The following is a 120,914-nucleotide window of genomic DNA, read 5'->3' as shown; positions in this document are numbered from 1 at the left end:
CACGCCACTCGGAAGCAGGAGCAGGCCGAGCCCCGGCTCTGTGCCCCCCGCCCGGCTCTAGGGCAGCGGATGCCACCCCGAGGAAGGATTCGCGGTTCTTCCAAGCTAACGGTTTCCATGTCTCCCCGCTTCCTCGGTATTGGCCTCGGAGCTCAAGTCAAGCAACCGCAGAGATCGCTCGGTCACCGCTCCAGCCCGGCATAGAAGGACTCCCGCCCGCCGGGGGGCTCGCGCCGACGTCACTTCCGGCGCGCCCGCCCGCCCGCGAAGAGGCGCCGGGCTCGAGGTCGCGCTCCGAGTGTGTGGCTACCGAGGACGCGCGGTGCCGGGGGCGCGCCTGGAGGGCGGGCTCGGGAAGGGGGAGTGTCTGCGCGCCGCCGCCACCGCCACAGTCTCTGTCGCTGCCCGGGAGCTCTCCGCATCTCTCTCCCCGACACCCGGCTGCTCCGCGCACCCTGCCGCCGTGCTCCAGGGTCTGTGGGAGCTGAGCAAAAGCGGGAGTTGCTGCAGACTGCGGGGCGGCGGGACGGCCCCGGTCCCCTCCCCTCCGTCACCCCTGCTCGCCGTCTCCCGGGTCATGGGGAACACTGCGATCGCCAAGAAAGGCAGCGAGGTGGAGAGCGGTGAGTTGAGTTGAAGACCGGGGCTGGGTTCCCGCCGGATGGGCCGCGGTGCAGCGCCCCGGGCCAGAGTCCTCCAAGGCCGCGAGGCACCGGCCAGGCCTGGCAGCGGCGCCCCTAGCAGTTCCAGGGGCCCCGGAGACCGGCCGCCTTCTTCTCTGTCCCCTCCCCCACTAAGGCCTGGGGGTGAGGGCCAAGCGCCGGGGCTCTTTGGAAAGAGGGAGGGCGGACAGAGCGATCCCAGTGATTCCCTTTCTTACTAGAGCGAGGAGAACTGCCGCGGTCTGGAACGCTTCCCCAAATATGGTCCTTGGAAAGAAGTCCCTTTTGTGATCGCACCCTTTGGCTCTTTCTCCCTTCTCCCAGCGCCCCCAACACCCTGGCCCTCTTTTAGGGAGCTACAGGTAGTGCTTTTGGGTTGAGTTGGCTCTTTTTCTTTCATCTCCTGGATCCATCCCAATCTTACCACAAGGTGAGTGCTGGTGTAGGTCTCCAAAGGTGACGTTAACCCTCGGTGTTGAAGGATCTTTCTTAAATCCTGTTGATTAGAGCTGACAACCATAAACACAAGCAGCAACTTTATTCACTTGAGAAAAAAAAAAAAAGTTAGGTTTGCTTTTACTCTAGACATCCAGGAATGTGTCAGGGTGCCTGTAAAACTTAAAGGTCTTTCGGAGTTGAAATGCTTCCAGACAGGGTTGGTTGGTTTCTTTTGAGAGCAAGCATTCAATGCAAGCATTCAGTACTTTACAACAAATCTCAAGACAAAAAGATTGTGGAAATTGAATTTCTGTTTGGCAATATGGTTTTATATATAAACACACACACACAATGTGTGTGTGTATGTATAGTGTAATAGGTTGTGAAGGAAAAATTGTGTGCCATTATAGGGTTCAATAGGTTTTATAATTCAGAATAATTAAAGGTACTTGCTGTTTGTTACATTGCCATAGGTAAATGGCGTCTCAGCACTTGAAGTAAGCCTGACAATTAGTTCATGTTTATGTAAATAATATCTCCCATTGTGTCTGTGTTTATAACAGAAGAATGAAGCTAACCTTATAATTATCTTGAAACAAGCAGCTTTTGGTCTATATGAATAAAGCAGAATTGAATTGACTGAAGAGGGTCTAGCTATTCATTTTATGTAATGTAAAAAACAAAGTCAGATTTTATGGTTTATATTTCATCAATAAGGTTTGTTCCAGAAAGTTACATGAGCAGCGTACAAACTGTTAATGAGCATGTGACACGGAGACTTTGAAAAGCCAATGTAGAAGTAGGATTTCCATGTTCTTTATTAATTGTGCAAATGTGGTGCCTAATTGTACTGATTCACAAAGGATGAAGAATGACAAAGTTTTATGCCCACTTCACATTGCTATTTCTCTTTATCTTTTATACAATGTGTATAATTATGTTATGAAAATGTGCTTGATAGTTAAATCAGCCCAATGATTTTCTTAGCAAGTGCTTATACAGTTCTTGTATCTTTAATGGTAGTCCTCTCTCCTGTTATCTATACATTTCTGCTGTTAAGCTTCCAAACCAGTTTTCCCCTAGATAGTGTTAATTTAAACTGGTAGCTATGACAAAATCTTGTGTAAGTTTATTAATAGAAACTGAAGATCATTATACAAGTTTGAAAAAATGTGGAGTGTCAAACTAAATAGCAAATATTATGTCATAGGAAGATCATATGAGACTTGTGGATTGGCTTTTGTGGTTTCCTTTGGAGCAACATTAGCTGATGTGTATTGGTGTTCTTGTGTAGCGAAGAAATTGTGTTATATTTTAAAGCTTAATGACAGAACACGTCTGATCATTACGTACCTCACTGTTCTGTGTATTTTTCAAATGAATTACTCTTAAAATTTTGTGGCTCAAAATTTGAATGTAATTATTTAAATTTTTCTTGATACACAGAATAAACTTTTAGAAATATACATGATCTTAAGAGTTCAGTCTATGCATTCATCCCGTCTCAAGGCTCAAGTGCTAGACCTCGAGGGTTGTGGTCCTATTATTAACAGTAAAGCACAGCTCTGATGCTCTGACTGCATCCTGCATTAATAATTAATTAATTAAATAATTAATCCATCTTCTTTCAGAATATGTACCAGGTGTTTGGAGTTTAGTTTTGGACCCTGTGCATAAAACATTAAAATTTTACTATCTAGTGTCAGCTGAAAGGTAAAATGTAAGCACTAACATTCTGAAAGTAAAATTAGAACTCAGAAAATTATCAGTAGGGAAGTATTTGATTTGAAGAGCTAATTAAAGATATGAAGGTAAGATTTTCAGTTTGACGAGGAATAAGCCTCCCACAGACAGGTAATTCTAGAGCTTAGTTCTAAAAATACTCCCAAAGAATGAAGCTGGGCATAAAGATAAATGAGAAGGGATTATTTTGGTGTTTCGTTTTGTTGGCTTTTTTGTTTGTTTGTTTGTTTGTTTGTTTTAGCTTTGACTATCTGGGGGCTTGTGTTGCACTCATTAAAACCTTCCCCCTATACTCACAAAATTAAAGGACTCCATTCTGATCTCCACAACTTCTACAGATAAATTAATTTGAGTTCCTTAGAGAATTGGGGTGTTTCAAAGAACAACTTTTGCCATTATATATTTCTCCTATGTGTTTTTAAAATTACTCTTGAAATAAATGCCTTTCAAAATTTGAGTGTAGTTATTTAAACATCAGTTAATACACAGAACCATAAATGTTTAGAAACAGAAGGCCTAGAGACTCAGAGATGTTTTCAGTCCTTGTAATTCAAGACTGTTTTAATTTGAATTAATTATGTTACTCACATACCTTAATAATACAAAACCACATGCTTTTCTTTTAATCTGGGAGGTGTTTCTTTGAATCTGGGAGGCATAGGAAGTTTAAGTGAGTAGTAGTGCCATTGTGAGACTTTGCCTCAAAAGAAAGAGGAAGAGAAAAAAGACCTTGAAAGTCAATAGAAGTTGATCAGAGAAAGTCATTAAAGGAGCAGGTTCAACAAATGCAAACTTCTTAACATTTTTTGAGAACTAGTGAATGTCTATTTCTCTAGGTGCTTTGCACTGTCATACATATCTTTTCAAATCCTATGGAGTGGTTCCAGTATTCTGTCATTTTCAAAAAATGGGTAAAGAAATGATGTATAACTTGTTTAAGGCTGCATAGTAGCTGATAAAGGAGTGACATTTGAACTTAGGCAAGCTGATCTCAGAACCTGTGATCCCAAGGGGTTATGCTGAGCAATCTGAGTATCCAGTGCAAAGTCAAGTTCAGGACCCACAGAACAGCTCACACTTTGTTTCAATTTATCAGTTATATCACATTGTGACTGCTTTCAATAGTGACTTTATTTGGATCTTCTAACTGTCTAAAATAAGAGAGATTATCTTTCCTGCCCCATTCTCTGGATTCATGTCATCATCTGTAAAATGAAGGGCTAAATTACCTTGTAGGTATTTCATTTTCCATGTGGTAAAAATTCTGAATTAACCATATATAACTTTATACCCTTAGATCCTTCATTGCTGTATGTTTGTTTATTATTCATTTCTAAATGTGTACCTTACATTCCTGTTAGGTAGCAAGCCAAAAAGTCATTTGAAGTTACATTGCTATTATTAATGTGTTTAGAATTTTGCATCTTACTATTATTTCAAATGGTTCTATCTAATCCAGCTCCTATGATGATAGGCATGCTCTCCACTTACAATGCTAAGTGAAGTGGTTTCTACCCAGATGCAGCTACTGCAAACTTAAAATGCAGCTGCTGCCTCTGAAGAACTGAGATTTTACCTTGTACCTATCTAGTTGGTGTTTGGTGTATTGACAGGCCATGCTTTTGACAGAGCTGTCTTTACATATAATAAAAATGCTATCCCTTCTTTCTCTAATTTTGGTAATTTGGTAATCATGAGTGTATTTAGAGGAACAAAATTCTAGACTTATGTTTTCCTCAAAACTGTCAACATTTCTTCTAAGTAACAATTTATAAAGTTGGTGAACAAAGTTTAGTAATTTGTATATACTCATGGAGTTCCTTGAAGTTCCTTTTGTTGGTACTTAGTAATAAATATAAGAGTGCTGTGGGATGGTCTGTATGTCAAGTGTGTTGCTGATTGGTCAGTAAATAAATCACTGATTGGCCGGTGGCTAGGCAGGAAGTATAGGCGGGACAAGGAGGAGAATAAAGCTGGGAAGTAGAAGGCTGAGTCAGAGAGACACTGCCAGCTGCCACGATGACAAGCAGCATGTGAAGATGCCGGTAAGCCACGAGCCATGTGGCAAGGTATAGATTTATGGAAATGGATTAATTTAAGCTGTAAGAACAGTTAGCAAGAAGCCTGCCATGGCCATACAGTTTGTAACCAATATAAGTCTCTAAGTTTACTTGGTCAGGTCTGAGTGGCTGTGGGACTGGCGGGTGACAGAGATTTGTCCTGACTGTGGGCCAGGCAGGAAAACTCTAGCTACAAAAGTATACTTAAGTTGAAAAACTTGTCTAGGATCAAATGTTGACAAGAAATGAATTTAGTATTCTCCTGCATCTTGCTTATGTCTTAGAATTTTTTATTTATCAGATCGATTTTTAAAGGATAATTAGAAGCAGATTCTCAGTATATTGTCAGAGGTATTTGGGAATAGTCTTGGGTTTGAAGAAAAAGTCAAAATATCGAACTCAATTTTGATTGATAACACATATGATCTCATTTAGTTCTTGATTTTTTTTTTTTTTTTGGTTTTTCGAGACAGGGTTTCTCTGTGTAGTTTTGCGCCTTTCCTGGAACTCACTTGGTAGTCCAGGCTGGCCTCGAACTCACAGAGATCCACCTGCCTCTGCCTCCCGAGTGCTGGGATTAAAGGCGTGCACCACCACCGCCCGGCCTAGTTCTTGATTTTTAACTTTGCATGGATTACTGTTCAACACTACCTCCTGTTTGGGAATCATTTTTCCTGTTCTGTGAAGGCTCCTCTCACAGGACATAGACAGATTGTTGTTGCCTTTGCTGGCAGCAGGATAAATGGGAAGCATGAAAGCCAGCTTAAAAAAGTCAGCCATGGCGGAGAGGCAGAGGCAGCCCTGGAGAAGAGTGTAGGTAAGCCAGAGTAGCTGTTAGAAAAGTCGGCCATGGCGGAGAGGCAGAGGCAGCCCTAGAGAAGAGTGTGGGTAAGCCAGAGTAGCTGTTAAGATCCTCACAGACAGTTACAAGTTAACCACAGTTAATTCTGATACTTAATTGAATTAACAAAATAAAGTAATTATTATAATTTATACGATTAAGAACATAGGCAGAGACTAATAAATGCTAGCATAGATTAGTGGCCAAATTTCCTCAGGTAAATGTATCATAAATTGCAGTGAAAACTTATTTTAAATAGAAAAATATAGAATTTATAGATGATAAATATATGTACATCAGTACTGTATTATTTACAACATTTAATCTTTCTTTAAAAACATACTTCTTCTAGGGCTGGAGAGTCAGCTCAGTGGATGAAATGTTTAGTCATGCAAGCATGAGGATCTGAGTTCAAATCACCAGAACTCATGGGAGGCCAGGCACAGTAGTGTAATTTCAGTTCTTTATGGTGAGAGGGGAGTGGGGGCAAGACAGGAAAACCCTGGAAGCTTCAGCTTATCTGGTGTACTCTGCTGCAAACAATAGAGACTCTCGGTCCAACAAGGTTGTTGAAGACTAACAGCTGTTTCCCTTTGATCCTTATATATGTAGCCAGACTCACATACATATCACATTCATGTACATTCCTCCAACAGAAGTGGTGGCACACACCTGTAATACCAGTAATAGATAGACTGGGGCAGGAGAATCATGAATTAAAGGCTAGCCTGCCTTATATCATGAGAAACCTGAACACAGACATAAAACACTGTATATAATATTTTCCCTTATCCTTCCATTCATTTATTCAGTACACAGAGGTGAGCCAATATGTGTTAGAGTATATGTAAGTATAAGGATTGGTTATATTCTCAAAAAGAAAAACATAAAGCAACAATAAAAATATTATTCATAAAAGATTAGTAGGGGAGCCAAGAGAAGGAATGGTCTCTTCCACTGGGATGAGGTAGATGAGATTCAAAAAAGACTTTCTAAGAGATGGACCTGTAGTGGGATACTGAAAATGAGAAACATCCACCAGAGGAAGTATAGGAGCAATTCGAAGGAGAGGAAGAGCATAATGTCAAGTTTAGGAAGTAAATTGTTATAACTAAATGGTAGTTTATGTATGGGCTTGGTGATAGAGGTTGTCTAAGGAAAGAACTGAAGAAAGGACAGAGGCCATCTCATGGGAAGACTCAGAATGGGATCCTAAAAACAACTGTTATAGACTTTGAAGTCAAGGAGGGAGAGAGATGTGATACAATGTGGGTTTTCAAAATAAATGGTTGGCCTTGATTTGGTCATTTAGCTCCGGTGTCCTTTAGTGTGTTTTAGTATATGGGATGCAGGCAATGAGTTACTTTATGAAAGACAGTATTTTGTCATAAATTAGATTGACTGTTCTATGTTTAAGCAAATGGTTTTGGGAGTTAGATTTGGGATTCTTCTAAAAACAGAAAAGCACCAATTGAATTTACTGCACTAGCTTAGTTGAAATCCAATATAGATGCCATGTCTTATTGGGCTTGCTACAGCAAGCTAGGAATGTCACATTTTATGGTCATGTTCCAGATTCACATGCTGACTCTTTTGGTGACTTCTGAAATTTTTGTTTTCTTTTAAGGCAATTGTTGAATTTCAGTCTGAACGTTTATGGTAAACCTGACTTTTCTTTTTCATTTTTTTTTATTATTAAGAGATTTTTCTATTTGTGTTACCTACCAATCACAGATCCCCTCTCCTCCTTCCTCCTGCCCCTCTCAGCCTTCCCCCACAACCCACCTCCCATTCCTACCTCCTTCAAGGCAAGGTCTCCCATGGGGAGTCAGCAGAGCCTGGTACATTCAGTTGAGGCAGGTCCAGGCCCATCCTCCTTGCACCAAGGCTGTGCAAAGTGTCCCACCATAGGCACTAGGCTCCAAAGAGCCGGTTCATGCATCAGGGACAGTCCTGATCCCACTGCCTGGGAAGTCCCCTAAACAGTTCAAGCTAAACATCTGTCTTGCCTATCGAGAGGGCCTAGTCTAATACCATGGGGGCTCCTCATTTATTGGTCCACATTTCATGTGTTTGCAGTAGTTTGGCTGGAAAAACAAAAAACTCAGGATAGCTAAAAGAATCCTGTACAATAAAGCATCCTCTGGAGGTATCATGATCCCTGACTTCAAGCTCTACTATAGAGCTATAGTAATAAAAACAGCTTGGTACTGGCATAAAAACCGACATGTGGACCAATGGAATTGAATTGAAGACCCTGACATTGATCCACACACCTATGAACACCTGATTTTTGACAAAAAAGCCAAAACTGTACAATGGAAAAAAGAAAGGATCTTCAACAAATGGTGCTGGCATAATTGGATGTCAACATGCAGAAGATTGCAAACAGATCCATCTCTATTACCATGCACAAAACTCAAGTCCAAGTGGATCAAAGACCTCAACATAAATCCAGTTACACCAAACCTGATAGAAGAGAAAGTAGGAAGTAGTCTTGAATGCATTAGCAAAGGATTTCACTTCCTAAATATACCATCAATAGCATAGACACTGAGAGCAACAATTAATAAATAGGACCTCTTAAAACTGAGAAGCTCTTATAGGGCAAAGGACACGGTCAGTGAGACAAAATGACAGCCTACAGAATGGGAAAAGATCTCCACCAACCCCACATCTGGCAGAGGGCTGATCTCCAAAATATATAAAGAACTCAAGAAACTAGACTTCAAAATACCTAACAGTCCAATTAAAAAATGAGCTACAGAGCTAAACAAAGAATTCTCAACAGAAGAATCTCTAATGGCCGAAAGACATTTAAGGAATTGCTCAACATCCTTAGTCATCAGGGAAATGCAAATCAAAATGACTCTGAGATACCATCTTACACCTGTCAGAATGGCTAAGATCAAAAACACTGAAGACAGCTTCTGTTGGAGAGGATGTGGAGCAAGGGGAACACTCCTCCACTGTTTGTGAGAGTGCAAACTTGTACAGCCACTTTGGAAATCAGTATGGCAGTTTCTCAGAAAATTGGGAATCAACCTTCCTCCAGACCCAGCTATACCACTCTTGGGCATATACCCAAGGAATGCTCAACTATGTTCATAGCAGCATTATTCATAATAGCCAGAACCTGGAAACAATCTAAGTGCCCCTCAACTGAAGAATGGATTAAAAAAATGTGGTACATATACACAATAGAGTACTATTCAGCAAACTTGTCTTTTCTATGTAGATTTCATCCTTAAAAATTAAGACAGTGTTTGAGGTTTATACTAATTTATGGTCTCACTTTATCAAATTTGTCGTTATTTTTTAGTAGGTGCCCAGGGAGGGGCAGAAGACTGTGTAAGCCACAGATTTGAAAGAGTGTGCTAGTCCAGGTAGTCCATAGCTCCTTTATAGGGGCTGGCTCTGCTGGTAATGTAGCTCCTCGAATACCAGTTCAGCTTCCCTGTAGATCAGGAGTCATGTGTGTTCATAGGGGAGATTATGTTGCATCTTCAGCTGTAGTTCTGAGATAAATTACCCTGCAACTCAGACTTACACAAAAAAATACTCATATATCTGTCATTCATTCAGCATTCTCAGTCAGTACTTACTGTCTGTTTCATACCAGGCACTGTGCAAAGCATAGATGCCAATGAAAGTGAGTGTAGTGGGTAGCTAAGTGAGACTTGATTCTTGTTCACAACTGTTTATGGTAAGGTGTAGGACACACGGGCCTGGCATTGGTACTAGGGCAGAAAGGAAGCCTGGGAGTTTATAGAGGGAAGAGTGCAGAATTCCTGAGTAGTCTGCAGTTGTCTGTTGAGTTCTGGTTTAAAATGTAACACCTGTGTTTGCAGCACTCCAGCTACCTTGTTTCCCGGTGGTTTTCTTTACTGGACAGTGTGATCTGTGGGGCATAAACAGTATCTGTCAGTAAGTATGCTTTTAAATACAAATCTATTTTATTTTAAATAAAAAGATTTACACAGCTTTCCCTTACAAACAAACTAATTAACTGGATTGCTGAGCAAAAGCAAAGCTGAAGCAAGACTCCTTTCTGTTTTGATTTGTATTTGAGGGCATGTAGAAAGACACTACTTAAAACAACAACAAAAACCAAAAAAAAAAAAAAAAAAAACTTGACATAAAGGCCGGGCGGTGGTGGCGCACGCCTTTAATCCCAGCACTCGGGAGGCAGAGCCAGGCGGATCTCTGTGAGTTCCAGGCCAGCCTGGGCTACCAAGTGAGTCCCAGGAAAGGCGCAAAACTACACAGAGAAACCCTGTCTCGAAAAACCAAAAAAAAAAAAAAAAAAAAAAACCAAAAAAAAAAAAAAACACAAAAAAAAACAACAACAACAACAAAAACCTGTGACCTTCCCTGAGGCCTATTATAGAAGTGTAAGCAGTGTAAATGAAGCCACCATTACCGGGTTATTATAGGGTTGTTATAGGTCATACCATGCTACCTCTACATTCTGAGATTACACACATACCTACCAATATACTTGGGAAGGTTGCTATAACATAGTTGCATGTGAGTCTGTGGCAGGCAGGTTGATGGAGGAAGAGTAATTTGGAATGAGTTTTACAGCCAGTTTAGAAGAAAGCACTAGCATCCTCAAAATTACCATGTTATGATCAAAAGACACTGCCCAGGAGTCCTCCTTTTCACTTTGGTTCATTTCAGCTTTGTGAGTGCATAGCTGTTTGAGCCATCTGCTTATAGAGCAACCCTACCAGAGAGCATTAACGCACAGATACCCATCCCTTAAACGTCTGCATTATCTACACCATATTTTGAATATTGAATAGAAACACAAATGGGCAAAAGTCTTCTGAAACTGCCAACATCTGTAGCTACAGTGGAACTAGATGGGAAGAGACAGCGAGAGAATGAAAGTAAGCAAATATTCATGTGCAGGGGATGTGGTTCAAGCCTCTGGACTTAAAAACAAGTCCCCACAGAAGCTGCTGCCATGGAATTTCCAGGAAACTTACTGTGCATCCCAATATGGACCACAAAAGTCCTAATCCAAATATCTGAAAACTACCATTATGGGATACTATAAATCAGTGGTTCTCAACCTTCCTAATGCTGTGATCCTTTAATACAGTTCCTCATGTTGTGGTGACCCCCAACCATAAAATTATTTCATTGCTACTTCATAACTGCATTTGCTTCTGTGAGGAATTGTAATGTAAATATCTGATATGCAGGATATCTGGTATGCAACCCCCAACATGGTCAGGTCCTAAAGGTTAAAAGCTGCTGCTATCAATGCTCACAGCAGTCAGAAGGAAAAGGAGGAATGTCATCCACTACACAAACTAGTTTGTAGTGTAGCGTCCTTAGCAGCTAAGGGATCAGTAAAAGCCACGGAAGTGCCAGAAGTACTAAAAAGTGCTAAACAGATGATGTGTACAAAACAGTTACAGGACTTCATGGCTAGGAAGTTTTCTAGACAATGAAATGACTTAATAGATTGGTTTAACATTACATGTAGCAGATTTTTTTAGTATTTACACATATTTATCACATACAGTGATAACAAAATTACAAGGCAGAGAACAAACACAAAATCAAGACTTCACTGTAGTTTCAACAGCATCTATCCTTCAATGCTAAAAGATGTTAACTTTTCTTTAAATGGCTCTCTTCAGTTTATTGCATGATAGACTAGTCCATGTTAAAAGTAGACTCCAAATGGTTACATTACACAAGCTGTGAGAGTTTTAAACCCGTGGCAAGTGACAGAAGGGAAAATTTACTCATTACAAGAAAATCCTCACTTAAGCATCAGAGTGCTACAGGCACGTGAAACCCGTGTACAGCCAGCTGGGCATCCTTAGCCTGCCCAGTCTATCAGGAGCTGACATATGTTTTTAATCTGGTCACCCCGAAGTTGATTTACATTTCTGAAGATGCTCAATCACAGTACCATTGCAGGCAAATTTCTTCTTAAACGCCTTCACTAGTTTCTTTTTATTGTAATCATCATCAATCCCTTGGTCAGTATTGAAATCTTCCTGATGTTTCTTACATGGACATAATCCTCAGTGCCAGCAGGAAGCAGGTCATCACCCTTACTTGCATCAACAAAGGCATTGAAAGAGGAGCTTCTGGATAGTGGATGTACCACATGATTCCTTTTCCTTGGTGGAAACAGCCTGCAGAAGGCTGCTGTGGAGAAGGGGGTGGGCACAGCATCAGCAAGCATGTGGACTCAAGTGGAAGGCAGGTGAGTTCTAGGAAACGTAGACCTGTTAATTTCATTAACTAGGACACTGTCACTCATTGTTTATAATCACTTACTCATTGTATGATCATACCATGTTGAATTCTGTTCTTTTACATACTGGAGATACCTACACAGTCAGCTTTCTGCACTCTGATTTTAAAAAGCTCCTTGGTAGTTTGGACTTCATTAAAATCACTTATTGAATCCTATACCTCTATATGACTAAAATTGCCATCTTCATCATGTGGAACCAGAATCCAGCTACCAAAGCTGTAGGTGGATGATTGTGATTGTGGATTGTGATGAACTTCCACTCTGACCTCCAATAACTGTTCTAGAAGCTTTTACGCTGAAACTTGTGGCTTTCAGTCCCTGCTACAGTAGTTTGCATCCTGTCTTCATTTTAGAATAATTAGTAGAGGAGCCATTGATGTTAATCTTTCACATGGCTCTTAAAGCCCTGTCACAAATCCTGTCTGAGAGTCATGGCTCCATCTGCATCATCATGGCTCCATCTGCATCCTCTGGCTGGGGAGATGCTCACTTGCTTCCTTCTGTAAGTGATCAAACTTAAAGGAGATTTTGTTTTATAGAGGTAAACTCTGAGATTGCACACATCACTGTGCTCTGTCATCCAAGCCTGCTCTGCATTTTCCCTCTATCTTCATGAGTATTAACTGACCCATGTTATACTAGGCATGTGTGCCCTTTTCAGGGGAGATTGTCATTATTAAGTAGGAGCTAGACATTGGCTACTTCATATTTCATTAATCTCTGGGAGTGCATGGGTGATGAGTCTAGCAACTGTGCCTACAGTTCTTGAGGGATGGAGTCCCTCATGGTGGGAAAGGCATGGTATGGCTAGAGGTCCAGAAAAATGGCTGATGACAATTTCATCCATACAGGAAGTGGAGAGCTTGTTTAGTGTTTTGACTCCAGGGTGTGCTAGGGTTGTTGGCTCATGTTATGGTGAAAACTAAAATCATGCATGGTTTAATGGGTAACAGAAATACAAAATTCAGGGGCTGGAGAGCTTGCTCAGTGGTTAAGAGCACTTGTGCTCTTGCAGAGGACTTGGGTTCAATTCCTAGCACCCACATACTGTCTCAGAAACATTTGTAACTTCATTTCCAGAGGGTCTGTCATCCTCATGTAGCCTCCACAGGCACCCGGCATGCATATGGTGCACAGACATTCATGCATGCAAAACACCCATGTACATACAACTTTTAAATTAAATTCTATTTTGGAAATGTTTATAACTCCCACCTGTTACCCCCCACCCATTGGGGGGTACTCTACTACATTGACCATTTGGGGATAATAGCTACTTTACCTGATGTGATTGCCTTTCTTTGGTACTGAGCAGTTTAATGTATCAAAGCCATATCACTTCTTTTAAAGGTGTGTGTGTGTGTGTGTGTGTGTGTGTGTGTGTGTGTGTGTGTGTGCAGGTGCCTGTGAAGCCCAAAAGTGTCAGATCCCTCTAGAGCTGGAGTTACAGGCAGTCTTGAAATGGATGGTTATCCACACAGAATTTGAAACCACTCAAATGAATGCAGGCCTTAAGAACTGAAGAGATTGTGAGATGTCCATGCTTAACTCTTACAAACTTTTAACCAGTAAGCCATCTCTCCAGACCCCAAATTAACAACACTTGAATTGGGAGAAGAAAATTGGTCTTAGGGAGGTAGGTAGATACTGGATTAGAACAATTGTTGCCTTTTGAAAACTCCTTCATTTTAGGCATCCATCACCCATCTGTACTACGGCTACCTCTTGTTGCTGTTATTTTAATCTTTGTCTTGCTTGCAGATTCTCATTTACCAAAAGCATGGACATCTCACAATCTCTTCAGTTCTTAAGGCCTGCATTCATTTGAGTGGCTTTAAATTCTGTGTGGATAACCATCCATCATCATTAGGTCTCACAAATCTGGCTTTGTTATCTGTAACCTCCTTCTTTGTCATAATTTGGATACCTCATCTCGTCAAGAACCTTGTCATATTCATGAACTGCTCCCTGATTGCCTGTCTGTGTAGCTATCATTCTCTGAACACAGTGCCTTCTTTCTGATTGCCTTTAAAAGGCTCTTACCTACTCATCCACTAGGCCTCGCACTTCATTTTCCTTCTTAACCAGTCGTGATAACAGGGTACCCAAAAGCCTTTGCAATTCTTTTTATCATATCTGTTTGATAAAACCCAACTCTGAGAGACTCAGCTATCCTCCTTCTCCATGCTGTCAGCCAAGAGTTGAGCACTTGAGAAAGCCATGCAGAAGGGTGCTGTAAATCCATTGTCATCTTCAAGTGGGCTGTCGGCATAATGACTCTTTACCGCAGTCCCTGAACTACTCTCTCATTCTTCATGGCTTCTGTTTCAGTCTTCTGTCTGCCTTTTTCACTGTCTTCCTCTTCTAGTAATAATCATGTCTCATATGTCACTGTGAAAATCAGATACCAGATGGGAAGTCACGTATGTTCATAAGGGAGAATATGTTTCATCTTCTGCTTGAAGTTCTGAGATATTTTATACTGACCTATCTAGGAATCTTGGTAATTCTGTTAATTATAAGTTGTGTGTGTGTGTGTGTGTGTGTGTGTGTGTGTGTTTGTAGCATTAGATTATTTTTATTGTTACTGTTGCTGTGACAGAATACCTGAGAACTTCCAAGGAGGAAAGATTCATTTTGCGTCATGGTGTCAGATGTGGTAGGACAAAAGTTCACCTTGTGGTAGCCCAAAAGCAGAAGGCTATAGGAAGGCTCAGGATCTCAATGTCCTTTCAAGAGTGTTCCTCTAATGACACCTTTATCTGATTAAAGAAGGTCTATTCTTTGTCTGACCTACACAAATTGTATATTGTGTATCTATCATATAATATATGTATATAATCTCATATACACATGTGAGTATACAATATTATTACTTACATGTATAAGAATCTGTACATATATAATAGAGAATGGGTGGCCTAGTTAGCTTCAGCTGTCAGACATAGCCAATCATTGGGGGATTGCTCATATCCGATTGTCTTGTGGCTTATTTGTAGAAGATTGTCTTGATAGATGATTGATTGCTGTGAGGGTCCAGCCTCACAAGGTGGCAGCATCCCTGAGCAGATGGAGCGGCGCCATAAGAAAGCTGGCAGCGCACAGCCAGAGAGCAAGCCTGCAAGTAGTATCCTCCATGATTCTTGCCTGTAGAGCCATGCCTTGAGTGCCTCTCCTACGTCCCTCAGTGGTGGACTGTGGCCTGCAAGTGTGAGCCTGTAAGCCATTGCTTTCCAAGTCGCCTTTGGTCACGGTGTTTACATAGCAACAGAAAACAAATTAGAACACTGGAGAATCTATTCAAAGTTACTTTTACAGCTATGAGTTTTGAATGTTAAACCAATATTTCACATCTAGGAAAAGCTCAGCTTAGTTGGGAAATACCATTTTGCATCATTTATGTAGAAGTGAGTTTAGTTTGCTGAAGTTTTCCTATATATTTAGATTTTTATGACATTTTCTTTGACTAATGTCTTCTAATATTTTGTTTTCAAATGTTTGTGGGGTTTTTTTTTAGTTTAATTTCATTGAGATGAGAATGTATTTTGAAAGACTTTCATTCTTAAAATTTTTGGACTTGACATATGAGCCACTATATAGGGTATAATTATTTCTGGTAAATATCCTGTTGATTTTGAAGAATATATTTGCTGTACTTCCTGCTTACATTCTTCTCCCAATCCTCAAACATCGCACAGTTTTAGACAAAGTTGGTCACTATGTGGATCAGTATTATTTATTTTTATTGATTATCTTTTAATCTGTTAGTTATAGTTAGACATTTGAAGTATCTCACTGGGTCTGTGTGTTTCCTGCCAGTGTGCCAAATTTCATTTTAAATACATAAATTCTGTACTTTAACATGGTGATTTTAGGATTTTTTTCTATGATAGTTATTTGGTGTCTTTATAAACTTCCTTCTTGAGTTTGTCAGGCATTAGTTTTGTTCATCCATTAATTCTTACTAGCATATAGATGACACACTTTTCCTAATAATCTTTAAGCATCTCAATACTTATGTGTAAGGACTTTGCTAGAATAATTGAGGTTTTGCTAATCACCTCTAACAATTTTGTTTTCTGCTTAGTTTCTTTATAGACTGAGGTATCCGCTAATGTATTTGGTTTTCTGCTTGTCACTTGTTTCTGTGGTTTTTGTCATACAGATCATTTTCTCACTTTGTTTCAGATCTTCCTGTTCAACACTTTGTGTTCACTTGTTGGTTTTAAGTTGTGCTCTTCTCAGTTTCTCTAGACATTATATTTGTCCATGACTTAATACACTGTAATGTAAGACTATTACTTTATAAATTCCAATAAGTATTAAGAGCTATGTCACACTGTTGGTCACCCATTTCTAGAATGTATTTTAATTCTACATATAATTAGAATTCCATCATTATTATGGTTATTCTTTGCCATTAACTGTTTGGATACTGAGGATAAAACCTGTAATAACATACATTGGTCCCTCTGGTCTGTTTCCGAGCAGCAACTGTCTGTCAAGGTCACTGAGCAGCAGAAGATACTGGCAGTGACCACAGCAGGAAGATCTGGGCTCTGCCGGACAGATCTTAGGGTCACTGTGTTTTATCAGTAGGGTGCAATGTCAGTGGTCTTGAGTCTAACACTAGTTTGCGGCCATTTTTGACATCTTTGCTGCCCTCTTTTGTTCATTATTCACAACGTGATCTGTTGGTTAGGTTTGCTCATGAGTGATTTCAAACCATCCATAACACTCATTTCTTTGATTGAAGAAAGTGACGTAGGCTTTTTTTCCCCTCATAACTTAAAAATAAACTTATAAACAGAAAGCAGTTAATACATATAAAAGTAGAATAATGTAAATTATTCTTGGTTTTGGAATTAGGGTTTTGTTGTTATTATTTTTTATTTCAAGTTGTGAAAGCTTACTCAAAAGGACTGAAGCAGACGGTGTAATCCTGTCACTAGGGAGACAGGAGGCAAGGGGACCACAAGTTCAAGGTCAAGTGAAGTTACATAATAAGATCTTGTCTCAAAAAAAGAAAAGAAAAGAAAGAAAAAATAATTCTCAGTAATTTGAGAGCAAAAGTAGTAAGATTGACTTTAGGACTTTATCAATGTCCAGAATCTCAAATACTATAATTATACTTTGTCTGTCTTTGTCTCTGCTTCTGTCACCTTTGTCTTAAAATACTAATGTGACCTTTTCCGTTACTCAGAAAGTAGAGCTAAAGTAACTCACACACTGTGTCTGCTAATAGGAGTTCTGCTGATAGTATAGAAGTGCTCATACTAGGTGGCTTAATTTGTATCTCAAACTTTAGCAATAGAGTCCAGGAAATGTACTTTATAGCTTTCCCTCTTCTACCATCACAGGGGAAGGGAAAGGTGTGGGGCATTCACTGTATGCTCCACCTCAGGCATGCTGCCATTGTTCATATAAATGAAAACACAGCTTTGAACCAAAAAGAGACACCCCAGAAACCATCCGTCCCTTTTGTCAGTCCCTAGATATTTGTTCATGTCATTTCCTCGTGATACTCACCATGATTTCTTGCAGTTCTGGTAAGTTGAAGCTTCCATAATCATACCTTATGTAAAATTATTGAGGGAAGCAGAAAAGGACCTTGGTGTTTATATAAACAAGCAAATATGTACATACACGCAAAACTGAGAAAGTACTATTTATAGGTAGCTAATATAGTCATCTTGTTTGGGAATTGCTGTTATATTTATAACTTTATCATTGATCCTATGTTCCCACCAACAGTGTATAAGATAGAATGGGTGCTTTGCCATAGTAGTTCAAACAGTTACTCTTAAATCATCGAGAATTTGGTAGTGTTTCCTGATAAATCCATGTTAAGCTGAAAATATTTTAAGTAAGAATGTGTTGAGCACAATGATCACTTAGCAACACAGTGTATGAGTATCATGTGGTGGATTGGAAGCAGGACCTCACTTCCATTGCCCAGCATCTCAAGAACGTATCTTAATGTATATTGCCAGCCTGGAAAACAATGAAAATTCAAAATTTTAAAATATCAGTTTCTACTGAGTATGTGTTACTTTTACACCCTTATAATTTGTACCTTGATAAATCAAGGGTCATCCTATTGGACTGCTGAATTCATCTGTTTTTGTCATCAATATGGAAATTACCAGATGATACTCTCAAGGTTGCATGGATCTACAGCATGCTGCACATCTGCATTTTATAGCAGGAGATGGTGCCTCACTGCTGAGTCACCCAAAGATAGGACCCCCTCTAGCCTACAATTTCAGTAAAGTGAGGCATCCAGAACACCCAGGTGGCACTCTCAACTTTGTGTTAAGGAATTTATTATGTCTCCGTGATAGAAGCCATCTCTTCCGAGGACTCAGCTTTATAAAACATCAGAGCGCATAATTACAGAGCAGAAAACACTTTTTTCAGTGGATAAGTATATTTGGTGCTATATTCCAGTGACTCTAACATGCATAATTTTTTTAGCCTTAGGTGTTTTGGTATTAGACTGCTTTCTAAACCTCATAGTTTCATAGATATGGTCAACCAGGCATCTGTGACAGACTTGTCATTGTTGTATGCACAAATACTGAATCAGTATCCACAGCTAGGAAAAGAACATAGGAAGTGCTAATAAAGCCGTGCAAGAAAAACTTCAGCAAAAAAAGAAAAAAGAAAAGAAAAGAAAAAAACTTTAGCACTGAATGTTTATAATAGTTTTATGTCGTAAAAGATAATAAATAATGATGTAAAAACTTAGTAAACAGAATGATTCAAAATTAGATTCTGAATGTAAAGGGATTTGGGGAATTCTTGAGTATTTTTGTTGAATATTTTTTCATTGTATATTCTAGAGCAATATAAAAAGTTATATCAACGTCTAAAGAGTTCTCAGTAACTGACTATAATATTGGAATTAATAAATCACACCATGGTTAAATCACTAGACTCTGTTTTCTCTTAGCAGTGCATGAAGTAATAATTCTTAGAATTTCCAATCGTAACTTTAGTGATAGAGTGCCATTTCCATCTCCACCCTGTAGTCCCCAGATATATTTTTGCATTTGAAGAAACATCACTATTTTCTGGTCCTTGGTAAGTTTCTTTCTTATGTGAGTTTTAAGATTTTAGAGCATGCCAGGATTTTTTGGTAATAACTTGTTTTAAATTAATTTTGAATTATAGTGTTCATTAATCCTTATCTTTGTTGTTCTACTGACCATTGAGGTTTGTGTGTCTTTGTCATTGTTAATCATCTGTGTCTGTTATCAAAAGATATAAAGATGTTGTTCTAACATGTTCATATTATTTTTCTTAAATTGACTATGTAACCAAGTGTGTATTCTGTTTGGAATTTTGCCCTACTTAATACTTTGATATGATCTGCAGACTTCTTATGATTAGCTTTTTTATGTAAGAATATTGATGGTTTATTGATCTGTGGCTCATCTTTAATAATCTGACATTTCATTGTGTTTTTAATTTAAACTTTTATTTGAGTGTTTTAATATGTAAATTATACTCATGCACATTCAAATTAGGCCTTGGTAACTTATACTTTTCATCAGCAGTTCCAAAGCATCTTCTCAGTTAGAGCTCAAATAACCTCTTCCATCTCCGTTCCCCTGCAGAATGCTTTAGCTCTTCCCTTTGTACCTGAAAGAATGGACAGTGGGAAGCAGAGGAGTCCAGTTAAAGTATTGTGTGTTATCGGGAACTCCTTTCGAACATAGAGCTAGAGTTAGAGGAGACCTGAAGTTTCTTCTTCAGTTATCTCTGCACCAGTGTTTCTGTCTGCTTCCTAGAGGCAGCCTCTGCTCTGGCTGCCCTCCCTCTCTGTCTCCACATGACACATGTGTCTCTCCCTGTGACTGCAAGTGGGCCCTACCAGCTCTTTGATTCCACCACTAGGTAGAGACTGCTTTGTCTCCATGTAGTGCTTAAGTCTGATAGATTTGGTGAATCCCCTAACACAGGCCTGGCTCCTCTGGCTCTGGAGGTCACCATTGCCCTTTGGAGCCCTCATGTGAGACCTGTTGAAGCACCTGCTCCCCTAAATACTGTTGCAGACCTCACAACCACCCCTGTCTAGTTAGGGTTTCTATTGCTGTAAAAAGACACCCATGACCACAGCACCTCTTGTAAAGGAAAACATTTAATGGGGGTGGCTTACTTACAGGTAAGAGGTTTAGTTCATTCTCATCATGATGGGACATGGTGGCATGCAGGCAGACATGGTGCTGGGGAAGGAGCACATCTTGATCCCACAGGCAGCAGGAAGTGGTCTGAAACACTAGGTGTGGCTTGAGCATATATGAGACCTCAAAGCCCACCCCCACAGTGACACACTTCCTCCAACAAGGCCATACCTACTCCAAAAAGGCCACGCTTCTAGTAGTGCCACTCCCTATGAGCTTATGGGGTCCAGTTACATTCAAACTACCACAACCCCTCAGTAGCTCTTTCCTTCTGGACCCTTCAATCTGGCCTTCTTATGTAAACGGGCTGCTGTTGGCAGGTCTAGTTTTAAATTCTCCCAGTTTGTCTCTAGGTGGTTCCATCCCTACCTGAGAGCTGTTAGCACCCGTGTTTTATTTTCAGATGAAAAACTTACGTGAACTACTTTAATGCACACTAGTGTCTTCGATATCTGTTCATTGGTTTTCAGTCTTAGTTTTCACCTTGATGTTGTTTGCAGTTGAGCAAAAACTTCTAGTGTTCGTGTGTTCTAGGCCCTGTAGTAGGAATCAGCATGCAAAGACAGACAGTCAAGTGGTATTTGAAGAAAAATATAGTTAACCTTATTAAAACACTCAATATAAAATCAACTATTCTTAATAGTAGGAAATTTTATAAAGGATTTCACCTTGCTGTTACTCATACCCACTATCAGCCTTACCAAGCAACATATGTTAAATAGCATACATAGCATTTGTAGTAATTCTCCAAGGAATTTTTAGTGAGTTCAAAGGCAATGTTGGAATGATATGAAGGATGTGAGAGGGCCTTTTTTTTTTTTTTTAGCATTGTGTAAATAGGTTTCTGAGAGCAGGAAAATGGAGATTAGCCTTTTGATAGGATGGTCTGTGTGAGAGTTTTATAACCTGATTTGTGTACATCAAATAATATTCTTGTGTATTCCTAGCATATCATCTGGATAAGGGTCTAAAATTGTGGTTTTCATCTGTTGTTCAAACCTTGCAGAAATGACAAAAGAATTTTTGTAGATTTGAATTTTAATTCTTCATAGCCCCATTCTGCCACCTTCTGGTTGACTCCATTTCTTATACTGCTGTGAGCTAAATATCATCTTATTATTCCTATCATGGTACCAGGTTTTTTATTTGGGGGCTGAGATACTTCAGATGGGGTCAGTTTAAGGTGTAACCTCGTTCTCACTGTGAGCCTCAGAGCCTCAGACTCACTTATTTCTTGGTTGTAAAATGTGCTAGCGGTTATTGGAAGAGAATATATGGTAGCGTGTGGAGCTGTTTATAGTATAGTGTATACTCATAACTACTTTTGATGTTTCCATAATCCCAAAGTTCCTTCAGGTGTCGCCTGATATGAAAACTATGTCAAGTTGGTAGCCATTTATCACAGTCTCAATAAGAAAATAACTTGGAAATAATATAGAAATGAAAATTAGTAAAGTCATTACAGCCTTCTCCTAGAGAAACTAATGTGGTCATTTCTTGTTCGAACTTTAAAATAAAATGAGAATAAACTTAGAAAATCTTAGTGCTTTTTATCCCTAGTTTCATGGCATGTTAATGTGTTTTCACATTTCCAAAGTATTTCCAAGTTACTAAAACATTTGGGGAAAGAATTGCTGGGGGCTTAGCTTTGTGGTTAGAGAACCTACCTAGCAAATGGGTGACATAGACTCAGTCTTCAGTCTCCATCCAAAAAGGAAAGAAAACTTTTGAAAATGCTGATTATTTAAAATAAATTGAAAATAGTGGAATTCCTAGTACCCTAAAGTAGTTGAAAATATATATGCTATAGTGAGGACTAATAAATGCCTTTGGGAGCTGAACAGATAGCTCACTCTATCAAGTTTGAGGACATGGTTTCAATCCCCAGAATGAATTTTAAAAACAAAACAAACAAACAAACAAACAAAAACAGGACATGGTGATACATGCTTGTAATCCTAGCCCTGGAGAGATGGTTGGATCCCTGAGACTTAGTGGCTGGCCAGTCAGCCTAGCCTGCTGGATGGTTCTAGGCCACTGAAAGACCTTCCTGTAAGTGACACTGGAGATTATTTCTTGGCCATCACATGTACACACACATATGTGTACATGTACACACACATGTGTACACGCACACAAACTTGCACTACCAGTCAAATACCTAAGTCTACAGCTCACCCCTAGGCACATTGTCAGGAGCTCTCCTCTGCTGCCTTGTTTCACTAGTGCTACAGGGGACTGGGGAGAGAAAATTTCCTTTGGCTTCTGTTTTGGGTATTTAGAGAACCCCTCCATGGTGCTGCCTGGCCATAGTCTTGGCTATTGAGTAGGTAAATGAGCTATAGAAGTTTCTCACCAATGTGAAGGGCTTTAAAATGTTTGATGAAGATAATCCTGTGTCTGCCATAATCTGGAGTTTCAACTTTCCATACTTTATTGTTCTGATGCTAGAATCTCGTTTTCCCAACTCCTCTCACTTCACTGCATTCTTGATTGTTCCCAGGCTTGGAAATGACTTCTTGCCATGTAATTGCTCTTCTGCTTCCAATGAAGAACATTTTCCAGTTAAAAGCCAATGTGATCAGCTCAGGGCATCTGAATAATCCGTCTGTTTTAGGGTCACTTGTCAGTCACCTTAATTTCATCTGCAAAAGCTTTTTGCCAAGCATTGTAACATACTGACCGGTTCCAGGAGGTTGATGGAACTAGTGGGAAGAGTGGAACATCCTACTTTCCAGAAGTGTGCTGTTTAAATCCCAAGTATGACTTTGAATTAAAGCAAGAAATTGAATTTACAAACATGGGTTAGGAAAGGACATGTTCAGATATGGCAGATATGTTTATACTGTTGTTTTAAGTAGGTGAATTGGACTAGATGGAGGCCTGTTGCAGGTTGGTGACAATGCTTGATTATTGTGCTTGGATTTTGGAGGCCATTGGAAGTCACTTGAATTTTTCCTTGGAATGAGAGAATATTAAACAAAAGTATAAACTGTTTTTAGACTACTGTACTTCGAGATTTATTGTTGTCTGTTATACTAGGCATTAAGGAGCTGAAAAGTATAGAGTGATCATGAAAATTTTTTAGTTGAAAAGTCTCTTGCATGTTAAATAGTAATTCTTCACTAGTAACAGCATTACCTTTGTTCAGAGTGGTTGCAATAGAATTTATATAAAATTACATTTTGAAAGGATATATTTGTATAACTTGAAAAAAGAGATTTTGTTGCATATGTGTGAATATTTGTATGCATGAGTACCATGTGTGTGCCTAATTCCCACAGAGGCCAGAAGAGGGCATCAGAGTTACAGGCATTTGTGAACTGCCCTTGGGTTCTAGAAGCCAAACCTGGGTCATTTACAAGTACTTTTAACCACCTGCCCTCTCCAAGCCTATGTGTGCAACTTCCTTTACATAGTCTGTGACAAAAACATTGCCACTTGATTGGATTTCTTTTCAAAAGTATGTATGTTAATTCTACATGGAAATCATACTGAAAGTTGAGAATTTTTGATTTTTTTATTTCTAAATCAGTTATCAGTTTACTAAAAGAAAAGATGAGATTGGCTTCTAGTGTTGATTAATAAGATGAAGTAAGTTCACATCATCCTGTGTCTCCCACCAGAATACATATAGTAGCTATGGAAACACTCTGAAGAGTAAATGACAGCAGGCAATTGGGCCGGGAAACCAAACATGCCTGGAAAGAGACAGGCATGGTGGTGAATTTCGTGGTTTTAAAATCTCCCCACCCCCAAACACACCTTCCAGTTTATACTCTAGGCAACCTGGTTCCAGCACTGTGCAGTGGCTTTCCACAGAATCCACTCCAGAAGAAAGGGAAGGATAGGGTGAGTGAAGTTTTGTATGGTACTTTTCTTCTGATCTCACCTCAAGCGAGGTGCACACTGAAACACATGATTGAAACTTCTGTCTGGAATAGCAGTGCACAAGTGTGTAAAACAAAGAGAATAGAGTTAACAAAGGACTCAATGCAGTAGAGTAGAAGATATTGTTATTGCCAATAATGGAAAAATAATGCAAACAGGGAGAGACCCTTAAGAACTGTGATTCACTGTAAAAAGCTGTAACATATGTTTGGGCACCAGTGTCTGCAAGGGAAGATGGCTGAGCATAGATCCAAGTTTGTGCTGTCCATATATCTGGTTAAGATCTGAAATGTATGCCTTAAGTTCATGTGTTAAAGGCTTGTTCCCAATGTCACCGTATTGGGAGGTGAATGGATCATGAGGGCTGTGACCTCATCAATGGATTGATGAGTTCATAGTTTAGTAGGCTGTTGGGAAGTGATAAAAACTTTAGGAGTTGGAGCCTTAGGAACTAAGAAATTAGGGGATTGCCTTTAAAGGGTATATTTTTTCCCAGCCCCACTACACACCTCGAATCTTTCTCTCCTTCCTGGCTACCATAAGTTGGCTTTGCTCCACCATGTCCCCCACCTAGATGTTCTCCCTGACCTCAGGCATAAAAGCACTGAACCCAAATGTCTATAATTGAACCCCCCAAAACCATGAATCTGTATGTGTTCCTTTTTTATATAATATGTTCCATATATGTATACACATACACACACTTATTCCTTTACATTGCTTATCTCAGTAATCACTGTGGTTTCTGTGACCTCTTTATATCTGATCATTTTTAACATGCTTAGTGATGGAACATGGACTAACACAGCACCTTACTAAAAGAGAGCGATATGATGTTTTTTGAAACTGAACTTAGATTAAAGATGTAAATTGAGAAATCTAAGTCAGCCAGTGCAAAATCTTTCTAAAAATTGGAGCAATCGTTTGAGAGGATAATGAATGAAATTATGTGAAATTAAAGTTAAAACAAGAAGAGGCTGAAAAGGAGGGGAAACAAGGTAAATGCACTAAAACAGAAATAGTTACAAATAATAAATATGAATCTATGTCAAGGGTCACTTTTAAGAATGAGTCAGTACATCAGTTACAGGACAGGACATTATCAGGATAGATTAAGATGAGACTCAAATACAAAAGCAAAACCAAAATCCAACTATGTATTTTATCTAGGAAACCCACACTAAATAGAGTCAAGGGGAACAGAAAACCTGCCTTATAATCACTAACATAAAGGAAGTAGGAATGGCTGCATTAGCTTCAGAAGTTAACCTCAGAACATGAGTTTTGAGAATGATCAAGGGCAAAGGGGATGTTATATACTTATTATCAGTCAGCTTTCTGAAAAGTAATTCTAAGCATTTGCATTTCTAAGAGAACTGAAAGGAGCATCACAAATCCTTGATCACAGTCAGGGGACTCTAGCACTGCTCTTAAAAATCTATCAGGCAGGTTGAAATCACTCAGTGTATTGATCACCTGAGTAGTGATGACGGTCAGCTCTATTCAGTTGACGTGTATAGACTGTTCGATTCAGTAACAACAGAATATCAGCCCACTCCAACCCACTATGTGGAATGTTCACCAAAAGACCACATTTTACGCCAGAAATCAGTTTAGCAAACTACAAACAAAGGTTACACAAAGTATTTCGTCACACTACAGTGGACTTTAACTAGAAATCCACACTAAAAAGCCTCTAAATATTTGGAACTTAAAGAGCAAACCCCAGTAATAATGAGCATACCCATTTCCCTGTCTTGGTTTCAAATACTGTAGTCCAGTAAAAGGGAAACATGGGCCTTGGAGAAAGTGCTGAATCTAGGACTCGAGCAGGGGTAAACATGGGACCACTGAGTGCTTGGGAAAGTGAGGAGGTGTTCAGACACATGTGCATGCTTAAGCATACATACACAAGATGAGGGAGATGACAGGGACACAAAGGCAATCAAAAGAGTGTCCAGTGGCAGAGTATGAATAAATAACATGGTGTTAAATTAGAGCCCAAAATGTAAATATACAAGTTAATGACTTAGTACATTAATGGGGGCAAAGACTCTCATTGTCCACGCAGAAGAATTGTATTTAAGCACTTAGGGAGGTAGAGTGTAGTTCCTTAAGTGTGTTGTGCACAGTCACTTCCTTGCAGAAGAGTGCAATATAGAAAGCATGGTTGAGAGAAGTATTCTAACTGTTCATTACTAGCTACATCTGGTGGTCAAAGCTTCTGCAGTGCTAAGTTATATTGATGCATAAACTTGATATAACATGATATAAATAGCTGAGTGTCTTAGCCATCACTCCATACTAATCACAAAAACAAGAAAATTCTGATGAGGGACATTTTACAGTATAGGTGATCAATGCTTCCTAAATTTGTGAGGGAAAAAAAATCTCGAGATTGGTACAGCCAAGAGAAGCATAAAGAGAGGTATGAGAACTAAGTGTAGTGTGGCATCCTGGGTGGAATCCTGGAGCAGAAAAAGATACTATGTAAATCAATGAACTTTAGTTAACTGGTTATCTTTAGTGTTATCATTATTGATTGACTAATTATAAAAATACACAGTAAACGGATGGTTCTCTCTGTCCGCCAGTTCCCAAATAACCACACTTGGTACTTTTTTTCAGAAGGGCATTATCATCTTGCTTCCTGTGCATCTGGCTGGCGACTCCATGATTCCACCCTTCTTCCCATCATTCTCAGTTTGGCTTTCTTGCCTAACTTCCTGCCTATGTACTGGCCAATCAGCGTTTTATTAAACCAATTTGAGTGACAAATCTTTACAGTGTCCAAGAGGATTATTCCACAGCAATCCGCTACATAAAAGCAAAATGTCAGTAAAACTGGAGAGTGAGAATTTATGCAACATTATACATTTCAATCTGTTATAAAAATAAAATCTTACTTTAAAGAAAGAAACTCTGTTTATGTAAAAGTCTATAAAATGCAGATTATCTGTATTGTGTAAAGTATTGCTTGCCTAGGGATTTTGAATGGCATGAGAGAGAAATAGTGAAGAAGCATGAGAAAAGTTATGGAGGTGATGGATACACTCATCTTTGTTGTGGATCTGATCTCATTGTTCTATGTGTATAGCAAGACAATTGAAACTAATGCATTAACCTCAAAGATGTGTAATTTCCAGCATATCAACTCTATTCATTAAAGTTTAAGGGGTAAAACAGAAGAGAAATTGTAGATCTAATTCCAGTTCTGCCAAAAATTACATTAAATGTAACTGGTCCATATAAGATCCAGCATTGTGCTGGGTTTTTTTTTCTCCATTAAATATTTTGAAGATGATTGTTTAAAATTAGGAGAACTTGGGAGAATATACTGTATAAACACTGGCATGGTTAACCATAACTTGACAGAATCTAGCATTACCTAGGTAAGAAGTCTTCTGTCATGTTTTTGAGGAAGGCTCTAATTGATTCTGTGCAATCCCCATCAAAATTCCAATGGCATTCTTCACAAAACTAGAAAAAAATAATATAAAAATTTATATGAAACAAGAACAGGGAATAGCCAACATGCTCCCTAGAAGAATATCTACACACTGGAATTGACTTCAGCTCTAAAACAATGAGATATGTGGGGAAATATATGCATCTGGAAACTATCAAGGTATATGTTGGTCTCAGACAAATATTGTATGTTCTTCTCATAAGGATCCTAGTTTCCAGTGTCTCGATGTATCTTTGTAAGTAGGGATGAGTTGTGGGTATAGGCTACGAAACTAGAAAGGCGACCAGGAGATGCGGGAAATTGTGAGAGTGAGGAAGAACAGAATGTGACAGGAAAGCATGCAGGTGAAAGGGAAAGGAGATGTAAGATGGGGTGGTGGGTGTAGAGGAAGGAGGAGAATCAGGAGAGCAAACTTTGTTTGAAAGTGCCGTAATGAAATCTAACTGGACACGCTGATTCATTTTAAAATTAAAACAAAGACCAAATAATTAAACAAAATCCAGGCTGTAGAAAATAGTAAACAGCACTGTTTCATTAGTGCTCCCTAGAAGAACAGAACTAATATAATGTAACTTTAAAGGGTATGTGTTTGATTGGCTTACATGAGAGGGACTGAATCAGTGACCATCTGCACTGAAGAGAAACAGCCGATTCAGTGTCCAGAAAGCCCTAGGTCGCAGCCACCCCATTCCAGTGCTGGAAGCAGAAAGCTGCCTGAAAGTCAGTGGTATTAAGTCCACACTAAATGGCTGCAGAAGCAGGCATCTGATGTGAGCCCAGTAGGTACTCTCAAAAGGGACTTTGCTGGCCTGTGCTCTTCCTGCAACTCATTTCTCATCTGGCAGTCAGCTTGTGGGAAGGCACTGCCATATCCCCTGAAGATCTTCCTGCCAGGCACTACTCCACATCAGTTCTGTAGAAATTCCTTCATAAATGCACGGGGGGGGGGGGGGGGCTTCAGTAGTGTTAGACATCTCTTAATTAATCCATGTGTATACACGTACACAGAGAAATAGACAATTCAGTTGTACTATAGCTATTGAAGAAATTGTATTGGTATTTGTAATCTTTAAATGAAAACAAAACTTTCCTTGCCTGTATAGTTTCACAGGAAACTTCTCCAACTTTTAAGGGGAAAAATGATTTTTTTCAGAATCTATTCTTGAAAATGGAAGACATACATCTCAACTTACTTTATGAAGTCACATCATCCTGCTTCCCAAAACATAGACAAAACTGAAAATAAAACTGTTAAGCAGTGTTGTTATAAACATAGACACAAAAATCCCTAAAGAATTATTAGTAAATTAAATCCAGCAGTATATAAAAAGAATGGGGGTTGTTTCTCCTAGGCTGGTTCAGACAAAAGAATTGAAATCATGTGATCACATGAAATAGTTTATCTTCAAGTCATCCTTAAAAACAGGAGGAAATTTATTAGCTCAATAAGGAACAGCTACCAAAATTATATCTAGAGTTAACATAGTAAATGAAGAAAAACTTTCTTCCTAAGACATGAAGGAAGACAGAGTTATCCCATGCTCTCTTCTCTTGTTGAGCATTGCCTTCAGTATGGCAAGGACCAGAAATCTTAGGGAAGTGCCATCCAAAAGTGAGTAAATCTATACGGAAAATTCCAAGAAATCTACAAAAAGAAAAAAGGAGCTAGGAAGGTTAGCACAGGTCAACTATTCAGTGTCAATATATAAAAGCCAGCATTGAACAATTATAAAATATTTGAAAGTATCACAAAAACATTCAAAATTGTTATATTATGTTCTATTTTAATACACCATAGTATGTGTAATTCCATGTTTTTATGTACCAGTTAAAAGCAAATTTAAACCTTAATAAAGGCTTGAGTATACATCTACCAAATTATGTGTAAGTTCTCCATATAGAAAACTGATTTGAAAAAAAAAATTATACACCCAGGTTAGTGCCAGGAAACTCTGGAATCACAGACTGATTTTACAGAGTTAAGATGTTATTTCTCATTGAGCAAAATTTCAATAAAACCTTAGCATGATGACATTTCTAAAGATGAGTAAATTGATTTAGCCCAAGGTTTACACAGAGAGAGAGAGAGAGAGAGAGAGGGTGGGGGGAGGGAGGTGTAGAAACAGGGAACTGGGAACTGATGGGCTGGGAGTTGGAAGATTTACACCATATGGTTTTTCGGTTGACTAGCAGTTCTGCAGCCTCCGCGGCAGCGTGACACAGGTGAAGGGCCCGACACGGAGATCAGGTCACAGACCAGGGCCCAGAGGTAGATGTGCACAGAGGTGGCCACTTGATTTGACAGGTGCAAATGCAGTGTAGTTGTTAGTGGAGGTGTAAACTGTGGTCGCTCCACACAGTGGAATACTTATTCATTGAAGGTGACATACTCAGGTTATATGGATACATGTCAGTTACTGTGCTATGCTAAATGAATTTCACAATGCGCTGTATCAAGCCACTTAGATAACATGGTAGAAAAGACAACATTATACTCTCAAACTTTTATTTGAGGAATAAGATCACGATCATGTCCTTTGTCCTCCATGTGAAGGCAACATCATTACATATTAAGTATGATTCCATGTCTTCCTTAACCTGCAGTTCCAGCACTCGGAGAGTCGGAGATAAGGGATCTCAAATTCCAGGCCAGCTTGAGCAACATGGCAAGGTCCTGTCTAAAAATACAGTTTTTGAAATAGCTACGAATATGTCTTAGATGGTACAGTACTTGTTTGGAATGTGTGAGACCCTAGGTTGAATCCCCTGTTTAGGGCACTGGGGTGGGTGGTGGGAATCACATAATATTGGTGCTATTACTCATTTGTAAAGATTTTATGGACTTTAATGTCACAATGCAGATCTTGTGTATGGTAAAGTGCTTAGCAAATATATCATTAATATTTGATAGTAAATATAAGAAACATGTATGCGTGCGTGTGTGTGTGTGTGCGTGTGTGTGTGTGTGTGTGTGTGTGTGTGTGTGTATGGATGTATGTATGTACTGCATCTCACAGCAAGCAATCAGAGCAGGTTCACCTCTGAAAACTGCTGTTGTTTCTTGTGGTTCCATTTTGGTTGGAGCTGCAGTTGTTTCTTTCAGGCAGTAGATGCCAGTAGAGTTCTTTTTCAATAAAAAGCAAATCCTCTGAGAACCTCCATAGCAATAGCTTCCTGGGCACATTACCAAGAGAAATAGTTCAAAAATTGAATATTCTACATTCTGCATGGTCTTTTGAACAAAAGGAAACAGTTTTATTTAAGTAAAAGAAGAGAAAAGCTTTCAAACAGCATTTTTAAGATTCTTAGTTTGTGAATTTTACTTTTTTGCTATAATAATTTTATATCTTATGTGTTTTAGTTAAATGAATCTTAGTGTTCTTGTTTGAAATGTAGGACTTCTGTATTTAATCAGCATCAACTGTAAGTCTGGCTAGCTGTCTGTTAAAAATGAATATGGGCCAGCTGAAATGTTATACTTAGTTGTGTTTGACAGGGAAACACCATGGGTACTATCTGGAGAGGCCAGAGAAGCAGAGATGAGTAATTGTCGGTGCTAATTGAAAGCAGGGGCAATAGGAGTGATTTTGGAAATCTGCGTTTGCACTTAATAAGCACAAAAGCATGAGGACAAACTTTGATTGTGCAAAACTATGAAAAGTCCAATAAGTCACTTCTGTTGTTGTCTCTACATAAGTTACTTAGTGCTTGCTAGTTTATTTACAAATGTAGTCCTATTGTAAATAATATTTTCCAGTATCCAGTGATTTTACTTGGACCTTTAGAATGCTCACAGTGAATACTGCAGTTACATGTTTATTGATCTGGTAATAATGTGCATTGCACTTAACAAATCCAGGTAAGACAGCAGGGACATGGGTTGATAAACGGCAAATATTAATATGAAATGATAAGGGCAGTGGAAACAGGAGAACAGTTTACTTTTCTAAGAGTTGTGTAGAAGTGCTATGCTGACAAGGTGACATTGGTGGTGAGCTGATAATGAATAGAATTCTGTTAGGAGAGCAAGTCAAAGGAATTCAGAGCTTTTATCCATGTTTTGCCTACTGGTCACTGTGCTCTCGACACTTTTAAACTCTGCAGGCTTCCTGTCGTCTGTTTTGTGTAAGACGTTACCAGGTATCAATAAGTCACTGATTATACACATTTGATGATTTTTAGAGAAAGGTACACATTTTAAGGTTCGTCATATGGTCCTGTTGCGTGCCTGTCTATCCTGATTGTGTTACACTAAACCAAGCCACTTCTGAGCTTTCCATGGCAGAGTTCTCAGCTCAGAGTTTCCCCAGCAGACCGGCTTGGGAGCCTGCGTGTGTGTTGCCATAGTTTAGTTACATTATTTTTCCTGCTTATTTGATTTACCTTTTTGGTTCCTATTCATTGTATTAAAACAATTAATGGGAAATATGGATTAAGTTATTTTCAGAAAGTTTTTTTTAAAGTCTTTCCCTTTATTTTCCCTCTTTCCTGTATTTGAACTTCCAAAGGAAAAAAACCACACATCCCTGACACAGATGTTATCAAAAGGCAAACACTCCAAATCCTTGTTAAACACCATCGAGTACCCTCTATCCTGCAGACTGGAGAGTTTAAATTTCTTTGTTGTTTCTAAGAGATCATTGAATCAGAAGATGAAGGAAGCAGCACTTTTGTAGGAGTTTAACACTCATCAAACAATTGGAAGGAGTTCTTTTTCTCTGAGTGAAAATTGCTTGATATGGCCAACAGCCTATAAAATTACAACTTATGGTTGCTATATATCTTCCATAATTTAAATCTGTTTTTTTTCCAAATGTTAGAATGTTTTGAAATTTACTATTTATAGACAGGCACATATCCATAAATAAATTTGATAAGCAAAACTGGTATGCTAAATTTCTGTAATTCCCATATGTATTAAACTTAAGTGCATAAATTAGCAACTTTGAGTTCTTTGAAATTAGTTCAGGTTTTTTCTTAGTTATGACATGTTATCAGTTGTTTTTTGAAAGAGTCTTATCACATCTATTCATACCAATTTTGATGGAAAGTCAACTGCTTATGAAGATTCATAAAGTCTGTATACCAGCTGACTTCCTGTAAGCTAATTCTAGCATGTTAATATTTGGCCTCTGGTTACATGGGGTTGTAATACATGTTTAACTAGTTTCCCATATTCTGAAAAATACTTTTTACCCTGCTCTATATGTAAACCTTTATAGTTATTATGCTCATTCCCATGCATATTACTATCAGAATAGTAAAAACCTAGAGCCTTTTAGCAGGTATTGTAAGTTTTAAAGTGGGCATCTCTAGCTGAGATGAGAAGTTTCGCAAAGGCAGGCTCGGTACTGTGCTGTTTTATATTAACAGGAAGCAGCAGCAGTAGTGGTTTGTAAACCCTGCAGACAGGAAGTTTAACACATGCATAGCTCTTAGCTTCTTGATAGGAAGTTGAGCTCCTTCTGGAAACATTTGCAGTTACTTTAAAGTGTAAATGCACGTGAATGGCAGCTTACAGAGAACTGTCCTGTAGCCAGCACACGGGCACATCCACCGCCCTCCAGAAGCTGGAAGGTTTTGCTAGCCGACTGTTTCACAGGCACTCCAAAGGCACGGCTCATGAGCAGAGGGCAGCTTTGGAGAATGACAGCCTCCGGGTCTCTGAGCAGACTGCCTTATGGGACAGATCAAGTAAGTGGTTTTTTAACTGATACGCAATAGTTAGCAGCTAAAGTACTTGAAGTTTCAGGATGAAGCACACGGACCCAGTTTTGTCTATTGTTTTATGATTTGCAGAAGGACATTTTTCAAGGTGGTGAGAAATTCTGTAAAAAAATAGTAAGTTGAGCTGAATCATGTGTAGTTCATTTTTTAAAAATCTTATATGACTACCTAGGTCAAATATCAATGATAAAATTGTCAGTGATATTCTTATATAATTTCTAATATATGTCACTGTTTTTTACTTTTTATTCTAAGGTTAAAAAACAAACAAATATAAACAATAATCTGCTTTTCAATTTTTTTATTTATAACTTTATATTTTGAGTGTGACAAAAATTTGTTTACAGTTATATTTTATTGGGTTTGTTGCCTGTTTTTTAATGCATATGTGAAAGTTATTTCAGTTGTTACAGAAGAACTTTCTAAAAAAAAAAGTAAATTATTAATCTATGTAAAATTTTACATTTGTTACATGATAGACATTAAAATCTTTCATATTTGCATTTTACATCATGCATAAATATGACTATAGATTAAACAAGTTGTGTATTGTATTACATTTCTTCAGGACCTGTTAAAATGCTCAGTTACTGTTTTGCTGAAATAATTAGCAGCTTTGATGACATGAAGTTTAAAGGCTGGTTTCACATATACGCAGCACTGGTACCTCCATTTCCCACGTTAGCTAGGGCCCTTCCCAGGGAAAAGGAAAACCGCCCTGTGGTTAAGGAGAGAGGCAGTTGCCCTTGGCATTATAGCCTTTTCTGGGGTCATCAAATAGAACTAGAATTTGCCTCTTTGTATTCTTGGATTCCAAAGCAGTTAAGGAAGAAAACTCATTTTTAAAATAAAAATATACATGTAGATGGCTATGGAGAAGCTTAGGCCCTGTTTTACTGCATCAGCATTGTTTTTTTTAACTCCTTGAAACTACTCTAGGGAGAAAATGAAAAAGCATGTTTTTGTACAAAACTACCTTCATTCAACATATTCTCATTCTCTCTCTCTCTCTCTCTCTCTCTCTCTCTCTCTCTCTCTCTCTCTCTCTCTGTGTGTGTGTGTGTGTCTATGTCTGTCTATGTCTGTCTGTCTGCCTCTGTGTGTGTGTTTGTGTATGTGTGTGTGTTTTCACACAAGATCTCTTGTCTCAACTTCCTGAGTGCTATGATTATAAACCTGCACCATCATGCCCAACTTCTCAAAAGATCTCACTACTTCGATTTAATCTTCACTACGTAGGAAGTTAGCAGTCTCCATAGAGTCTCCTATGTGTCTAAATTCATGAACTGCTAAGAACTGGAATAACAACACAGGATTACAACCTTCTTTGGGACAAAATCTTGATGGCCCTGCTGCCTGCCCTGTAAATTACAGTCTTCTAAACCCTTTTGGAGATAATTTTTGTTCTTTAAAGATATTTTTAATTTCAAACAAGGAACAGGGGCCGAGTTGATTTTCTGCTTTTGGAACAAATACAATGGGATTTAATCATTGGAAGTTATGTTTGAACTTGACTGAAGGGCTGTAAATGTACAGACCTGTATACTTTCTGTAACGTTTTTAAATGCAATGATAGAATACAGTATTGTGACCTGATTTCTTGTGGAAAAAAAACTCAAAATGCTGGTTTTTCTCTACTGAAAATAAAAAACAAAGAAGCGGTATGACCATGGCATACAAATGCAGTTATGACCAAACGTTGTAGCTCTGAATAATGAGCTTGGGTAAGAAATGGTTAAGAAGCAACTGAAGTTCAGTACATGTCCCTCCACCCTCTTCTCCTTTTCATATCCTCAAAATATTCTAATAGTCCCCGTGATTTGATGTGTAAGGAGGAACACAGGAAGCGTGCATTCTTGTCTGTCGATGTAGACGAGAGAAGGCAGAGACTAGAAACTGCAATCCTGTCATCTCTACTTTGCATTTGTTTATATTGTGTGATGAACACATTTTTTATTCATTTGTGTGTGTGCTAACAAAGAGCTTTAAAAAAAAACTTGTTTAAGGGTGTGGGTGAAAACATGAACGTGCAGAAGTCGGAGGACAGCTTGGAGGAGTTGGTTCTTTCCTTCCGTCATGTGGGTCCTGAGATTCAGCTCAGGTCACCAGGTTCAGGGACACATACCTTCTTCCCCTTTGAGCCATCTCACCCGGCCAAGGAGGAGCTTTGGACAAGAAAGAGTGTTCAGGCAAAAAGCACTGTTGGCAGCTACTTCTATGGAGTTCACTTGCAGGGCTAGTTTGAGCAGAAAAGGGAAAACCTGGGTCTCCTGATAGACCAGGAGAGCCTTACCCCAATGTGCTATATAGTAAGAAACAACCAAGTGTGGAAATCACACTTTAAGAATTAGGTTCATGGACTATTGGGTCAAGATTGAAGGCTAATTTAGGCAAAAACCTGGTTTTTGAAACAGGTTTTTTGTTTGTTTATTGGTTGTTGGGTTTGTTTTTGTTTTTGTTTTTTAATGTGGCGGCTCAGGTTGACTTATAGGACTCACTGTGTAGCCTAGGCTGGCCTCAAATGTGCTGAGATCCTGCTTCAACCTGAGGATAATAGTCATGTCCCTTTCATTAGATGGCACATATTTAAAAAAATGTGATAAACTTTAATCAGAGTTTCTCTCTTCTCCAGGAACATTATCTGTGGGAGTAAATAGAGAACATAGGCTACAGAGTCGTTTCTACAGGTTTCAGTTTTAACTACCAAATTAACATTAATTCCTGATTAGTAACTTAAAATATGGAATAGCTATTTCCATGCACACTTAAGTACATCAAGTTCAAAGTAACAACACAGAGGAATTCTGCTTTCTGCCTTGACTGAGAATAAATGGGGTTATTGACATTCATTGACTTGTCTTCCTAGAAAATTTACTGTATTTCCTTTTTAAATCATTTTTATTATAATTGCAGTTATATAAAATTGAAAGTAAGTGAAGGTTTGCATGTTGTGAGCATTGATTTTCACACTTAACAATATCTAAGCTGCAGCATTTTTAAAGAGCAGATACCATCCAGCTTATTACCTGTCCTTCCTTCCCAAGAAATGCTTGTCAATTTCCATTGTGTCTACAGGTTCATTTTAATAAGTGTATATTTAAATACTGTAGTGAATAAGTAAATGATTTAGGATATGAATTTCCTCAAAACTAGATAGCTGGAGTGACTGTAATAGACTAATTTATCACTTTTACTTTTTGGTTTTTTCTGTAACAGGGTTTTTCTGTGTAGCCCTGACTGTCCTGGATCTCACTCTGTAGACCAAGCTGGCCTCGAACTTACAGAGATCCTCCTAGCTCTGCCTCCCGAGTGCTGGGATTAAAGGTGTGCACCGCTGCCGCCACCAGGCTCCTTCTGAAGCTCTTTAAACCCAATATGTTAGTCCTTTGAATTTGTATAATTGTAACTTATAAACTGCTTTTTATCTCTTTTTCATTCAGCAACTATTTTATGAGCTGACTGACTATAATCACTTTCTACTCATATGAAAAATCTCTTTGAATATTTATTTTATCATTGTTTATAAGCTATGATTATAGGGGTCATAGATACTGCTCCGGGTTAAGAGCACTTGCTGTCCTTGAAGAGCCTTCAGTTCCCAGCACCCACGTGAAAGCTCACAACTGCCTGTAATTCCAGTTCCAGGAGATCCAAAGACCTCTTCTGGCCTTCTTAGGCACCAGACACACATGTGGTGCTCATACATATATGCAGGAAAGCATTTGTACACATAATATAAAAATAAATCACTTTTAACTATGAATATAAAGATTTGAGGGAAAATTAGATGATTTTTACCCTCAGAAACAAGAATAAGAATAGCAGCCAGAAACAGTGTAATATTTAAGGCACACAAATATGCAGAATGTTGGTCTGTAATAAAAGGAAGCCAATACAGAGTCTCTGTTTCTCACCCCCACCCCCTGTCTGTGTATGTGATGCTGAGTGTATAACACAGGGAAATGAGCATGGTGGGTAGGCAAGCGATTTCCAGCCCATTTACATCATTTTTTTAATGGAAAATCATAATATAGTGACACCTTAAAATAAAAGAGCCAAAAGAATTTGAAACATGCAATTCAAAAGTTAATTTGCTTATTCTTCTAAAAGGACGTGCATATAGCTAGCATAGTTTTCTGTTTGTGTTCCATTTTTAATTCGTGCTAACACTTTTATTACTACGGTGAGTAATAGCCAGATAGTGAATTTATTCCCTCTCTCTCTCTCTCTCTCTCCCCCTCCCCCTCCCTCCCTCCCTCCCTCCCTTCCTTCCCTCCCTCCCTCCCCCCCTTCCCCCGCAAAACTAGGTTTCTCTGTGTAGCCCTGGCTGTCATGAAACCAGCTTTGTAGACCAGACTGGCCTCGAACTCACAGAGATCCTCCTGCCTATGCCTCCCGTGTGCTGGGATTAAAGACATGCCTCACCACTGTCCAGCTGTGAATCTCCTTCTTAACAGTATTTGTTTACAATACTCTGATGGGAATTTCCTTTTAGATTTCTTCCAGTGGTGAGATTTGTTCATGTTAATGTTTCTTTCAGATAACAGCTCGTAACAAGACTTCCAGAGCACCATGTTCCTCCATCTTTCATTCTTACTAGCATTCACGATTCCTGTCTTCATATTCTCTTCATCATCCTCTCTCACTTTTAGTAAGACTTATGGAGTTGGAGTTGTGTTTCTGTTCATCTTTGTGTTATGTCTGTCTGTACAGTTTGATTTTTAACTCCCTGGAGGCATAAAGAATGTGGGTTTATTCTGACATTGCTACCCTGTTCTCAATAAATGTTTTATTTGTTATCTTAATATTTTATAGTCTTTAGACTTGTGCTAATGGATTCTTTCTTTGTTCTATTATGATTTTTGCAGTGTCTTTGAAAGGTTTATTGTTATTCACTAAAAATATGAAAATACTCACCTGACCCTAGCAAATACTGTATTTCAGAGCCCAGGTACTTTCTGCTGTTACTTGTGCATTTATATTGTGATTTGTAATAAGAGTTCAAGTAATCAACAATTTCATTTTAATCACATCTCTTTGTGTCTAATCTCCCACTCTTCCCTCAAACTCATAAATACTCAGCTACTTCCTCTTTCTATTAATTTCTTTTCCTAGATGTTTTATATCACTGGACTTATTTAGCATACTGCTTCTGACGTCTTTCATTTATGTGCAGAATGTATCAATAGTTGCTTCCTGTTTGTTGTAGAATCTACTGTGTTGTGTGACTAGAGCACATTTGCTTTATCTGTTCTGTTCTGTGATTGACTAACCCAAGCGTTGTTTCTTAATTTTTGGCTATTTGGATAATATCATAAACATTTAAAAAAAGTTTGTGCAGACAATACTTTTTGTTTTTGTTTTTGTTTTTGAGTAGATATATAGGAGTAGACTAGGTATAAAATAATTGTGTCATGCATTTTTATGTTTTTAAGAAATAGCCAGCATACTTTCCCAAAGTAGCTGTACTATTTATTACTTCACCTATAATGTAAGAAGAGTCCAGTTTCTTCATATGTTCGTCAGGACTTGGTATGGCCAGTCTCTTGGAGGTTTGAACTGGTATTTCACAGGATGGTTTCAGTTTCTGTATGCATAATAACTAGTGGTATTGGTTTATTTTTATAGTCTCAGAAGCCATTTGTGTATCTGGTTTGGATACTTGTATATTTAAATATGTTTTTCACTTTCAAAATTAAATTGCCTTCTTTTTATAAGTCTTAAGAATCCATTATATATTCTGAATCCAGATTCTTTTGAAGACTTGTAATTTGCAAATATTTGCTCTCAGCTTCTGACATGTCTTGTCATTTCTGAAAATGATATCGTTGAGGAGGGAAAGTTTGTCACTCTAATGAAGCCAGTTTTATCCGTTCCTTTCCTTTGTGTGTTGTACCTTTTGTGCCGGGCCTTAGGAAGTCTTTGTCTTACCAAAAGTTATTCATAGTTTTAATCTGTGCTTTCTCCTACAAATCTGTCTTTTCAGTTTTATATTTGATGTGAAGTATTGGTTGTGTGTGTGCGTATGTGTCTGGTTTTTATTACTTCATTTGTTACAAAAACTTTCTTTACTCCATTGAACTATTTCAATTCCTTTGTAAAAACTCATTGACTCTCAAAGTATAGGTTCCTCTGTGAATCCTCACCTCTGGGCCAGTGAACTACGTATGTATGTTTTTATGCCAGCCACATTGATTTGCTGACTATGAGTTTAAAGTAAGTTTTGAAATTAAGTAGTATAATTCCTCTAATTTTGTTATTTTACTAAAATTATTTTAGCTATTCAAGGGCTTTGTCTTCCCATATGAATTTCTGGATTAGCTTGTCAGTTTCTAAAGAAAAGCCTGCTGAAGTTTCTGTAGATACTGTGTGGAATCTATAGGTTAAATTGTGAAAAATTGTCATCATAACGGTAACATGCCTCTCCATCTCTTTATATGGTCTTTATTTTCTGTGGTCCATACATCCCTGTGAGTTCATATCTAAGCACTTTAGTTCTACTAATGCTATGTGAATGAGACTTTATTAATTTCAATTTTGGATTCTTTCCTGTTCTTTAAATTATTTTTATAGTTTTCTGTTTAAAATTCTCTTTGGGTCATGTTGTCTTCACATAAAGCTTCTTATATATGTGAATGTCTTTTCCTTCATTAGTATTTTTCTTCATTCCTGTGGCTAGCCATAGTCTATGCAGATGAGTGCTTTGTGCCCAGTCTTACAGGGAAAGACTCCATTTCTCCCTGTCAGGTGTGATATGAACCACTGCATTCTTCTCTCCTCATCAGTCTGAGAAAGTCCCTTCTAGTCTTGGTTGTTGAGAGGATTTTATGAGTGCTGGAGTTTATGGAATTCTGCTGCTACACATGCTCGTGGTCATGTGGTCCTTTGTTCTATTAATGTATTTTAGTAATTGATTTTCAGTGTGGAACTATCTTGCTTCCTGAGATGAGCATGCATGGTCCTGGAGTATAATTCCTTCAACAGACTTGCAGGCATGTGGGTAGAGAGCTTTGTGTCAGTGGAGTATGCTGATCTGTAGTTTTGCTTAGGTCTTTGCCCAGCTTTGCTTTCGACCCTCATAACATGAGTCACAAGTGCTCTTTGCTCTGAATTCTGTATATTCTGAATATTCTATGCTTGTTAAAATTGGTATTATATTTGATAACTCATGGTATTCATTCATGAACCCATTTGAATTTCAGCTTTAAGTTATGGGAGAAAAACTTAACTATTTTAATACTTTTATGTGTCTATTCATGATTTCTACTTCTTTCTGGGTTAGTTTTTGATAATTTGTAACTTTTAAATAATTTATCCATTCATTCAACTTAGTTCTGGTAATATGTACTTTTTACTAATTTATCTAAGTCATCTTATATGCTTGGCATGTATCTTAGTTATGGTTTCTATTGCTGTGAAGAGACACCATAACCATGGCAACTCTTATAAAGAAAACATTTAATTTCAGAGGTTCAGGCCATTATCATCATGGTAGAACATGGTGGCATACAGACAGACATGGTCCTGGAGAAGCTGAGAGTTTTGCATACTGATATGCGGGTGACAGGAAGTAGTCTGAGACACTGGGCATGACTTGAGGGTATGTGAGACCTCAAAGTGACATATATCCTCCAACAAGGCCATACCTACTCTAAAAAAAGCCACACCTCCTTTGGGGGCCCTTTTCTTTTAAACCACCAGAGAATGAAATTGCAATAATGTTTTCTTATATTCTTGTTCTCTAGCCTTTGTGATGATACTGTTTTTATTCTTTAATTCAATAATTAGTATTTATGTCATATTTAAATGTTACTCAGTCTAGCATTACTGTAGTTCCATATTGTTGGTGAGACTTGCATTTTTTGATCACTTTTGTATTTTCATTTTATTAATCATTTCTTCCATTTTTGTTAGTTTCCCCCTTAAGAAAGCAACAAAATGGAAGAAATTACCACTTTGGGACCTGTTAGTCAACCCATGATCTTGTATTTTCGTCGTTGGTTCACAGCTGGTAACAGAGTTCTCTGAGGTTGTGGGACCTCTTGGACATAGGAAGCGTGTGGCCAGCATGGATCCCCAGGAGCATCCCAGAAATGGTTGTAGGTTGTTTCCTTGCTGTGCGGGACGGTTACTCATTTCCCTTGGGAGTTCTTTGTGATTTGAGGATTTCCAAAGTCTTTCTGTTGTTGATTCTTTAACTATGCTCTTAAAAATTATTGACTGTGTGCATTTATGGTGTGTGTGTGTGTGTGTGTGTGTGTGTGTGTGTGTGTGTGTGTGTTATGTGCATACTATTGCACAGATATGGAAGTCAGAGAACCAACCAGTTACAGGGAGTTGGTTTTCTCTGTCTACCTTGTGGAGCTTGGGGATAGAACTCAGGTCGTCAGGCTTGGTACCAGGTGCCTCACCCACTCGGCTATCATGTGAGCCCTTAATTATACTTGACAAGAGAATGTATTTTTTAAAAATTGACTAAGCCTTTTGAATTAATTCACTCACTGTATTGTCTTACATATGAATACAGAGCATTTCCATATACATGGTAAAAGAATCACATTCTGCTGACTTTGGATGCTGTATTTTATGGATTGTGCAAATTTAGTTTGTCCTTCCTCACTTTCTGTCTAGGTTTTCTATGATTTATTAAGAAGAGAGTTTTGAAATCACCAACTCTAGTCATGCTTTGCATTGCTGAGTTTCAGTGACTAGTGACCCACCTCTGTGGTAGTAGCTCCATTAGATCATAATGGAACTGAAACATTCGTATTGCTTAGTGATGCTATAGCTGTCCTAATTCCATAGCTCACTGCATTGTTCCTGTGTTTATAGAAATGCTGCCATCAACAAATCTCCTGCTCCGACAGTTGTATAAAGGGGCAACACATATAATTGTAGACCTACACAATGCTTGGTCGTGAGAGTAAACTGACTTGTTGCTGGCTTACATGATGTTGGTGCTATGCTGTTTATCATTATTTTAGAACATATCCTCTGTTTATGTATTAAAAGAGTCTATTCTGAAGCAGTACACCAGGTTATGTGAAAAGCAACCTCATGTGGCTCACACTGCATTTCTGCAGCTTTTTTCTCTCATGTTTGATTCAGTCTTGTATCACTGTGCTCATCAAGTGCCTTAAACATATGGAATATGGAATACCTTGCCATTGTTGCCAGTAAGAGACCACATCAACTGACCTGGGAATGAATGAAACAGCTCAGGACTATGTATGTGGAAAATCAGTGAGAGTCATTGCTTGTTTGTTGGGTGTGTTCCATTGTGTTAAGACTGCTCTTGAAGATCAAGAGCAAAGAGAAAAAAACTATGGAAGGATGTGCTTCATTGAAAGAGATTCCAGAAAGAACTATCTCACTAATATTTATTTCCCTCTCAGCACCATAAGGTTCATAACAATCATATTTGCGATGTAGAAAGGGAAGCCTGGATTTTACAATGATGTTAGATTGTTAGTAGTTCTGGGTGTTTACATGGTTAAGAATCCTTATTCATTAGAAAATTAAAAGTGATTGGTCTATGGGTATAGACATGAAGACAATTGAAGCATTGGGGAACTCCACAATGAGCTAATTGTAGAAGGAAACTGCTTGCCAGATGTCTGGGAGAGCAAATCTGGCAGAGCAATAGGCTACACCAGTGGCTTAGGTGTGTCAGCGGCAGAGGGGGCATCGGCTGTCTAGGTGTATGAGCACACTCTGATGTTTGCACAACACAATTGCCTCCAGACACATTCTGTGTACTGTATCCCTGCTATGAACAGCACACGGTTGTACAGTTATTAAATGACCTAATTCTCCTTTCATTTCTGCCAGTGTCTGTTTTCATATTGTAGGGGCTCATCTGTTCCATACAGATGTGTGCTCAGTGGTTACTTCCCTAGTTGTGTTGGATTTATAGTGAACGGCCTTTTGTTTCTTTAATAGTTATCGTGAAGTGTTTTGCCTAATATAAGTGTAGGCACTCCATTGTCTTCTGGCTGTTGGGGTGAGAGGCCTTTCTTCCTTTTCCTTTTTTCCTGTTTGTGTTTACAGATTCAGAGTGTCTCTTACAGATGCCATTTATTTGGACCTTGCTTTTTAATCTGGTTGATAATTACTGCTTTTCATTTGTGTTTCTTTCATTACATTTGATGTAATTGTTGACATGGTGGTTTTATATCTTGTTTTATTGGTTTCTGTTTCATAGATTTTGTTCCTTGTTGATCCTATTTCCCCTTTATAATGCCTTCATATTTATTGAGTAAACACAACTTACACCATTTGAAAGCCTCTGGTTTTTTTAACTGTTAAAATATTTTTTTCTTAATAGAATTCTTTTTGTTTTTAATGTTTATCTGATAACAATCTACTTTATGATATAATTGATATAATTTCTAGTAAAATAGAACTTCTTTGCACTAATACAATAAATTTATTGTCTAAATATGGTATTTTCATATATATTGAATTTGTACATTTTGTAAACTCATACTTAGCAGGTTTAAAATTTGATACTCAGCACCACACACACTCACATATGTAAGACTATGTATAACCATTATGTGTGTATCTATACACATATGTGTATATATACATATTTCCTTACTGGTTTGTCATTTCCTGTACTTAGTTTCTTCCTGTCAGCTTACCCTGTAGTGGCATTTCACTGTCATCTGAACTCCATGTGCATTTGCACTACAGCTCGTGTCCTCTGTTGTAGTTTTCTCTGGGAATGTTCTGGTTTACTCTGTGGAAAGTAGTTTTCCTTGATGTACAGTTCTTAACTAACCATTCTGTTTCTTATTTCTTCTAGCATTTTCTATGTATCATTTCACTGTTTCCTGGTCAATCTTATTTCTAAAGAGAAGTTAACACTGTATTGCTTTTCCCTTGTACATTAGCACTGATTTTTCTCTTCCTGTTTTTAAAATTGTTTACTTTATCTTTATTTTTCACTTGAATATGAAGCGTCTAGATGTGGGTCTTTCTGCTTGTCCTAGTTAGCATTAGCTTAACTCTTTGCTTCACTTGGTTCATGAACTATAAGTTTTTTTTTTTTTCATATTAGGGCATTTTTAGTCATAATTTCTTTAAACATTTTTCCACTCTTCCTGGCTCCTGTTAGATGTGTGTTGGGCCTTCAGTATTAAGTACATTTCTGAGACTGTTCACTTTTCTTGGTATTGTTCATATTTACAGTCTATCTTCAACTCACGTTTACAGGTTAGATCTTTTTTATTTCTGAAATGTGATGTTAGCATTATAGTGAGTTTAAATTTTTCGTATTGACTTGTCAAATCTCTACTTTCTGTTTTTCAGATTTCTTTTTCTGTATTGAAATTTCCATCTGTTGTATCGTTCTCATCAAGTCTTTAAACAGTTCCCCTTCATTTCATCCAACATTTTACTAAATGTTTGCAAATATTTTCTAAATTGTACATAAATCCCATTTCTGGGACACTTTCTGTTGACTACTTATTCTTCTCATTATGAAAGCATATGGGTTTGGGCAAAAATCGAGTCCTTAAAATGAGATATTTGTAGTAGCTTGTATTTGGCTTAATTTTTTTTTTCTCCAAGAATTGTTTTTTTTTTTTTTTTATTTCTACATCTTTAGTCCAGTTTGTGGATTTAATGTCCTTCATAGTTTGTGTCCTGAGTTCCAGAACTCAGTTGATTTATACTATCAGAGGTCATACTGGTGGGACTGTGTATAGATGAGGAAGCACACGTTTGATCCACAGCAGCTTCAAGTTTTGGATCTCAAATGGGGTTATGATGTCCTGTGCATCCAGGGACTTTGAGAACATTTAGCTCCTTTCTGTCTTGTTGCCATTTCCTTCCTAAACCTCTTCCTGGACCCTCAGTCTGCTGTCCATCCTGCAGGGCATCAAGCTAAGGGAGCTGGGCGTTTTCCCCACTAATTCCTTACAGTTTGCTTTTTTACTGATAGTGTGACATTGTGGAGCTTTGGCTTCCTCTGACAGTGCAGCCCCTAAGCCTTCCAGACCAAACTGGAGGGATCTGAGTGGAGAAGAAGAGCACAGATTTCAGTGTTCTTACCCAGAGCCTTGTGGTGCCTCCTGATGCCTTTCAGCGTGTCTGTGCTTGATCTGTACCAGAGCAGTGAACCTCCTTCCAACACTTCTGTCCAGCTTGCTAGTTGTTTCTTGGGGAAAGTCCCTAACTGGTTGTCCATCACCACAAGTCCTGCCTCTCCTGGCAACTTTAAAGGAGCAGATTCCTCTGCTAAAGTTCTGCCACACAGACATGGTTCTCTAGGCCCTTTGTATCATTAGTGGTCTTAGGTCTGTTGAGAGTAGAACCCACTCATCATGCTATCCAGCCTACCCACTTTACCGGACAGTCTCTCCTCAGAGTCCTGTTTAATAGGAAGAATGTCACATGTTGCCAGTAAATGTCACAGTGGTTGCCAGTAAATTTATTGTGTTGTCTTAAAAAATAATAATAATAATACCTGGTTAATATCAGATACTTAATGCTGAATTTAATGGAAATTTACAAGTGTTATTCCCCGATTTTCCTTTATAAAAGCAGGTTATATATAGCATTATATTATGCCTCTCCCAGATACAGAATGTTGAAATGGTTAACATTTGTGCTGCAGTATAGCTTTTGGCTCATGAAAAATGAAAGCTGTCAGCGATCTGGGCAATAAGATTCATCGCCAATAGTCACTAGCAACAGCACACAGCACTTTAGTCTCAGTGAGGTCCGCAGCTAGCAGTAGGAGCTGCTGTAATGAAAGGCGTTTAGGTGCAATCATTCTGCTGTTTGTTCCTCACCGGATTCAACATGGGATTGTGTGAGTATTTAAAGAAAAAAGCATTTTAAAAATATCTTTAAGAGGTGTATAAAAGGGCTAGTTCAGTGCTTAAGTGTATAGAATGTCGTCATTTGGAGATCATGTTGCCCTAGAATAAAAAGGCATTTTGTTTTGGTTCATTAAAGCTTTAGGAGAGCTACCTCTTGGTTAGAAGGAAACTGATAATGCTGGTCTAATGTTGCCGTGGTAACAACTTGTGCTGTTACAGTTGAGAATATCGTATACATCCTGGTTCACATTTTCTCCCTGCCATTTTGAGTTATTCTGGAGGTATATGAAGGAAGCTAGGAAGCTAGCTTAGAAAAAAAAAAAAAAAAACTAAACCTGGTTACATAAAACATCTTTGGCATTATTCTGTTGTCTGGGGGTACCTCCTACTGGGCATTTAGGCTTTGCTTCTGGGGGCTTTTCTTTTTAAAACAAAAGAGAGCTCTTGATTTTCTGCTCCTGCTCCAGCATATGTGTTTACACCATCGGCTCTGCCTCCAGAGATTAGCATAACTCCCTTTGCTGCTGGGCTGTTGTTCTGAGCAATATGCTCTGGAGAGGTTGGCTGTCATCATGAATGGTGAGTATGGTCTCGGAGACTCTCTCTATATATATATATATTTTTTAAAATATTTAACTCAGAAGGAAAAGGTATTTATGTAGAGGTGGTTATAAAAGCCAGAGCTGTGGTAAATGGCATTTGTGTTGATGCTTTTAAAGTAGGTATATTGTAAAATGCCTTTAAAAGCCATTAAGAACTATAAACAATAACAGTGTTGATAGCACGAGCATTCCATTTCTGATTTTCTTTATGGTTTGATTTCTTGTATTCACTACCAATATTGTTGTTGACTGTGTTGTAAATTAATAAGTAGAAGACCCATACACTACAAAGAGGTTTTTATTTTAGTATATGATGCTTGAGATAATTATATTTAACTTGACTTTAATTAGTTTTGTCATCCAAATACTATTTTTTGTTGGCTTCTTTTGGGCTCTCTTTTTAAAATACTTATCCTGAAAATAAGATGCTGCCAAAATTTTATTGATTTTGGGGGGGTTGCTTTTAATTATAATTGGTTTAGAATAGTGAATTAAGGATGAAATAAATATATGTATTTTGGCTTTAGGGGCTTTGTTAATATTTTTGGGAAAATGATTTATGAGACTAAATACATTTATGAAAATTAATCTTTTGCTATGATTATTCATTTTTTCAAGCATGTCCAAAAGTGCTTTTATTTGTTTTTTCAAGAAAATCTGCTGTAGTATGTACTGCAGCTTATCACAGAACAGGAGCTGTTCACTTCAAGCAAACCTGCAGCTAAAAATAGACATGCTGCTGTCAGAGTGAGTGTTTGCTCAGAGCATCACTCATTAGCATCTCTGCTGAGGCAGAAAGGGCTGGTCCAGGTGTCACTTATGGGGAGTGTTATGTGCCCTGTGATAACAAGGTTCACACTTAAGACATTTGGGATTAGATTCTGGGTCAGAAAGATTTGGGATTTTATGGTATAGTGAAGAAATTCAAAGCCAAGGAACCTTTCTTCCATAAGTAGTGATGACTTCATTATAATTAGGAAATGCTCCTTATCCTGCTGCAGTAAAGCTGTTCACATTATAGAGTGGCATTTGATACACAAGGGGCTGTTTTACATGCAAAATGTTAAAAATTGACTGGATAATTATGTTCTTGTTTTCAGAGTAGATATTTCTGAAATTTGGACTGATACTGTGAAATCAGTATGTTGACATTTCTTAGGATTTCTACAGATATGAAACTGCATAGATCTTGTTATCTTGCTTTTTATTTAGTTAAATAAAGCTATGTTTCCTTGGAAAGCTTGTGTATAACCTTCGAATCCTTAGCAACCACTGTAGTGTTGTAGGGATCTTAGAGTCTGATGTGTTTAGCTGGAGACATTGCTGCTGTTTCTTGCTTGTTTTCTTTTTCTTTCAAGAAAGCTATGGGTTAAAGAGTAATTCATGGACTTGATCGTAGCTGCCTCTTCCCTTCCATCCTTTTCTGCCGCACTAAGTGTGGAAAAACAAATAGATGTTGGCTTTTTCAAGAGTGTTCAACCTCAAATGATGTCACTCATGCTGTGACTGAATTATCTAGCTATTTCAAAATATGAAAAATTACAAGAGAATGTGGCTTCATTAGTAAGACTAATCAAATGTTGGGCCTTTTTTATCTGAATCTGAAATTACAATATATTCATATCTGTTGTACACACACAGTTATGTTTATGGAAATAGCTGTAAAGCTGTCCCTTTCTACTTCCTGATAATTCGATAGCCATCTTCTCTGGAGATCTGGCTTTGGTCTTCTCAGTGCTGCGTTCTCTGAGTGATCTCATCCATGCCCACGCCTCAGTCACTACCTGAAACATCCATTTCAAGAGACAGTTTTCTCTTTCTCTCTTAACATCTGTTTGTTCCTTCATCTTGGGTCCGAATTTCTGTTAATGACCTCATAATCCATACGGGAAATAAAAGCCAGAATCTTAGGGTTGTTTATAACTTGTCACCCCTAGTTGTGTATTTAATCATTTAGTTCTATTGATTGTACATCAGTTGTCTTCTCCAGACCCGGTATCACCGGCACACCTTTGGAGCTGGTCACTCTCTTCTCTCCTCAGCTCCATTTTCTGACTAGTTAGCTGTTCTCCTCCCAAGCCTCCAGCGTCATGTCTCTTCAGATGACTTTGCACACTGATTCTTAAATTGAAATAAGTCCATTTCTTAACCCACTGTGAAACTTGAAATTCTGTAATTGCCTCTGAACTAAAGATTAAACTCCTTAGCAGGCCAGGAGAGATCCACAGCCTTCCTTCCTGGCCTGTGTATCAGGGATGAGTAATGATCTTCCATATTTATGTTCTTTGTAGAAATCATGAGAATCACCATAGCTTTCAGTACATCCATTACAAACTTAGGTGCAAATGTGTGATATGTAACGGTATTTTATTGGAAGTGAGTTTCTGATCTCTAGATCTGGAACTCCTAAGTGAAAGCCTTCATTTGGCCATATGTGTACTTCTAATAGTTATTCCAGTATCCCAAGTGAAGTAAGGAAGCCGAGTTAGAAGGCTAAGTGAATGACCAAGTAATATTCATTTGTTAAGAGTCTGAACACTTTGGTTACATTACCAGTGAAAAATATCAGCTGTGTGAGCTATTTCAGAAAATACATCATCACAGTGTTCACATGTCCATCTTGAAACATAAAGACAAAAATGATCAAGAAGCTATAATGTACTCATCTACTCTTTCATCTTTCCAGCATTTAAAAACTGCTTGTAAATGTAAAAAGAGTCTTTACTGCCCCGTCTAAATTTTTTCATTTGGTGAAGATTTTCTCTTATTAATCAAGAATTCTAAAGGAATTCTCCCCAAAATTCCATTGAGTTCCATAAGGCCCTTTGACCAGGAAACATAGGAGCCAACTCAGACAGGCAGAAGCATACAAGACATAGGTATTATCAGAATGCTGAGCTGTTGAGTTCCAAGGCAAAGGTGGAACTAAGCTTTGATGAGGCCCAGCATTTGGGCTGGTAAAGGAGCCTGGAATCATAACACCTTTCTCGGTTTTTCTAAGATCACATGAATTTTTCATTTTCTCTGTCCGATATCTATCATCACAGCATATAGTGTAGGTTTCTGTGCTGTTTATGAAAGATGGAGTTTAGTCATCTGACACAGCCAGTTACTGCGCACCCTTGGTTCACATACCTGTCAACAGAACCAGCGTTACACTATTAGAATCCCATGTGAAGAACGGGGGATGGGGAGTGTACAGAAAGTGAGTTAACAGGTGCTTGGTTACAGCTAGATAAGAGAAGCAAGAGCTGGTGTTCTCTTCACAGGAGGGTGGCAAGAGATGATTCCGTGTTACGTTAGTTCAATGTGAGAAGTTTGCTTATGTTCTCATTGCAAAAAATAAGACATTTGAGGAGACAGATATGCTCACCCTGACTTGCAAATTATACATTGTGTCCATAGAAACATCACATGGCACACTGTAAATATGTACAAATTTTATGTGTCACTTTAGAAAGGTGTTCTAGGTGAGCTTGCTTCTTGGTCCAGCTTAATTGAGGGTGAATCTGAAGAATAAATCTTGATCTTCTATGACTCCCAGAAATTCTGTAGACCAGAACAGGAATAAGCAGCTGGTTAATTTCCTTTACTTATGTTTGACTGAAAATGTAAGAACAAACAAAATTATGAAAGCAGTGTAGCAGCCCTCCAGTTGAGGAAGGGCATTTTCCCAGAATGTACTAGACCAGATGATGGTCACGCTCTAAGTCTGTTTTACTCTGGATTACTTGCCTTCAAGAAAGAGAAACAATCATTCACCCTTACCAACTTCCCAGGATGAGGCTTGTGGGAAAGAATACCCTTTGCTTTTGTACTCAAGCAGCTCTGTTGGGACGGCCAAGAATTTATTAGGTCGTTGCAAATTGAAAAGATGGCCTTTTGTTTTCCTCGTAGGACAGGGCTCTCCCTGGATGTGCCTGGCATCAGTACAGCAAGTACCCTGTAGTTCTGAATACTTACACATTTTTATGTTGTTGGATGAGTATTTCGCCTTATGCATGTGCACTATGTGCATACAGTGACCAGAGACCAGAAGAAGGCATTGGATCCCTGGAAGCTGGAGTTTAGATGGTTGTGAGCCTTCATGTGGGTGCTGGGAACTGAACCTGGGTCCTCTGCAAGAGCAGCCAGTGCTCTTAACTACTGAGCCATCTCTCCAGCTTCTACAACCACTGAAAGTTGTTGGATTATTTAATAATGTATGTGCATACAGACAAAAATATTCAAGAACTTAATTCTAATAGCACCTACAATAGAAAATGGGAAGTCAAAAGAAAAATCAGCTACCTTATTTTAGATCAAGTGTGAAGATTTTAAAAGCTTCCCATAGTTTATGGATAAACAAGCAAAACAACAATGTGGAGCCTATAAAAAAAAGGGGGGGTTATATAGTATTAAAGGATAAAGTCACCACCTTCAAGAGAAAAAAAATGAACTTATATTTAGAAATATTTGTTTAAAAAAATACAGAGATCATCTGAACTAATTCTTCAATATTTCAAGTGAATACAAAAAAGGGCAGAGGAAATCAAATAAACCCAGAAGGACTGGAGAGATGGTTCAGCAGTTATGAGCCTTTGCTGCTCAGTCATAAGTACCTGAGTTCAAGTCCCAGCACCCACATCAGGGAGCATACGATTTCACCTGTGACTCCAGCTCCCAAAGCACACTTATGTGTACATGTACTCGTACATACATATTTGCATACACATTCATAAATAAAATGAACTTTAAGAAAACAGCAGAAGACTAGGATAAAAAGAAGGGACTGTTGGTGCAGTGGGAGGGGCTTGGACCTGCCTAGGCTCAGTGTGCTGGGCTCTGCTGACTCCCCGTGGGAGACCTCCATATGGGGGAGGTGGGGATGCGGGTGGCTTGGGAAAGAGGGCTGGGGGTGGGAGGAGGGAGGAGGGGGGATCTGTGGATAGTATGTGGAGTGAGTAGAAAATTTCTTAATAAAGAAAAATGAAAAAAAAGTAAAATACAGCAGCAGTACCTGTTGTTAAAGGTAAAAAAAAAAAAAAAGAAAGAAAGAAAGAAAGAAAAGAAAGAAGGGGCTGGAAATCAGGCAAGAATAGAAAAGAAGCATAGTGTTGTGATAAGGAAAGATTATAAGAAAATGCACCTGGTGCTTGCAAAATAACAAGCAGGCTGCATTAGATCAGGGGATCCCACAACTGGTCGTGGTCGGAAAGTAAATTAACTAGTCTGATAAGCCCTTCCAGGATATGGAGGAAATGAGCAAGATCAAAAATTTTTGGTGTACAGGCTGGGGAGGTTGCTCTGTGAGTAAGAGACCTTGTGCAAGCATGAGGGCCTGAGCTTGGATCCCAGGACCCACATCAAAGCTCAGCATGGCATCATGTGCCTGTAACCCCCAAACTGAGAGCAGAGACAGGTGGCCAGCCATTATAGCCAAAACAGCTTCCTTGTGGTTCAGAGAGTGACTGTCTCAAAGCAATAAGGTAAGGCTGATAGCCTCCACATGCACCTGCACTCACAGTCACATACATATGCATTCACCACACACATATACGTCTCTCACAAATAAATAACAAATACGTGAAATTATGAGGTGAGGAGCCAGGTGTGGTGGTGCATTCTGCAACCTAGGCTCAGACTCTATAGCCAGAAACTGCCTCAAACTGTACAGAACAGCAACTGTGCAGCAAAGTGAGATTGTCTCAGAAAACAAACAAGGAAGCCTGTGAAGTGAGTGCTGTGTTATATAAGAATAGGTCGTTCTACAGATTCATCGAGCAGTGTCCACACAGGACAGTCGTAACGATAGAACAGTTTCTGTTGTTGTTTATTTGTTTTTAATTAATGGAGAAAACAAACTTTTTGTTTTGGTGCCAGGGACCTCCAGCACGCACTGCTACCACCATGCTAATAAATATAGCACGTAAAACTTAAAGAAAAGCCTGAATGTGCCAATCAGAAGCAGTCATTGTGCTTTGACAAAATTAACGAAGATAGCAGCACCGTGTGCTTACTGGTGGCAGTTTTGAATTTTAAGGAAAACAAATCAATCTTCAAATATCTAGGTCTGTACATCTTAAAATCTCTTGTGAAGCTTTTCTGATGAGGAAAAACAAACAAACAAAACAACAACAAAAACTTAGAATTGGAGGCCACACAACTTAGAGCTCCTTCTAAGGGAGGAAAAAAAATGAAGATCCAGTATTTTAGAATGCTGAAGACTCTGTAGCAAGCATCCCTTAAGTCAATTCTAAATTCCCAAGTATTAAAAGAAATTCCCAAGGTGGAGGAAAAAAGGTGGGAAATGGAAACAAGATTTTCATACCTTGTGGTCCAAAGAGCTTTCCTTATTTTGTTCTTTCTTTTTTTTTGGGGGGGGGGGGTGGTGGTGGTGGAGGGATGAGTGGTAAGACAGTCTCATTATGTAGGTCTGGCTATCCTGGAACTGACTATGTAGACCAGGCTGGCCTCGAACTCACAGAGATCCACCTCCTGAGTGCAGGGATTAAAAGTGTGCACCACTATGGCCAGCTGGGGACATTCATGTTAAATGTCCTCACAAAAGAGAAGCCAAGTCCTTCCATCTGTGCAGCCTGGGATTGTGCGATTAGGACCCTGGAAGGGTCTTCCCAGGGCAGTATGAGGTAGGAAACCCGACTCGGCTCTCGGCTCACATCTCTCGGCTTGAGTGCCTGGGTCAGGGCTGGGATATGTGTGTGTTCATTCATATGGGATGCCTCTTCTGAGAAGTCATCAGCCGCTCCCCCTGAAGGAGGCTTCCGGATTTAATGTATATTAATTTTGTGGTCTAAGGACTGCTACTAAAACACACTGGGGTAGATCTAGGCTGATAACACACTCATACCAGCAGAAACGAGTGCAGAGCCTCTGCTAGGATATGTCCTTCGTGTCTCCTGCAGATAAAGCAAGAGTCAAGCTTTTGTTCACCACGTTAGAGCAAAATGCCCACACTTGTGAGAGTCTGGGCCTTCAGGAGAGTATCACATGGTAAGATCTCAGAGATTAGAGTCATTGTGTGGATCACCATTTACCATTGATGACAAGGAGAAATGAAAACCATATATGCCTCTGAGTCTCAAAATGCATAAAACAAAACTGGCCTATTTGGGAGAAATTATAAAATATAAAATTTATAGATTATATAGAGATTTCTTACCTAGTAATCACAGAATAAATATAAAGAATGATTATAAAATTGATTCTATACTTAAGCATATTCAACAAATTCCAAAGACATGAGATATATTTATTTATTTACTTACTTACTTACTTGTAGTCTTGGACATGAAGTAATTGAGTTCAGACAATAAAGGCTCATTCATAAACACAAATGTGTTTGCTTATGGATTTACAAAGTTCCAATAACTCATGGACCAAGAAGTAACTTAAATAAATTAAAATTTAACTATATATTGATATTTATGGGGTGTGGCTGAAGTGGATTTTGAGATACATTTTAAGATAGATTGTGAAGTGTTCAGGAGAAGACCTACAGATGCAACCGAGTTTGTGCAAATCCAGCGTAGGTAAAGAGCACAGGAGAAGGAAATGGCAGACATGAGTGAAAGGCAGTAGAACAGAAATACAGAGAAGAGCTACATCTTCCGATGGGAAGCAATCTTACTTATTTAATTTACATCCCAACTGAAGTTTCCCCTCCCACCTCAACCCCCTTCTTCTGTTTCTGTTCAGAAAGGGGCAGGCCTCCTGTGGGTATGAACAAAGCGTGGCATATCAAGTTGTGGTAGGACTAAGCTCCTCCCCTTGTATTTAAGTTGGGCAAGGCAGTCCAGTATGAAGAGTAGATTCCCAAGAGCCAGCCAAAGCATCAGGGACAGCCCCTGCTGATGGAAAGCAGTTTTAAAGAAGAGATTAAAACTATACCCATTTATTTAAGCCGAGATTATGGATTCTAAGATCACAATGAGAGTCTCTTGAATTTTCTGTGTAAACAACCGTGCATCCCTGTGCATAAGGAGAGTTCTGGCCTTAACCTTCTTCTTGCCTCACTGTTATAACTAACAGTGCAATGGTATAGAGAAGCAGTGGGAGTGGGAGCCTTTCCCCTGTTGTCATTGAAGAAAGGATGCTCCCAGGCTCATTCTCCATGCTTTCTCTCAAAGACATTGGACAAGTGAATTTTATGCCTTTTATACAAGATCACCTCGGCCTGGAATGTCCTCTCTTCCAACCTCGCCTGTCAGAGCATCTCTGTCCTTGGAGATTGAGCACAGATGTCTCCTCTACGGTGCTTCACCTCTGTCCAAGAACCTCTGGCAAACTCTATAACAGACCTGGATTTTTTTTCCAAGACAGGGTTTTTCTGTCTAACAGCCCTGGCTGTCTTGGAACTCGCTCTATAGACCAAGCTGGCCTCGAACTCACAGAGATCAACCTGCCTCTTCCTCTGCCTCCTGAGTGCTAGAGTCAAAGGAGTGCGCCATCACGCCCAGCTAACACTTGTAATGTTAAGGAAAATTAACATGAAACAAATTTTGGCATCAAACAGTAGTTGTTAGTTTTATTTCTTGATACTTTAAAGTGTATTATTTGAATATGTACAAATAAATGAGTTTTTGCATTAACTTTTTATTTCTACAAATATTGTTGTAGAAATGTGTTTTAGAAAATATGTTTTAGAAAATATATAGACATGACTTTATTCTAACACACTACTTTATGAGTACTTTAATCATCATTTATTTTATTTTTTTGTACACAAGCTTCCTCTTCTTCAGACATACCTGGTAGGCAACTCCTTTTTAATAAAACAAATGTTTACTTTAAAACTTTCTGTTCAGTTGTTTGTAAATTTTTATTATTCTCATAGTTTGATTTTATTATTTTGGCTTAATAAAAATTTTTGTAAGGAATGATTTAATTTTATGTTGGATTTTTATAAGATCACACAGGTATTGTAGTCTTTGTATAATATTTTATAGATAATAAATAGAACACCACGAAACAGAGAAGGTTGTAGTCAAGACCAGAAGACATGAATGTGGATCACTTAAGATTATCAAGGTTGATGAGTGGCTTTTGTAAAGATACAGTATTACAAATTTGAGTGAAACAATATTGTAGTTGTACGTTTGTCCAGGAAGTGTATATTCTGTTGGTTCTGTTTTCTAATATATTTGGACTGAAAGTGGTCCTTTCGTTGTACAAGGTGTGATGGGGGAGATGAGATGCATCTACTTAGAGACTCCAGAGTTCAACATCTATAGCAGTATTGTTGCATTTTCAGTAATAAATCTACACATTCTGCACATGAGGTGCTCTTGATAACATCTGGCAGTTAGACCTTGGCATAGTGTGACTCACAGTGTGTCACAATAGATAAGCAGCTATCAAGTCTATCTAACAACGCCTTGTGGATTTGTTCAGTGTCGCCACTGAAACATGCTTGTTCATTGTAGAGCTATGTGAATTGCATGAATAAAATGACTCCATACTTGAAGTTTTAGTTAAATTTCCTCTTTAAAATGAGCTTTAATCTGATTTTCAAGTTGTGGCTTGCTTTCAAGTAATGTACAAAAACATCAATGTGAGCGAAAAGAGTGATAAGAAATGAGTATATTTTTCTGTATTTGTGGAAATGCATGATTTTCCTTGGTTATGATAAAAGATAAATTAGATATGAAACAAATATAGGATAGATAGAATATTTTCTTTAATTTTGCCAAATACAAATAGACTAGATATAACTGTAATTCTTGCTTGATAATTGTTTTGTTATATGTATTTTTATTATATTAAAGTTAAGTCCTGCCTTTTTGATTAGACAGAAAAGAGGAGGTACTGTGGGATGTTCTGTATGCTGTGAATGTGTTGCTTTGATTGGTTGATAAATAAAACACTGATTGGCCAGTAGCCAGGCAGGAAGTATAGGTGGGACAAGGGGATGAGGAGAATTCTGGGAAGAGGAAGACTGAGTCAGGAGACACCAGCCTGCAGTCCAGGGAGTAGCATGTAATGGCACAAGGTAAAGCCACGGAACACGTGGCAACATATAGATGAACAGAAATAGGCTGAGTTTAAGTGTAAGGGCTAGTCCATAGTAAGCCTGAGTTAATGGCCAAACGGTTTTAACTAATATAAGCGTCTGTGTGTTTACTTGGGGGGCGTGAGTAGGAGAGATTTGTCCTGACCTCCAGCCGGCTGGGACACAGAAATTTTCCAGCTATAGACTTGCTTTCAAGTAATGTACAAAAACATCAGTGTGGGAAGAAAGAGTGATAAGAAATGAGTATATTTTTTTCTGTATTTGTGGAAATGCATGAGACCTGTCTCTTGTTGCGTCTTTCTTCATCCCTTGGAAAGGTGAATGATGAGAACAAACCTTGGGTGAACATATAGATTCCTTTGGTATGCTCTTCTAGAGTGTAACACGATAGACTCTAGATGACAAAAATTGAAGAGAAAATCATTTCATTTAGGTATTAAGTAAAATTGTAAATGAATAAATTGAGGTTTAGTTGTGCTCTTTTCTACCTAGTTTGCTCCATTATTAAACGCTACAGAACAAAATACACTTGCAGAAAACCCTTCCTTGAAGTGTTTTTCCTAAGGGTAGTTGTTAGACACTGTTTGAAGCTTTGCTGAAGGTTCCTGTGATCGATCACACAGCTAGAGCTGCTAGTCTTGTTATGTACCAGGTTCCAAAAACTATCAGCCTATTGCTCTGGTTTGAATGGTTAAATTTCTGTATGGATTATATAGTGCACAGAAGAAAACTGAAGATTGAGAACCTCACAGTCCGTGCTCTATGACACGTTGGGTTGAGTGGGGTACAGTGTGTGAGTCTGCCCGCCTCCCCACCTCTCGTTTTGTTACCTATTAATATGTCAGCGGGTAGCAATGGTAGAAATACCCAAGAAAAACAGTTAGAACTTAAATCCACCCATATCTGAAAATAATAAAATCCATGACAAATACATGCAGTTCTGAGTTTTCTATTGCTTAAAGATATAGAATATTTTATTTTGTCATTTTTAATTTGTAATATAAACATGTATATATGTATATGGCAGCTATTTTATCAAGAGCTGATTATATTTGTCTTTGAATCTAAATAGTGCACATACATACTAGCGATTCCAAATTTGTACATATTGTATATGACAAAAGCATGTTTCAGGAACAGAGTCTTCCTCATGGTATTATTTAATGATGTTATAACTAATGCATCCCTAATTCCAAAGGGAAATGCCTTTCTATGTTAAAATGTTACTGAAACTTACTATTTTTAATCAGTGTGTATTGTACATATTGATAGTGGTTTTCCCACACAACTTTTCTGAGCTGTTTGCTTTCTCCATTATGACTTGTCAGTGAACTCAAAATACTGATGAATGTGGGGAATATTTCCAATCACTTCTATTATCAGATTAGCAAGAATACTGAGTAGCATCAGAGGTCTTTCTCCTAGCTCATCACCAAGAAAGGAGAGGTGGTTTTCCAGCTCTGATCTTTGTTCTGTACTCCCACTTCTCCTGCTGACCGATCAGTGCTGTTTACCTTCAGATCTGCTCACTGTAACATGACAGGAGCTGGGGCAGGACACTCAAGGGCCTCTCTCTTTCTCCAGTTCTCTCCTTTCTCCAGTCTGTCTGAACTCAAGCAGGAATCTGGAGCGTTTACACCATAACTTGCACAAGTTCTATATATAAATGAGAACTAAAATATTTTTCAGAAGAAATTAGAGATGTATTTTCAGAATCACCAGTGTGGTTTCTCAGAAGTCACAGTTGTATGTTCCAACTTATTTTGTTTTTAATTTAACTTACAGCCATCATTTCCAAGTCATGGCCATGTGCAGACATCTCTATTCCATGCAAAAATAAACTAAATAAATAAATCTTGCTTATAAAACCAGCTTTCCTGAGCCTCGGATGAAGCTCAGTGGAGAGCACCTGCCAGTTACATGCTCCTGGTTGGAGTCCTGGAGCGCGCACAACAAACCATCCCTCAGTGCAGCCAGTGTATTCACTTCCCGAAAATCATACTGTATCCCAAACCAGGATCCAAAATCTCTTGACTTTTCCAGTCCTGGAATGAGTTAGGTCCCATGCTGATAATTAGGTGTAACAGTTGATTTACTGTTGTGGTACATGAGGATCCTAACTTTGAAAGTTAATTTTCTCTGATTTTTTAAAATAGATACTTTGGAAATAATGTATAATACAATTCTTGAAACCTAATAAAGTAATATTCCCAGAAATGCATAAGCCAGTGTTCTTTTTAAACAACCATCTACCATTGATGCTTGTCATCATCGTATTGAAATGGCAAAACAGTTAGAATGCCAAGCACCATTTTGGTTTTTGCTGGGCTGCAGGTATACTATAGAAAAAGTGAGAAAGAATAATGCATACCACAAGATGCCTCAGGTTCCCACTGCTCATTCTAAATCTGTTTTGTTTTATTTTGGTTTTTATTATGATAGTTTTGTTGTTTGTTTGCTTGAGACAGAGTCCTCTCCCTGTAGACTAGATTTGCCTGGGACTCACTGTGTAGCTCAGGCTGGTCTGAACATACTACAGTGCACCTGCCTCAGCCTTCCACATGCTGGGATTGTAGACCTAATCAACGTGTCTGGCATAACTGTGGCTTTAGTCCAGGCCATTCATTGTTTCTAGAGTCTTCTCCAGCATCTTACTGTTCCCGTGGCTTTCAGTCCTGCTCTAGCCTTTGCTCCATTGAGTCAGACAGGGAAATATCAGGAATCTATTGAACAAAGAGAAATAGTAAAGGGATCCTGTATGATCCAATTGTATTTTCATTTTTCACAGAAAACATAAGACCATATCAAAATTTTTAAAAAAACGTTTACGATTATTTGTTTCTAAAACATAGAAATTTGTTTTAAAAACAAAAGCCCTTGTTAGTACATTTGTGGGAGGAGTGTATAAACAGGGCATACTCTGAAATGACTCATCTTTAGTTAACAAATTTAACAATATAAACCACAGTGCTGTACAAATACAGCTATTACTAACCATTATGTTAACACCAGCTTTTGTTTGGCTTTATTTTCATGTAAATTTTAAATGAGACATTCAGATAATTTTCTATACAAGTTCAGAGCTAGTTTTTAAGTAGTTTGGATTGTTAGTGGTGTTTTGTTCCATTTGGGTTTTATGGGTTTGTGGATCCTGTAGCTGTTAGTCTGTGCCTTCTCCTTTGCTCTCTGCTGGTAGAGACCACAGATCTAAAGCACAAATCCTGTATCAGGAACTGCCCTTCACCACAGCCAATTGTTCTCGAAACCCATAGACCAAGACATGTAAATATCCTCTGCTTGTGTTTCAGACTCGGTTAATACCACTTCCAGCTTATTAACACTCACGATTTTGTCCTGGATTGATATCTTATAAACGACTTTCAGATATGTTTCCTGGGACATGGGTTTAGGTTTGAGGTTAGCAGAGTAGTCCCTATGTAGAGTAGTATTTGAGGCTCTTAGAAGTTGGAGACACTCAGTAGCCCCCTGGGCATCACATTGATGGACACACTTGTCCTTGCTTGACCTGCAGTTGCTCACATAAGGATATATAGCCATATAACCACGTCATATGTCATTTTAACATGATACAAACGTTCTTACCAGACACCATCTATTTTCTTTTTCTTTTTTTTTTTTTTCCAGTGAAAGAATTTTTAGCCAAAGCCAAAGAAGACTTTCTGAGGAAATGGGAGAACCCTCCCCCGGTAAGGAAACTGTTTTCTATGATTGGCAATACCTGTGTTAAGTGAAATCACAATTCTTGCTTACTTATGCTACTCTAGAAAGCTTAGTTTTTAAGTGTTATTAGTAAACATATACTATGGTGGAAATTCCATCCTAATGCTATGATGTCATTTATTAATTGATAATCTTATAGATAGATACTTCCATTGAAGAAGCTACCCACTTCTTATAGAATCCCTAAAGGGCAGATAGGTGATGGTTGTTGTCTTGTTTCTTGGCACAGTCCTGGGAATTGAACAGAGGGTCTCTCGTATCCTAGGCAAGTTCTTTACCACCAAGCTGTATGCCAAGACTGTTGCTAAGTTTTGATACTAATTCCAAATTGCATGATATAAGCTCAATATTTTCTGAAATACTAATTTTTAGTTATACAAGTTGTCACATGAAATATTAGAAAGGGGGCAGGGGAGAAGGCATTCTTTTATTATATGAAGAAAAGCAATGATCAAACATAAAGAGATGTCCTGTTGTACACTATTTGTTCCCACTAATTGAGGATGGCTATATTAACCATCGCAACCCACCTGTGTCAGTAAAATAAAAAGTTAGATGTAAAACCACAACGATAATCAATCAGAATTATGAAGACTTTTTCTTCTTTGAGTTCCCACAAATGTGAAATGAACAATGTCATAACAATTTGATAAGCAAGATTTACTGTTTTTTTCCTTCTGTAATGACGCAACTAGAAACTAGGCTGTATCTCTAAAGCAACATCTCCTTTACTATGGAGACTCAGTTCTGTGGTGCACTCCTGCAGCTGTCCAGATCTGTCACTGTAGACGAGCCGTACCACATCAGGTTTGCTCAAGCTAAACACTGCAGATGGAGCCTTGAAAATCCTTTTCCGAGGTTTTCATGAGTGTCTTCATAATGAAACTATTAAATAGATGGGTCAGCAATTACTACTTGTTGCTAGCATGTAATTTGTTCCTGGTAATTTTTGTTTTATTGTGGCAGCAACAAATTGAATGGATTGATGCCTCTAATTCTTTGCTTCTGTGCACTAGTCACAGCCAAACAAAGATGTTTGCTTATAACAAAACAGCTATTCAAGGAGGAGAAGGATCTGGTTATTGTTCTGAGACTTTGGCTTTGCTTCTTTGTGGAATGAAGACTCCTCTCCTTCCTGATGTAGGTGATGCTAGGTTATAACAGCATCAGGAGAAAGCCTGGGACTGCACAGTTCTGAGGATATTGCCTGGTTCTATGGCTCTTCCCTCAGGCTGTTATCTAGCTTTACAGCTGTTCTATAGTTCACTGGCTCTTATTTCTGTGGCTGATGTCTGGTTGTTGGGCTAGCGTCTAGTTCTGTAACTACATATAAAGACATAAAGAATACCACTTTCCCTGAGGCGTGAAAACCGATCTCTCAGTTTGCATTTTATACAACTATTTCCAGTGTTCTGTGACCATATACATTGTTTGACTGTGGGTTTGTAATTCTTAAAATGTACAAGTAGTTCATTAGCTGTGTTAGGAAATCACAGTGGAATTGAAATATGTCCATTTATGTTTTAGTCAAGGCTTTTATTTACTTCATTATTTTTATACTCCATTTTATAAAATTATTCTCTTATTATTGGACTTTTGTTATTTAAAGGAGAATATAGAATGAATAACCTGAAATATGAAGAGTGTGTATATGTGTTATTTCTGCATGGATAAGCTACAAATTAAATTATCCACTACGATTATATGACACTGAGTGATCATAATTGTAGTCCTGTGGGAATTTCTAATTTAAAAGTTTATTGGTTTTTTTATGCTTGTATAGAGTAATGCCGGCCTTGAAGATTTTGAAAGGAAAAAAACTCTTGGCACGGGCTCTTTTGGAAGAGTCATGCTAGTAAAGCACAAAGCCACCGAGCAGTACTACGCCATGAAGATCCTGGACAAGCAGAAGGTAAGTGTCCTGTGCCTAGTGGCTCTTCTGTAAAACAGTTGGCGGGGACGCTGCTGCTGACACCGCAGATGACACTGGAGCTTGCTGTTTGCATGTTATTATGTGACTGTGACTTCCTGTGACTATGTGATGTGTAGTCCCTGGAGGCTTTAGTATTGGGAACATGACATTGCTGTGTCCATTGAGAACACATATCATGCCCTAACAAAATAGAGACTTCCATGTGTGCAGAGCAAGCACCTCTTACACTGCATCCACAGACTGATGAACAGAAACGTGGTGACTTCAGTTCATGTCCCATTTTAGTTTAGAGCAGAAGCTTCCGTGCTTGACATGACTGGGTTTGGTCAATGTAAACTGTCACTTAAGTCATGGAAAAACTATAAAGCCTATGTTCTGTATAAAACAACTTCTAATTGTTTCTCTATCAATAGAATAAACCAGGGTATCTGAAGTATTTAGTACATTAAATAGTAAGCATTTTTTGTTTGCCTAGCAATAACTAACAATTTAAGGAAAGACGTGGGTAGATATTGCTCCATGTTACTTAGTTGTTAGCTGACAGAGACTGGCTTCTTGGTCTCCTGGGATCCAGGTAGGACACTGGTGGCAGCATCGTGGGGCAGTGGCAGGAGACAGACGGGATGGAGTAACTGTCCTGTGGCACCATATTGCCAGGGGACAGATATGGCAAGTTAACTTGCTCTTAGTAGGCTCCTAATAAAGAAGCTGGATTTGTAACTCTACATTACCTAATAACCACATTTTAAGAAACAAAAAGTAGTTGAAATTAATTTTGAAGTCTAATTTATTTAATAGCCCAGTGTTTAGTGCTCAACAAATATAAAATTATTGTGGTTCATACTAGGTCTTCAAAATCTGTTTTACATTTTACATTTCGATTAGCCACATTTTAAATGTGAAATAACCACACTTTGGGCACCATAGCATCAGGCTGTTCCAACCTTCATTTTACTGGAAACCCAGTAAATCTCTCACATGAGAAGGAGATAATGTCTTAAGTGCCTCTGAAATTAAAGATACTAATTCGTACCTTTATTTGAACATCTCTGGCAGCTGCCCTCATTCACGATTTTCTAACCATTCTTCTTGAAGCAATAGTATCACTAACTTCCTTCCTGTTGATTCTAACATCCCCTGCCTCTCACTGCTCTTACTGCGTGTTTCTGCCAAGGGTCATTAGTCCGATTACCACATCGCCAACTCCAGTGCGTGTGACTGAGATAGCCTTCTCTCCTAACATGGCCATGCCTCAAGCGTCTGAAAATCCCACTCTTCTGACCCTGCCCTACTTCCGTGGGTCTTCCTTTTGTTTCTTTCCTGTTTCATTTTGTTTCTCCATGATCTTTAAGGACTGCTTGTCTCTAAGCTCTAGGCTCTGGCTCACTCACTCTTTCACTTACCTTCCAACCCACCCCCATTGGTTCTTTCAGATTTTCTCCACATAGGTTCTTATCCACCAACCTCGACTCCTTCTCGGGCTTTGTGTTCCTGTGCTGTACGGTCTGAGCATGGAGCTTTTCCACATCATTTAGTTCCTGTCTTCACTCGGTAGATGAGGTTAATGGATCTGGAAGGGGGTTAGCAACTCACCTGCTCATGCTGGCAACAAAAAGACAAAGGCTTCAGTTTCCTCTTGTATTTGTAAACCTGCCATTACAATGTTTATTAAATGCTCTCAGGATAGCTTCTAAGACTATGTCATCTTTCTGAAGAACTTATGAAGTTCTGTACTTCAAAAATATCGAGAAGATGGTGATATTTACCATCTTAAAGTATTTGGAAAGACATCTTTAGCTTCCTGTTAAGTAAACTACCAAGGTGGCTACCTCATGGTAAGTCATGGTAATGGATATTTCACAGAAGAATAACTTAGAGTTTGATGTACTTTCTGTTACTACAGAATACTGGGTGTTGACATAAATTGGAGTGAAAATGGTGTATTCTGATTTTTTTTTGTTTAATTTGCTTGAAGTAAGTAATAAAATAACAGACCATAATAACTCTTTTTGTCAGTAAGTTCATGCAATCGTTCCGTTAGGTCAGCTTAGCCTCCCCAGTCTTAGTGTACACGGCGGGGGGATCAGTACAGAAATTAAAGAGATCACATTACTACAGTGTATCAGATACTGCCTGGATAGATATAAACATGAGCACAGGCAAGCACATACGTACACATGTGCAAATATATGTATATGCACATGGACACACAAGTAACAGCTCTGCGCCTGTGCTGTCAGTGAGTCTTCACAACTCCCTTTTAAGCTAACCATCCCAATTTCTCCAGTGTCTGACAACTAGTAAGTTAAGCTGATATGTTGGCCAAGGTTTATCTGACTTCTGTGCCTGTGCCTTATTCCTTGTACATTTTCCCTTCAAAACGCACCTTGTCCCCAGGATCTTTTCTTCCAGTCCCTTCTTTGATGCTCAGTAACACCATGATTTCCATGACGCCAGACTTCGACTTCTACTCTTCTTCCTCTAACCACAGCTTTCTTACTGTCCCATAGCATTTCTCTGACTCATCTGAAAGGTTTTGACATTTATTAAAGGAAGACAGAGCTCAGCTTGTCCCTCCTCCTTCCTAACCTGTCAGAATTGAGTCTCTTTCCCCATGCTGTCCGTACATGGTCTATACCTGAATCTCTGGCTTGAAGCTGACTCTTTAAAGGATACAGTGATTTCCGGGGGGTGAGGGGCTCTACAGCCTGTCTTGTTTATTGCTTACTCCTCTAATGTTTTACTGGAGAGCCAGCTGGTGATCTGCCAGTGCTTTTACACCAATGTATTTAAGCTAACATACATATTAAAAGTAAATATAAATTTTATATGAATTTTGAAGATAAATGTGATTTATTGTAATAATTATGCACTACCTGATTCTATAACTAGTTAATACGTGGACAGTAATGACTGAACAGCTTCATTGTATGGACTTTAAAGAGTTGATAGCATTCCAAAAAGCCCAAAGCTACTTGAAGGTCTAGGCTGGAACACAGATCTTGCGATTCCCAGATTCTTTGCTCGGTAGTGTCCACTCCCATTCTTACAGAGGGTATCAGTCTCTGTGTGGTGTCAGGACCCTCTTCTTCAAGTCCAGGCGACCTCTGGCCAGGAAGAAATCCCCTGCCACTGATATACTTGTTCATTCTGTCCACCTCCCTAAGACCATCTGTTGTAGGGCCAGTCTGGAGTGTTTGATGAATCCCAAGTAGTGTTTGTTATAAAGATCGTATTTCTTCCATATTCTGATCTATGGCTATGTAAATTGAATTTTTAGATTTTAACTATTTCTTCAAGTACAGTTTGAACAGCTTATCTTCTTTTGCCCATTGTTACTTTTGCAGTTTTTTACTTTTCCTTCATCTTTAATTTCCTGCTACTGACTGAGGTGATAAGTGATTTGATCATGTCATTAGCAGCAAACATTTTCACATAGTAACTTTTAAAGCAGTCTTATAGGTCTATTTTCGTTCCCATTTAACTTTTGTTTCTTAACTTGATTTATAGCTGACTTTTTTGGGAGGGGCAGTAGTATCTCACTGTGTAGCCTAGGCTAGCCTTGAACTTATGGTAGTCTTAATATTGGGATAACGGACATGCATCGCTGTAACTGGAACACTGACCTTCTGAAGACCAAGGCTAGAATTCTCTGTTAGACTGTAAATGTTCGACTCTTATCAGCCTGGTTGATTAATTTATTTATTGAAGTCTAGTAATTCTGCTTATCCATTATAAGTATTATATGGAAGACTTTTTCTTTAAAATGATAGCTTTTAAAATTGTTTGAATACACTAAAGGGTATCTGTTTTTCACTTGTAGGTGGTTAAGCTGAAGCAGATAGAGCATACTTTGAATGAGAAACGAATACTGCAGGCGGTGGAGTTTCCGTTTCTTGTCCGGCTGGAGTATTCTTTTAAGGTTAGTTGCACTGCTGTCTAAGGAAGATATTTTCAATCAAATATGTGCCTTTTGACATATGAAACTGTAATAAAATTCTAGTTAAATGATAAAACTAGACAATGAAAATGAACAGAAAAGCAATGCCATTAGGTATTTTGTAATTAGTCCCATTGTGCTCATGGTGTTCGTGAGCTTTGGGGGCATCACTGCACTGGGGGAGTTCTGCTTCTCCTGGAGCAGCTGTTGATGATGACCTGTGTGATTTTTCATGGGAAGGCAACAAAACCAGATATTACAGTGATGCAGAAACAAACATCTTACTAGTCAGTCTTACACTCCATTCAAATGAAGATACTGAACACACTTTCTACATCATTGAAACCCTTCCTGTTATGACCTGGATGTTTTTCTTCACCTAGTAATTTCTATTCTGGACTTTGGTGGGTTTGGTTTTTTGCTATTGTTATTTTGCAACAGGGAGGGCAGCCTCTGTGCAGTGCTCATGAGTCAGATAAAGTGAAAAGGTTGATCCTGGTTCTTTGGAATGATGGATAGCTTGACATCTCTGCACTGCTGAATCGTAGGCAGCATTTTGGTTTTGCTTAGTCTTTTGTTCTGTAAATCTAATAAAGCCCTATATACTTAAAATATTAAAACCATCCATCTTGCAAATGTAAGATGTCAGTATTCTTATTAGCTTTTCCACGTTGTTTTTTAACTTTGTTATTCCTTTGCATGTACTTTGCTAGTCTGTCATTGCTACAGTAGTCCATTGTTCAGAAGGTAAATGTCCTCTGCAAGAGCAGGAACAGCCAAAGTCTTGGGCTTCCTGTGACTGGAATCCTAAGGGAGTAGAGATGGGTGTGGGAAAGCCAGAGCACGTCTTATTTAGTATCTTTCCCCTCAGTTTTTTTGGTCTGTCAATGGACTTGACTTTGCCCTTTCTAATTTAAGATGGTATCATCTCAAAATGTTTTTTACCCAGATTTTACAATTGGTACTTATTTGTTATTTGTTCATAGGATAATTCTAATTTATACATGGTTATGGAATATGTCCCTGGGGGTGAAATGTTTTCTCATCTAAGAAGAATTGGAAGGTTCAGGTAACTGCTGCTCCTGTCTTCTTTCCTTGAGTCTTCACTTGCTTGTGTTTACTTTAAATCAGAATACACTTGATCTCATTAACCCCTATTTTATCCATAGAAAGTATTAGGTAGAAACAATAGGAGGCCATACCATATATGAGCTTTAAAACCAAATGAGAACACTATGAAACCAATTTAAATATTCTACCACTGGTAAGTATTATGAGATGGTTTGAAGAATTTTCAAAAAAATACAAATAATTAAATTTTAAAATACCAGCATGTATTGAACAAATAATAGTACTTGAGACATAATAACAATATATGCCATGTGATTTAATTATTTAATGACAGTATCATTTATTGGAGAAATTTGAATAAAAGTGAATATGAGGAAGGAGATGTAAAAATAATAGTGATAAGGCACTCAGGAGGCAGAGGCAGATGAATCTATGAGTTTGAGGCCAGCCTAGTCTACAGAGTGAGTTTCAGGACAGCCAGGGCTACACAGAGAAACCCTGTCTCCAAAAAACCTAAACAAACAAATAAATAAATAAATAAATGTTGTATCCTGATATATTATAAAGTCTTTTATAATATAATTAAAGCTTTTTTATGTTGAGTTTCTTAACTATATACACAATTTAAGGGGTTTGCCGTGTACTAGGTTATTACTAACACAGCTTTTCTGGGAGTGTACAAGGCTCATAGCTACTAGTATACATTAGTAATCCTTCATAAAACGAATCTAAAATTAAGACCATAACCAGTTCCACTCAGTATTCAGAATTCAGTTAAAACCTAAGTGTGAGTTCCCTTTGGACTGATGACTCATAATAGGATGATCATAGAGTTGGGTTATCACAAGAGAATAACAGATAGGCAGTCAATCTTTATTTGAGTTGCCTGAGGCCTAAGCCAAGGTTTCATTTATTGACCATTAGTGTAAGGTGAACCTAATATGTATAAGACTGTGTAATGAAAAGTGTCTTCTATTTGTTTTTGATAATTTCCTTTTACTTCCTGTTTCATCTCTTTCCTATCCCCCTGTCTAAGTAGGCCCAGAGTCCTCATGTTCCTCTCTACATACCCCATGCTTACACTAAAATGTCTTACCCAAACCTGTCCTCAAACACATTGCCTCCTTTTCTGCAACCACTTATGTCTTTGACTGCAGCTACCCACATCTGTTCCTTTAACACCCCACATAATGCTGTAAAGAAAGCACGTTGATTGAAATAATTCAGTGGGATGTTATCTTTCCTGAACTCTCACAGTTGCTGTATGTGAGCTCTAAGACCCAGGGAATGCCAGAGGATTTAAGTAATTGCTCAGTGTGGCTTTTCATCAGTCTAGTCGATCACTTGAGTCTTAACTTCACTGATGTCTACACTAAAGCTGCTTTACTTTTAGATTACAGATCGATATACTCTCTATTTCTTCTACCAAATGTCAGCTTGTGTAAACAATTAAATGGGATACTAAGCAGATCTCATATTTACACACAAGGAGAAAAATATAAAGGGCCTTCCAGATGAAATTCTCATAGCTTCTGAGGTTGCATGCCCTCAAACCAGGAGGAGTCTCCTATATCTGTTCCAGAGCCTCCCTCATTCTTTACTACAGTGTTTGGACCTGGCTGAAACTGAAGGGGATTATAAAATATGCTGCTAAGAGTGGTGTATCATCTTCCTGGAGTCAACAGTACTTACTGAGCTCCTGAAGTGAATGAGGCGTGGACCCGGGGAATGTGATGATGGCCATGAAGAGCAGCATGTGTCCAATTCTTTCTAGATAGTTTTGGTTCTGGCCATCCATTGAAGGAAATCATATTAATAGTTGAGGTTGTTCATCAGAGACACAAATTTGAAAGTCATTAAAGTCAAGCAAATTAGCAAACATTCAATGAATGTACTAAAAAAGTAACTAGAAATTCAGATTAGAAATTGGTACACCATTTTCAAATAATACTAAGATTGTAGCGTGAAAATTACACGAATTTGTCAAAGTTAGAGCAGTTTGTAGATATATGGCCTATGTATAAGAACCTCACCTGGTTTCTACAAACATATAGATTGTATGTATGTGACTATAAACATATCTAGTACAAAATTTGGAAATTCACTTGACAAGATGGCCTGTGGATTTCTAGATGTGATTGTGTGTGCTCCTCTTAATCTGTACTTTGTATTATGCCTTTTCTCTGGTGAGTGTATGTCAGCCATTTTTGTAGCAGGAACTACTTCAGAATAGGTGAAACAATTTTCCTCTTCAGATGAATACAATTAAGAGATTCTATATAATGAAATTCTTTTTGTTTGTTTGTTTGTTTTTGGTTTTGGTTTCTTTTTTTTGAGACAGGGTTTCTCTGTGTAGTTTTGGTGCCTGTCCTGGATCTCACTCTGTAGACCAGGCTGGCCTCGAACTCACAGACATCCACCTGGCTCTGCCTCCTGAGTGCTGGAATTAAAGGCCTGCGCCACCACCACCTGGCTATAATGAAATTCTTTAGGCCCTTGAAATGTCTGAGAAAGTAAATGAAGCCTATGAGCTGGTAACTGTAGTGGTGGCTCTTACAGACTGTGGAGTGGGCACATTTGCTTTTCCATCCCTCTCAGGCCAGCTGTAATTATAATGGCATCACCAACTCCATGTGGGCAGTGATGATTTGCAATAAGATGACCATTCTAAGGTTATATTTTCCTCAGTATGAAGGAAGATCTGAGTGTATCCTGTATTTACAATTATATAAAGGAAATATGTCTGTAAATGTACAGCAATGTTATTTGAAGGCATAGATATTTGTAAAATGATGAGTCAGTTCTTCACCAACATTTGAGTGAAAAACACCTTGCCCCAAATGCCTCCACACCATTCGCATTTAGCGTACAATCTACTAGCATTGGTAGCATTTAGTGAGCATTCATTACTGTTTTACAGAAAGCCATGGTTTTTCTCTTTTCCAGTGAACCCCATGCTCGTTTCTATGCAGCTCAGATTGTGCTAACGTTTGAGTACCTCCACTCCCTTGACCTCATCTACAGAGATCTCAAGCCTGAAAATCTCCTAATTGACCACCAGGGTTACATCCAGGTAGGATTTGAGTAGATTGCATGTGCGTATTTGGGAAGCACTGGGAACAGCCTCATACATTTTGCCTCAATTGTCAATGTTTGATATTTTTTTGTTGTTCAAGGGAAAAAGTAATCTCTATCTAAAATGCTTAAAGTATTCATAATTCTGCCGCTGTGGAGAAGTAATGATCACGTCATGGAGGAGCCTGTTTATATCTCCTAAAATCAGAGTCCTGCAGAAAGAAACAGTCATAGCTAAGCGTGGGGTTAGTAATGCACGCCAGGAAGCCCGTATGTACAGACAGGTTGAGCAGCTCAGTCAGAAAATCCGAACAAAGAAGACTGCGGTGTGAAACCCTCCTCAGGTGACTGCACGTGCACTGAAGACAGGGTTTGGAGCCCTTCCGGCGGGGACTGTGAGGTGCTCAGAAGATGAAGTTTGTGTCTGGACTCTCACCAGCACCTCACTGGACATTTGGAAATATTAAAAAACCTGGAAAAACGCAAACCCTTTTGGCTCCAAGCATTGTGGATAAGGGATACACAACCTGTATTGCCTCTTTTAATACTACCCTGTGAATTATAAATACTCTTGTTGTCATGATTCTAAAGCTAATAAGACTCAGTCATGGCCAGGTACACAGCCGGAAATGGAAGAATTAGAATTTTAACCCAGACAGTTGAGTTCCGAGTCCAGGCCCTTTTACCACTCACATCTGTTGCAGGATGAGACCTAACTGCAGAATGCAGTTGGTGGCTGTGTCTCCTCCAGTTCTTTCAATAGCACCGGCCCACGGCCGGAAACACGTTGGACTTGAGGGATATTTTCATCAGCGCTTACTTTGTAGTAAAACTGTTGCTTTTACCCTTCATTTTCAATTTTAAATTACATACATCTAGGACCTGTCACCCTAGATTTGTTTATTTGTTTTGAGAAGGGTTTCTAGCTTCACTGCTCTGATCTTCTTCATTCACTAAATAGTCGCCTTCATGAGTTACTGTCAATCACATTGACTCTTTTTTCATGGTATTTATTTTAATTCTGAAATTTTAACTTTGAATTTCAGTATAGGTCCTCTCTTCTCTGTCCAGTGATCACTTTACATGATTCTGTTTCCTGTTATAGGTCACAGACTTCGGGTTCGCCAAAAGAGTCAAGGGCAGGACTTGGACATTGTGTGGCACCCCAGAGTACCTGGCCCCAGAGATCATCCTCAGCAAGGTACTGGGTGCTGTTGGCATACACTGAGGCAGAGCTCCGTTCACTTCTGATAAAACAATTCCTTGGCAGGAGCTGGAGGTCTTTTACGTTACAAATTCAAGTCTACCAGTGCGTGATTCCTAGACAGCAGTCCATCTAGAGCTTATCATAGACTTCTAATTTGTGTTAGTTTTGACTCTGGGTCCTAGAGAAGCAGAGGAATGACCTAACCTTCAGACTCTAGTTTTGAAGCCCCCAGTTAGGACCCTTCCCTAGCAGGCCAGTGCAGAAGGCTTTTTCCGGGTTCCTCCAAGACAGGTCAGCTGTCAGCTCTTCATTTCACCTCACCACGTAAGTGAAGGGAATGCTGTCTCTAATTTTAGTTTAATAGTGGTGATACAGCGGTTAAACCCTGCTAGCCCTGCTGAAGCCTGGTCTACTTTCCAAGTGGCAGACTGTGGGGATAGTACATTTACATTTAACGTAACAAATGTAGCCACACTTAAAGGAATGTTTCCATTTTTCCCTTTCTTCTCTGCATGAAGAAAGTGTGAAAAGACTGGGCCCAGAAAGACTGAACCCAGAAAGACTGAACCCAGAAAGACTGAGCCCAGAAAGACTGAGCCCAGAAAGACTGGGCCCAGAAAGACTGGACCCAGAAAGACTGAACCCAGAAAGACTGGGCCCAGAAAGACTGAACCCAGAAAGACGGAGCCCAGAAAGACTGAACCCAGAAAGACTGGGCCCAGAAAGACTGAACCCAGAAAGACTGAACCCAGAAAGACTGAGCCCAGAAAGACTGAGCCCAGAAAGACTGGGCCCAGAAAGACTGGACCCAGAAAGACTGAACCCAGAAAGACTGGGCCCAGAAAGACTGAACCCAGAAAGACTGGGCCCAGAAAGACTGAACCCAGAAAGACTGAACCCAGAAAGACTGAACCCAGAAAGACTGGGCCCAGAAAGACTGAACCCAGAAAGACTGAACCCAGAAAGACTGGGCCCAGAAAGACTGAACCCAGAAAGACTGAACCCAGAAAGACTGGGCCCAGAAAGGAGCAGGTGAGGAGAGAGTGGCCCAGGCCCAAAGGACAGCAGAGGCGACATGAAGTCAAGTGAAGAATTAAGAACAGCCTCCTGGCTCTCGTTCTGAAGTTTGCCTCTTAGTCTCCCACAGTCTAATTCATCTTGAAAAATTAAATGTTGTTGCTGGTAACTTTACACATCTCTCCCTTTCATGCACTCACAAATAATACGACCACAAAATAAGTGTGAGAACTTATACCGGTGACATAGTAAACTGTGAAATGCTCGTTGCACAAAATTTGGAGATTATAGGAAAATGAAGAAACACCAAAATCCTGTAATCCTACCACCTCCAAGGCAGTCTTTAAGGAAAGGCGTTTTGTATGTTTTTCTAAGCATGTGTCCTAGTTGAAATCATGGTGAATGTATAGTTTATATATGGATTTTTTACACTAACACACATAGGCATGTATGCAAATGTACCATAAAGTAGTCACTCTTCTGTTGTTGACTATTTACACACTTGTTTGGTTGTTTGCCGAGTTTTCTGAGATTTTGTATATAGTAGAGTTCTGTATTTTCAGAAGAGGAATTGCTGAGTCAGAGGGTATGAATGTGTTTAAGCCTCTTGATAGACTTTTCCAAGTTGCTTTCTGAAAAGATTGCAGCATTTTATACACTTACCAGGAGTAGTATGTGGTAGTACCTGTTTTACCACATTCTTTCCAGGACTTAAGAATATTTGCTAATTTAAAAGACAATAAATGATATCTCATTGTTTTATTTGATTATGAGTTATATTTTTAAATATGTAATTACCTCCTAGTATTTCTTTGTATATGTATATAAGTTAAATTTCAAGTATATATCCTTGCCTGTTATCTATGTATAGTGTTTTACTTAATGATTTTTAAATTCTCTGTCCCAAGAGTGTTACCTTGTAGCTGAGGGATGTGTTTACTGTAAACACTCCACAGAATGTAAAACAGAAGTGAAAGTGAACAGTTGATCCCATTCCTGTTAGGAAGGTGTCGTCCCGCTTATAACAGATCTCCTTTCAAATATATAATCAGAGGAAAGAAGGAAGTCTCCCTGTTGTATTGTATTATATTTTACCTGATGTGCTTTACCTGATGATTAGAAAGCTTAATGATTTGTAAAGCTAGCTCCTTGACAAAATGATGGAACGTGGGCTTGTTGTTTTTCCCCACATAATCTTTAGTTGATGCAGACCATGACTGATAGCAAACTTTATATAAATGTATTGATGCAGACATTATCAATAGGTATCCTCTTACAAAGTGTTCTGCTTAATATAAAAAATACCAGATGAAATAGATCAGAATCTTTGAGTTGTATTTGGCTTACGATGTACTCTTAAACAAGCCTTTTCTTTTGATATGCTGCTTACAAAACCCTCTGCATGTGTTTTCCTTCCTGTGCCTTCAGGAGAGGAGACACAGACACACAAAGAGCAAACTTCACATATACTTGAATGTTAATACTGATTAGAGGGCATCGAAATGTTAAGTTTTCAAAAGATACTGAAGTAGACATGATTATCTCAAGTATTTTCACCTTTCCAGATCCAAGAATACAGGCTGCTCTGAAGTCAGCTTCATCATTTATTGTTCCCATAATCCAAGTGTGTCTTAGAATTGTTCATCTTTCTACTCTGCTATTACAAACCTAATGCATAGGTCCTGGCCTAGGATGGTCTCCAGGGGTAATCTGGTCTACTTCCCTTTCTGCTGTTGAAATGCAGCAAACGTCTCCCACTGGAACAGAAGAGGTTTCACTGTCAGTGTTATTCTCAGTGATTTTAGGAATAAAATTTAATAGTCCTTCCCAATATTAGACTCTAGTATCTGGAAATTGTTTGCTTCATTTAATTAAACCTGTCCTGGTAGGTTTTGTTCATTTCTGATATCCATTTTTCACAGCTGCTAACAACTGCTGCAATCATGTTCATACATTTCCCGATCATTTGGAAAGTACTTGTCTCCTTATGTGGTAACTTATGTGGTGATTAGCCCTGCTGCTGCTTTGTTTCAGGGCTATAATAAGGCGGTGGACTGGTGGGCCTTGGGAGTGCTGATCTATGAGATGGCTGCTGGCTACCCCCCATTCTTTGCAGACCAACCAATTCAGATTTATGAGAAGATCGTTTCTGGAAAGGTAAGTGGTAGGTCTAATTCTTCCATTCTTCCTCATCATCTGTGTGTAGTTTAAAGGTGTCAGACTAGAACCATAGCATGTTGTATGACCCTAAACCGGGGGAGTAGAAATACTCAGTACTGCTGCTCTAGATGATGAGCTACTCTACAAACACATCAACAGGGTAATATACGGCAGCTTCCATTTTCAGAATGTTGGTTTTGTTGATTAAAAAAACAGTGTGATATTTCTGTAAATCAGAATTGTGATCTCCTGTGGATTAGTACTTGGAAAGCAGTTTTCGGGACTGGTTTTATGTAACTATTCGAAAAACAGACTTCTTATTTGAATTCCATCAAAATTAGAAGTAAAAATAAAATGGATGGCCTTTTCCAAGAATTCACAGAATTGATTTTAACAGAATTGCTTATGCTTAATGTGATTATAATTGAGACTTTTAGCAAATAGGAAATAACAATTATCCTTGACCATGAGTGGACTGAGCATGTTCCACTGTAGTAAATTACTCCATAAACTCTACCTTTGCATTTTCAGTCTCCAGTTTTTTTTCCAAGTGTCTTGCTTAGTCAGTCACTCTCACCTTAGCTCATGCTTGAGAGCTTTCCTGAAACTGCAACTGTCGATCTCAGTAGAGAAGAAAAGCGCAGCTCTTGAACTTTGGGAGCTAAAGAGATAGCTCGGCAGGGAAAGGTGTCTTCGCTAAGCCTGGGACGCCAAGAGAAAGGAGAATGTCAGCTCCTGCAGTTTGCCCCCCAAGCAGCACCCATGCGCCCCTCCCCACATATAACTTGCTATTAATCGTTAAACATTCACAGGAGGCGGCTTTCTGTGCATTGCAATGGCAGTGTGTAAGGAAGGGGCCTTGCCCTTCTTGCTCATATTGCTTATACCACGTCCTTTACCTTGTCCTTCTGTTTTTGTGAAGAATGGACCATGGAATGGACTGTTGGCTTTAAGTAACATTGTCTTGAGAAGGATGCACTTACGTTTTTGGTTGTTGTACATTATGACCTTCTTAGGTAGAGATAAGTCTAACCGCCTATAGACTAGAAGGAGCTAGAAGTGAAGTTCTCCATTTATTTCTACCTCAACCAGATTCATACTCTGGATTTTTGTTAAGCTGAGTTCAGCATCCATGAATTTAAATTTTATAGTGTTAAATATTCATAAGGTACCATGAATATCCAATAACATAATAATTTAGCCTTTATGCTAGGACTCAGATTTAAATTGTAGATGCTCCACAGTGAGGTTGCTGGGAAAGACACTTACAAGTAACTGTTTATCCAACCATTGAGGGTTCCTGCCTCCAAATCTCACAGTGTGTGTGCCATCTACAGGGGTCATGAGATTTTTTTTCCCTTGTATTTTATTACATTTTCTGGAGAGGTTTTGATATTAGATTAGTATTCACAAATTAAGGGGCTAGCCATAGACATTAATCCTAACTTTGTCACAGGTGTAAAGCAAATGCCTCTTGCAGGTAAATTAACTGAGTGTGATGTTCAGGGGTGGACACTGGTGAAGGCAATACAGGGGATGGAATGCAGTATTTATTCCTGTGAGGAAACTCTTTGCTGGTCTCGCTACATGTGGAAGGCTATACTTCAGGTTCCTTACCTTTGTAATTGTTTTCTCTAGGAGACTTTGAAAAAGAACTTTTGATGTGCACAAAATAAAACATGGCAAGAAAAAAATTAGTAGAGAAGGGAGTGCTTTTGTTTTTAACAATGTGGGGCTGCTCTTGCTGAGGTCCAGGGTTTGGTTCTCAGCATCCACACAGCAGCTCACAGCCTCTGGGAACTCAAGTTCTGGGGGGGATCTGATGCCCTCTTCTGGCCTCCACAGGCTTCTGCTCACACAGGGCAGAAGCTCGTGCAGGCACACACACACATATGCACAAAAATAATAATTCTTTAAAAAGAAAGAATGTGAGAAATGAATACTTAAATTTCAGAGGAAACTAAGAACCAGGGGTCATGTGAGGCCTGATAAGAAAATGGAAACACATTAAAGCCAAAGGGGGGAGTGTTTTATTAATGCAGAGTAGAGACGTAGGCTGGACAAAATGTAGATGTTAAAGGAGTGTTTCAGATAATCTAACTAGAGCTAATTAGAAAGTTCCTGAACCTTTACTGTGCTGCTTTTATACTTCTTCATAAAGGAAACCCAATTATGACAGAGATGCTGTGTAAACTAAATTTGTGTTTACCTGGAACAGCTGCCTTAGTTAAAATGAGGGCGTCTCTCCTGGTGTCAGTTGACCTCAGCTTGACAGTCTCCCTTAGGCAACATTTTTTCAGCTGCTTGTGAATTTTTTCACTTCATTTCAAATTTTCATATTTTGTATCCAATAACTGAATATGTTCTAAAACTATAACCATTTAAAATGTAATCACACTTTTAAAAAGCTAACCTGTCACATCATGATGGAAATGATTTTCATCATTTATTCGGAAATACAACAGCTGTTTGGTGCTTTTGTATTTAGCTGAAGGTGTCAGATGCTCTCTCCGTATTGGATAGGTTTCTACCCTTTAGCCATTGAAAGCAAAATTCATGACATGGAAAGTTGCCACTGTGTCATCACTGATTCTAACAGTGCTGAGAAGTGCCAGAATCTGTGTTTTGTGAAATACAAGTCACATTCACCAATTCCTCCATAAAATTGTTTCAGCATTCGGATCCAGACAGAAGGGGTCTCTGTCCTTACTGCGAGACTGTTCCTGTCTTCGTTAGTGGATAGAGCCAAATTGGAAGTTAACTAGCTTTTAATGTTTTAATAGTTCATGTCATTAAAACCCAATTTTAGTCTTATATTTGGGGAGTCTGTATTTGTAGTTTTCAATTTTTTTTCATTCAAGGTTTTTTTTTTTTCCTTCCGGGAGAGATGGTACATCCCTATATGCTTAGCACTTGGGAGGTAGAGGCAAGAGGTTCATGAGTTCAGGACCAAACTGGGCTACATGGGACCATCTTAACAACAAAAAGAAACAAAAAGGAATAGCTTTGTCTGATCTTTTCAAAAGCATATTACATAATGCACTAATATCTCGTGTTGATTCTGTTCTGAAACCATGTTATAAAATAGGTGCAATGTCAAAGTTAAAACAAAAGTTATTATGTGATTAATTCACTTAAATGCTTACATTTGAACATGAAACTATTAAGTAATTTCTCTACTATAATATTTTAACCCAAACTGGTATTTTTCAATGCACATAAACATGATCAGTCAGCTTTTAGATTCTCTTCTGCACATATTTAGCTTTTGAACAGAGGAGGTGGCATTGAAATGTCAGATTATTCATGACTATTAAGGTTGGGGTTTGGAAATGCAGTTGACAGAAAGGATTTACAGCCCTGCAGTGCTGTGCCCCACCCTAGCACTGCATGCACTGTGTTTCTGTATATAGTCTTTGCATTTCATAGCTGAGTGCCAGGAGTCTATAATAAGAATCAGGTATGGTTTCCACAGCAACTTGAGCTTGCTCTGTTACTTACCCAAGGGAATATAAAAATCAATATTGTGTTGAAAAAATGGTATGTGAAGACAGAGTAATCAAGTAACAGCTGTTACAGAAAACATAATTTTAGAGTCTTTGACTTAAATAATTTGAAAAAAGTCTTAGCTTCACTATATATAATATAAATATTATTCTGCTCTCAGTGAACAACAGGAGGATACTGCAGGAAATATTAAGACATGAACCTCACTAGACACTGATCAGAGAGTTCACTAATTTGCTAAAGAGAAATCAGCATTTACATGAAGGGTAATTGATTAGGAGCCCAAAGGTCAATTCCCTTCTGGGTAAGGATCCCAAAGTCTGTCTCCAGGTTTGGGGACTCTGGAAGGACTCAGAAAGCCCAGTCTACACTGGTAGTTGGACTTGGATTTGTTACAGCCAAAGGATACAGAGCCAGGTGAGCACAGGGAAAAGGCAGTCCAGGCAAGTCCAGAGGAGATCAGGCACAGATCTTCAGGAGCCTCTCTAGAGAGCCACAGGGACACATTTAACTACTCCAGCATCAGCTTACTAAACACACATGTGGAGAATGTCACATGTCAGTGGCAGCCATGAGAGACTCAGTATCCAGCGTTTTTATTGGCAGCTCATCACTCACACACCCTCTCCTTACCATGCAGCAAAGGACTGGACTCTCAGAATGAAAGCACACATTCAGATTATGTTATCTATAGTAGATCTGTGCACAGTGAACCGCACTTGTTCAGGGAAAGTTTCTTACAGTGTCAGGAACTGGCCCCACTCAAGGTCCCAGATCTCTGACAGACACGGAACTTGGAGGCAGCTGTCTGTAAGGCTGGAGATGTCAGGCCTACTATGCTGTCTTTTCTACATATGTCTGTATCCTAAACAATAAACACATACGCAAATACACTGCTACATTTTTTAAGGTATCTTTGTGACTGCTTTTTTAGGAAACGTAAATGTCATTTTCTGCCTAGCTTTGGCTATCGTTAAATTGACCTAAAAGTATTCAGATGTTATCTTCTTTTACTAGGGCCTCATGTTTTGAAGCTGGCCTCCAGCTCCCTGTATAGCCAAACAAGACTTTGAACTTCTAATCCTCCTCTCTCCACCTCCCAAGGGCTTGTACCAGGAAGACCAGTTTTATGCTGTGGTGCTAGGACAAAACCTAGGGCTTCCTGCATTCTAGACAAGCACGTGGCTAACTGAGCTGTATCCCCAGGCCCCTAAGTGTCATGTTCATGAAATACAAAAGCAGTTGTGCTATTTTCATAAAACCCAGGGCCATTTTTAACATTTTGTCCTGGTGATTGAATAATCCTATCGACACCTGCTTCCAGATAGTCTTACTGGCCTGGGGAGCGGCGGATTCCGACAGTGCTGAGAAGAGAGTGAATGTCGTCCTCTGCACCCATCTGCACGTGTCATAGTCCCCTTAGAGACTGTCCTTATAAATATATGTTAATGCCCCAGCTCTCTTCACTTATGGAATGCAGGGTGATGGGTGTTCCCCTGAGGACTAGTGTGAATGTTGACACATCTGTAGAAAGAAAGCCTAGTGAATGAAAATGGGTTATCTTTAGAAAATGTAATTAATGTATAGTTTTTGCTAGATAAATGCTTTACTGAAATTGCAATATTTCATTTAGAAACATGGTTTCTTGAAATGTATTCCAATATGCTGTGACCAGAAGTTAATAGAGTACCAATTGATGCAGCATGCAAATTCTTTTTTGAGTCATTTAAACCTAGTAAGTTTATTCCGGTGCATAAAAGTTGTTACTAGGTACATAATCTTTCCCCCATGACAGTAACTGCAGAATATTAGCAAGACTCTCCCTCCATCAGCCAGAAATCAATTTTAAAACTTCTGTAATTAAGCTTGGTGAAGACAAATTTGATTCAGTCTTATTTTATTGCTAAATGAGGGAGGGGGTCAATAGAACCAGTTAGTGAATTTAAATAATGGATACCATAACAACATGCATTGATTTACTTTTTGAATGTAACTTTACTTTTGAGAAATAGTTGTATACATTAAAATATGTAGAAAATAATAGTTATTCCAAAATTGAAATGCACGAGCCTGTAACTGGTGCTGATAGCAGAGTAGTGTATCCCTCTGATCAGCTCAGACTGAGTTTCATATGTTATATAATTTGATAAAGCCATTGAGGATATCATTTGTATGTACAGTGCTGCTCCTATAAAACAAGGCTAGAGTCATCCATTCTATTAAAATTTCAATATAGACTATATTTGGATATTTTGGAAACATAGATTATGGACTATCTTCCAAGCGCCTTCCTTGATTTAAATTTTTTCAGCCTCAGAACATTCAAGTGGTATTCTAATAGGCTGAAAAGATGGTAAATGCATTACTGTTAGGCATAATAAAATAAAAGCCATAACATTTTCATAAATATTGTGTAAATTTTCATACTGTCGAATAAAATATCTTCCCTCAAATTACAATTGGATAAATTGAGATTGAAAAAGGTAGAAGGGTTTTCCATAGGTCACAGAATATGTGTATAATTCAAGTTGAGGTTGAAAGTTGGAAATTATTTCTGCTGAGGAGATTTAACCAGATGTGGTGGTAGCTGTCTGTCATCCTCAAGGCACAAGAGATTGAGGCAAGATGATCACTGGCCCCAAGGAGCTTGAGTCCAGTCTGGACAACATTGCAAGAAAATGCCTTTGGGATCAGGGGTTGAGAGTATAAAATAAGTAGCGTGACAGCGTTTTTAACTCCTGATCCCACATCCATTACACAGGAAGCCATTTTGGCTCTGCCTCTGGTTCTGCCCCTCACCATCTCCACTGCTAGTCCTCTCGTCTTACCCGAGTCACTAGAGTGGTCCATGAACAAGCCATCCTGCCACTCCTATAACACCTTGCACGTCAGTGGCTACACTCAGGCTCAGCATGCTTGAGGCCCTGGGTTCAATCTCCAGAACCAAAAACAAAAAGTTGTTTTTTTTTTTTTTATAAAGTAAAAGCTTTTCATTGATTCCCCATATTCATCAGAGTAAAAATCAAAGATCTCACAATGTTGTTTTGTGAGGAGCGATGTCACATTTTTAGAAGGTCCCTCTAGTTTTTCTCATTATTTATCATCTGTCTTTCTCAGAATAGAAGTTCCATGAAGGCAGGTCTTTGTCCTACTTTGTTTTCTGTATGTCCCGAGCACATTAGTGCATAACACATAGTAGATTTTCATCAAGAGTGGATTCAAATTCATGCATTTATTAAGGTCAGTGCCCATGGTCAGGCCGGGTCTACCTGTTGGAGACGGCTTATCAATTGTAATCTCTGCCCAAATGATGTGGTTTCTTTCTTTAGTGCCCCACCCACCCTACAGGCACTAAATAATTCTGTGTATTTTAACATTGCAGACAATTCTGATGCTCATCAGCTACTGTGAGCTTGTTCTACAAATCTGTAGTTCATTCAAGAAACAGATCCCACCTGAGCAATATACGATTAGGAAACTCATAATTAACATGGTCTCAAGGTTGGAAAAGAATCACAGGAAATTAAGGAAAATGTTAAGGAGGCATATGTCACATTCTAGATGTCTTTTCCAGGCCAACCACACTGGTTATCAGTAACCTCATCTTACCGTGATGGACTGGTGGATTTAGACCTCCTCACTTCAACATCTGCCTTCCTACAACTCCTCCAGTGTTACCACCCTATTGCAGACTGGCAGAAAGCTCATAAATATGCACGTCAGAGGACTGAGTTATTTCCCCAATAGTCCCAGGGCCTCACTGTGGCCTCACTGGAGTTCACCAGCTCCCGTATTCCGAATGTGGGATTTTACTTTCTGAAGTGTTTTGAACTAATAATAATGACAAAATAATTCTCTTCTTGATACAATTTTGAAGGAAAAATTAGGCATTCTTCCCTTCATAGAAACTGTTGTTGAATCCAGGTTATTGTGCCACTATTAGCATGGACCATAGAAGATGTGGGCTACCTGTCAACATCTTTGGAGAAGAGGATGTGATGTGGCAGTGGGGGTACATCTATAATGCGGAAAGTTCCCAATTAAATATGGCTCAGTTTCTCAAACTACCACCACTGCCCATTTGAGAGTCACTGTTAAGAAATTTAAACACACACACTCATTTGCCCATATTGACTAATCAGAACTGTCGCTCTGTTTGAATTGCAGAATAAAGAACTGCTTTATTTGGGTGCTTATTTGTTCATGCATTATACTGCACATTACCTGAATTCAGGAAGTAATTTATGTGCATTACATTACTGTCTGCAATTGTAAGCATCATGGATAGGACCACTGGCACATTACCACCATACATGTTATGAAAATTCCAATCTAAGCCAAGTCAGAGCCACTTGAAATAAGTCATAGATTCACCACAGGAAAAGCCTGATCCACTGAAACCACAGGGAGCAAATGTCCTTCATTTTTAATGGCAAATATTTATTGTACAAAGTGATGAAGACAGGTGTCATGTTCTTTAACCACATTCACACCCTCATACGTCTTCTCATAATGTCCTTCTTAACTTCAGGCTTATTTTTCTCATCTCATATATATACATACATATATGTAGTTTATGTGCCTATATGAAAATATGGCATTCACAGAGAGAAAACATTTTTGAGTGGTGCTTATGGATCACATTTTCCTTATCCATTCATCTGTTGATGGATACCTAGGCAGTTATGGCTAGTGCTCAGCATATACGATGTGCACGGATCTCAGTGATAAAGTCTTGACTTGAGCTGTTTGGTCAAATAACCAGGGATGATAAAGCTGGGCTATACAGTAGTTTGCATTTTGTTGCTGCAGAACCTCCCTATTGGTTCTGTAGTGGCTGACGAATTGACATTCCCAGCAGCAGTGTGTGAGAGGTCTCTGTTTGCCATCCTTACCAGCATTTCTGATTTGTTGTCATGACTGCCCCCTTTCCCTTGGTATTTTCCTTTGAGAAGGTCCTGTGTGTTTCCTAAGCCCTTTATCGCTGTCTTGCTGTTTTTAAGTAGAGAGTAGATACTCATATTTTGTCGTAGTTGTTTTTAGTAGGAAAGATGGAAGTTACAGAAGAATTTTCAGCTTAAACTGTCAGCCATCTAGACTCTTCTAAGTACCGTTTTTGGTCTGTTAGTCAGGGAGTGGTGGAGAACAATGAGAAGGGTGTGTGCTGTGCTGAAATCCAAATGTCTGTTTGGAGCTTCAGCTCGCCTCTGCGCGCTGCAGTCTTAAGCAAGCCATTTGGTTATCATTCATCTCAGTTGCCTCACCCATGCCTGTAAAGTGGGTGCAGCAACATACCGAAGCCCCCCAAATCTGCATTTTAATATTTCATTAAGTATTTAATAGTTAATACCTCCTGAGTTACTCTTGGCATTTCTGTGTTATTTCTCAATAGCAGAATTCGGCTTTAAAGTTTTTCTCTAACAAATGTAATGGATTCCCATGCTGCGAAAGGCAGTGTGAGGTTTACAGCCTTGCTTTTCAGAATGCAGTTACTGATATTTTTCATATGGTACTTGTTCCACTTAGATCACAAGTTTAAGTTGATCTCTCTGGGAGGTTTATAATGAGGCATAAAGAAAGGGTTCTCTCCTGAAGATGGCTGAGCTTTCTGATAGTGTTCAGTCTCTGGAGGCCGCTCTATGTTCTTAAAGGGAGTTCACCACTGAAGCAAGGCTCTCCGAGTTTAGATCTTTACTGAAATCGCATTCATCCTTTAAGACTGTGGTATGTCGTGAAAAATGTCTGGAGGTCGCGTCCACCTTCTCTTGTTGATATAATGATCTGTAACCTAAGTAAAGCCTATATAAGATCAAAACAGAGGTGTCCAGCAGTTTGGAATGTTCTTCACCACCTGCTGTGTTTGTGCAGGTCCGATTCCCATCCCACTTCAGTTCTGATCTCAAGGACCTTCTACGGAACTTGCTGCAGGTGGATCTGACTAAGCGCTTCGGGAACCTGAAGAACGGCGTGAGTGACATCAAGACCCACAAGTGGTTCGCCACCACCGACTGGATTGCTATCTACCAGAGGAAGGTGTGGCTCCGCTCTTTACAAAGCTTTGCAAAAGTTGTGGTTGAAATCATGTAGCAGAGGAGCTCTCATCTTCAGCACAGTTACAACTGGTTACCGTCTAACCCTATCCTCCACAGGATCTGTCTCAGAGAGTCTTCTCTTACGTAAAAGAGAAAACCTGTTTATGGTTTCCCTCATACATTTTCCCTGTCCATGCTAACTCTTGACAACACTGTGGAATTGGATTTTAGGCAATGATCTACAGGTTTGCATTTCAAAACTGATAAAAAGTCACATTAAAAGGATAATGTATAGATGAATACACTCCCAAATCGATCGGCCCATAGCCAGACAGAACACTGAATCAGCTTAAATTCTGGGAATGTTTTCATCTGTATTTGGCCTTGCTGTGGACATGGACCAGGGTTGCAGCTTTTCTCCCTCTTTCCCAAGGTCCAGCTTTTCACACATTGAGTCCTCTTGCCTGCCTGCCTCTCAGCTCCCACGCATTCCCCAGTTGGTTCGCCGTGCATGTTCCAATGACTCCTCAGAAGTTAAATGATTGCCTCACTGTGGGATTTTCTCTGAAGCATGTCCTTCCTTGCTACTTCATATGCTCACTCCCATTTTAAACTATTTCATGAGTACAAGAACTTTATCTCCCTTGTTTCATAGCCTGTCTCTGGCAAGAGCCACTGACACATGTAGCCTGCATATAGCCGAATTCCTAAATGAGCACTTTCTACAGATGCAACTATCCCTTGTCCACTTGAAAACTTCATTAGGAGAGATTAAATTCATACTTTGGGAAAAGTCAAAACAAATGATCTGACAGTACTATATTCTGTCTTTTAGGAATCATTGATTTACTTAGCATTCCTCCAAATATGACTGGGTCCGTGTGCGGGCCCTAGGCACTCTTCAGGGTCCTGAGGGTATGATGAGATTAGTGAAGTGGGCCTTTCTCCTCCAGTTCAAACCTCAGAGTTAAAGGGGTCAGCGGCACATCAGCCTGCTGTGCTAATAAATGTCGAAGGAGTCCAGAGAGAACTTTGCCCGAGAGCCTACATGGGGGCATCGTGAACACCAGTTGTAAAGCCAAGTGTAGCTCACCTTTAGCAGTAGTGCAGTGCATGATGAAGGAGAGGACATCTCTAGCTGACCAATGGCGGACTTAGCAGAGACTAGCTCTGTTCCCAGGAAATCAGTGGGAGCTGCCCCAGTAACAACAGTATATTACTTAATAGTAATTGCTTCACTGTGGCAATAAATTGGGAAATTTAAGAAAAGATTTTGCTCTGTTAACTTTCTCCTTTCCCTCTTGAATACTGAGTTAAAAATAACTCACATGAAGTGTATATATTTAGCTCCCTCCTCCCAACCCCAGAAAAACCACAGCTTCTGATGGTTCCGAAGCTTGCCACATTTCGTGATGAACAACCACAGAGCACATTTCCTGAGGGAAGAGAATTTAATGCTCTATTTCATATTAAAAGCAGTCTTTCTAATTCATTAAAATTAAAAGATTATAAAAACAAAGCTATGAAAGAATTGTGAGAGTCGGCTCAGAAAGCATAGCAAGGCTGAGAGACAGGGTGAGAGCGTGATACAGCCGCTGTGGCTCCCAGGGTGCCCGGCTCAGAGCCGCCGCCCAGCTCAGCGAGAGCCGAGCTCAGCGGGTGTGGCTCCGGGCAGCCGCAGCTCCACAAGTGTTGTGCAGTCACAGATAAGGACTCAGGTGATGAAAATAGACGCTCCAGCTCCTAAAATGTGCTTGTGCCTCTTATAGACACTTCTTTATGGTTAATAAAACAAATTCTCATCAGTTTGACGGTTTCCTGTGAAAAAGAGAATACGTGGTTTTAGGGATTTGGGGTTGTTTGTTTGTTTGTTTGTTTGTTTGTTTGTTTTACTGATAAACAAATTAGCCTGGCTAGGATATCAGTGCTCCCACACAGCTTCTCAATTTGATCCCAGGTTCACCAGGTTCAAATCTCAGCATGTTAACATTTTAAAATCTGTCTTCTCTTTCTGGATTTTGTGTGGTGTTTGTTTAAGATAGAGTCTCACTCTGTAACTCAAGTGAGTTTGGAACTCTGTAGGTCTATCCTTACACCTGGGCAGGGAGGGGGGTGTGCTCTGGCTGTGGCTTCCCAGGTGCTAGGAGTATAAGTATGAGTCATAACATGGGCTCTAAAGTTCCTTCTAACGTTATTATTAAAGGAAGGTACACAGTGTTGAATAGCACGTTGTTTCATAAAACATTCGGATTTTGCACACCACCTGTTTAACTTGCAGCTTTGAGCCTTTGTGAGAAGGGAAGGCTGATTGAACAGGAAGGAGAGACGGGAAAGAGGGGGGTTGGGGTGGAGAAAGAGCCCTGAACTCTGGACCTAGGTAGACGTGAGCCTGAGTCAGATCAACTGTGCGATTCATTACGGTGCGATCTTGAGCACATTGCTCCAACTATGTAAACATAAGCTTTATTGCTCTTCAAAGTGTGGGTTAAGGTAGAGAATACAACGGGAAGCTCAGCGTGTTGAGAAAGACTAGATAGGTAGTCCAGGCTCCTTCTCTCCTCAGGGACCTGGTGAGTAAACAAACAAACGTGGAGTCCTCCTGCCCCAACCCCAGCCATGACTTCTGTTGACACTGTTTCCATGTCCTTCCTCACTGCATCCCTGGAGTTCCCAGCTTCAGTCTTAGTCACAGTTGCCACTTAGTCCACATTCCACTGGGGTGACTTACTAGCACTCCACAGAACCATCCTAAGAGTCTGCTTGACTCTTATTCCCTTCCAGCACGTAGAGATCTAAGTTCCTGTTTATTATTGTACGGTCGTTAGCCGTTGTTACATTAGTGTTGGTGAGTGACCTTGAGTAAACCTTGTTAAGTACCCCTTATCATTGCTAAGCTATTATACATTTGACTCTCTTTCTGAACATAACACTCTTCTGTATTTATTCAACTATTTTCTGGCCCAATATAGTTGCAACTTTTCTTATACAGAATTATCTGTATTTATCCCTGGTAAATTTTAGTAGAAAAAATTCTTTACTTTTCTCTAGCCATTTTTAGAAATTGACATTTTCCTGTAAAATTATCCCTACTGTTTATTATTACTATTTCTATCATCTTTATTATTATATTTTTTGTTAGTCAGTGTTATACTTAAGTGTCTATTTCTGTGATATGTTTGTGATTTCTTAATATTTTAATGAGTTCTGATGTATAAAGCTGGGCATGGTGGTGCATGTCTTTAATCCCAGTAGGTGGGAAGCAGAGGCAGGCAGATCTCTTGAGTTCATGGCCAGCTTGGTCGACAGCCAAGGCTACATGGAGAAACCCTGTCTTGAAAAAACAAAACCAAAAAAAAAAAAAAGGACTTCTGATATAGTTTGAATCTATCTGTGTTACACAGGAATTAATAATCTTTCTAAAATCGTGGTAAAACTGAATTGCTACTGCTACTGTTCATCTAGACTTCAAGTATTTCAGAAAAGGCTTGATTCACCCCAAATAGTAAACTGCTAACTAAGGTCACCCTGTGAACTATTTTGATGGACAGTATTGAGTCTCATTTATCAGTGAAGCAGGGGTAAGGACCGGCAGTAGTCACAAAGAATAATCAATACCTTAGTGTAGACATTGGTTTCAGTATCTTTCTGGTTGCACATTTAGCAGTGCAGAAATAAGAGAGTAAATTTAAATAGCTCACGGCCTTTTGTTCCCTGGCTAGTGTTTATGAGCAATGAGATAGCCAAATGCACCCAGCAGGAAAAAAATAACAAAATATATATATGATGTGTGTGTGTGTGTGTGTGTGTGTGTGTGTAAGAAGCGGCCTGGACAACTCAGACTACACAACCATCTCTAGAGATGGTCTGATTCTAAACACCATCTGGCTAGAATGAAGCAGTTGTCTTGCCTGGCTCGTTCTGTATAGGATAAAATGTGGTCCCAAGCACAGCATGCCAGGCAACCAACTGGGGAACAGAAGATAATATTGAAATCTCAACTTATACTTACTTCTTACCTTGTTCTTTTCAAGTATCTTTATATTTTCATGTATATATCTTATCTGTAACCTATGGTATACTGATATAGTCATGCATGGAAATAATTTATAAATAGCTCTACATGTAATGATGAGGTATACTGGAAAATAGTTAATGAGAGAACTGCTATACGAAGAAAAAAGATCCCTAGAGAGTGTGGTGCCTGCTTCAGTCATTGGTGATATAAATGTGGCTAACACTGTTGTGTAATATTTAAAATAGGAATGAGAATGCCTTTCTTGCAGAATGTATTGAAGTGGAGGTTGGGGGGATGAAACAACTGTGTGTGATTATAAATCGGTTGGCTGCCATATAAATTGCAGCAATCATTTTCAGATCTTTTCCTCACACATATTAAGCACACTAAAATTATATGGAAAGACTTTTTATTTTCAGAGTCAAGATAAAGAAAATGTTTGGAATTTGACAGTTCTGTGATTCCATGAGATAATTTCAGTTTGGACTTTTGATATTCAGAGGTTTTAAGTACACTTGGGAATTAGAAAAGAAAAGTTTAAATGCATAAAATTTATTAGTTAACCTCAGGAGAAAAGAATTTGAAAAAAATAGTAATGGCTTTGGAAATAAATTGATAAAAATAAAATAAAATGCTAAGTAATTTTCTAAGCTCCGAGCCAGTGTTTTGATACTGATTGCTGATTATCAAGCTGGAAACTTCGTTAGTATTTTGTTGCAGTTCTCAAATGACAATGTGAGAGTCTAGCTAACTTGTAGTGTATTGCATATCGAGGACTTACTTATTTAAAGATGCCAGAGTGAGTGCATGCTGGGATTCATTGTTCTTAGTGTTTGCAAGTCTCTGAGGACTTGTTCTTTGTCTTCTCTCCTCTTGATGTCAATTATAGGTTGAGGCTCCATTCATACCAAAGTTCAGAGGCTCTGGAGATACCAGCAACTTCGATGACTATGAAGAAGAAGAAATCCGTGTCTCTATAACAGAAAAATGTGGAAAAGAATTTTGTGAATTTTAGGGAGGAGGAAGATTGCCTCGCGCTCACACTCAGTCTTTGCACGCTGTGGAGGTGGAAAGTGGAGCCGAGCCCTGCTTGGTGAAGCAGTCACCAAGTCCCTTCATTCCAGCAACTGAGTGAGGTCTTACTGTGTCATCCGTGTGCGCTCTGCGACCACCTGTGTACCGGGCACCGCTCCTCCGCAAGCATTGTCTGTGCCGTACGTAACACGGTGTACACCACTTCCCACTGTTGGTTGTTTTCTCCACCCTCGACATCCTTCCCATTAACTTCTCTGACCAGTGCTCCATTTATTTTCTTGGTGTTTCAGATGGCAGTGTTATGGCTGTGTGATATTTAAAAGGAAAGCTACGTGTTGCTTTTTATAGTTTTGAGCGATTATTTTTGCTGACCAGTGGCTTGAAGATAAACTCTCTAATAATTATTTTTATTTTGAGTAGCTCGGACTCTGTTTTGCCAAAACTCTTAATGATTTTTGAAGATGGAATGTCTTATCACCAAGGGAATTTGCATAAGTGAAGATAATAACTTTTCAGGAGTCACTGATGTGGCAGTACATTCTGAGTGGCTAGCCTAGCAGTTTGGATTCCTGGACCAGAGGCTTCATTTCCCTTTGCCTTTTAATATTCTTCTCTCCGTGAGAAGTTAAGTGACCAGGCAGATGCTTCATTTGTCAGGAAAAGCGAGGGACATGGCTCCTTGCTGGGCTATCTTCCTTGGTACCGACATCTCTGTGGGTCAGAAGACTTGGAAGGTTTCTAAGCCTTCCCTCTTCCATGAGGGTTTTAGCCAGTATTTTAGGAAGGCATGACTGATAAAGTGACACATTGTAAAATTGCTCAGATAGTCCTCTTGTCAGTTTCTTCAGGGAAACTTGCAAACTAAAAGGAACATGGATTTGGATAAATACTAAGTCAACGAAAGGCTGATCCCGCTTCCAGCTTAGAGGCACTCCCTTTAAGTGAAGTTTTCTCTTTGCTTTGGTTCCTAACAGGTAAGACTACAGAAGCTGCTGTTGCTTCCTGTTCTGATGTTGAGAGGAGGGCACTGTTGTAACTTGGACTTTCATCCCCTGCACTGGGGGAAGGAGACAAAGCTTAAGAAACTGCCACATTTGTATTTTCATTTTGAGGTGTGATATCTTTAGATACATCAGAATTTCTAACCTCTTTTTCTTTGTAGACAGAGTATATGATCATGCAGATACAGTTTTAATATTTGTGTTTCCTTGATTTTTTTATACTTTTTGCCAATTGACTTCACAATGTTGCCATCATGAGGAAATTTCAAGCACTCTTGCACATTTAGTTCAGTGTTCCTTTGTGAATAAATGGCTTAATTTTTCTTTACTATTTTTCATTGCTTTAATTTTCCCATCTCATTTTCTCTCTGTATCAGTGACCTACCTTAAATGATCAACTCGCCCAAATGGTTTAAAATACGCCATTTCCTGAGCAATCTACAAGCATGTACGATTGTTTTAGTCAAACAGACCCTATGTGTATATATATATAAAATCTCTATCTGCGTCCTTACTGGTGCAGGTAGGTCATTGACACCACCACTCCTGTTCATATCACCCACCCCTCACGAAAGCCCTGAAGACATTGAACAGTCCCACTGAGATGTCCTCTCCACCTATCTGCATGTCTTTGGTTGTCAAGTGTTGCTGCATGGTAATGTCCCACAAAGAAAAATGATTTCAGTCGGTTCACCTGTATTTAAAATGTGCAAGAAAAATTGAAATACTCTGCTGTAGCAAGTTTTATGTAACAAATATATATCATCGTGTTAATAAATTAAAAGCATCATTTGTACAAAATACTTTATTTAGTTTTTTTGTATTTCATTTAAAGCCAAGAACATGCTAATCATTGTGGTTTATGTATGCTACAAATTCTCTGGTAGCATTGTTGTATATTATTGTAAAATTATTTCAATAAATCATGGGGAATGACAATTTGATTATTACAATTTAGTTTTCAAAAATTGAACAGATTTCTATGAATCCTAAAAATATTTTTTTCTATGAAATTATTAGTAGCCAACTAGAGTCTACCCAGGTAGATGACCCCTAGACATACATTGGTTTCTGAGGGCTTCTCAGCCATTCCATTTTACTGTCTGTTTGAAGTACATGAGCAAACTGTCGGATGTGTCAAAGGGGTCTATTTCTGATTAATCAAGTACACTAAATTGGAATATTTTTAACATACCTAAAATTCCCATTTTTAGCCACAGTGTAGCCCAAAAGATTTTCTTTAAAACTTGAAATAATAAGTCAGTGGCAAAAACCAGTATTTTCCTCAAATTATATTACACAAAACAGAAGAAATGATGTTTTTGCCCAGAAAATAAAGAAATAACATTGTGTAGGAAGGAGCCCTGGATTGACAGTGAAACCATACTGGAGTGATGTCAACTGCAGACAGAAGAACTGGACAGGCATTTTCTGGGGTCCCTTCCACTTCCCTGTGTTAGGTCAAGGTTCCCTCTTTATCTAATACTCTTAAGGGACATCATACTTTGAAGTAAGTTTCTGTACAGTGATACATTTCTGTGTGTCCTTCCTCTTTCCTCTGACAATGTTCTGAAAATCCTTTGACTATCATAAGACCTTTGTCTGTCCCATTCCTTATTCCCCCACTGATGCTAAAAATACACTTGATATCAAACTGTCAGCCTACCAAAAAGATACCGTGGCTTATGGGTATTGCTGTCTTGTTCTTGGTATGTTCCTGTACTGATTGCCCCTTGGTCTGAAGAACCTGCTCATTGTAAGCCTGAGACTAGATGATTGATTATCCTTCCCAACTGACTGTTTTTCTTTCCTTCTGCTTGTTGTAAGAATCCAATGAAATAATGTATGTAAAAGCACCTTGTAAACTGTAAGCTTTCGGTGTAAGATGTAAGGTGTGTTGTTATTTCATTAATTACTTCTCTGTTTAGAGTGGAATTTCCTATGCACTACTATAGCTAGGAAATGCTGAAAATGTGTTTTTTAATTCATCAGTAACCGCAAAATTAAAGTTATCGTCAAAGAATAAAAGCTGTTGAGTCTTGAATTCCATCCAAAGCCCTTCATCCTAGTCCTCTTTTCTGCTGATGGTATAGATTCCTACTTTTCGGGTAGTTGGGGTGATATTTGGGGCGGAGAGCTCAGCACTAAAAGGGTGAATATCAACTATTCTATTCAAATTAGACCTTTCCTGCACCATTACACTGGGCTTGCTAAGAAGTGTTTCCACTTCCTCGTATGCTTCAGATTCCTCCTACAATGGAAATACATTGTGGGTTTGGTGCGGCGAGCCCTGTTCTCATTATGCAGTGAACTAGGAGCTTGTGCTTTGTTCTTTGGGGCCACGTTGGAGCTTGCCTCTACCCTTATGTGTGTGTGGCTACAGCAGCAGTTTGCCTTGAGAAATCAACAGTTTTAGGTAATTATTTTAATACCTTGCAATTTTATTTGATGGTCATTGCAAACAGAAATTTTATTGCATTTTCTAAAATGTTTCTGGTACTAATTTTTTAGTCATTATCAGGGCTTAATATAAATCCTAGTTTTCTCATTTTCTTATAAAACTCTGGGCATGTCTATCCTATAACTATTATTATTTGAGATCCAGTTAACAATAAAATTTCCCGTATGCATAAATGTTGGATGTGAAGATAAATATTTGTTTTCATTTTAGCTTTCCTGAATATGTGCTTAATAGTCTTTGTGCTCAGAGGGGCTCAGTTTAAATTTTGCCATGAACAAAATTGACATGTTATCCAAGTATGGTGATGCACATGTGAAATCCCAGCAGAAAAGGGACTGAAGCAGGAGGATCATGATTTTGAGGCTAGCCTGGGCTATGAAAGAGAGGCCTCATCTCCCAAAAGAAAAAAATATGTGTGTATTACATATATATGAATCCTGATTCCCAGTATCTCAGAATATAATTATAGTTCAAAGAAAGATTTTGGGGGTGATTAATGTAAAAACTAGGTTGTATGAATGGTGCCCAGTCAGGTACAGCTGGTGGCTTTCTGGGAAGTTAGGGCAACAACATACCAAAGGTCAGCTGAAGATAGCATGGGCAGAAGACAGCACTGTGAGCCATGAAGAGGTGTCTCTGTAGAAGTCAGTTCTGTCAGATCCACATCTTGGACTTCAAGACTCCTGAACTGCAAGAGGTGTAAGCCAACAGCCTGCAATGCTCTGTTAGGACAGGCTAGCAAATTAAAGCACCTGCAGAACTGCACATGCCCACACTCTGAGAGCTTTGTACTGACCTCCCAGATGGTCGGCACTTGGCCACAATTGAACTGATGTTTTTAAAGGTTGGGAACAGAGGTTCACTGTACCCATGAAGCTCAAGGTACCTTCTCTCCTGTTTCTAGTCTTGTTGGAATACAGAATAGCTGTTGGGACACTAAGAGTTAGAGAAAACATGGCTCACTAAATCACTACTGACTCCCAGACAGATTTCCTCTGAGCATTGAGCTAACCTCTTAGCGTAGTTCAAATTAAACATGAAAAGGCACAGCAATTCATTCCATGGAACTTACAGTTGGCTCACCCATTAATGGTGATGTTGGCAGTAACTCACTGGATCATCCTCTCCTGTTTTCTTTGGGAGAAGGCTAGTGCACAGTGGGCCATGACCTTACGGTTTTCTGTTGCTGCTCAAACAGATCTTCAAAAGTTGAGTGACTTAAACAAAGAGGCGTATTACCTTGTAGCTTCGGAAGCCTAAGATCCACAGTGAAGTTCATTGGGCTAAAGCTGGGACAGAAGCAAGGCTGCTTTTCTTTCTGGGGCCTCAGAGGATTCTGTTTCCTGGCCTTTCTCCACTCCTTCCTATAGGTCACCTACTTCCCTTGACTTAAAAGACCATTTCTTTGTCTTCAAAACCAGCAACATTGGGTCATGTCCTCACACTACATTAACTGGACCCTTCTGTTTTCCTGTCTTTTGTAAAGGCTCATATGACAGGGCTGGTGGGCCAGGTCAGGGATGTTCTTTCCTGTGTGTACAAGACCCAAGGTTTGATGTCCAGCACCGAGAGAGAACACTGTTGTGATCATCTGAGGTCCATCTAGCTAACCCAGGATCATGCCACTTTGAGACCAGCTGATGAACATCCTTAAGTCCATCCACCACCTTAATTCTCTTTAAAAGGGTAAGTCTAGAAAATCAGTCTTTTTTTTCAAGATTTTTTATTTGACTTTGAATCGCGTCTAAGTGTGCCTGTGGAGGCCACAGGCGGGCATTGGGTCCCATGGGACTGGAGTTACAGGTGCTTGGAGGCTGCCATATGAGTGCTTGGGACCAAATTTGGATCCTTTGCAAGAGCAGCAAGTGCCCCCTAGGATGAATATTTCAAAGGAAAAAATATGAATAAATATGAGAATTTCACTACAGGACATAGTTATCTACTTGTTCTAAAGGAGGAGATACAGTGGCAATAAAGCACTTACAGAAGAAACGCCCCCAAGATAAAGGCTCAACTCTGAATCAGATGGCCCATAAACCATGTCTGTATTTCTAGCAGGCTTTCTAAACTTCTTAGGGAACTTGTACTCATTTTTTGTCATATAAAGTACAATTGTTTGGCTGTGTAATCTGTCTCTTCCATTCATAAATCTCCTCTGTTAAATAGAGTGACTTCTGTTTTCCTGACTGTTGTTCATATGGTCACAATTCCTATTATACATTGTACTTGATGATCAGACATCATTGTGAAGGGAAAACTTATGGTTTAAAAAAAAATGACTTCCAGATGAAAGAGTTTTCTGTGAACAGACCTTTATTAGAGACCTACAACTGTATTTCAGGAAAAGGAGTCTCTGAGAAGTATGAATGGAAAACAAAAAGAGACAAAAACCCAAATACGTTTATGTGTTCATTAGGAGTGGGACAAGAGATAGATGCAGAACTGCTTTTCAAACCTACAGGAGAATGCATGTTGGGCAGATCCGTGAGGTTGTTCAAACCTTTCTTGTTTTCTTCTGCTGTCTCTCCCAAAACACATGATGATGATGATAGCGCATGTTTTAAACATTTTTAAATTCATAAATCACAATGAAAACAAACATCTTCCCAGACCATAGCTGAAGGACAGACTCACTAACACGTAGAAACCATTCTGACTACATTGAGGTCCTTACAGAGAACAGAAGGAAAAAGTAAGAGATGACAGAAATGGCCAATGATTCAGACAATGAAGATAATCTACTGTTGACATTCCTCAAAGAGACTAATGAGTGGAAATAGAAAAGGTATTTAAGTGTATTGTAGAAGCGTTTCTCTAAAATAAGGAAGAACTAAATTTACATATTGAAAGAGCACTCTGTTTTCCTCGGGGTAGATTGTCAGATCTTCCAACACTAAATCATATCTTGAGGAACATTTTTAATTTTGACAATTAAAATTGTGTGCATAACAGTCAATCCACCGAAGCTAGCAATGTAGCTGGGTTGGAGAGGGCTTCCTAGCACTCAGAAGGCCCTAAATCTGGTCCCCAGCACTGAACAAAACCCGGCATGGTGATACACGACTGTATTCCCTACACCTGAGCAGTGGGGAGGGAAGGAGCAGATGTTTAAGGAGATCCACAGCTGTTTAATAAGTTCATGGCCATCCTGGAATGCATAAGACCATCTCATACAAACAAAAAAGCAGTCAAGCGACTTCAAGACAGGAGGAAGAAGGAGGTTGTAGCTTAAGATGCATCTTATTAATGCCCAAATTACACAATGGTTGCAAAGGTCCAGGACAAAATGTATGAGCCAAGAGTATTCTACCCAGCCAAGCTGCACTGCATTTAAAGGCACAAGACAGGCTTCTGTAAGGGAGCAGTGGAAGATCCTTCAGGCCCTTCCTTCAGTCCAAGAGGGCTCGAAACGAGCCTGGCAGATGCAGTGATGGAAGCCAGGGTCAACATGAACCTGAGTAAAGAAAGCGCTCGTTAAAGCAGCTCTGGTCACTAATTACAGAGCCCATGTGTTTCAAACCTTGGCAAGACTAATACAACTAAAAAGAAAATTTGAAGGTCACACGGGGAGGAAGTGAGGAATGATAGGGGTCTTCCGATTTCTCCACTTAACTGTGGGAGGCAGGCAGCTGCCAGTCTAGATTTGAAATGACTCTAACCCCACAAGAGTTTGTTATGATCTTGTAAATCTTTTGTGGGGAAAGGAATGTCATCAGTTTTGATTTCCACTTCAGCTTTTTACTTGTGTTAAACTCCCTTACAGTGCTAGCAAGAAGGCTCTGTAAATAGAGACACTTGCCTCATGACCTGAGTTCCATCCCCAAGACCCACACAGTGGAAAGAGAGAACCGAGTCCTGCCAGTTGACTTCTGACCTCCACATGTGTGTCATGGTACATATGTGACACACCACACACACACACACACACACACACACACACACACACACACTCACCACACACCACACATACACCATACACCAACAAAATACATAAATAAAGTAGCTTTAAAATTCCATTACAATTTTCATTTCAGTTTCTTCTGGCAAACTGTCTTTTATAGTATTGGAATATATAGTATAGTATATGTAGAAGGAAGTGGAATTCTTTCTACTTTCTAATATGTACAGTTTTGTAGAATTGCTACTCTCTGCTTATTCTTCAAGCTCTCTCTTCAGCCCACTCTCCATGTGTTCAAGAAGGCTACATACAGCAAGGTCACGAGTAATCTGAAATCTGAGGCTATTTGATAGTTTCTCCTTCAAACTTGGCTGGATTGTTTGCATTCCTTATAATTTTTGCTACAAAGAAAGGGGACTCTTGAGGCTCATTGATATTTAGGGAGTTGGTAGTCCAGACTGCTCACTGGTTAGTGACAGAGCAACCAGTCTGTGCCAGGCAGCCTTGGGAAGGGAAGGCAGGCAACTGATGCATCACCCCCAGTCCACTTGCTGTGTTCTCTCCAATGAGCTCTAGATCAATCAGAGCATGCCCCCAGCACTGTGCCTCTGCCTGCCTCTGCCTGCCTCTGCCTGCCTCTGCCCTCTCCTCAGAACTGACTGATCTCCAGCAGACTGTCTACGGGGCAGACTAAAGCAGAGGCCACACTGCAGGCTTGCATTTCATAAGGGGGAGTAGAAGGTGGCCTCTTCTGCACAGGAGTAAGCCCCAGCAGGGACTCTAATTGTCTTCCAGCGTCCAAGCCTCCTGTGGCTGGGAAGAGAAAAGACATGAATGACAGCCTGGAAGAACTATGTGGATGGAGAAAGAGGGAAACGGGGAAATAACTGATGCTTACTAACATTTCTGCATCTTTAGAAACAGCCTTCAGTGATCCGTGCAGTAAGGTATGCCTGGAATCCCAAAACTTAGGAGATTGAGGAAGACATGATTTCCGAGCCAGCCTGGCCTATATATTCCATCCCAGGATAGCCTAAGCTACAAGGCAGATCCTATCTCAAAATAATAATTTTGCACAAAAGTAAATATGTTTTGGGGAAAGATTGTGGTTTTGCCTAATTTCAAACTAAAGAGGTATCATATCATTAATTGTTCCAAGCAACATTATGGACAAGAGGATCAAAGGAATGTTCACTCCTCCTAAACCCTTTTTTGGGGGCTTTCTGGTTTTTCTTCCTTCCCGCTTTTACTTTTCTTCCAGGAAATTATAAAACTCTGAGAAGAAAGGGTCATGAGAGCAAATAATAATATCTAAAGACTCAGAAAATACAAATACAAGTGAGTGACAAAATTTATCTTATACTAAATTAGTCATGGATCTCACAGAGGAGGGAGAGAGGGGGGGAGGGAGGGAGAAATCATATATCGAGAGATCACACACACATGTGTGTGTATGTGATTTATTAGAGCAGCTTATGGGCTGTGGTCCAGTTAACAAAACAATAGGTGTCTCCTAGCAGAAAGACCAAAAAGCAGGTAGTTGTTCAGTCCACAACACTGGGTGTCTATGCAGTCCCAATCTGGTGCTGGAGTCCTGGAGGACTCCTAGAGAGCTGCTGGTCTTCAGTCTATTTGGAATCCTGAAGAAGTTGGTTCTAGTTCCAGCAAAGGAATACCACAGCAACAGGAGAAAGGCACTTGCCCTGGAGAGTGAAGGCAAGAAGGCAAAGCTAAGCTTCCTTCTTCCATGTCCTTTCATGTGGGCTGCTCTGGGAAGGCAAAGCCTGCATTTAGCATGGGTCTTCCACCTAAAATGATACAATGAAGAAAATCCCTCACAGACATACCCAGCTGCTTGGGTTTGGGTTGATTTTAGGTGCAGTCAAGTTGACAACCAGGATTAGCCCTGCTACATACCCAACTAAGGACAGAGAAAAATGGAGTCTACCTTTATTAATCTTCTCCATCTCCAAATACTCCCAACTGTTTGGTCAAGGGAAGAAGTAGTTTGCTTTTATGCTGTTCATTTTCAACCACAGTCTGATACACTGAAGTTACTTTAGAAAACAGTCTCTCAGAGATCATCCATAAGACTGAGACAAGGTACTACGGATCTTCAGATAAAAAGAGGGGAAGAAGTTACCACCATGTCCTTATTGCGTCAAGGAAGGGGTGGCTGGACTTAGGGAGTAACTGGCCTGCAGCTCTTTGGCATGAGGCCCTAACATGCTTTGAATTTCTCAATTTATTTCCACTATGTCAGGCATCATGTTAGCATAAACACTGGTCTAGGTTGCATGAGACACCCCAGCTTCCCCAGCCTAGCCTCCAGCATCCCCTTCCTTCACAACTTTGTCCACACTAAGCTTCTGTCCCATGCAGTGATTCTCAGCCATGATAACTCTGAACACATGGGTGTAGCATCATCTGTTGTAATGGTAGCAGCTGGTATTTAGTCACAAATAATTCAGACACCAAAGATACTGATGGATATATTTTGATTTAACATTACAGCATATTTGAGTGGTACAACAGTCTTCCAATCACTTGCACTCCAATACAGTGTTGTTAGTGATCAAAGAGTGATGCCTCTGAACTCAGATGCCCAGGGGTGTGCATCACACACAAGATCAGCCCCGTCAAGTGAGTCATGCCAGGCATCAGGTGTTGCTGATGTGATTGCAGCTCCTGTGTTGTCCTGTGTGTCTCCTTGCTGGCTTCCTCTCTTTAGACAGGTCCGGGCAGGTAGGGCTTGATCTCGGGCCTCTTTGTATCAGCCTGCCAATACCTTCCCCTAATGTGTTGATTGATTGTTCAGTTGTTGAACTGAAAATACTCTGGACACATTGGCCCAATGAGATGTCATAAGAGTATGAGCTAAAAGAAGCTATTGGTTAGGACACAACCATTTTCTGCAACAGAAGCAGCATAAGTAAAATGAGCATAGATATGAAAGTCGTAGCTACCCAGAATTGAAGTTTTGACCCTACCTTCTGCTGATTCTGTCAAGTTGAGTAAGTGGCCAAGATTGCTGATCTTGTCAAAAATACAACTCATAATTCAGTATGTTTCCTTTCAAAGCAGCCAAAGCATCAAATGCACATCATGGGTCAAGGTTGGATGTTTCGTTCTTCCCTTCCTTCAGAAGGATGTATAGATAATGCTCCTATGAAAACGAGAGGAAAGCTCAGATATTTTAAAAATATACTACCTGATAACTGGGTCTAGCTACATTGGGTTCTTTTGTTTTGTTTAACTGATGTCTGCCTGACCTCTGGTTGGGACAACCGTGAATCAGCTCTTCTCTCTTAGCTGGTCTACTAGCTTTGTGGGTTCAGCTCCCTGTGAAGACAAATATCCCTTTGTGCTGTAGCTTCTATCTTTGGAAAAATGACCGATCTGCTCTCAGTCTAAGAGAGCAATGCTTTGTGATTTGTGTCCCATGTCCAGATCTGGGACAATACTGCAGAAGCCTGCAACTTTGACAGGGTGCTGGCACTCCTTGGAACTACATCATGAAAAGCCTGCCCTTGGGTGCCTTTTGCCTGTGCACTCTGAACAAGGGGACAGCTTGGGGACACCTGTGGAACACCAAGGGAGTAAGCAAAGTTCGTTTGTTCCTGTTAACTCCCCTCCGTCCTTGAAAAAAATCTCCTTAGCCAGAACTGGTGCTTTCCCTGGGTCACAGGAAAAATCACATTACTCTAGAAAGGAGATGAGGTGGCATTTCTTGGCAGCCAATTTTGAATCCCACATCTGAAATCATTCAAAGAGCTCTGCAGCTGGCGGAAGGCAGCAACTGATTTGGAAAGAGGGATGAGAAACACGTCAAAGAGTGACACCTCCCTGGGAGTAATTTTGATCGTAAATAGGACAGATACCATCTGCCTAGATGGCTTCTTATTCATGCATTTGTTCATTCGGAGATATCACTGTATGTGTGTGTGTTCTGTGCTGAGAAGTTGTGACACAAAATTGATGCAAAACAAAGCTGAGAACAAATAAAATCGTATGAGACAGAGGTGTAAAAACATAAAAATCACATCAGGAGAGCTCATAGCTGCTGTGGAAAAGCGCAGGGGCAAAGCTGGAGAACAGTTTCCTGCACACAGGCACCTTCTGCTTTATTTTAAAGATGCAGAGGGCTCCAGTGTCGATGGGGAAGGGCATGCCAGTTGCAGAGAGAGTGGTCAGCACTGTTGCTACAGTTACTCTTCTGCCAGAGCAGCAAGCAATGACGAAGTGATAGAACTGTAATGGGAGGGATATTCAGAGTCCTGTCATGAGAGCCAGCCAGCATATGATGCAGTATGGGTTGTGAGCTGCATCCTATCGATGGTTGGACACCACTGGAGGGTGGTAAATAGGAAAGAAGCATAAAGGCTTCTGAGATGGCTCAGTAGGTAAAGGGCAGTGCCTCCAAGTCTGATGACCAGTGTTCAGTCCCAGCGATACACATGGTAGAGGGAGAGAACCAGTTCACAAAAGTTATCCTTTGATCTCCCCACTTACACCATAACACAACAGTGCAGGCACTGTGGTTTCAGACATCTGGCCTCCAGAATCATAAGAAAGAAATCCTAGAGGTTTGTTTTTGTTTTGTATGTGTGTGTGTGTGTGTTGTTCTTGCTGCTGCTGCTGCTGCTGCTGCTGCTGCTGCTGTTTATAGCATCTTGTAGGAGCAGCCTGAAATCAGGAAGCAACATGTATCCTAAGAGATGCACTAAGAATGTTATAATAATCTAGTAGGAAGATAATTCAGACTGGAAGCAAGTATGCAGGAGGTAATGATTGTAGGGCTCTGTTAGGGAAGGAATGACTACTCCCTTCAGCTTGGGAAACAGATCTGGGTTTATAGAGCTGTTCAACAAGCAGCTAAGGATATTCTCAGCTCATTACAGATGTCTGGTTGGACAGACAGCTTTGCAGGTTGCCAGGCATGTTAATAGATGAATTGTTGGCCATGATGAGATCATTAACATGGAAAAAAAAAAACAGAGGGGAGGCTATAAATGGACCTCCCAAGGCCAGACATAGGAGTAGATGCAGGTGCATTAGCGTATATAATGTGTTGATATATTCAAGTCCATTGTTAAAATTTTGACGTTGAAGGATGTGGCAAAGGGTGAAAATTTGAAGTCCTTGCTTCTCAGAAAGATAAAGACCTGGGAAAACTGGGTTCCCATTCTAGCATTACAGCTTAATTTAGTCAGGCTTAATCAACTGTTGCCTCTTTAAAGGGGACATCCAGCACCACACCCCTATCCTCTCTCCTGCCTCACTGTTGGCCTATCTGTCCCTGCATAGCCTAAATTTACAAAGACAGGGCAAGAAAGAAACAATAGTAATAAGGCCCATGGTAACAGAATGGCTTCCAAGGATGCCCATGTGCAATTCCTGTAACCTGGGATTTAGCTGATGATAAATAACAAGGGAAAGTAGGCAGACAGAAGATCAAGATTGTTCATCAGCTGTCCTTGAAATAGAATGTCTGGGATTCTCCAGGTGAGCCCAATATAATCTTTAAAGTCTTAAACTATGGAAGATGGAGATGGAGGAGGAAGAGGAGATTGACACAGCTTGGGAGGACTTGGCCCAATGTTGCTGCCTTTGAAGACAGAGGAGTAGAAGAATGTTTGAAAATGGCAGAGGAAGACAGGAAAAGAGGACCCATGGAAGTCAGAAGCATTGTGAGACCATTATGTTGTGAGAAATACCTGACCAGTGATTACTGTGAAAGTAGCAGAGAGCGGGCCTTCGCTGGAGGCTGGGAGTGACTCCCCTGCAGCCACAGAACAGAACTCCGTCCACCATCTTCACTTTGGCCAATGCAGCCTTCCTGACAAAACGAAGACAACAGGCTTGTTTCCTTTCAAGCCACTACATCTGAGGTAACTTGTTCCAACACTCAAAGCTTACGGAATAGCCATGGGAAGAGACATAGTCCTTTCCTGATGATATATAAAGTCCAGGTGTCAGGATGATTTTAACCTCCTTAGTTGTGAATAACAGAAAAACCAACCAGCCAAAGAGAAAAAGAGAACTGGTCAACCCATTCATCTGAAAACCTCCAGGCATGGCTGCCTCTAACAGAAACAGTTGAGATTCTCTCTGTTCCTGTCTACCTTTCTCTCTCCTTCTCTCCTTCCCTCCCTTCCTTCTTCTTTTCCTTCTCCCTTTCATTCTCTCTCTTTCTTCTTTATCTTCTCTCTGTTGGCTTTGGAATCAGGCAGTTTTGTTTGTGCGTGGACTTGCAAGGCTCCCAGGAAAGGTGCTGAAGAGGAATAAAGAGTGGGTCTTTTTGACAGAGGTTTTAGGTGACACCACCTGTTCACATCTCAAGTAGCCACACACAGTGGACAGGAAATCCACTGGTGATGTAAGAATGCCTGCTCTGTGACACTTCCGTGATGAAGAAAGTGTAGGCTGCACTTCTAGGAAAAGTTCCGTAGCCCAGTTCCTTGTGACTGTCCCCATGTTCTGTAGCCCATAAAGAACTACCTTGTGGGGTTCCTATGGAACAGGGCATGTTATATTTGACAGCCCACTTAGTGCTTTCATTACATTGATATATGAGTATCTTGACTCCCATGTCACAAAGAAGGATGAGGACACTTAAGATGTTGATAAATATGTCTGGAGTGACCACAACATGGGGGCTGGTATGTCAAGGCTTTGCTCCAAGACTATGTTATCTCCTGAAACCCCTTACTACAGTCATAGGATGAATATCATGACTCCAATTAAGACCTAAAGATTCCTAGAGGTCCTCAAATATACCACCAAGGTCTATGTGAAAGTTTTTCTGTGTTAAAGACCCTATGCTCACGCTTCAGACACTTGGGCCCAGATACCACTCAGGGAACAGTGCCTGCATCCAGCTCTGAGCCTAGAGAAAGAAACCGAAAAATAAGTCTGCGCTCATTGTGGATCGCAAGGGATAGAGTCCTTCTGGCTCATTTCTGTATCACCTCTTTCAGAGGCACACTGAAGACCTAGAAGGAGGCACTCAAGCAGCCCAGTGCAGGCCAAGGATTATAGAGAAGGAAAAATGTCATTCAACTTCAAAGGGCAAGACCCAGGGCTCAGAGTCTCATTACGACACTAGAGAGGCTCAGACTCAATTCCATTGCAAATGTCACCTACTCCCTTCCTTGCCCCTACAACTGAGAACTTAAAAAAATGGGGTCTCAGCAGGGCTGCAAAGAACAATTTCACTTAAAAAAAAAACTAACAAAATTTAGTTACTCCTTCCAGTAAGCCCTTCCAGGGCGATGTTATTTCTCCTATTTTGTAGGGAAGAAACTGATTTACAGTAATCACTAGGCATGGCCATGTAGTTGAGGGGCCAGAAATCACCCCAGACCCTTTCGGGAGGGTGCTTTCACTGAGCCACTTGAAGCCCATTTCTAGGCAAAACCAGAGGAGACCAGCGCAGGGGTCACTGCTATCTTGAGATAGCTGCATGTTTCACATCTGCATCTGCTGTCTTCTCCTCTTAAGAATCGGTCAGCAGGTGTCTTACAAGGAATTTGTGTGTGTGTGTGTGTGTGTGTGTGTGTGTGTGTGTGTGTGTGTGTGTGTGAATGTTGTGTAGTAAAGCAAAGGGTTCAACATCTTTCCATGATGAGAAATTTTCTCCAGTCCCCTACCACCAGGGGAGGCCCTCCCTTAAATGAAGCCAAATATGTCATTTGCTTCCTGATTAAGTTCATGCCAGGCCTGTGCATTTGGCTTTGGTGATAAAGGGTGGGAGATGGGACTTGGAAGAGCATCAGATGCATCATGGTGATGGGCACAATGCGAATGCCCATTATTAGGTCTTTCTCACTGCCCTCTTGTTTTCTGGGCCACACTTCTGTCTCTGGGGAAGGGGAAGAGTGGAGACTGGGAGCCCTTGAGATGATAGAGCCCCCTGGACACTGTGACTGAGCAGACCTCCACTGGTGTTTCTCCACTGCAGTATTTTTTAAATGTTAAATTTCTAGTAATTAACATTTGGGAAAGAATTTAAACGTTGAATTTTTTAAATCTTCAAATAAAAAAAGCATTTCTGAACCAACTCTGCAACAAAAGACCCAATTAAGAAACAGGCAAGAACATGGGCTATGGCCAGAACAAATTAAATTATAACCTCTTAGAAGTCAGTCATTTAATAGCAATTTAAAATCCTGAGTAATGTATATGTAGAGTATCTATATTTGACCACAAAAATCAATGAATAGTCAAAATTTTATGTTTCTGAAAAAAAGCATAAGACTGTCGAGCAGTCAGTGTGGGTCTTGCACTGTCTCAATTAGCCTGTCCAATTTCCTAGGCAACGAGCTCCCTTCCTTTACAGGTATGTTCTACTGGGCCTCTCTGGTCGGTGGCCCTCACTTACCATCCATCCTGTGTCTCATCCAGTGCCTCATAATCAGAAGTGCCACAGATTCCTTCAGGTAGAGGTAAGAACTCCCTGCACTGTTGGATGGTTCCCACATGGCAGCTGGGCTCCCAGAGGCATTTTATGGGGTGGATTACAGACTTTGCAGAACAGGCCAGTTACTAAGACTGGTTTTTGAAACAAGCAGCCAGATCGAAGAAAACAAGACAAAGCAAGTAGGCAGCACAGAGGGTGGAGCCGACCAGCAGAAAAGAGTTCTACACATCTGCTAGTTGAGGGAGAAGACTGGAGCCAAACTGGAGGAAATAGAATGGATTCTAGACTTCTGTGGCCACTTCCATTTGGACCTCAGACATAGAGTGCCAGCTGAATACTCCTGCCATCCATAGGTGTAGGAAGCATCCTCTCCAGGGCTAGCTGTGCCCTGCAGAGAGGGAAAATAACAAACATTCCTAAGATTCTACCCTGAAATTCATTATATAATTTCAGTTCTCTGAAAACCTTTCAGAAAATATCTCTTTCACTAATGTCATCAAAAGAATTCTAAGCAGTCAAAGTCAATATGAAATGTGGACAAGTTTAGCAAATAGAAAATTATTCCTAAGATTGCTAAATCAACATTTGGTGATGACTAGGAAGTGTTGGCCATTGGGAGCCTGAAAGAATGCATCTCTTGATTATGGCAGATGGATGAGTTTCAAAGTGAAGGCTGAATTTGCCCACCAAATTCCTTCTGGCCCTCGGCTGTTTTGCCATGGTTGAATTAGTAACTGAATCTCTGTGGATTATTTACTGGGCTTGTATACTGTGGGTCTTCTGAAATGAGGATTAATTCCCAGTTAATCACCTTCTTCACATTTTTTGTTATCTTTATTCTATCTGTAGGACTAAGACTGCAAGACAGGTTGTGTAGTGTGCTGCCAATGGCATCGCTGGAGAGATGGAGCTACTCAGAAAATCACTGGTGAGTCCAGACATTGGACACTGACCCATTTACACTATGGGATTTGGGTTTTGCTTTGATCTGATTGTAAGTAGCATTCCTCCATGGTCTCTGTTTCAGTTCCTGCCTCCGTGTTTCTGACTTGAGTTATTTTCCTGACTTCCTTCAATGATGGGCTGTTGACCTGGGAGTTGTAAGCCAAAATAAACCCTTTCCAAGTTGCTTTTTGTCATGGTGTTTATCACATCAAGAGAAGCTACTACCTAAAAGATGACGCTGTGTGCTTTTGCATTAGCACTAACAAGTACACCAATAGGCACCTAAGCACCTACTGACTACAGTCAGACGAGAAGTTGCACAAGCTGCTTTCTTTCATTTAATTTACAGTTCATCTAGCTGAAAAAATTAGAGCAATAAAAAGTACTATGTGTTAAAATTAGTTGAGAAACTTAGTTGCTGAGTTTGGATTAAATTCATTTTAACTAAGTCCTAATATTTTGAACCCCCAAACAAGAACCAGTAATTATGTTAAGGGTCATGCTTTAAATGGCAAAGAGCTTTATATCCCCCAAGTTGAAGGATGACCCGTGCTCAGAGTCTCCAAATCTGCTTCATTAACCTGGATGACACGTGGCACAGGAGGTTAGAATGTGACCTACTTTCCCTACTAAGTTATATGGCAACTGGATAACCAAAGGGACCTCAATCCTAAAGGTCATTCATTAGTAGTATTTTGAGTAAAGCTTTTGGGAGATGATGGGCCATGAAGACATCTGCTCTCAAATGTAATAGATTAATGAATTCATGGGTCATTGCTCTTGGGCTGGCATGGTGGCTCAGTGGGTAAAAGCGATTGCTCCCAAGTCTGATGACCTACTTTAGATGCTCACACATAGGAGAGAAGCCATTTGCTCAAGCTGTCAAATGCACACACTCATGCCTGTTTGCCAAGTAGAATGGTTTTCCTGTTTCACATCACCAATGTAGTGGGCACTGATAAATCTGACTTGAATGGAAACCCTATGGTGAATCCTAGAGTATGATGCTAATGGAAATTACTGTTCATTCAATCGAATTGTAGGTTTCCTGATGACAGGATAGACATCACTCCTGGTGATTTTTAGAATTCAGTTACCAAGGAAGAAATGCCAGCTACTATAAGTCAACTTTATAGGCAAAGATTAAGCTCACTGTACCTGGTCTTATCCTGGGTGTCGTTTTTTATTGCCTAGTGTCCATTCCATCTCACTATAACAACTTCCTGATTTTTTTTTTAACCATCTCTTCCAATTTTCAGTCCATGTGGTTTAGACAATTGTTGAATCTTGTGCTGAACAAGTTATTCCAACCTCATCAATCAGCAAAGTCCATCTTGACTCTAGTGATTGGTTCAGGAATGGATGCATGATTCAAGTTTGTCCAATGATAATCAACCCTAGGCATTTTACTCAGTTATGGAGACCTTCTCTTTACTTAGATGCTTTAGATTTGTAGAAGAAAAACTTAAAACCAACAGGGCCTACTATGTTGAATGAGCCAGGCAGAAAATAAAGCCAGTTCGGAGGGAAACAGAGCCAAAAGAGGGAAAGACTTGAGTTCTGATGACATTTTTCCCCCTGGATCCAACTGTGCCTGAAGCTAGTGGTATATCCCCTGGACTTTGCAATTATGTGAACCAATAAATACCCTTTTTGTTGAAGTTTAAAAAAAAAAGAAAATACTTATTGTGGATCAACTTGGAATACCTGTAGAAGCCAGGAACTAGAAAGGAGCCTTCAGAGGAAGAGAAAGTTCTTAAGGGAAGGGGATAGTAGGATCCAGGTGAGAGGAGGGGACAAGGGAAATAATGTGATGGTTTAAGTAGGGAAAGGAATGGGAAATGAGGAGAAAGCAAGAAGTGTAGAAAAGGAAGGGATGAGCAACAGAAAAGATGCTTAAAAATCTGCAAGAAACCCTACTCTTTCATAAGCTTCCTAGGAAATAGCTTTTAGGAGTTTGAATGGAGTTGCCTTACATTTGGGGAGGGCTGGGGTTGTACTCCTCCTGAAAGCCACAGATTACCAAACAAAAATCCCAGTGCCAGATGTGGGATATCTCTGCCTAAATTATTGGTCAGAGGGATCCTAATGATGGACAAAATAATACAGGACTTTGCTGTTGCTCTTGGCTGCCCAGCAGAACATGACAGTAAGACCCTGTTGCTAAGGACATGAAGCACATCTGTCACAGGACACAGACAAATCAAGCAGGCATTGATCCGGAAGCCTCTACCCCACCGTCTAGCTTTCAGAGTCAGAAGGCACCATGCAGTGTACTGGGAGAGAAAGGTCATCCACAGTCTTACCTAGCCGTGGACTAAGGCAAGCTGTAGTGATGATTGCCCTGGAAAGACTGATGCAATTGTGGCATGAATATTTTGGGAGCAACCAACCATTTTCTGACTGGATTTAAGGCCTGTTCAACAAGAGAGAACTCGTGTTTGGTACTATACACCACAGCTAAGAACCTATGGCTGGGAATGTCATAAGTCCTGAGGTAGAACCTGTTACTATTATTTTGATAAACAGTGTAGTGTCAGACTTCCTCCTAAAGGCTTACTTCTATTCCCATAGACTGGTGCAGCTCTCAGCCTTCATCACAGAAGCTTCTGTTTGCAGTGGATGATGGTTAATCGAGGGACTCACAAATGTTCAAACTTCAGAGAATTAGTGACTGTGGAGTGCTCAACCCTAAATGGGTATCTATATCAGAGAGGGGCGGGGCATACTCAGGGCCTATCATAGAACAGGGAGCAGAAAAATTTTAAGGTGCAGAAGTTGGTGAGGACTGCTGAAAAACCAACAAAACAATCTTTTGGCTGTGACAGTCAGTTCACTTGTGATCTCACAGAAGCTGCAGTTACCTGCACAAGATCAAGCCAGTTAACATTCCAGCATGGCTGGGGCCAGGAGGACTCACCAGGTCCCACCCCTAGCTAAGGAGTTATTGACAGTCTGATGGCTGTCGGGTGGTGAGGTTATTTTTCTTCAGGGCTATGTCCCCTGGTAGGCTTCCTTTGACCCCAGTGGATAGCACTACACCCATGCACACACAGGAAACAACAATTTGACTCAGTGGTTTATAAAAATATTTTTTAATATAAGAGAAAAAAGTTGGGAGAGTAAAGTATAGAGTGATATGCCAAGGAAGAGTTGGAAGAGAGGGATTGAGGGTGGTATGATCAAAATACATTGCATACATACATACATACATCCGTACATATGTATGTATGTATGTGTGTATGTATGTATGTATGTGTGTATGTATGAAATTCTCCAAAAATAAAAAATTAAATGAATTGAGCTTTCTCTACCATGTACGCTATCTCAGGGCTTTGCAGAGGAGAGTCTTCACCAACAAGAAGTCCTACAGCAGAGCCCAGTCCTAGCAGACACATCTATAAAACACTCCCACACCTGGGGCTCAGGGGACATTGCGGAAGAGGGGGTGGCAAGACTGTCAAAGCCAACAGACTAGGGACTCCGCTGTGAGATTGTGTCTCCTAGTAACAGCAGCAGCTGCACCCCTCAAGTCTCACCAACAGGACCACACAATCATGAGCTGAACAAAAAGGACACCAATGAACACGGCAAACTGGACAGGGAAAGCCCACAAGGCTTCAGCTCTGCACAAAGAACTGCAGGCGACTGAGGAAAGCCGGGAGCAGGAGAAGCAGCCCTCCCCAGGGGAGAGCATGCCAGCTGGTTGCCCTGGAAACATACATACAAGTAACGTTATAGTAACATTATATGAATTCAACTGGTTATATTTATTAGTATATATATGTATGTACAAATGTGTAAGTGTGTACAATAATGATTAATGAAAAAAGAGGCCATACATTTGAAGGAGAGCTGGGAAGGGTATGTGGGAGAATTTGGAGGGAGGAAGGGGAAAAGAGAAAGAGTGTAATTAAATGACAATCTCAGAAATAAATTGAAAAAAATTTAAAAAGCATCTCCAACCAACACATAAACTGACAGAAACATAAGTTCAGCCATCATCTACTGGTGTTGGCTCACTGCAGTGGGACACCAAAATTCCAAGTCTACAAAACTGTGAATTAAACAAATTATTGTCAATTTTTTAAAAGATAAGAATTTCCACATCAAATGTAGCCTTTTAACTTTTGGCCTCCCACACTCTAGAACCATTACCTGAGGAAACTTTGGTTCTTTACAAGTCACACAGCTTGTGGTATTCAGTTATAGCAACAACTAAATAAAAAGCAGACTAAGACAGGTGTTATGTGTGTTCCTGCCTCAGGAAGATGGAGAAATGTGCACTGGTTGGACCAGTTAGATTTATAGAGACATCACAAGGTCCTGAGGAGAGTGAGGAGGAGGGGAAAAGGGTGATTGGATGGCAAGACCGCAAGGCATGGGAAGTGGAGTTGGCTGTAAACAGAACCATGGAGGGGCAAGCAGCTTGCTGTGTTCAGAGCTATGTTTGGGCGCTAATGCACCAGCCCCTGACTCTGAGGGCCTGCCACTCACTCCCTGTCTTCTCTGGATTTGCGCAGCTCTGTTGCTTGGAAACTCACATAAAACACGAAGGAGAAGCATTGCAAACCACCCTGTCCTAACCTTCTATACCCTACTTTTATTGCCTTATGGCATTTCAAGGTGAAGGTCTATATTTACCCACATCTTTTTGCTTCCTCTGAAAAATTTCAGACCACCTCAGAGAGGCTGTGAAGTTCCTCTTGACTCCACAGGACCCTGTGCTCTCACACTCTGACCTATTAGAAGCTGCTCTTTGGAGGTCAGATTCTCTGGGACAACGACCAGCCTGGGAGCTGTAGATGACTACGGCCATGTCTGCTGCTCCTTTTGTCTCTTATATTCCACTGTACACCCCCAGATAGGAGAACCCTTTAAAATCTGACGTTCACATAGATAACTAGTTTTCCCAGCTAATATACCGCCATTGTGAGAACCTTCCCTGAGAAAAAGGCATGCTGGTCTCTGACAGCTTTCATCCACCCACTCCTTTTTCTCCTTACTTAGGGAAAAAAAAAGCCACTGTGGGAAAACTCACTTTGTAAGAATCCTACGCCTGAAGGGCTGTCTGGCTATTGCAGAGTGCTTTCCTTTGACAGGAAAATGAACAATTTGATAGTCTTTAAGAAAATAAAAGCAGTTCCTCACATTTTTTTTTCAGAAACAGGAAAACAGAAGGAGAAATCTAAGGGTGGGAGCATATTTAAGTATTACCAATGTGTGTGTGTGTGTGTGTGTGTGTGTGTGTGTGTGTGTGTGTGTGTGTTGGGAAGAGGGCATTTGACTCTTCCCAGTACTACAGGCAAGGATTCATGAATGTACTCCTGTTTCATGTATTTACTCTCCCTCTCTCACACACATATCAGCTTATAAACCACAGATCCACCAGGGACATGTCTCTGCTGCTGCTGTAAATCCCGGGGGGCGGGGGAGGGGGCTGTCCAGTAAGGACATGGTGCTTCAGACAAGACATGGATCTGAGAACTGCGTTCCTCATTACTCATGGGTAACTGTGGGCAATGTTCTTGACACTATCTGCGAAGTGGGGAGAGTTTGCCTATTTCCATTGCGTTGTCTATATAAGCACAATAAGAGCACAGCATTCTCAGCGGGACTGTTTGAATGGGAACTGAAATCAATACTGCACAATATGAAGTGAAGAACAGTCTATAGAGGGCTGGAGAGTTGGGAGAGAAGGAGAAGCGAACAGATTGAGCACTATGAAGAGAGGTGGATCTGGAAACGCAAGGGTGGAGAGGAGCAGCCTGATGTGAGTAGCCTCTAAAGCCACCTGAGGACATGGTGAAGTCCTGACCCTTCTCTCCACCCCATACTTGCACATCATACCGGCTTGTGCTATGGGTGGACCACACATTAGGTAGGGTCTCTTATTCCTGCCCTCTCTGCCTAGAGGTGGGTGGGGCCTCTGGGTGTCTTCAAGTGTTTGTCCAACCCAAAGTTTCTAAAAGAAATAAATTTCTGGCCAAAGTTAGACACAGCACAGTAAAACAGTAGGGCCATGTCTGGGTCCATGGTCATGCAGTAGCAGGGATCTGTGTTGATATCTATGGCCCATGTCACCATCAAAGGCCACATGGAAGTCCCAGGTCTGGACTGCCACCTGGGAGCATGTTGATACCCAAGGGCTACACAGAGTTGGTCCTGCCCCTCACTGGCTGGAGAACAGGTCCTGCACCTTGCCTGGGAAGCACAGTATAGTTGGCCCTCATGGTGTGGGTGCAGACGAGCAGTCCCAAGGTTATGTGAGGGAGAGAGAACTGGCCCCACCCCATGCTGCCTGCAACATTGGTTGAGCTAGCCAGGACAATGCTGGAGAGCTTTCCCTGGTAATGAGGATATGGAAGAGCTGGCAGGCTGACCAACTCAGCTACCCCCCAGGCCAGATCTAGAGCTATGAGTTGGCTCACCCCAACATCTACTTCATCTACGAGCTGCTGGAGCATGTGAAGGGGCCAGTCCTGCAGATCCAAAGCTACAAGATCTCCATGACACAAGGCAACAACAGGATATGCAAGAGGAGTCCCAGTGAGGATCCAGTATTGATAGTGTAGCAGAAGCCAGAGGCCTCAAACCAGAGAAATGACTCATTACAATGAACACTTGCAAGTAAAGATGTATGGACTAAAAGGTACACTGTGTGACTCACTGATACCCTATAGCTTCCACAATGAGATTTTTTTGGTTTTGTCTTTTTTATTTTATTTTTATGGGGGCGGGGAGGTTGCAAGGGCAGAAGGTAAATATGAAGGGATAGAGAGATGAGAACGATTGAGATGCATGATGTGAATTCCACAAAGAATCAATAAAAAGTTTTAAAAAAATAGATGACTATATATCAACATAAAAATAAATAAAACAGGCATACAAATAAAATGCTGATAATAAATACAAGACATTTATTTGAAAACAGTTCTTCAGTAGACATACAATTTTGCCACTAACTAAATCAGAGCTAAATTTACATTCTAATGAAGAGATGGATATGATTATTTACTTTTAAGCAAACACTTGACTCTTTACTAAATATTTGACACTGCAAGACAGGAAGCTTAATTGCTATTTTGATTTTATAATTGTCAGTGCTGAAGATTCCCATTTCACATAAATACATAGAACAAGATGACAAATGTATGTTTAGGGCCATTTCAGAAACTGTTGGAAATTCTGTCTTAGTCCAATGCCAAAACTCATTTAATAGTTCTCTATGCAACTCAACTAAGCAACTGAAACAATTTTAGAAATCATTCAACTCAATACAATCCAAAGAAAGAGTAATTTGATACAAGCTAAAGAATGACAGTAGAAAATATTTTAAAAGTTGTTTTCCATAATTAAATTATTGTTTTATAAGAGCAGAGAACTTGGCATGTATAGTAAAATCACAACAATCCATAGCACACTATAGTCTCCAATCAGAGCTGAGGTGTTCCATGCGGTGTTTTCATTACTGTTGAATGGTGTGACATGTATGGAGCTAAGAGTGCATATGAGTATCAGAACAAAAGGCTGTAGTGAAGCTGCATTATCTAACACAGACACACACTGTCAGAAACATCTCTGGTTCATTGCATGTTTCTTTTGAACTAACTTTTGAACATTACATGTTCACAAACCTTTCCATTTTCCTAAACTTTTCATAACCCTCACATTCATTTACATGATCTCCCCTGGGGTTATGTCTTATCGTATGAAAAACTGTGGTCTGCAAGAGGTACATAAACCACAGTAGTTACAGGGATGGTGGTAACACGAAAACAAAACAAACAAACAAACAAACCAAAAAACCAGCTAGCTAGAAAATATCATTCAGCATAGGCTAGAACATAAAACCAACACAAACTGGTGAGAATTCTCCTCTGTGAGAGTACGCAGATCATTTGGACAGACACCTCAGTGCCCTTCTTAAACTTAGGTTAAACTCCATTAGTAATCACTGTACCCGAAAGTTCTAGAAATGAAGCATGCCAGAATTAGACACCTTAACTCTTGTTCACTCACATGCCAATTCTGCGCTTCCTTCTGAATTCATTCAGTGTTCTCTGTGCCTCTCAAACCAGCACCCTGGAGCCTCCCCATCCCTGCTTCTCCAGCCACTCCATCTACTGAATTGTCCTGACACTGTTGACTTGAACTGAAACCTACTTTCCGCCTGCTGCCTTACTCAGGTGTCCTTAGTCATTCCCATGACTAAGCCTCAGCAGCACCTCCCTGTCTATAAAGAGATTGTGTCTGGATTTCTTGGGCCAGAGGATAGCTGTCACTTGCTCTAACCCTCCCTTCTCAAGCCAACTTTATCCTTGCCTGTCCATGTTAGCCCTACATGACAGCAACAAGTAACTGCTTACAAGATGCTACCAGTGATTACTATCCCTAGTTCTCACCTCTTTGTGTGGTCCCCTCCATATAGATTTAGGTTCTGTGACCCAAACAACGGCATAAATGAGAGTATGCCATTTCTGAGGTTAGGTTTTAAATGACTTGTTTCTTTGAAGGGATCTCTCTCTTTCTCTCTGCCTGTCTATCTCTCTCCCTCTTTCTTTTCTTTCTGCATCCCTCCCTGCTCAGGGAATTCAGATAGGTGCCATGGTATATACTTAATGTATGGAGAGGTCCATGTAGTGAGAAATGAGGGATGGATATCTCAGCCCACACAATAGCATACATGAACACAGCCCCCACCCAGAACTTGACTGTGACTTTACAAATTCCATAATGTCCAGTCATCTGGTCAAGGCTCTTGGATCTATGACTCTCAGATACTGTGAGATCTCAAACACACATTGCTAGAATTGTTTAATCAGAAAGTAATAATAACATCATGATACATAACTAATACATAACTAATGAAAGTGTATTCACCGGGGTCTCTTCTAATACATCCACGGAACATCCCTCCCAGCCACTGGCACCCGTGCAAGCCTTAACTAAAAGTTCACATTATGCCTCTTCTGCATACCCTCTAGCATATTTGCATAACACTGGGTACTTAGCTCCACTGTCACCTTTGACACATTGCCCTGGGAGGCAGGCTGAGTCAAGGTCCAGCAATAGATGAACTTCTTAATCCCCACGCCTGCAAACAACACTTTAGATGGCAAAAGGGACTTTGGGGTGTGACTAAGGATCCTGAGAGGAGGAGATCGTTCTGTATGGTCTGGGTGTCAGTACTCAGGAAAACGGATCAGTTGGATAAATGAAACAATTTAAATCATCTAAACTATGTCTAAAGTTAGTCACACTGTCAGGATGACAGGGTGTTTTGATGTGATTTAATTGCTGTGGGTTCATCACAGTGGGAACTAGCCAGACCTAAAGGTCTATATTACTAGGTATTATGGGACCATGATGTATCACTTACAGAAACATCTTCAGGTGGTGCAGAACTCTATTTCATTTTATAATTGAATGTAATTGCTTCCTTCAAGACATTTTGTCCCCCAGTGAAATATAACTCATTTTCTTAGATCCAGACAGATACAGAAGTCCTGAATAAGAATAAAAATTTCAAAAGTCATCTTTTGGAACAAGAAAGAATATTGTAGGTCTTCCTGGATTTGACTGGGTGGACTTCTCTAAACTAAACCTTTCTTCCCTTAAGGGCAACGCTTAAAAATAAATGCTCAATGTGGCCATGTCTGATGAAGAAATACAGATAAGAGTGAAGTGCTGGGATCCAACTGGTGACCCCGGAATCTTTGGTCACTTGTACCTAATCTTATTGAAGGGCATGATCACTCTGTCTCCAACTCATTGTGAGACATTGGGAAAGTCACACATTCTGAGCTCCTGAGCATCTTTACCTATATAAACAGGTATATGATTGCGAGTCATTCAGAATTACATTCAACAAATATTTACTGTGCACCTGGCACATTACAGATAATGATGTAGGTGTTGAGATTAAAGTTATAAACAAAACACCCTGTCCTTACGGATTCTAGAGTGAAAATTAAACAACAAGCTACAAACCACAAACGTATATAGCAAACATGATGATGAATGCTCTGGGAAAACGTGAAATAGTGAAGGTGAGGACTGAGAAGATGGCTCCGTGGGTAAGAGCATTGCTCTGCAGGCTTGATGACCTGAGTTTGAATCCCTAGCAACTACATAAAAAGCATAGCATATCTATAACCCAGCACTATAACCAGTGGGTCCTGAGAAGCCGAGAGTAATAGAGGAAGACACCTGACATCCTGCTCTGGTCTCTACATGGGCATGTGCATCACACTCACACACACACACACACACACACACACACACACACACACACACACACACACAAGACAAGGTGGTCCGTGAATGTCTAAACAGAGGCAGATAAAGAATGCAGTTTTCAGTAAGCTGCTCAGAAAAGTCTTCCGTGAGGACGTGAAGTTTGATGGAGTCCAGAGCAGGTAAAGGAACTTCCAGCTCATTGGATGGAAGGTTTTCTGTGAGCAGAAACAGCAATCGCAAATGTCCTGAGACAAGAGCACACTTGTTGGTCATTTGTGCTTGAGGAACAGCAAGGGACCAACACTACTAAAATAAAGTGAGCAAGAACAAGAATGAGGTGACGGCAAGGTCAGAAGCAATTTTGGGGAGGAGCTAGAAGCTGTGGACCAGCTCTGTCTGACAGAAATGCAGAACAGGACTAACTGAGGAACACATGGCTCAGTGGTTAAACTGAAGTTCAGATCCCAGCACCCATGTCAGAAGTTCACAACAGCCTCCACCTCCAGCTCCAAGGGATCTGATGCCCTCCTCTGACCTCGGCAGACATCTATAGTCATATATATGCACATAGTTACACACACAGATGTATATACAAACACACACATATTTTTTTCTTTTTTTTAACTAAGAATTTTTTTATTCATTTTACATACCAATCAAAGATCTCCCCTCTTCCCTCCTCCTGCCCCTCCAGCCTCCTCCTCCCAACCCACCCCCAGTCCCTCCTACAAAAAGGTAAGGCCTCCCATGGGGAGGTTCATTTAGTAGAGGCAGATCCAAGCCCCTCCCCGTGCCTCGAGGCTGTGCAAGGTGTCCCATTATAGGTAGTGGGCTCCAAAAAACCTGCTCATGAGCCAGGTATGGATTCTGATCCTACTGCCAGGGGGCCCCTTAAGCAGATCAAGCTTAAGAATATTTAAAAAAAAAAAACAAAAACAAAAACTTTAAACTTCACTATTTTCTGGGCCACACCGAAGACACAAAGCCAGCTGTTGGTGTCAGTTAAAATACTGACAATGTTTATTCAGTAACTACTGGATATAGGGGGAGGGGCTGAGCTCTGCGCAGATGGCCGTTGAAAAGAGAGACTGAAGAGATGACAGAGTAAGGGTGGGGGTGAGGGATTCTGTGACATCAGGGCAGTGAAACTTACAGTCTTAGTTAGCGTTTCTTTTGCTGTGAGGAAACACCATGACCACCGTGACTCTTATAAAGGAAAACACTTTATTGAAATGGCAGCTTACAGTTCAGTTTAGTCCATTATCATCATGGCATGGAGCATGGCAGCATCCAGGCAGACGTGGTGCTGGAGAAAAAGCTACTACATCTTGATCCCACAGGCAATACGAAGTGGTCTATCTCACTAGTTTGAGCATAGGATACCTCAAAGCCCACCCCCACAGCGACACACTTCCTCCAACAAGGCCACACCTACTACAGCAAGGCCACACCTCTTATTAGTGCCACTCTTTGGGGGTCATTTTCTTTCAAATCGCCATAGTTACAGTGTTGATTAATATAAGTATGACTAAGCCAATGGTGGTCACCAGCTTCAGTCACAGAAGTTAGGACTCTGCCTTTCAGCAGACTGGGATACCAAAGTTGTACCCTTTCTACTCAGAACACTGATGCAAGAGAATCAAAAATTCAAGGCAATATGGAAATCCAGAAGAGGGAGGAGGAGGAGAAACAGGAAGCAAATGCCCCTGCGCTATAGAGAACCATGTATATCTCAAAGAGATGGAGGAAAATCCTAATCACAAACATTTTAAGCAGAAAAGTGAGGTAAAGGGTGGAGCTTTTCCTGATAACTTTACAAGGTTCTGACGATTAGCCGGGATAAGGCTTGGGCTGTTGTTAATCCCACCAGGTGAGAATAAGACCACTACCACAGTTTTGAGACAAATTTGAAGCAAGCTTTAATTAGATACTTTCCAGGATGATGGACTCTGGCCAGGTCCATTCCAGGATTCCCAGAAAATAGCCATGAGCTATATCGGCCATGTGCTTATAAAGAAGGTAAACCAACAAGGCTATGCACTTCACATCTTTGTCCAATGGGGGCAAGCATACATCCTGATGTACTTCCTGCCTAAATACCTCCTGCCTACGTGTGATCAAGTACATCCAGTGTAGTTGGGTCAACCAAACTTGTTTAAGGAAGTGGGGACATGTGGCTTGTTATCTACATGAACTCATCTCAGGAAGTATCTGTCCTCAGGCAAGGGGCTTATAGGTTAGAGGCATTTTTGTCTTATTAATCTCTTAGACACAGTAATTAAAACTTAAAGCATAACTTTGGCTCTCACATTGCTAGAAGCCACCTCAAAGTATGGTCAGTTCTCACAGTGCATGGCTTCCTCCTGAGGATCTGTGTGGTTCTTAGCCAGAGGGATTTCTTTCTGTTGGGTTTCGTTTTTTTGTTTTGTTTGTTTGTTTGTTTGGTTGGTTGGTTGGTTGGTTTACAAACTCAGTTTGTCTCATATGTCCTGAAAATGTGGACACTTTGGGTTGCAGAATTCTTCTGATTTGCTCTGGTATGCTGTACAGGGATAGATCTGCATGAAGGTGGGGCCCATAGGATGCCTCTTTATGGGCCTCTGAGCCTGGTTTTGTAACCATACTTTGATTTCCTTCACTTGAGGAGGAATTCCCCATTGTAAAAATCATCAATAACAATAAAATCTGGAAGCCCCCGTAACTAGGAAGAACATTCTGGCATAGATCTATCCTAGGAATAAAAGTGTGGGAGAGGCTTGGACACACCTGTCTGTAACACATCTGACCTGGGCCAATTGTTTACATGACAGGAAAGGCAGCCACACCTACCCAGTCATGGCTGTTTGGAACGGTGAAGGATTTTGCTTCACCAGTCTGTTCTTTGCTTATGTTGGCCCTTCCCAACCTGACGGATCATAAAACCAGATGTGTTGCCTTCTTTTAAAATAAGACTTCATTTTTCAAACTAGTTTTTGGTTTTCGATAAAACTGAGCAGAAGATGCCAATTTCCTATAAATTCCTGGCCCTATGTGTGCACCTCTGTGTTTCCACATCCACCACCACAGTGACACAGTCATCACAACTGATAAATCTACATTGACACATCATTACCATACAAAGTCCATATTTTATATGAAGGTTTATTTTTGGTGCCATACAGCCTTTGGGTTTCGACAATTTCATAATGACAAGGAGACGCCATGACAGGATTACACAGAAATCTCACCACCCTAAAAATCGTCTGTGCTCCATTTATGTATTTCTTCCTCCTCCTCTCTGTTAACCATTCATCTATTCCTTTAGTTTTGCCTTTTCCAGAATAGTGGGTTCTGCACAGTTGGAATCATTCAGTCACTGTCCTTTGAGACCAGCTTCTTTGACTTGGCAATTGTGCAATTTTCCACTACCAGGGGGTTGATGATTCATTCCTCTTTAGTATGGAGTGCTGGGTACTCTGTTATCTGGATGTACCACAGCTCACCCATTCATTTACTGGAAGATATCTTTTCCTTTCCAAGGCAGAGCAATTTTTTTAAAAATAAAACTGCTAAAAACAGCCACGTCTATATTTTTGTCTGGACATAAGTTTTAACTCCTTTGTGTAAATAACAAGGAAGAGTGATTGCAGCATTTTAGGATGCGTGTTTACTTAATTGTCTCCCAAAGTGCAGCATCATTTTTCATTCTCCCCAGCAATAAGTTCCTGTGGCTATACTTACTTACAGCCTTTTTATATTAGTGCTCTAGATTTTGGCCATTCTAACAGGTGGTTAGTGGCAGCCCACTGCTGTTTTATCCACATTTCCTAGATGATGTATTATGCACAGCACCTCTTTGTGCATTTATCTTCCATCTGGACATCTTGTAAGACAAGGCATCCATGAGGGTCTTTGTCCACATTTGAAATGAGCTGCTTGCTTGTTCTTAACACATAAGAATTGTTTCTGTGTTTTAGAGATAGTTCATCATCAGAAAAAGCTTTGATAAATGTTTTATCTCAATATCCTGGCTTACTTTATCATTATCCTGAAATTATCTTTTGCAAAACAAAAATCTTAACTTTAATGAAATCTACTATTCTACTGTTTCTTTCATAGATGGTACAATATTGAATTTAAAGTTACCATTGATGCCCATAATTATCTAGGTTTTTCCAATATTACCTTCTATGACATTCATAGGTTTATGTTTAGGTTGTTGATCTCTCTTGAGTTAAGTTTTAAGAAAGAAACACAGTCTGTGTCTAGATACATCTTTTTTGCGTGCGGATGCCCCATTTTTGTAGGAAGATTATGTCCATTGTTCTGCTCTTGACCAAACATCAGTTGACTGTGTGTGTGCAGGTTTATTTCTAGGCTATGTCTGCTATTTCTTTGATCTATTTGCCCATCCTTGACAACACCATAGTCTGTCTTTTTCTTTTTTTTTTTAATTACTAAGAAAATTTCTATTCCT

At 39.7% G+C, this 120,914-nt stretch overlaps 1 protein-coding gene across 3 annotated transcripts; it reads left to right on the top strand.

The window, feature by feature from the left end:
- The first annotated feature begins 361 nt into the window (after positions 1–361).
- Positions 362–92,518, top strand: Prkacb (protein kinase cAMP-activated catalytic subunit beta). 3 transcript variants are annotated; one of them, XM_059266423.1, is made up of 10 exons: positions 362–623; positions 60,402–60,463; positions 62,281–62,409; positions 66,254–66,352; positions 67,357–67,439; positions 70,388–70,514; positions 71,622–71,717; positions 74,775–74,897; positions 84,276–84,440; positions 89,344–92,518. In XM_059266423.1, the coding sequence occupies exons 1-10, from the start codon at positions 578–580 to the stop codon at positions 89,467–89,469; spliced, it is 1,056 nt and encodes a 351-aa protein (XP_059122406.1). In that variant the 5' UTR covers positions 362–577; the 3' UTR covers positions 89,470–92,518. The 3 variants fall into 3 exon arrangements, with proteins under 3 accessions (XP_059122406.1, XP_059122407.1, XP_059122405.1); XM_059266424.1 differs by lacking the exon at positions 362–623 and adding an exon at positions 935–1,092; XM_059266422.1 differs by lacking the exon at positions 362–623 and adding an exon at positions 33,025–33,276.
- Positions 92,519–120,914: the final 28,396 nt, after the last annotated feature.

Source organism: Peromyscus eremicus, chromosome 6 (genome assembly GCF_949786415.1).
Source record: "Peromyscus eremicus chromosome 6, PerEre_H2_v1, whole genome shotgun sequence".
Lineage (NCBI taxonomy): Eukaryota > Metazoa > Chordata > Mammalia > Rodentia > Cricetidae > Peromyscus > Peromyscus eremicus.
This window is presented reverse-complemented; position numbering and strand designations above follow the sequence as displayed.

What these genes read in the sequence shown, in the direction of transcription:
- Prkacb (XM_059266422.1), top strand. Translation starts at nt 33,090, where the DNA reads ATGGCAGCTTACAGAGAACTGTCCTGTAGCCAGCACACGGGCACATCC. An exon ending in AGATCCTGGACAAGCAGAAG is followed by an intron (nt 62,410 to 66,253) that starts GTAAGTGTCCTG and finishes TTTCACTTGTAG; the next exon opens with GTGGTTAAGCTGAAGCAGAT. An exon ending in ACCACCAGGGTTACATCCAG is followed by an intron (nt 70,515 to 71,621) that starts GTAGGATTTGAG and finishes TTCCTGTTATAG; the next exon opens with GTCACAGACTTCGGGTTCGC.